The 144,179-nt window shown below is 37.7% G+C and overlaps 1 protein-coding gene across 1 annotated transcript; it reads left to right on the forward strand.

The window, feature by feature from the left end:
- The first annotated feature begins 35,435 nt into the window (after window positions 1-35,435).
- LOC139740217 (uncharacterized) lies at window positions 35,436-117,860 on the forward strand. Its single transcript, XM_071650801.1, has 15 exons — window positions 35,436-35,564; window positions 69,744-71,391; window positions 75,965-76,278; window positions 81,494-81,553; window positions 84,010-84,229; window positions 84,986-85,109; window positions 86,111-86,196; window positions 87,327-87,484; window positions 89,017-89,147; window positions 95,970-96,135; window positions 98,105-98,402; window positions 101,553-101,705; window positions 105,913-106,791; window positions 107,904-108,288; window positions 117,344-117,860. The coding sequence occupies exons 2-15, from the start codon at window positions 69,867-69,869 to the stop codon at window positions 117,858-117,860; spliced, it is 5,016 nt and encodes a 1,671-aa protein (XP_071506902.1). The 5' UTR covers window positions 35,436-35,564; window positions 69,744-69,866.
- Window positions 117,861-144,179: the final 26,319 nt, after the last annotated feature.

Here is a 144,179-nt window from a genome sequence, read left to right on the forward strand (position 1 = left end):
TTAAAATCATGATCCTGGTGAGGGTGAACTGGAATCATGTGACACCCATCAATGTTGTATACCCCCTTCCCCTTCCCCTCCTCCCCCCACCACCCCCCCCCCCCAAAAAAAAAGAACAATTAAAAGAAAGAATCACAGACATTAAAGCCATGAGTAGAACATAACTGACTGAAAAAAGGAAGATATGCCAATTTTTAGCTTTACAAAAATGGCAAGTGTGATATACATTCATACTCCCTGTGTTAACTTCAAGGTACCAGCATGCAAGCAATTGAAATCATTTTGTTTTATAAAGTATGTTATCATTTAAGATGTTTCTAATGAACCAAATTGACTGATTTCTGCATCTAGATGAACAGCCTTCTGTGCAGTTACTAGTGATAAATAGATAGAAATAGAAATATTCTGGAAAGAAATTTGCACAGTTTTTACATCAGTGAAACATCAATTGTGGTCCCTTGTTGTGGTTTATCTATAATAGCAGACATATATAATCCTGTGTATGCCATATGTACCACAGATAAAGCGTGACATATTCCTACAATGGGTGCATGTTTTTCTACCCTCCCATCTGGTCATATGACTGCAAGCATTCTCATTTCTGGTCACGGCTGAGTGCCCTGGTATGAGGTCATCGCACATGTGATCAGATCTCCATTTGTTTCGCGGAAGAGGGAAGGTCGCAACACTTGAGAGCAGCTATAGTATTCCCTCTCACGTCCTGCCATATTGTAGTTTAAAATTACTATAATCTCAATATGTTTTAAGATACACATCTATTCATCTCCAGGTCTTCAAATGTCAGTGATCAATCATAAAAACAAGCTTATAAACAAACTTAACCCGTTGAGGACGAGTCCCGAGTATATTCGGGCAGGTGTCTATGGGAGATGCATGCTGTAGCGAAATCAGTCCATGCTCAATGGCTTAATGTCCAGCTATAGAGGTCACATTTAGACAAACTGGACTGTTTGTTTGGAAAAGTTTGCCTTGAGTTTCCTATTCTTGTTCCTTCAGCTCATTCTCACATGACCTGGCCAACTCTACGTCACATGTGTGATTAATGTTTGCAACATGGAGAAACTGCTATGCATATATTTTATGATACCTGTCATAAGAACACTGCTGAGCAATCAATTATGCAAATGAGGGAGATTGTCGGTACTCAAGGAGACTGGTGAACATGCATACAGACAGCTGAAAATATATGGAGGGGGGCGGGGCCTAGCTACTGAATATGTATATAGAGCTGAATATGTAGAGGCAAGTGATGTGACTACAAAATTTCTCTGAAAGTAGAAAATGATGAGGTTTTACTGCTTACAAATGTAGATACTAGTGGCCAATCTTTATTGGCATGCAGTCATCCCCCACCCCCCCCCCCCCCCACCACCAACTGCACAACATCACCATGTCTTAACTTGCAATGATGCAGATCATGTTATAATCTCTAAAAACTGACAAAATCAATTTTAAGTAAATTGAGGATTGCTTCCATTTCATTGAATTTGTTCAAATACTTACAGAAAAATATTCTGATCATTGTACTGCAAATGCATTATGTACATTTTAGTCTGAACACATGTATTGTTAGTTAATGTGTGATTTTCAGCTTGGAGAACTGCTGAAATGAAATCAAACTGAGACTGAAACTGAAAGTGCTATTCCCTCAAATTTTATCCACCTTGAAATGAGGTATCCTCAAAATGACTTCAGAGTATGGATATTGAAAGTTGTGTAGTTGGCATCCACAGTGCCTGCACAATGCTGGGAAGGAAAATGGATATCAAACTTGCCTTACAGTACACTAGGGTTTACTGGGCTGAGGCAATCAAGATCCCTGACAACCCCCCCCCCCCCCCCACCTCCACCACCACCACCACCACCATCACCGCCAACAACATAACAACAGCCACCACCACAACAACAACAACAACAACACCATCTTTAACAATTTGCGAGATGTCAATATGTATATAATCTGATGTATCAAACTATTATGATTATATGCATTCACAAGGTGGGGGGGGGGGGGGGAGGCTCATACTTTTTGTTAAAGAAGTGATACCAAATAACAAGCCACCCTATTCACCTGTACCTAATGAGTACATTTCAATAATTAGAAACCATTTCACATGCCTGATATGTTGCTATGTATTGCAAGCCTCAAGTGGCTCTTGTGGCCAGTCGTCAGTAGTATCGTGTAAATTTGTCATCAAATCAGGTATGAAAACCAAAAGTCCTATTCAAGTAGTCACTCACCATTGGTGAAGTTACATGATGTATTGGTCTCACTTTTATGCATTGTAAACATAAAAACTGATCATGAAAATTTGCTGCTGTTTGAAAGACAAGAAGCAACTCTTGAAAACAAAACAAAACAAATGATTTTACTGGAAATAAAATGGTGCTGATGATAGACTACACAAACCAATATTATCGCAAATAATCAAGACTCGAATCCTGAAGCCATTACGGCAGTCGCTCGTGATAAACCTTGCCGTAGATAACCGGATCCTATTAATCCCGCATGACTTTCTTCGCCACGGGCACAGCTGAATACATGCAATACCTCCGTCAGCCGCCATCCATCCAGCATTAATTAACATGTAAACCACGCTGCATCCAAGAACAGCTTGCTCAGGCACACTGCTAGGACCCTATCTAGTTTCTCCCCCCCCTCCCTTTCTCATACTGCCAAGAAAACAAAAATAAATAAATAAAGGCATACACTCAGCATAAACCCATCTTATCCATGAAGAGATCATAGCTAGACATGGGAAATTGCTCCTTCACTCTATTGCTCCTGGCGTTCTTTAGTGCGCCAAGTCTTGCATCTTTTGCTTTGCTCTACCTTCCTCCCCCCACCTTCACTCTCTTCGCTTTCCCACACTTGATTCTCCTCTATTTCCCCCTCCCCCTCCCCTCGAAATGTGCGTGGCACATACATGTACGCATTTAAGCCAGCGCGTGTCAATTTGTTCAATCAGTCGTGAAACAAATGTGGTTAGACGTCGGGGCTGTCTGCGCGATAGGGGAGCGGAAATGGATAGGCACAAATGTACGCTTGCCAACATTGAATCATTTTTTTTGTCTTCTTTTTTTTTTAGCACAAAAGTGCTCGTGTCTGACCAGGCGTGCACTGGATAGCCTTTTTTGTTTTTCAAATTTGATTTTGAGTCAGGATGAGGGGGAGGGGGAGGGGAGGGGGAGGAGAGGGTGGAGGGGAAAGAGGGTGGGGGGAAAGGGGGAAAAGAGAAGACAAGACTCATTGGAGGAGATTAGCATCTTCAGTGCCGTACCTTGGAATGTGTGTTGGGTTGATCTTCACTCCTGGATGCATCTTTGTTGTACTCTAGCATCAGAATTATTATCATCTTTTGCATTCAGATTGATATACGATGGCTGATCAAAATGGGAATAATCTTATTTAATTTCTTTAGTGAAGATATATTTCTTGTTCATGGTTTACACGTGGAAAACTAAAAAGCATTCAAGATTAGCCTTATAGAGCACTGGAGCAGGACACATTTGACTGAAAGTTATAAATACTTTTTTTTTTTGAAGCCATGTTACTAGTCTCCTGCTGCTTTGTGTATCCATACTTCTATTGTAAATCAATACAAAATTGTCATCAGAGACAAAGCCTGTGATTAAAGGGATGGTACAGTATTTGTGGAGATGAGAATTTTGCTTTTAACTTTTTGCGAGATACCAAGAAAACACTTCTCTATGAAATAGTACAGAGCATACCATTCTAAAAGGAATTCAAAGTTTATTTGATGAAAATCGGGTTTGGAATGACTGAAACATCCAAAAACAAAGTAAAACAAAGCAATCGTAAAAAAGTGTAGGTCCCACACTTTATTAGAATCGCTCTGTTTTGGATATCTCAGCCATTTCAAAACCAATTTTCATCAAATAAATGTTGAAATCCTCGTGGAATTACATGCTCTTTTATATTTCATAAGAGGTTTCTCATTATCTCACCAAAAAATGTTAGAAACCTGAAATTAGGTCTCAACCAACACTATACGATCCCTTTAAGTACCTAGAACCGAGTAACTAAGACAATGAAAACTCATTCCAGTTTATAGCTCAACCTTGTAGAATGATATCCCAGTCTGTGTCATAGAACTACTGCATCATGTTCAGTTAAGATGAAATGCAAAATCCTTTCCTCTATTGACCAGTTATAATCATAAACCTATGTGGCAGTAACATAACCTTGTGTCATCCAACCAGTTTAGACCTTTCCACAAACATTTTTTTCCCTATTTCTGCCATTTTTGATATTCAGTTATTTGTATCTACATACGTTACATGTCAATCTTTCATTTTCTGATCTCAATCTTAGCTTGTATTTTGTACGATTTGTACAGAGTAATAATAACTTGTATACTAGTATGGTCTTTTCTTTCTTGAGTACATAGGGACATATACAATGAGTGTTATGCATTATATAAGCATTGTTAATTATCCTTATTATTTTTATACAGGTTCTTTTTGCAAATCAGTTTCCTAACTGAAAAGGCTACCCTATGAAAAAAGAATGGAATAAATAAGTAAATAGATAAAGATCATCTTGAAACTGTGATACCTAAAACTGCCAGTTCAGAATAGTCGATAAAAGGAATGTCAAAGTTGTTACATGGTTTTCTGGGTGAAATTTGAATAAAAAATGGAATCCTTCATTTCTCTATTGCTCTGGAATATCTTTGTGCTACAATATAAAGAACAAGCTCGGAAGACATCCCATAATTATCATGCTTAGCATTTGCTGTACATATTCTGTTTTAGAAGTTTACAACTCCATCCCTACTTTGGTGTCCAAGACATTTCCTTGTGTGACAATTGCTGTGGTATTATTTTCTCCAAGCACTTAGGCAGGGCTCGACAATAACGGTGGTCCGGTGGCCCAGGGCCACCAGAAACGCACGTCGGGCCACCAAAATTTCAGAAATGAAGAATTTGGTGACCTGATTGGGCCACCAAAAAAGGTCGCATGTTTGCCTTTGGGCCACCAAAAATAAAAGTTAGTGTGGAGCCCTGAAGTAGGGTTAGGGTTTGGATAGGGTTGTAGGTTTAGTTTGATGTGAGGATTAGGATTAGGGTTAGGGTTAGGGTTATGTTAGTGATTAGAATTTATGCTTGGCTTAGCATTTAAATACTTCATTGGAGCAATTGCCACAGGAGCATATCGTCGCTGGGGCGACAAGACCTCGTATCTACAAAATGTCAAATGTTCAGGAGAGCCAAAAAACATGGTGGCCAAAGCACTAGAGCGAATGGGATAGCCTTTCCTTTGACATGTTGTGGTGGCTTCATTTTTGGAGTAAGACAGTTGGGATTTGGACAGGACATCTCTTAACCCATTATTTGACCATTAATCCAAAAAAGTCATTTTCACCAAAAATGCAGATACAAGGTCTTGTCACCCCAGCGACGATATGTCGTGGAACCTACTACTTTACCTTCTACCCCCAAGATTGATAGAAACATTCAAGAAAAGAAAAGAAGAAGCTTTTTAAAAAGGGAGACACAATGATGTCATATAATGACTGAAATCATAATGATATTAACTTCTACTACATGCAGCTGTAGCACTCTTGTGGACGGACTTGAGATGACAAAACAACGTATGTCGAAAATTCATGAAAATTGACTTAGTCACATATTTCAGTTTGTTTTAGTGTAATCTAACTCTGAAACAAATCTTGAAATCAGAATGCAGTCCATGACTGACATATGACACCCCCTCCCAGTGGGAAATGTTATAATTTTGTTTGCAAAGCAGCGTAAGTGGCGATACGTTTCCTCCTTCTCAACACGCGTTGTATGTGAACTTGGCAAAACAATGTATTTACTGGATCTGCGTGAAATACGTTGTTTTGCCATATACACAGTAATAGGCTGCGTGCCGCTCGCAGACCGTAGAACCACGCGCAGTCCATTGGGTTACAAGTACATGCGCCAGTGACGAGAATTACATTATTTTGCCGTACCAATACTGAAGTAGCTTGGTTGAATTATGTTGATGCGGTAAAACAACATATGCTTCGATTTATGCAAATTATTCTTAAAAATCAATTGAAATAAATTTGAATGTAATATATATATTGTTGATACTGTTGTTCATTTTAGGGTAAGATATGAAGTACTAAACAAGAACAGAAAATGAGCATGTACCTTTGCAAAACTCTAAACTTGATTTACTGGAAAAGAGGTTGCATGTAGATACACTGTTTTGCCATCTCACGGACGTGGAAAGTTTGTAGCACTGGGTGACTCATCTGCTTCTTTTTTTTCCACAGCCATCTTGTCACAGTGAATCAAGATGTGACAGTGTGCAAACACAGGGAGAGCTTCAGATTAATTAGTTTGCTTGGTATCACGTACTGTAGAAGTTGATATTCTCGCATGCATACAGATCTTTTCGCAAATGAGGAGGTCACATACAATAAATTCTGCAAGATGTTGTTTTTGCGATTTGACACCGAGGCTTTCCCAAGTGCGACATTTTTTGCGTGTTGTTAAATTAGCGGCTTAACAATGAAAATTAAATCCTTGCAAAAAATAGTTGACAGCATTTACAGTATGTTACAGGGCAGCAGAGATAATACCAGTAGACTCCATCTATGACAGGACAGGCCAGACAGTGTGCAGTGTTGTGTCAGAGAATTTTGTTAATGGAGTCAAGCTACAATAGTACTGGCTTTACTGGACGCCGAACAATCAATATTCAACCTTACGTTATAATGAACGTGACTAGAAGTTGAGGAATGATTAAACTGCATTGATCAAATCTAGGATGATAGGTATACATTAAAGATTGCTGAGGGAATGGTGTAGTGTGAGAGCAATGTATGCCTGAAAAGAATTGAAAATATTTCATACTTCTGGGGGCAAATGTGGTGTTCATTAATTTGTATTTTCTACTTTAACAACGAATTGACATGGTATTAACAGAGAAATTTCTAATTTACATTCTCAGGATGCTACGGTAACTGATGTACTTCGTGCTTTTTACGAACTTGTAAATAAATGTTTTAAGAAAATAATGTGTCATTTCTCATGTGATTCATCTCCACAAAATGGTTGTTAAGAACAAATCGTGTTTCTATCAGCATATGAAATATATACTCTTAATCAATCACTTTAGTGATTGAAATTGATAATGGGATTGGTGCAACAATTCTTGTCTGATGAAATGAAGTTCAGCCAATGATTATCTCTGCATTTCTTGCAAATTTGTCTTCATGTCTTGAAATCATAAATTGCAAAGTCTCGCAAATATATAAGACATACTTTATGCACATTGTTCTTATCTACACTCTGTGGTCGGCCGTGATAAGGCAAAGGAACGTAACTCAAAATTTGGGCATTTTGAGTTATGAGCATATGGCTCCCAAATAAAATACGCTCTTTCTAATTGTGAATGTCTCAATTCTCAAATGTTTACCATTTCAGTGATAAAAAGCGTATTTCACACACTTTTTTCACAACTTTGCCGTTTCCAGCTAGGCAAAACAACGTAACCTGAGATACGTATAGAAATGACAAAGAAAGCATTGTCGCTGTTACGGCAAATGAACGTATCTTTACATACACTGTTTTTTCATGGTGGTCTCTCAAGAAAAAAGAAAGAAATTGTGACGCCAAAAGAACGTATGTCATCATACAGCGCTTTGCTGTATAAAATCAGGGCCATGCGCGCTACAGTCAGCACGGCAAAACAACGTATCAACATCGTGGCCATCACAACACACGCTACGCTGCATAACTCTATGTGTAATACCTACGGCTACGTGCTGCAGATCCATTTCAGCCGCGGCAGTGAATGTAGTGTCGCCGCTGCTGCCGCGCCGGTTGCGACAACAGCTGCAGCGGAGCAGTTCTGCAAGTAGGCAGCAGCTGGGTGCAGCAGAGTACTGGTTGACGGGCAGGCAAGCTTTGCTGCAGTATGAACCATGAAGTCATGCCAATTGTTCTGTTTTGCAGTCATGAAATGGACATTCTCCTGACCAGTTAATGCCACCACAAAGAAAATCAGCGGTAACTCCGGTAAGTTTATTTATTTTTGATCTAGTTTGATCTAGCCCGACCAGACGCCGTGCGAAGTACGGCGATTGGGCTGTACAGAGTGGACGACAGTACGCTATGCTAGTAGGGTCGAGTAATTTCGATAATAGTTTTCACTAACATTTAAGAAAACGATGAGTAAAAAAAATAAACAAAAACACAGCAAGCTATGAAAATAAAGAGCAAACTTAGAGCTATGAGTATGACAGCCTTTCCTTTCGGCGGGCTTGGCAAAACGTGGCTCATTGGTGTGGTTGTGGTTGTGGTTCTACTAATGTAATAAGGACTATGTAAATGTAGGATATTCGTACTATACTAGTGGTCTAGTAGATCAAGTAGTGACTCTCAAAAGAAATTTACCTATGCGCAAATAAGTAAGTGGACCCCAATATATTGTTATGATCATCGACATCATTCGACTTGACGTCGTCTACCTCAAATTCAGTTTTCGTCTAAAAGTATAAAAAATAACAGCTTTATGGTAAACAGTAGACTCAACTTTAAGCTAATGACATTAAAGCGTGATACTGATGACTTCCATTTAGTCTTCAGTGGCAACATGAAGTGATGGCAGACGATATGTTCTAATAATGTCATTAACATCATTACTTTGGCAAGACAAGAAAAGTAGGGACAAAAATAATGTTTGGTATACCTCTTTGGTTAAACACAATTAGTCTTAGATCTTGTTTGTTATTCCTTGAAAGGATGAAGAATGTGATTGTGGCGTTTTCATACATACAGGAATCTATCCACTTAGAATTAACCTAAAAAATAAAGTCATATTTAATGGTACTCTGTACCTGCTCACTATGGAGGCCTGATTTTTTTTCATTCTTTGTGCAACTTTAGTCAGCTGTACATCTTCTTTAAAACGTTTATTTTTTTTTTCATTTCGATACAATATAATGCATTGTAGCCATGGTAGATCCTATACATGCTATAAGTTCCACCCCTCCCCACAAAAATGTTGAGGGCAAAAGCTCAAGGAATTCAAACATTCATTCTTAAGTTAGATGGTTTTAAATATCATGGAAAGTTCAAGTATTAAGACCCAATCGTCTACTTGAGATGATATCAACATTCGTGTTGAAATACATATTTCCTTGTCTCTCTTTTCAGTGTCCACACCAACCGCCAGCCTAGACCAGCACAGAAAAGGACTGCAATGTATCAAGTACAATAGAAGGTACAAGTTGAATAATCACCTATTAATTCATACAAAAAAGTAGAAGAAGGGGGAAGAAATGAACCCCACCTTTGTCATTATCACTGCGACACAAGCCGGCATTTGGAAAAACTATTAAAAGATAAAAGAAGGCGGAATCCATGATGATGACTCTATGATAATTTGAAAAATCCATGATGATGACTCTATGATAATTTGAGGATACCACTTTTCACAGTTCATTCCTTAGCGATAATAAAATAATAATATTATATGAAAACTGATGAAATAATCACCATCCTCTCTCAAAACAAACACACAGCTCTGTAAACATCCTTAAGGGGTTATTTGTATGATGTTGACTATTAGATATTGTGAGTGTGTTTCATAAATACTCATTCTCATTTTCTTTGCTTTTTTTGGAGGGGGGTGTGAGAGAGGATTTGTAACACACAACCACGTCTAATGAAGAATTTAATCACATTATATAACTAAAACAGAGTTGAAAGTCACTAGCTGTCTTTTATGGAAAATGCAGAGTGCCTTACTTTGTGTTAATCATTCTCTTCCGTTTCTTTTACATTTTCCTGCAGTGGTCTACCGAGCAGTTCAAAAGCAGAGAAAAGAGCAACTGGACAAATTTCAGAACAGCTGTGCACGCCCGTCAGAATCTCATGAAAGATGGAGTGGAATGTGCACTAGATCAGTCAACTCTAGAAGAAAAATAATAACACTCGGATTGTTTATATAGGATCAGGCAAATTTTTCACAGTTAAATTAAGAACTCGCAAAACTCAACTGTGAAGTATTAACGACTATTCTCACGTTATGAAGGCACAAGAATTTTTTTTTTTATATTGATTTGAAACTAAAGATTCTATTTCGAAAAAAAAAATATGATGGGGGCTCATTGCCCTTTGAAATGATGACTATCAACTTAGGTAAAACTATCACTTGTTCATATCAAATATTGTTGTAAATGCTTTCCCTCAAAATCAATATCATGTCGATTGAAACATGTCAACATATTTCAGAAAACCAGGGAAATAGAAACCTTTATTTCCTGCATAATTTTGATTTATTTTGAGTCTAATCCCTCCGGGAGCTCTCAGACAACGCAGATGTATTGCAGCACAGCAAATCGCTGTTGTGATAAGACGTTTATTGAAATATATTTAAAATGAATACTGTTGCAAATTTTCCCTTCGTTTCAGCTGCCTAATAATTGTTCTTTAGCTCAGCATTTACTTCTTACTACTCTTCAACAACAGTAAGGATTAAAAATGTTATGTGTGCTATCTATAATTTGTAATTTGTAGATGTTCTTATCCTCCAAGGTAAAAATGGATGCGAAGGTCTGATATGGTAATAGTATAGCTAATCTCCAGAAAAAAAAACCCACACAATTATGTTCTGTTCTATTGAAATTGAAAGTTTTGTTCCCAGGGTTTTGTTCATGTGGTACGTATGTAAGCTACTTTACTCGGGAAGTAAATTACATTCTTTTTTTATTTCTTATATACCATCATGATAATGTCTAGTTGCTGCTGATTTGCTTTCAATGTTATAAAAGCATAATGGGATATCAAACTCTCTCTTTAATTGTAAAAAGAAAGCGTAGATATCTATTCCATATTTTTAAGACTTCAAATAATCGAATGATTTATGTAATGCTGTTGTCTTTGAGAAACAGGTGTACACCCGTTTTTCCCTATAAACCTTTTAGAAGATTTAAATTAGTCTCTGCATCTTTGTTATGTCATGTCTATCTCAAAGTTATTCTACTGAGAGAATGTTTGCACCTCTGACAAGTCTGCGATGTGTGTGTGTGTGTGTGTGTGTGTGTTGTGTTTTGTGTGTTTTTGTACTTGCTTGGTTGGGTGTGTGCATGTGTGTGTGTGTGTGTGTGTGTGTGAGTGGTCAAGTCACACATAGCATTAAAACCTGGATTTATGATTACCTGATAAATCATTGTTATTATTGTGGTTGTTCAAAGAATTGAGCCGTAGTATCATTAGAAGTTTTAACCTTACGGATACAATTCATGCAATCAACCAAACATTAACAACTTATAGCGATAAATAAAGTACACAATATTATTCTTTCTGGTCAAATCCTTTCATCTCATTGGAAATCGTTAAATAAATAAAAGAAAAGATAGAAATTAAAATAGGAGTCTCAATATTAACACATTTAATGCGTGTATGTGTCTTTGAAACGAAGTGTGTGTACAGATGTCTATACAATTCTTTTTTATACCCATTTTATATTTTTTTGCCAGTTCTCATACAGTCATAATAGCTGCCACTCATACATTGTCATGCTAAAACTTATACATATTTCAAGTTCATCTTAATTGTATCACATGGCATAAGAAGTGTAATGAAATCCATTTTACAGACTTTACCTAAACTCGTAGTTTAGTTGTCAATATTAATCCAAATCCATGTTTTTGTTAAATCAACATGAATGATAAACCAAATGTAATTATGTTCCCAATGGAAAATCGTACATCAAGGGATAAAAAAATACACTTAAAGATAATAAAAAAGAATGGACATCTCAATAAACTGTAAACTATGTATGCAACTGAAGTAAAACTAAGATTTACGGTAATTAGTAGATAACAACTAATTACATTTTAGTACATACTCGGTAAGTTTCCAGAAAAAAATGAAAATGTTCTATTGCATCGATAATTTTGTAAGCTACAGTGTTTTACTATTCTAAATATATATTCAAAAACATATAACGGGACTTTTATCATCCAGTTAACAAAATTGTCAAAGTAAATAAACGATAGAGATTGTTGCCATAGAGTTGGGATACGTCATTCTGCCTAATTACATTGATGAAAGGGTTGAGGCGCAGATATTTGTAAGTCAAGATACGTTCTTTTGGCATACTAAAGTGGCTTCGCGGGAGAATGCTTACGCGCCGTAAGTCAGGATACGTTCTTTTGCCTAATTGATATGTTGCCGCGTGAGGATTCTCGCACAACGTAAGTAAGGATACGCTCTTTTGGCAAACTAGAATTACTCATTAGCACAGTGCTGTGATTCGGTAAAGTGCTGTATCTATTCTAAACATGGCAATTACTCTAAAACGGGAAGTCCTATTTTACTGAATTTTTCCCGAAATATTCTTTATTAATGCCTAAGAAACTTCGCTGCTTCAAAAGTGTTTTACTCGTATGACGGAAAAATGGGAACCAGTTGAATTTTCAAACTCGTTTTTCTCAAAACATGATATTCTGAGTTACGTTGTTTTGCCTTATTACGGCCGTGGTGTGCCGTATGTATGGAAACAACGAAACCACGTGTTTGACGATTTTGTATTGTAAAAGTATACTTCAGTGTGTTGTGGCACTAAATCCAAGTTGATCAATCTGACCATTCAGGGCAGTTGGCATATTAATAGACTTGTTCAAGCTGACTATCTGTATTAACCCGTTGAGGACAGTTTGATTTTGCTACAACACGCATTTCCCGTAGACACTTGCCCGAGTATACTCGGGACTCGTCCTCAACGGGTTAAGACAGATTAGTTTGAATAGGAGATACATGTATCATAGTATCCATATGCTTTGATGTGGTAGGGTTACTATCAGCATGAGATATTGACATACACATAAAAACAAAATATGCCCATTTATGAAGGAAAGAAAATATATGAATTAATATAAGGTATCTTAATTTTAGCTTGATAGTAGAAAGACCCTTATAAGATAATCTGTAGGTTTGAAGTTATTTTCATTTTATAAGGAAAGGTCTGATTATGTCGTTATTGCGTTCTTTGTATTGTATAAATGTTTGCGCAAGATAAGTTTAGAGTAAGATGAAATCCATATGATGCAAAATACCTCTCTTCAATCTGTGGCCCTATGTTAATCCGTTGCTTTTCATCTATGATAGTTGCCCATATATTTGATGCATGGCACACCTGATTCCTGCATATCATGGGTTAAGTTTTTGCAACCACGACCTTCCCGCTCCCCTAGCATCCAGATGTCTGGTTTGTTGAGTGAAATGCAGAAGGGCGCTAATGCCACAGAGTCCATACAGCATTAATGCCCTTCCTGCTCTGACGATGTACCGACCATCTGGACGAGTGTTGCAATGTTGTAAAATCAGTTCTGATTATGGCTATTCCTGTATGTATGAGATATAGGGACAGAGTACTTTTATGTCCTTGAGTAAATATCACAGGTTATATCTGTCAGTAACCGTGTTAAAAAATGGAGTAAAGCTGCCTCCTTAGATAATCGCTCACGTTCCTTCAACCCTGTAGACTGCACCCCTTTTAATAGCCCTCTCACCTTTTACTCTTACTTCCTAAAAAAAATTCCCTTTAGGCCATTCATTTTGATTGTTGTTTTTTTTCAACCCCTATCCCCTCCCCCATCATCTACTCCTTTCTCCCCCCCCCCCCATGGCCCGTTTACCCACCTGTAATCCCCTCCCTGACTTGAGCCCGTGTAGATAAAACCCTTAAACTGTAGTCATCCTACCATGTGCCCTTCTCCCATTACGCATGACATGCTGCAGTGGTTTAACATAGTAATTCTATCACTTTTATGCATCTCTTCAATCCCCAGCCCCCTGCCCCCCCTCCCCCTCCCCACTCCCCCGCCTCCAGCTCCTCCCCCAAACCCAAGTAACCTACTTTACCCCTATGATGCTCCACCCTCTTACCCCACCTCACTTCCCCTTCCATTCTGGCTGACAGGTTGCAAAGTATTAACCTAGGTGGGGCGATGGATACCACCACCCCATCACTCCCTACGATGGAGGGGAGGGGGGAGTTTGCCCCTGTGAACTCTCATCTGCTCCCACTCTCCCCCTCATTACCTCTTCCTCACGTCTCCTGTGACCTCTCCCATTTAATCAGTCGCTATGATGTCTCCAATGCTATTCCTTCTATGGACAGGCTTTTCCTCGGCACTGGGGTAGATACCCCACCCCCACTTTCTCTCTCTTTCTCTCACTCTCCTAATGCCACCCCTCCCCCCTCCCGAGCCCATGCACATTCATCTGTGTCTTTAAAGGTCCTGTTTACCTTTGGGAGCAGTGATTTTTAAAAATTTCAAGATATTAATTTTGATGCATATATGTGTAGGTCAGTTGTATCACAAAACATCCTACCATATGTATATATATTGTTTTTGCAATAAAGCCTGAAATATAAGGAGATATCACTATTTTTCTTATCAAACCATAACTGTAGATGGTTTAGTCTGGAAACATTTTTATTATAACTATTGTTCACATTTTGTATATTTAACAAATCTTAACATCGATTATACTGGTTCGAATTCTTACATTGGTTGTTTCTATCCCTAACTCACATTTTAAAGCTATTTTGAAGCACTAATGCTGGGTTTTTGTTTCATCTCCAAATGGTAAATTCTGCCTTCAACAGGAAACCTACTTTACAGTAGAAAACCACTCTGAAAAATCACTTCATACTTAAACATATGAAAACTGGGTTACAATTGTGGTTGACCTTTAGTTTGTATATTCCTTTATTTGGAATTATTGTGCAGTCTGCTCTAAACTGTTTTTATCTGGTCTCTGTTTTTTACAACCACTGATTATTTTCAAGACTTATGGCCATACATTATCACTTTTTTGTAGGTCCAGTTGCATTTCTCTAATATTTTCTATTTATTACATCAACCATAATTATCATATTGACCAATTACCATTGTGTCTTCTGTGTAAATGTGTGTTATATTTATTTGTTTGTTTACTGTCAACAAAGTGCAATAATGTGCTCACATCATTTACAGTGTAACCTGATATGAGAAGAAGGAAATTAATTAAATTGAATTGAATTGGTTTGAATTTCTATCAGATGAAAGCAGATATATTAGACAACATTTTTAAGAAGACAGAAAACAGTTAAAGTGGTAATACTACAGCAGTTCTGACTTTTTGTTTTGGCATAAATTATTGTTGTTACCAGATATGTAAAAGCAATGTAGCCATAGTCGTGTAAGAACCACATAGAGTGCATAAAAACTATCAAGACTGTGAGTAATAGTTTGTTTAATTTTGCTTGCCATGTTGTTTTTATCTCAAACAGTTCTATTTCAAATATATTGCCGTGTGGTGATTGTAACAACAGTGGTGACAGATGTAGTAGCAAAGAGAATGAGTTGGTGTTTTTTTTTCTGGGATAGATATCATAAAATGGAATAGGTCTATATTTTCATGTGGATTTAGCATTGTTGTTAGGTGCTCATGATGTGTATTATGATATTAACATAAATCAACAGATTATGATATCATAACAATATTAATAACCTTGTAACAAATATGACAGACAAAGCTTATGAATGCAGTGGTTTTATGATATTCTATGATATATACAACGTATATGGCAATGCTATAAATCTATACATCACAACAAGTTGTTTCCCATTCATTGCTTTGGTTTGTTTGTTTGGTTTTGTTTGTTTGCTTGTTTTATCACTGTATTTTACAAGCTAAATCAGTGAGAAACAGTCATGGATGCGAAATGTAAGCTGCATTTTGAGGAAGTAATATCTGGTCTGAAAACCATCAGACACAAGCATTTTGGCAAATTTCCACTTTCTCAAATGGTCTGATTCATTGAAGACTACCTACAAAGAGACCCCCTCCCGCCCCCACACACTTCATCACTTTCAATTCAGTTCAAATGATTTTATTTCCATATAAAGTAATACAAAGCAATATACATAACACTTGCATGAGTACATATTATTTGAAGGAACTTTGAATCACATAAGTTTCAACAAAACATGAGTACAATATTATAATGATATCAACTTTGGCTTTGATGAATAAACAAGTAAGCAATACTATCTTATTTTGTAACTTTACATGGAAATGAGGTATTCACAAGAAAAGCATAGCTTGTAAAATTTGTGAATTACTCTAGAAGATGAGGGCATCTCAAGATCCGTTAAGGACTTAAACATAAATTCATTCGTTTAACCCATTGAGGACGGGCTGATTTTGCTACAACATGCATTTCCAATAGACATCTGCCCGAATATACTCGGGACTCGTCCTCAGCGGGTTAATTGGGACAGGACATTGCTTGAGATAGGGGTGCATTCATGGTGTAGATGCCAAGATGCTGACCCTTGCTTCAGGATTACAATTGTTAACCCTCTCTGTCAATTAGTTGTCTTGGAACAAATTATAATTAGAGCCATGATCTTTACAAACTTCTTTGCATGAGGAAATACATAAGGGCAGCATTCTCACTCCCACCCCTTTTTACTATTCCTCTCTCCAATCTTAATTTGTTGAAGACTAGTACCCCCAGTATATTTGGACAGGTGTCTATGGGATATGTATGTTATAGCAAAATCAGCTAGTACCCAATGGGTTAATGGTTGTACCTTATAGTCTTCTTTCCAGACTGTGCTTTAAGTTCTTTCCCTCACATCATTCCTAGTGCTGTTATGACAATTTTGATGAAAAATCTGATTATTGTTTCACTTTGAGATGAGTCAGGATGAGTTGTGATACTACTTGAGTAGTAACTTAGCTGGAGTATTATACTTTCTGTGCTTGCTGCAAGTTGCCACACTGCACACTGGCACTGGCACTGGTCTAACTGTCCCTGACTAGTAAGAAACTGTCGGACCAGTAACTTTTTCAGGAATCTACCAGTAAAAAAAAGAAGAAAAAACTGGCTACTTACTGGTCTGACAGACAGGTTGAGCCAGTAGAAGAAATGGGTTAGTGTGCAGCCCTGCAAGTTGGAATGTCAGAATTCCAATTTCATGAGTCATTGCTCTCAATCTCAAAAAAAAAAAAAAAAATGTATTGAACTTTAATAACAGGTAGAGGTATTTAACCCATTGAGGACGGGCTGATTTTGCTACAACACTTATTTCCCACAGACACTTGCCCAAGTATACTCGGGACTCATCCCCAACCGGTTAACATACACTGTACTCCTCCTGATGTGATGCCATTGAAAGTTGTCTCTTACTTTGCTGTACCGGCAAGATATCGCCATGGCAACAGGCCAGAATCATCTCATCGGGACATGTGTAGCGTGCATGATCAGATAGATGGAGAAGTGATTGAAGTGTGGAATGGTGACAATTCAATGAAGACAGACTGTGAGAAGGAGACTGCATGTTTCTGGATCAAGCAAGTCTTAAAAAGCCAATATATATTTACAATTAGCAGATGAAAAAAAGCCCCAGCTTTTATGGATCAAAATAGTTCTAACATGTGAGTTAGAGATAGAAACAACCATTGTAAAAGCGTTGATCAGGATAATCAATGAAAAGTATTATTAAAATGTGAGCAATAGTTTTATTAGAATCATTTCTAGAATAAACCATCTACAGTTATGGTTTATTGAGAAAATCAGTGATCGCTCCTTCTATTTTTGGCTTTACTGCAAAGTGTTTAGATGGTAGGATGTTTTGTGATACAACTGAACTGTACATTTGCATCAAGTATGATAACTCAAACATTTTAAAAAAAAAATCACAACTCCCAATAGTAAACAGTGGTGACTTTAACCCTTGCGCACAAGATTGTGAAATTTCTGTAGACCTTGTGCAAGACCTACCAGCTTACCACAGGCAGAGGGTAATATGAAAGGGGCCATTGCCATGTGGGGGGGGGGGGGGGGGATGGGGAGGTAGGGGGGTAGATGAGAAGTGAAGGGAAGAAGCTAGGGGATGGGGTAGCGGTCAAACTGTCGTTATTATGCCAACACCGCACCTTTCAATCTCGCATCCAAGATCAAATATCTCCGGTTTGCCTTCTCCAGATCTCTGGCGACTATGAGTCAGACTGCATCACCCAATGTAATTGTATTCTCTCTCCATCTCTCCTCCTCCCTCTCCCTCTCTTTCTCTCTCCCTCTCCCTCTCTCTCCCTTTCTTTCTTTATTCCTCACTCTATTTCTCCCTTTTCTCTCACTGTTCATATTCTCCCTCTCCCTCTCTATGTCTATCTTTATTCATCTCTTCTCTCTAATATTTCTCATACTTTCTATCTCTCTCTCTCTCTTTTAGGAGGTATAGCTATATTCCATATCTTTGCCTTGAATCTTAGTCTCCTGTATCTCCCTCTCTGTATTTTCTCTCTTCTTCTCTCTATCTCTCTCTTTATCTATTCCTCTTTCTCCAACCTCTCTCTATTTCTGTCCTTATCTATCTACTCTCATATCTCTCTCACTTCTATCTATCTCTCCTTTTTTTCTCCGTAGCTATATTCCATCTCTTTCCCTTCAATCTTAGTCTCTTGAATGTATATCGCCCTCTCTCACCCTGTCTTTCAGTTCTTCAAATAATCCATCCTTCTACTTTAATAGGGATATTCTAATCACTTGTCTCTACATCCTTTGCCAAGTCTATCAGCTTTCTATTGCCAGCCACCGTGTTATTTCAAAACTCTTAATAATTGTTTTGGATTTTACCTGTCATTCAAATTTAATATCATTCTTCCTGTTTTGTATCTCATCTCTCTCTCTCTCTCTCTCTCTCTCTCTCTCTCTCTCTCACCTATTTTGTTCACTCTTCATACCCTAATGCCAAGTAACTTTCTAACACTTAAGGTTATTATTATTTATTATTGTTAGTTATTTAAGATATGTGTGATATTTTCTTTCCTTTTGACGTCATGTATTTCTTTTTCTTTTTCTTTGCATATCCTCATGTCTAATTCTGTTCTGTCCGTCTGTTTTGTGCCTGTATATCTATCTATCTATATATATATATATGTGTGTGTGTGTGTGTGTGTGTGCATGTGTGTGTGTGTGTGTATGTGAGTGTGTGTGCAATATATGATTTGATGATAGTTAGCATTGATCATTTTGGTGTGATGTGTGAACAAAAAGCCAGACATACAAACTGTTCTCAAGACAACCTTTTTTGTGAGAACTATATTGATCGTAGATGTTGGAAATAGTGCTACAAATTGTTACATTCATAGAGGTATCAAGTACAATGTAGGCGTTTATGTCATCCTCATAGCCAACATTATCTCTTGATTTTGGAACTGGCCTACAGTGTTCTGGTGCCACCTGCCTGCAACATCTGAAGTTAACCGCAGAATTAGGAAGGGCTTATACCAGTCGCAAAGTTTTGGTAGAGTACCCTCACGGTGTCCAAATCACCCTTAATGCAAGAGCCTGGCACAGGTTAATAACCTATGATTTGACTTGTCGCCAATTTCATCTGACAGACACTGGTCCGTCGCTCTCTTCTTCGTCATCCATGAATAAATGATCGGCCTGCCTCGCTCTGTTTATCTAATCGCCATTAATTGTCACTCTGTTTTTTTGTCCTGTCACCGTCCTCACCGGCGTGGTGTTGCAATCTCGTAGCCGGTAATGACTCAAACTCCACAAAGTAGTCAGGGCTGCATCACCAGGCCGGTAATGTCCCCCTCCCCCTTCCTCTCCCCCTCCCCATCACCGTGCCCATTTCATTGGCACTCCCTTCTCTGTAATGAAACCCACTTCCACCAGATGACACGTGTATGTACACTAAAACACACACACACATGCACACACGCACACACACACACTCTCTCTCTCTCTCTCTCTCTTCAACAAGCGTACACAAGTACCTTCACACCCCATGAAATGCAATACAGGATCTTAACTTGAGTTTCTACGTTGAAGCAGCATTGCCTTTTTGTAACCGCTCAGCTCAAAACCCACAACAACAAAAAATGCCAAAATGAATTTTAACTTTGTACATAGCTTAAAAGAATGAGCTCTAAAGCTTTTAATGATCTATGACCTGTGTGTAACTTGGACCATCTTAACCCAATGAAAAAGTAAATGAAATTTCAAGAGAGAGTAAAAGCTAGGAGGTGTATTTTCATAGGAAAGAGAGAAATGAGGATTTAAAGATAAGCGTCACTCAGCTATGGTGCTTTGCAGAAGTATGAATGAAAATATTTTCTATTTCCCACTGCTAAAAGTTGTCCAAAAAGTATGGTCCAGGAAAAGTACTATGTCGTTTTTGGTTTTGCTTTAAGCTGCCAAGTTTTGACAGAGGGTAGAGATAAGATTACTCTACTGTTAAAGGGGATGGCTAGTAACTGATCAGTGGGAATGCTGGGGAATGATTGTTCCAATCTTTGTGGGATTCATTTAAGAGTACATTATGTATCTATTGTTGTGTGAAAATTATTTGCTTCAGAATGGTCTCATATTCAACGGGCCGTTAACGATCGCCCTGTCACTGTACAGGCATGCTAACCTGGAAACATTGAACTGCACATTACTTGAATATGAGACCATTCTGAAGCAAATAATTTTCACACAACAATAGATACATAATGTACTCTTAAATGAATCCCACAAGGATTGGAACAATCATTCCCCAGCATTCCCACTGATTCCCACTGACCAGTTACTAGCCATCCCCTTTAAAGTAAAGCAAACTTAAATGATCTGAGTCGATCAACCCAAATGACATATTGTGGTCCATAATAGAGAATCCTAATCTGCAACGTTTTGTTGGTTTTGAGCTGGGCGGTCACATTTGGTCTTCCTAGTATAGTACAAAGTACGTTGTTTGGATGTTGGAAAAACTCGATCACTATGCCTGGAAATGTCATTTGGCTTTGCGAAGCTCACATACTCTTTCTTTTTCACAATTGGGGCGCACTCGAGGAACTCTCAGAGAGGGCAAGGACGTTCTGCAGATAGTCAAGAATCTTTCATCATTTTTTTTTTCAGTCGAAGGGGTCGTTTGTAGCAGGAAATTAAACAATGAGTGATGTTGTTGGGGAAACGACATCAGTCCATTTCGCAAGTACTGCAAATGTGTGTTATGGGTGCAAGCAGAAACAAATGATATTTTTTTAGGCTGTTCTGCATGAAACATGCTAAAGAGTTATGCTTTCTGCCAGGCCATTGAATATTTGTGATCCGCTACAACAAAAGGATCCTAAAGTCGCTGACGGGTGAACCGAGAAAATCGAGATTGAAGTCAGATCACCAAAATCTGTCAAAACGTTCAGATTTCTGTTTTAGAGAATTTTGTAGTCTAATGTATTTTCTATCATCTGCCGATATTTTGAAGTTCAATGATCAAAGGAAAGGCCTGAAAATAGCATTTTTCAGGGCCATGCTTGGCTCGCCCGTCAGCGACTTTAGGATCCTTTTGTTGTAGCGGGTCACATTTATGTGGCAGAAATGCACAATTTTCTGTATTGTGTCATGAAATTGAGTAGTATAGCTAGGCACTGTTTAGTATGGATTACTCATCTAAGTAAACATATGAATAAAGATGAAATGTGCTGTCATCCTGTATTAGAAATCTTCAGTAGGTTGTTATAACTCTATTCTATGAATACAAGTGACAATATCTTATGTTTTTATTATATTTGTCAGCTTTTAACTTTTGCTTTCAAGTAATTCTGGTTTTGAATGTAAGTTCATTTCATATAACATGAAGTATTATGTGTTTTTGTCTGCAGCCTCTACTCAGTGCTAGATATTATTCATTGAACTGCTTTGTATCATGAATTTAGATCTTGCTGAGGAATTGGAGATCATGTTGATGACCAAGCAGATTTTGGCATCTTGGCTTAACGCATGTTTGGATGAAAATGTTTTACTGCGCTATTAAAGTTGTATTTAAGCCTCTTCAGTTAAGAATGCCATCTAAATTATGCAAGTCAAGTAATGTAACCATCAAGGTTTATCAGATCTGCTACTGCAGACTCTTAAACATGAGGACCACGGTTCAAATCCAGTGGTGGGGCCCAAAGCACCAAGCACATCACCCTCATTGTCTCTAGTTCCTCTGACACGTGTTAAAAACTGCCACTCCTTCAGTTTCTTCCCTGAGATCATTTGAAGAGTTTGTTCGCAAAAACCGATAAGTCCATTTTTGAAGATTTTGAAGTACAGTCTCTGTCATAAAGTACAAAATAATACCTTTTAAATGATATATTGGTCACTACATATAAAGGTATATTTTTGAAGTTATGGTCAAAAGAAGCAAAAATGTCTTACTGTTTTCTGTATTTTTCTTGACCTTTAATCGCAAATATCTCCATTTGGCAAATATGGACTTATCGCTTTTTGCGAACAAACTCTTCATTTGGGCATTTCCTTATAGTCCCTAAAGAATATTTCCAAAGAGAGACTTCAAAATCTACAAGACTTTATTGATCATTATGATGCATAATATATTTGCTAATACTGCATAAGACATATATTTTGCCAGTATGATATCTTGCAAATTGAGACTTGTAAGGCAATTTCTGTAAGTGATTGAATTCTTAATCAAGAACCACAGTAATTAAGTATGAAATAAGACATGGTGTCTTATTCAGGAAGAAAAGTGAGTGTCCATGATCATATGTTTGTAGATAGATGAATATACACATAGTCTATCTATCTATCTATGGACAGAATGTATTATGGATAGATAGATATGGATATATTAATAGATAAATTGATAAATTGATATAGATATATATGTTTGTGTATATGTGAGTGTATATGAGTCTGGGGAGATCTGTGGCCCTACGCCCTACACTCCTTAATGGACAGATGCAGGCTGCGCTTGCTGCGAGATCGTATTTAAATACCAAAGGTCCTGTTCCTCGCTCCTGCACATTGTAAGGTTGCCGGGGCAACAGACATACTCATAACGTCGTTTGCTCTTGATGGGATTCAGCGAGAATCGACTCGGCTGTGGCACGAGAACGCACCGGCCGCCCAAGCATGCATGCATTAATGAAAGGCTGCACACACACACACACACACACACACACACACACACACAACAGAGACACCGACACGCACACGCCATATACGACTAAGGGCGCCTGTGTGTATTTTTTGCGTGCATTAGTAAGTGCATTATATGTCACGTGTATGTGTTTATGTGTGTGTATATATCCATGGATTAATACCTTTTCCCCTCCTCTAATATACAATCTTTACATGAGTGAGTTTCGGTTTGTGCCTAGTAGAAAGCCAAGCCATGCCACGATAATGGGATCGTGCTACGAGACTTTTTGTTATTACTGGAACTGGTTGAGTGTAATCATTCAGAAAATGGGAATGGAGTGAGCAACCTGACATTTTGTGACACAGGCAGTCACTCTGAGATGTCATTTTGTTGAAAATATTAAGGGCACAAAGCAACAACGACAACAACAATTCAAAGAATCAGATTCAATTTTCCCCACTGTTCAATATATATCAAAAGGTGCATGATATTATGTGACAGCTTTTTAAAGATTTTTAGTTGCAGTAAAGCCATGGTCGCTTACTAACCCTGTTTTAATAATTCATGGTATTTTATCTGTGTAGGATTCAAATAGTTTATGTTGTAAGTCAATCAATGTGGTTTTGAAAAAGAGTATGTGAGATTGTGGGAGATATGTTTTATCTGTGAATTTATGAGTATAAGAATCAAACATTTTAGATGTGATAATATTTAATGTCTATTTCAATGATTTCAACAACACTAATTTGTCAGTGACATTTTAAGTCAGATCAGGATTGCGTATTGTCCATTATACAAGAAAAGTAGCGAGAGAGGTCAAGAAAGAGAACAAAAGAGAGAAAGAGAGATTGACAAGAAAAATATTTAGAAAGATTCATATTTGATACCTGTGACCAAATTAGCTGCAGATCTTTCTCATAATTGCAATTTCATAAAGATTTTCCTAATTTTGATGAGTCATTTACATTTTCATGTCATCAGTGCCTGCTATGAGAATTAAGATGCTTTAGAAAGATTGTATTTTTCATCAATTTCTATAAGTTGTGACAGGTATCTTTTTTTTTTTCAGTCAATCTTCAAATTCATACATGAGGCCAATCTACTTATACCAACAGACTATGGCATCACATATGATAGTAGATTTGTCCTACAACTTCCAATAAGCCAATTGATATTTTTCTCTCTCTCTTTTCTTTCTTTCTTTAAAACAACAACAACAACCAATTGATATGCGTCATCAGCTCCAAAAGAGTTCATGCAAATGAGAGTTTCCCCCTTTGAGCCACAACCAGTTATTGATTGTTTTAGTTCTCAGAATTTTGAGCACTCTGTCAGCTTAGTTTTCCTGTCAAGAGGAGAAATATGGTTCTCATTTTGTAATGATAATCATAAACTCAAATTTAAAAAAAAAGGTAGATAAGAGAGTGAGTAATGTTATTCCAATATTTGCGCTCTGGAAAAGAGCATCAGAAATTTGGGAGGGGTTTTTGCCTGGGAGCGTGCAGGGAATATTTGCATGTCAATTTCTTTGCGTGTTTACATTCCACTTTCCAGCATCCCCCTCTAAAAGTGAAAAATCGCCACTTTGCGTGTGGGTCACCTCCCAGCTAATGCGGGATTGTTCGCTTTGCACTACGGCCTGACAGCTAATTAGACAAAATGCTTTTTTTTTTCCCTACCTCGATCACCATTTTTAGAATTTTGCTGCTGAATAGGCCAGACAGCTAGATAGAGTTAGTAATTGGATGGAATGAATAACTCTTCACTCAATGTACGTGGTTTTAGGTAATTGTATATGTGAGTAATGCTACTTGGTTGTTCGTAGAGGTTTGCCATGTCCCTGTTCAGTTTTCTCCCTAATTGATTGCCAACATACATGTATTCTGCAAGAACCTGAATTCATGTAAAGTTTGTATATTTAGCAGTGACTGAAGACTTTTGAGATTGGTACCACAAGTTTGTGATAGCAAGCCCTCTACCATATCTATGAATGTTTGTCCCGTCATTTTCTTTTCAACAATCATTTGCATATATATATCTGGATTATCATGGCAGTTGTACTTGTTTAGAATAGTTATCCACATTTTCCTTTGTTAAAATTAGTCATGTCAACATTATTATGCCAATCTACCAGATAGGCAAATCAGTATTAGATCAAATAGTGTACATGTTATTGCAAGCGTACGGTCTGAAAAGTGAACTCGTATGAGATCAAGAATAACTGTAATTTCAAAATTTGCTGTGTAGGCAAGACAGATACCATTTGCAGCAAAGAGACCTTGCTTTAATGTTTCATTAAGTAATTCCTCTAAAAAAAATCAAATTCCTCTCAAATTTCAAATTCCTGTGAACAGTTTTGGTGTAAACTTAAAAGGAAACAATAGGTGATGTATAACAACCCTTCTCAAGAAGTTTCAGCAATATGACAACTATCAAACTTTCCCTTTTGTTGCAAGAAAATTATTCATGTTTGTTGATTGAAATGTTTATGATTGTTCATTCAGTTTTACAAGGAATCAGTGAGCGTTTCATAACCACCTTTCTCATGAAGTTTTAATGAGATGATACAAGCATATGTCTCAAGAAATATACTTTTAAGAAAGCAAGAAATTATTAAGCAGAGGGATGAAGATATGGGGTGTGCATTTTCTCATCAATTTTTCTCCCTCTGTACAAATGAAATTTGTAATATGATCATAACTCCTGGTTTGCATTTCATCAAATGTGTCAGGAAAAAGGAACCAGTGTGAATCGAACCTGCCATCTACTGCTTTAAATGAAAGTGAGGGATTATCAAACAGAGCGGTAAAGATATGGAGTAGATCAGCCACTGCGATCCTATACCAATTTCATTTGTACAGATGAGGGTGATGACAAATTGAAGAAAAACTCATACCCAACAAAATATGTTTGTTCGTTTATCATTCTATATCAAAGAAACATACATTTTTGATATCGTGGTACGAGAAAACTGATGGCATTCATTGCTTTTGAAAGAAATGTGTTTGAATGTTATTTAAAAATGTTAAGTTGTTGCTATACGCAGTCCAAAATTGTTTTGTCAGTAGCTATACTGCTTACATAACTCCTTTTAATTTACCACCTGTCAAGAGAAACACATCTTAACTAGGACCGCGAGTACCAAGTCAACAAAAGCGATAAGCCATTAACCTAAGCCTCAGTATCTGTCAGAATGTAAACTAGTTTTAGTAACTGGGTTCGGAGTCGCTAACAGTTTGATCGTAATACTTATTATCTAAACCCTCCCCACCCCCCCCCCCCCCCCCCCACCCCACCTGGTATCATGCAAAGCACCACCTATAGATACACACACACACACACACACACACACAAACACATGCATACATTCTGCGAGCCATTAATAGAACTCGGGCCACCGCACAGATCAATGTGTGTTTGGTCAAGCGGCATCTGGCCCGGTCCCATCACCGCCACGGTAACCCGGCATCCATAATGTGCTTGTAATCGCCCGGCGTAGTGTCAAAGACAAAAATCATTTGTGTACACACACACAAGCACTCACACACACACACACACACACACACACACACACATACACACACACATACACACACAAAGAGGGAGCCATGCATATACTGTGGCTTGAATGCATTACCTGATGCAGCATTTAATGACATGCTTGTTTTAATTAAGGCCTGAATAAAACAGTATGATTGATTTTCTTCTTAAAGCCATTACCCACACATGCATATATATATATTCTTCTCCCTCTCTCTCTCTCTCCCTCTCTCTCTCCCTCCCCTCTCATCTCTCTCTCCCGCTCTCTCTCAGTTTCTGTGTCTCTCTCTCTCTCTGTTTTCTATCAGCTGGCACCATGCCCCCTTTTTTTTCTTCATCTTACCCATTGGTCTTCTGATGGAGATAGATTAAAGGGATGGTACAGTATATTGGTGGAGATGAGAATTGGGCTTTTAACTTTTTGCGAGATACCAAGAAAACACTTATGCTATTGTACAGAGCATACCATTTTAAGAGGAATTCAAAGTTTATTTGATGGAAATCGGGTTTGGAATGACTGAAACATCCAAAAACAAAGTAAAACAAAGCGATCATAATAAAGTGTGGATCCCACCCTGTGTTAGAATCGCTCTTTTTTTTTGGGGGGGGGGGGGATATCTCAGTCATTTCAAAAGCAATTTTCATCAAATAAACGTTGAATTCTTCATAGAATTACATGCTCTTTCATGTTTCATAAGAGATTTCTCATTATCTCACCCAAAAAATGTTAGAAACCTGAAATTAGGTCTCAACCAAAAGTGTACAATCCCTTTAAGAGTTCACCATTAACAGGAGTGGGGGGGGGGGGGGTTAGAAGGAGAAGAGACTATAAGTCTGACTTATATAATCCTTGTATGCGAAATGGCACAGAGATCTGATTTGATGTGTCAATGAATTTTATGGCCAACTAATCAAAAACTACCATCAATTATTAAATGGCATATTTTCGTTCCGCATGGCTGTGATGCTAGCAGGAGGAGAAATGTTGTCACTCTATGGTATTCTTTTAAACACACACAGACGTACTGTATTCAAGGCTCGACGCATTAGCAGTAGCCCGGTGGTGCGATAGGGCAGCTAAGGTTCAAAATAGGCTTTTAGTTTTGCTTTTGTTTTGGGCGACTACATGTCATTCTTGGGTCACCCAAATTTCATATTCAAAGATTTCAATGGCCCTAAAGGGCAACCTCCCCAAAAAAGTTTGTGTCGACCCCTGCCTTAGACATGTGTACAGTTATGTATGTACCTACAGTACATATATATATATATATATATATATATACACACACACATATATGCGTGTGTCTCTGCGTGTGTGCATTTGAAGAGTTTGTTCGCAAAAACCAATAAGTCCGTTTTTGAAGATTTTGAAGTACGGTCTCTGTCATAAAGTGCAAAATAATACCTTTTAAATGAAATATTGGTCACTACATATAAAGGTACATTTTTGAAGTTATGGTCAAAAGAAGCAAAAATTTTCTTATTATTCTCTTTATTTTTCTTGACCTGTAATCGCAAATATCTCCATTTGGCAAATATGGACTTATCGGTTTTTGCGAACAAACTCTTCATATACATGTATATCTATGTACATATAAATATGTTTATTTTACATCAAAGATTCTTAATATATAATTATGCACTTTAGACACAAGAAAGATAATTCTGCGATGTGTATTCTATGCAAACTTTGCTTGATTGATGCACCCAAGTTTATCATGAAGAGAAGTGTATCTCGCCAGTTCATTCCAAAATCCTTCTCAAGCTCATTCCTTTATCTATATTCCTGTTCAAACTTTTCTTACTGTATGCCATGACATCTCCAGCAAAGTGGTTACATAATTGAAAAACTTGATGGATAGAAGCGAAGTTGTTGAATATTGCTCAATGCTCATCAATTACAACTTTTTATCTTAAGGATAAAACCTTTAACTGATCTTGGCTATCTCAGACATGTCCTTTTTTTCTGTGATGATAGATTAAAGGGAAGTTTTCTTCATTTCTTTGTATGCCTCCGCCACGAAGTGTCGCCGGAGGCATTATGTTTTCGAGTTGTCCGTCCGTCCTTCCGTCGGTAATCAATTTTGTGGACAGCGTAACTAAAAAAACGTTAAAGGTATCCTAATGAAACTTGGCATGTATATGTATAAGTGGGCGAAGCTGTGCCTATCAACTTTTGTCCATACTTTCTGAAGGGGTAGGTTAAGAAATCTTCCAGTGCTTGGGAAAGTCATTTTTAAAAAAAATTCCCTTCATACTTTTGTTATATTGTTCTACTACATACATTAATTGTTAGTAAAGGTCATATTCTGAGGGAGATACATCACACATAGAATTGACCAAAACCTTATAAAATTCATGTAATAATGTCATATTTTGAACATACAGTCCAATTTTCCTCAAACTCAGCTTTTTCTTTTCACAAAATTCATATGCATGTTCAATGAAGCTCCCCTTTAAGTACGTAATTTTATTACTTCTGTTGCTTTATTGTGGACAGATGTTAAAGCGACAGCTGGGATGCCGTGTCAAGACGTTGGTTGATCCAGAGAATGATATCACTGTATTATTCAGTTCAGTTCAGTTCAGTTCAGTTCATTTATAAAATGCCTAAAGTCACAAAAGCAGCATTTTACAATATCCAGTGATGAGTAAGAAAAAGATGAGCTATTTGAATAATTTGACAATTTTGTCTAAGCTGATAATCCTCTCTATTCCCCTGCATACCATCGTTTTCCTTGTATCTTTTTTTTTTTGAGAGAGAGAGAGAATGAGAAAGAGTCATATTATCTTTGTGGGTGGCTGCGCATCAGCGCTGGAGCGTGATCATAAAATATCACCCGGCGATTCGCAACGCTGACCTCCGCTGCTGCCCATTTCCAACCAGCGGAATGCTACGCTTCGAAAATGTAATATATATCAAACGAAGGATGGATATATGAATATATATATATATATATATATATATATATATATATAAAGAGAGAGAGAGAGAGAGAGAGAGAGAGATATATAGATATATATATGTGTGTGTGTGTGTATACATTAAAATCACCAGTATCCACTGTCCAACTTTTTCATCACGCTATGTCCACCCATCCCTCTCAGCTCTTCTCTCTCTCTCTCTATCTCTTCTTCTATCTCTTCTTCTCCCTCTCCCTCTCTTCTCTCACTCACTCTGTCCATCTTCTCTTCCAGTCTTGATTATGTTGCCTTCTTCATTTTTTCCTCCTAATGCTTTCTCCCTCTACATTCAGTTTCTCTTTCTCACCCTCCGTCTATCCTTTGAATGTCCTGACTTTGTTATCCTGTCTCAAATGCTTTCTATTTCTCTCTCTCTGTCTTCTGTTTTATCTTCAAATCTTTGATTCTGTTCTTCTTTTGTGAAAGATAGAGAGGGGGTATACATCTTGAGTCCATTAGCACATAAGTAATGTAGAAAGTTTGAGGAATACATTAAATGTCCTGTTTACCTTTGGGAACAATGATTTAAAAAAATTTCAAGATATGACATTTTATGCAATGTGTAGGTCTGTTGTACCACAAAACATCCTATTTTTTTCTTGCGATAAAGCCTAAAATATAAGGAGATATCTGTATTTATCTAAATAAAATGTAACTGTAGACGGTTTAGTCTGGAAACATTTTTATTATAACTATTGTTCACATTTTGTTTACTTGATAATACTGAACATCAATTTTACGGATTTAAGCTTTTACAGTGGTTGTTTCTATCCCTAACTCACATTTTAGAACTATTTTAAATCACTAATGCTGGGTTTTTGTTTCATCTGCAAATGTTGAATTATGCCTTTAACTCACTCCTTACAAATTCTAAGTTACCATAGTCCTGGAAGTCAATAGGTCGAAACATACATATTGGGTTAGAGAGAGAGAGAGAGAGAGAGAGAGAAAGATAGGGAGTGAGATACATAGACAGTCCAGAGCACATAGGGAATAGAGAAAGTTTTAGGAATATATCAACGCATTCCTTGCGCAATTCTAAAATCCCAAAGACTCTGTCCATGACTTGTTTAGTTATGGAAGTCAATGACTTAAAACATATACATGTATATTGGGTAAGAGAGAGAGAGAGAGAGCAAGAAAGAGCAAGAGAGAGCAAGGGAGAGCGAGAGAGAGAATTGGGAATAGAAATCGAAGAGGTAAAAGGGAGAGAGAAAAGTGATGTGAAATCATCTCTCACTCCGAGGGACATATACCATCCCTGCATGCTTGACCTGATCTCAGTTATGAAGAAAGTGCTCAAGTGGAATGGAATTTGCTAAATGGGATACGGGAGTATATATCGGAGATAAGTTCGGGCATATCGCTCTGGGTCTTACATTCCTGTAGTCTTTGCCTCTCTCTCTCTCTCTCTCTCTCTTCCTCTTTTTCTGTCTCTTATGCTAGAGGCAGACAAAGATAGAGATAAAGAGAGACATATTTTCAATATTGTATCCTCTATGCTGTGTTCTGTTTCGGTTTAAGTTTTTGCCAAGTTCTGTTTCATTGAGGTAATGACCACATTCTTTTTTCCTTTTCAATGAAATTATGTTTAACTTCAGGGATTTTGATAGGCTTAATTTAAAAAAAGGCTGCCTTACTGGAATTATGATTACTTGTTGTTGTTGTTGTTGTTGTAGTTGTTGTTGTTGCTCTGTTCCCTTATTTGTTCATTACATAATCTGAGATGTTTCGGCTTTGTTTTGGTTATACATTTTTCAAGTCAGCTTCGTATCACAAAAGCATCATCTATCATTCTATAGAAGTGTGATATTAAAAATCTAACCCTTCTGATAGAATATCAAGATCATATTTTTATGTATACTGATATGACAAGTTTTACTTTTTAAGTATAGTTGCAACTATTGTGCTGTATGTCACATACTACTGTTTTATACCCAGTAACTTGAAACTATGTTGTTGTTTTTAAAGGACTATCTAAGGTAGATTTTTTTTAATGTGTTTCTGCTGTCATTTCCTCCCTGTCTGCATTTTCTTTCTTTCAATCATCCTTTATGTTACCATATTTTATCCCAGCAGAACTGCATTGAATGCATCAGGTCTACAGGCAGAGATCATTTTGTGTTAGATCTAGGACAAAATTGTTTTGAAAATACAAACGTGTAGGAGCGGTAATTCAGGAATTGCCTAATGTGAGCAACTCTGTGACATTGGTGAAAATATGAGCTTTATTGCACAAACTTCATTTTCTGTGAAATATATGAACAATGACCTGCCTGAAGTCAAATTATAGAATCATGCATATCAGCTGTAATTTCAAGGGGGAAAAAATGGTGTTTGATGAGATTTGATTAAACAGGGCAAAGTTATATGCAACAGAAAAACAAAATAAGTTGTTATTCAGGGAAAAATTGATGAAGTTCATATAACGGTGGTCAGTAAATACTTGAAAGCATATTTCAGATCTGCTGCACTCTCTCCTTTTGTTTATGTAAGTAGTATGCTTTTGTAGTTATTTCTTTGTTGATTTAAGTAAATATCTATAATAAACATATTTGTAAATGTTTTACATATGATAAGAATGACAGCACAACTATGAAAACTTATATCCAAGGCTGATACATTTTCTTGATGTAAGATATTCAAGCCAATTACTAGGTGGCACAGCAGTGTGTATCTTTTGATATGCAAGGACCAGTTGAAGAGAGAAAACAATGGTGTAAGAGATCAGCTCTGCAACAATAGCAGCCATGTCCGATATGATAGATCGTCCAGCCTTTGTCCGAGCCAACTGACCCTTTCACTAGGCCCCCGGTCACCACAAAGTGTCCCCCCATTCACGTATGTGGGGGGGGGGGGGGGGGGGGGTGATCCAATGAGTAACCGGAGAGTGTATTAGCGTTCTGTCATCTATAATTCAGCAGGAATTGTTCACGAACACCCTATCGTGTCCGTAAGTGGTTCTTAAAAGAATACCTCCCTTTGCATGCCCCTCCCTTCACCCCCCCCAACCGCAAAATGGAGGTTGATGCAATAAAATGACCTTTACTAGTACTTTGTGTGTGTATAATGTGAAGGCATATGCTGTAAAGATGTACATTTGTGTGCCACCTGTTATAAACTAGCACACATGGCTTACCTCTATTCACAGAGCTCGCTGCAACTACATAAGAGAAAGCTGAACGATGATATTGTTCAACCGCCCCCTTCCAATTGATAGGGGGCAATTGATAATCAATTTGTTAATAGACCAGTCTGTTGGGCATGCCAGTTTACAGTCACGAATGTATCTAATATGTTGTGATGACATAAGTAAAAGAAATTGTCTTTCTTTTTGTGGTGTCAACCATCATAAGCTGGTAGAATTCATCTTACCAGCGTTGTCATCATCATTAGCATGCTTGGGCTATTAAGGTACCTGTAAGGCAACCTTAATTGTACTGTGGATGTATGCCACTACTTATACTCTTGAGTATGTTTTCCATATTAGTCCTTTCAAATCTCATGGTTGTGTCATAAAGAGTCAGTTGCGTAATCCTGAGGATGTGATATATATTTCAAGACTGATTGTCACAATTTTTGGTTTGACCAATTTTTGGTAAATCTTTTAAAGTCAGCTGGTGTGGCATGTCGCTTCGTATAGTTACCCGAGACTTCTCAGTGTCAAACTTTGATGTGCCTTGGCTATCAAGTTTTTCAGCCCTGGTCAGGTACAAAAATGGAAGGGAAATGCAGAAAGAGAAGAATTAGGGGATGAAGAAGAAGGAGAAGGAAGAGGAGAAGAAGAAGATGATTTAGAAAAGAAAGAAAAAAAAAGAATATGAAGAAGTAGAAAATGAAGATGATGAAGAAAAAGAAAAACAAAAAAAGAGAAGAAGCTGAGGAAGAAGTAGAACATGAAGGAGATTATAAAGATGAAGAAAAGAAAAAGAAAAGAAGAAGATGAAGGAGAAGTAGAACATGAAGGAGATTATAAAGATGAAGAAAAGAAGAAGATGAAGAAAAAGATGACGAGTGGCAGAAAAATAATGGGAAGAATGTGAACATTTATTAGCCGTTTTGGGATTATTTGCAAATTTGTGAAGAGCCGTCAAGTGCGCTAGCGATGCATGCACTTTTATTACGGGGGTACTGTGCTGCCTCATTAGCTACGCTAGATGAGAGAAACATGTGTCCACTAGAGTCCAGTTTTACATGATATATTTGTTCAAACCTTTGCTTGGCTGAGTGGGGAAAAATTTCTACCACTGATACTCGATGGGAAAGCAGTATCCCTCTCATTCTTTGTTGACATATTTATAATATTTTCACTTTTATAGGAGGAATATTTCATTTGGGAAAATTGTTACTCCTTTTTGCCTGTAGTAAACTCTGATGCATATCGTGATTTTTTTGTTTTGTTTTGTTATGAGAGATGGCTGGGCAGCTTTTGTAATTTACCTTTTGGGGATGTCACAAATGTATAATGGTTGGTTACAGAAATAAATAGATGAATACATCCATGTTTCATACATGCATAAACTGCTCAATCATCTCTCAAACTTCAGAGGTTATGATGTGGAAATATATGTACGCTGTATATATATGTATATATATATATATATATATATATATATATATGTGTGTGTGTGTGTGTGTGTGTGTGTGTGTGTATAAGTTATACTGTGTAGGTATAGGGAAAATATATTATACGAATAATTTATGAGTTGTGAGTGCATAGGGCACGAATATCGCAGGAGGCGCGAGATAAGCCACTGGTCTATTCAACAAGGCGCGTAGCGCCGCATGGAATAGACCAGTGGCGAATCTCGCGCCGAGTGCGGTATTACGTGCCCCAATGCACGAACAAAATCATAAATTATTCGTTTTATACAACACCTTGTCCACAATAACAGTACTAAATTAGTGACCGCCAACTCAGGAAGGCCCAAAAATAAATGTAACAATTAGGCCGAGAATTGTAAACCACCCTGTGTACTGCTTTCAAACACTCGTCATGATTTGACCACACAGATCACAGTCAGGAATCACAAACTCCGCAGGGTCTAGCGTTATACCCATTCTACGCTAACGTTAGATCGAGTTTAAAAATAGGCCTGACTGTTAGGCCGATCTGAGATGTCGGTAGATCTAGTAGTAGGTCTAGACTTTGTCTATTTCTGAAAATGATTTTGTAAAAAAACACAGAAAAATAATCAAATTACGGTTTCTCAACTTGAAATGAAGTCTTGATTTTGGGATCACTGTGGTCCACGTAGCAGATCAGAGTCAAAAGTAAAAACACAGCAGTAGGTATAAAGGCAGCAATACATGTAACTAGCTAGGTAAAGTAGCTGCGCGTACACGTATAACGTTGCAGTACTCCACGCCGCGCCTGCCTGGTCGACTGTGAGACTTACCAGCAGCGCAGCAGCGCAGCCGGCCAGCATGTACAATGTAGTTTGCTGGCGCTTTGCTGCTGTGAGCCACAGAACTTTGGTGAGCGGCCATGCATTAGTAGCCCCCCGCGAAGCCGTGCTATAGTACCTTTGAGCCGTGCAATAGGCCCCTGCCAGGGGCCTATTGTATGGCTGTCACTCTCAATGAGTTTGATAGGTATTTTCTATTGAATGTCATGTGACATGTTCTTGGCCAATCACAATTCGACATCATTCTGAGGTGTTGTATAAACATATATGTTTATGTGTTGCATATGTGCGTAAGTGCATCAAGAAAGATATATGGTATGCTTGTGTCAAGTGAATCCATTTCAAGAAAGTGTGATGAAAGCCTTGCATATTTGAAACCAGTTTTTATGTACAATAGTGTGCATTTTTTTTTAGTACAAAATGTTTTTTTTATTTTATTCCTTCATTCTTGTACTTTTCCAGCTCGCTCCAAGAAGACATCACGCGGGCGGAGCAGAACGTGAAGTCCATCAGCGAGGAGAACAAGACAAAGAACGCCCAGCAGAACGGCGCCGTGTGTCAGATTTGCCACAAGACGAAGTTTGCCGACGGCGTGGGCCACTCCTGCAACTACTGCAACCTCAAGTCGTGCGCGCGTTGCGGTGGGCGGGTCACGCTACGATCCAACAAGGTATAAACCACCTTTTCTTTTTTCATTGCAGTCCTATTTCTGTGATTGAGAACCCCAAATTCATGTAATCCTCAGCATAATATATGCTCTCATAATCATTTGAAATGAAGATCTTTTGACTGAAGAGCTATCTTTTCCAGCAACTTTGTTAATGATGTGTGACACATTGTGGGAGTCGGGTGCCTTTGAATGTTTTTGCAGATAGATGGTGCTATATAAATGCTGTTTGATCGTCATCATCATACAAGGTTGTATATTGTTATATCATCCTCTATGGCCCGAATTCACGAAGGTGGTACCTAAATGAAACCATGGTTTAAACCATGGACAAAAACCATGGAGCGCCAAGTGTTGCACGGAATATTTCGTTACAAAATAGATCATTTCGTTGACAAAAAGACTGTTTTGTTAACGAAATTATCATTTCGTGGATGAAATGTTCTTTTAGTTACAAAATGTTGTCATTTCGTTACAAAATATTTATTTCATCGACGAAATGACTGATTTCGTAACGAAATATTCCATGCGACACTTGGCGCTCCATGGTTTTTGTCCATGGTTTAAACCATGGTTTCATTTGTACCACCTTTGTGAATTCGGGCCTATGAGTGCTGACTGTCACAGAATAGATCCATACCATTGTACACACTATCCAAAGTCCCTGGCGCAGACAGGGTCAAAGAACAGATACACTGAACATCATGTAAATTTCTCTCTATGCCTATCACCCTGATTGCACTGGAGGCATCATTTTCAGATTATCCTTTAATCCTTTGAGTGTTGTGAGTGCTGATTGGCATGGGAAACTCCATAACATTGTACACACTGTCTTAAGTTCATTTCACTAAATGGTTTAAAGGGATCGTAGAGTTTTGGTTGAGACCTAATTTCAGGTTTCTAACATTTTTTGGTGAGATAATGAGAAACCTCTTATGAAATATGAAAGAGCATGTAATTCCATGAGGAATTCAACATTTATTTGATGAAAATTGGTTTTGAAATGGCTGAGATATTCAAAACAGAGCGATTCTAATTAAGTGTGGAACCCACATTTTATTACGATCGCTTTGTTTTACTTTGTTTTTGGATGTTTCAGTCATTCCAAACCCGATTTTCATCAAATAAACTTTGAATTCCTCTTTAAATGGCAGAGCTCTGTACTATTTCATAAGTGTTTTCATGGTATCTCGCAAAATGTTAAAAGCCCAATTCTCATCTCCACCAGTACTGTACCATCCCTTTAAGTCATTTGTTGGATTTTATTTATTTTGTGGCCAGGTACATGTATGTGTGCTCCATGAGGTGTATTATATGTGGACTGAGAAAATTTTTGGCAACATCACTGGAGCTTGACTTCAGCTGAGAATTTCTAATGTTTATTGTGGCTGGGGCGACAAGACCTCGTATCTACAAAATGTCAAATGTTCAGGAGAGCCAATAAACATGGCAGCCAAGGCACTGTATCAAATGGGAGAGCCTTTCCTTTGACATTCCATGGTGGTTTCATTTTGGGGGGTAAAACAGCTAGGATTTGGACTGCACATCACTGAACTGATTATCTGACCATTAATCAAAAAAAAAGGTCATTTTCACCAAAATTTCAAATACGAGGTCTTGTCCTGCAGCGACGTTGTGATCCAGTTGTCACTATGGAAACAGATGCTTTGGAATGAAATTATTGTGATAAAAGGGATCAAGATCATGGCCTTTGTACTTCTACCAAAAATCTAGTTTTCTGACCATAGCTTCAGCTGGGATAATGTAACTTTGTACAAAGAATACCAACACATGTAACTTTTTTAGAATGAATAGACAGTTATTTGGTTGAAGTTACAGGATGTAAGGTCAAATTGTAAGGTCAAAGGTCACAAAGCTATAGTTAAAGCCTTCCTCTTTCCTGCTGTAAATGTTTAGAAAGTCTAATGGGGACATACATTTGTGTTGTAGTGGATGTCAATAATGTGAGCAATGTAAGTAGATATATAGAGGTCAGCACTCGTAAGTCAGTGGTCAAGATTAATGATGTCCACTGTAAATGTAAATGAAGGGTCATTTATACTTGTTACCGAATATAATGATTAGTTGAGAAGTTGCCAGCGTGCATCCAAGTCAGTTGCTTAATGTTGATCAAGTCAGTTGCTTCAGTCTAAATTTTGTATTAGTTCCAACTACATGACATGATGAATGTTCTATGTTTGAAATACACCTACTGCATGTTTATACTATGCATATATACACAATAAAATACATACATACATACATACATACATACAAATATATAATACATACACAAATATGTGATATGTCATCACAAATTGCATGTAATATTGGAAAAATAATTTTTTAGTTTTTGGCAGATCTGAATTCGTTAGATGCTATCTTAAGCTTTAGACTGATGTTTGATTTGCCCCACTTCATCACATAGAAATATCTTCAAAGAGAATGAAGAATTAGACACCTGTAAAGGATATATTGCCAGAGTTGGCTTCACATGCATTTTTCTTCCTTTTACTTTAGGAGCTGGATTAAAGAGAAGGGTACACATTCCCTGGTGGTTTTAGCTTAAGAGGGATTATAAGTCTTTGATATCACCTGGTTGAAAAATCATCAACATGAATACAAATATATGAAGAGTTTGTTTGCAAAAACTGATAAGTCCATATTTACCAAATGGAGATATTTGCGATTAAAGGTCAAGAAAAATAAGGAGAATAATCAGAAAATTTTTGCTTCTTTTGACCATAACTTCAAAAATGTAGCTTTATATGTAGTGACCAATATATCATTTAAAAGGTATTATTTTGTACTTTATGACAGAGACCGTACTTCAAAATCTTCAAAAATTGACTTACTGGTTTTTGCAAACAAACTCTTCATATCATGATATACATATTTGTATCTGTATGTGCTTTAATTTTATAGATACACATAATCATATAATATGTAATAGTGTGTAGACAGTGTTTATTTTCTTCAAAGTTATGCTTAAAAAAGAAAACAGATGGCCAACTGCAGTAGTGTCCACTTTAGTATTATTATCAATCAAGAAGTTAGCTTTGAATGTTTTAATGGTATCCTATAATGAAGTGCATTAATACAGATGTATAAAGAGGAATCGTAGTATCCTTTGTAGTAGAAGAGAACTGATGCGAAGTATACCAGCTAGAAATTGAAGTTGTTTGCACTCATTTTTGAGTGATTTATCCTCCAGTTTTCTGGAGGTGGAGGGGAGGGTAGCCGACTTTGTGTTGAGTTTTTCAAACTAGAACAGCTTTGGAATGAGCTGAAGACTGCATTCACAGCAGTGAATGGTACGGTCTATCCAGTTTTTAGTCCGCATAATGTGAATGTATAGATGGTAGTGCCTCTGAATGCATGTACTTTTACTGTATGTTTTCTCTGCTTTGAAGTAGATGTCTGTCTGCGGTGGCAGTGTGGGTAGACCTGGGGGGGGAGGTGAAGTGCTCTTTAGAAGTGGAAGCTTTTATAAAACTAGTACTCCAAAGAAACACCAGGATTGGATTTCAAGGATATTGGCCAGAGTCAAACCTAGTCTAAATAACGCAGAATGTACAGAAGCTTCACTTTTTTTGGGGGGGGGGGGGGGGGGGGGTGGACCATAGTTTATGCTGCCTCCATCTGACTGGAATCATCATAACTTAAACAGGCTGTGGGTTTTAATGGAGGATTTTAAAAGTTGATAGCAATTTGAAAAGAGAACAAATACAGTTGGAAATGGAAGAAGAAGAGGAGGATGAGGAGGAGGGAGGAAGTTTATTTTCTTTTTAATGCCCAAGTATTATGAACCCAACAGGATAGGCTTGTAGTTGAAATTCTTGCTTGTCCTATAGATAAAAGCAGCTTACTTTTACTTGCCAGAGATATTTTATGTGTGTGTGAGTGTGTGCAGGTGCATGATTATGTGTGTTAACCCATATCAGTTTGATCTATAGGATATCCTATATAGTTTGCCTTAACACAGATCTACAGGGTAATCCATAGCAGAAATAATGATAATGTCATAAATGGAGCTTTTAGATAGCACCTGAACTCTGACCTCTGCATCCCACAATCCCTTACCTCACTTCCTGTTACTATTGTTTGGATGGGCAATCACTTTTTAGAAGTTTACAGCTAACAGAATAGGTCTACATCTACCTGAGATCAAACAATGTCATAAGCATTCTTAATTAACTCTAGTCCTATCCATAGGTTTATGGGTTAGACCACACTATTCATAGTCCACAGAACTTTACTTGTCAGTTTCCATTCAATATTTCTTCATATTTATAAGCATCAGGGGCATATACCTTATGAGATATATACAATTCGAAAGCTTACATGAAAATTTTCAAAAATGATAAATTGTCTTTTTGTATAATGACTTATATTTTTCATAAGTGAATATCATTATTCATAAATTTGTATTTCATAATCAAGTTAATATCATGTGATGTCACATGATTCAGCAGACTATTCTGATTTACATTTTATATCAAAGACCATTTTTTCTCTTTCAATTGATATATAGTTTTCCATAGTTTTCTTCTTGTAAGTGTAAGTGACATCATTGTGAAATTGAGAGAGTACAGTTAATAGTTATATGAGTGATTGTGGTTGAAATAATCTCGAGCGCCAACAGCTTCTAAATTGCATTAAGATCCCAGCAGGTGCATGTATGGGTTATGTGGATGACTAAATAGATTTATGGCAAAACGAAAGTTCAATAGAAAGTAAGAATATCTACACTGCTTTAATAGTTTCAATACCTTTGAAGTAGGAGAGTGAATTTAGAAAATTACTATCTGAACATGTTGCATCTTCCCTTTTATATACAAGGAAGCAAGAAGGAGAAAGAGAGAGAGAGAGATAGAGAGAGGAAGAAAGAGATGAAAGTAAGCAGAATTTAAAGATTTGATATATTCAATGTATAATGCATATTGCATTTAAGAGCATTATAGGTATGCGTATCATGATGATCACCCAGATTGCATGTGTGAACTAACCCATTTATTTTAGCAAGGTGTGTTCTAACTCATTTATTTTCGCAAGGTATGTTCTGTCAGTGGTTCCTGTATATGCATGCCCGTCTCTCTAGATCATGAAAAAAAGAAGAGTGTGATAAAAGTACTGATGATGTATTCTAGAGGAAAATGCGGGGCCCTTGTCTTCAGAGGACCATAGTATACATGCATGTTTCTAGCACAAGTTTAGCATGAGAGGCAGTCTGCTTGGAATTGAGTTGGAAAATTATGGACTGACTAAAGTGTCGTCACTGTACATACCATCTAGGAGCAGACGGTATTCATGAAAGAATTCAACTCTCATCTGTAATTAAGTATTGATAAAGTGATCTAAGGTTGTGTATTGCATTGTTGAATGCTGACTTCTGTAGATCTCAGAACAATGTATTGTGATTAGTGAAGTCTTGCATAAGGTTTTTTAAAAAATCCTATTTGCAAGAGAAAAAAAATATTCACAAGAATTGAGGCTTAGATATTTTCTTTGTGATATTGATAATTGTGCAAAAAGTTCTCATCTATACATCAGGCAAAGTTTGCATATTTCTGCCTGTTTATGGTAGAACATTTCTTCTTTGTACCATTGTGAAATTGCATGTCTGCCATGTAAATGTAGATTACATTGATTTTTCCTGATGTTAAGACTGTAGTAGAACAGTTCTTTTCTTCCTAGGAATTTGCTACATACTGTAAAAGTGGTTTCTTTCGCGTACAGGAACTTTCGCGGTTTCCATCAGTGTGGACTTTTTCGCGTGTGTTTAAATTTGCGGTCAGTAATGATAGCGTTGTATAAGCGACGAGTTCAAAACATTTTCGCGTGATGTTAAATTTGCGGTTCAACCTCAAAGCGCGAAAAGCGCGAAAATAAAACCACCGCGAAAGAAACCACTTTTACAGTAGATTCCTGTCACAATTTGCTTTTGCTCTGTGTGTGTGTGTGTGTGTGTGTGTGTGTGTGTGTCTGTGTTTGTGTGTGTTTTGGATATCTATAATGCACAGTGTACCACATAGGTTTTTATTGGTTGGTTTGGTTTCAAGGGACCATAGTAGTCTGCTATCAAGACTCCTTGTGAGCTCTACTTAAAAGAGGAAGCAATACAGCGAGAACCGAACAGACTTGAAATTCGGCCAGCGCAAAACCTGTCCATTTTCATGGAGTGAAAGTGCAATTCATGAATAGCATGGCCCTGTCGATGATTAACCCATTAAAGACTAGTCCCGAATATACGCGGGCAAGTGTCTATAGGAAATGTGTGTTATGGAGAAATCAGCTCGTCCTCAATGGGTTGATATACAGATAAGACATTTTATGTCCAAGCAGTTGAGATCTACCCCTCATAACCACCCATGTTGTCAAATCTACCAGTGATTTTTTTTTTCAAATTCCGATATTGAGAAAGTGCCACCATTGTATTAGCCATTCTATTGCACTAGATGCTGCAACAGGCTGTTAAAATACAAGTTTAATCTGAGACGAGCAAACCCATAGCTTTCATTTAGAATTGTTGATGAAGCCAATAGGCAAATAGAAAATGATGCCATGGCTGATCGGGTGTGGCCACGTTTATCTGTCCAGATTCAATACCTTCAGGTGGACAGTTTGCTACAATTGTCTGGATTTGTGCTCTGGTGATATCCTCTTAACCCGTTGAGGACAAGTCCGGAGCATACTCGGGCAGGTGTCTATGGGAAATGCGTGTTGTAGCAAAATCAGCCCATCCTCAATGGGTTAAATGTGGCTGCAGCGGTGGAGGAGAGAGTACTCTTGTCAAAGAAAACCAAATTTTCATCCCGCCTGAACATCGTGGCTAAAGATAAAGAAAAGTCATTTTTAAGTTGCCAAGAAGAAAAAAAAGCAACATAGTATCGAGAGCCGTAGCAGAGGAAGGCGTAGTATAATTATGAGGAATGATATGGTAAAAATGGTATTACAAAATTTTCAAGTTTTATTGTTATCATGCATGGCAATTTTTTGGCTCCTTTTTTTTTTTGGGGGGGGGAGTGGGGGGTTATTTGAATCGGAAGGCACTGAAGTGTTCTGCAAACGGTAATACTTTAATAACATTCCTAAAGTGTATGTGTGTGTGTGTGTGTATGTGTATAACCCATAGAATACCATGCTAGCCATTTTACTGGCATGTAGGCCAGAAGTTGTAAATTGCAAAATTGTAATGGCTTTCCTTTATAATTGTGTTCAATGTGATATGCTTCTGTTTCTTCATTTCATGAAAAGAAATATCTTAGCAGTATCATGTCACTGTATGCTGCAGTCACTCAGTTGCTATGGATTGGACCAAATGTAGGGTTGATGAACCTTTGCGTCTAATGGGTTAAGTTACATGATATTAAAGCAGCTGTGCAAGGATAGTGTGTCTTCATATTGCTGCCCTTGTCAGAGAGATACAAGTGTATTGCCTCAGCTATCGCAATATTGAGCAGTTTCCACGCAGATGCACATATGTGTATTAGCCTTCCAAAGGTCCGTCTTTTTTGAGGACGTCAATATGTGATGGTCGGTTGATGTCACAGTTGCAACTCCTGTAATACCATCTTGTGGGCGAGACACGTTTCAGAAGATTTACCAAGTGTGCAAATACATGGCATAAATATTTTCATCTGAATATAGTAACCCACGTATTACACTGTTCTGACTTCCTTCATATTTGGAGTCAGAAATAGATGTATGATGCATAATTTGTTTCATAAGAAGACTGTTTTTCCTCTTTAAAATGACATATTACAGTGTGAGGGATGAGCTAGTTCATTTGTTTACCGGGTGTTCAACACATGACATCAGTATTTGCATCAGAAAAGTAATCCATGCATTACACCATTCTGACTTCATCAATGTTTGCAGTTAGAAATAGACGTATGATGCATAATTTGTTTCGTGAGGGAGGAGCTAGTTCACGTAACCTAAATCATTTTTTTTTTTGCATATTAAATCTTTCATCACTAATTTGTGTGCACCATCATCTCACATCACAAATACGACCTGCACCAGCTGCATTGATTATTTACTTTGAATTTTTCATTTATCATTTGTGATGAATGTATTGTGGTATTTAAGTTCCATTTGTATTATCTCGTTTGGATTTGGGCCATGCTTTTAAACTTCATCTTTGCTGTGGCTGTATACATTATGCAAATGTGCCTTTGAAATGCATTTGGATCATAACGACTTTCTGACATTGATTTTTCATCCCCCAATTTCATCATGTTTATCTTTGGCAGTGCAAAGGGTTACCAGACCCCTTATTTCTGTTTCTTCTTTCTCTCTCCATTTCTTTTTATCATTATCCTCTCTTGCATACCATAGCCGTCACCTGAAAAAGCTGCAGGCAAATCGGAGGTATTGTTTGAAGTCCATCCAAAAAATTGTCTTCTAACCGATGATATAATCACAATATATAACCCCATCCTTTTACTTCCTAATTGTACACTCTAGCGTAGAGAGCAGTTTCGCTGGGTGCTATTTTCTGTTATAATGCATGTTTTTCTCCTCTTCTTAAACCTCTCCTTCTTGTATACACCCCTAGCTTATTCCTGTATAATGGATCTATTTGTCTGTAATACTTAACTTATCCTCACTTTAATAGTATTCTTTCCTTTCTTTTTTGATGCCGTTGCCCAATCTAGACTAAATGGTTGTGTGTTCACGAAGTCTTGTGTTAGTGGAGTGCTGAGGTATTCATGCTTCTATTTTTACTACAGAGAAAATACATGAAATAGTCGTAGGTCAGTCTCATAATTCTCACTGACTGGCAACACATTTCATGTGATTTGAACATAAGTATTTTGGCAAGCTCTTATGTCACCAAACCAATTTGAATTTTTGCACCGGATTTGAATGGCACAATATGCCCCTCCCTTGAGATATTACCGTATAAATTAAATGTGCATAGGCTTCTGATAAAATGATATGCGATGGTTCTATGAAGGCCGATATAGTGCAGTGTTTTTCTCCTGGTATGATGTTTAGGTGGGGTAGATTTTTTCTCTCTTTCGGTACTGCCAACCTTGTGAAAATTGCATAATATCAAAAAGGTTTTTTTACTGGTTTCTGCCTAGACTCACTCACTCGAAGATGACAGCTACTGGCATTGCAAAGTCATGAATTATTACCGAAAGTTTCAATCTGTGGTTTCGAAATGCTATTTTGAGCACGTAATAAGTCCCCGCGACCGTGTCTCCCTGCTTTTATTCCTCCCTTAATAACGCTTCAGAGCCCTCAATTGGAACTGTTTCCCGATCTCCCCCTGCCCAGCTCTCTCAACATCAATTTAATATGTAACCCCCATAAAAAGAACCCCCAAAAACAAAACATAAAAGAATTTATATCATGTTCGTCCCACAGAAGTGTGTCCCTGATGTTCTTTTGGTGATATTTCATAGATCAGTTTGTGTTTGTACCACCTGTTTTGTCACCCACGATCCTGTGGTTTTCTATACAAACTTTCTATGTAATGAGGCTACAGCCCACGTTTGTCCTTGTGAAACACCCCATCACCGAAAATTCTATTCAAAATGCTGAAAGGTTTCCTTTTGTGTCACTTTCGTTGAAAAGCAGGCTTCATAAAGCTTTCATCGGCATCTGCTAACATGTTGCCTATTTATGTATGTACTTATTCATTTATTCATTGACATGCTCAGCTTTTCATCTACTCCATTATTTATTTATGTATTTTGTATTCATTTATTTATTGCACTTCCAAGAACATCAACAATGACGACTAAAATGTTGAGAGTACACAAATAAAAATAGTATACATACAGACATCAACTATTTCCTGCTCATTAAATTAGAATCAATATTAAGAGTGCAAATCTGGAGATTCTCATTGGTTGTTGATGTGAAAGCATCAAAACAAACAAACAATGTAATTAAACTTCTTGTAGAGGTTAAATTACAAATGTACCTCTAGGAGGGAGGGGGTTGTTTCTGTTAATCTGAGTGTAGTAGTGTCCCAAATAACAGGAAACATATACAAATAATGCAAGAATTGTTTAAAATAGTTTGGACTGGCTTAGCCACAGTCAAACTTCTTGTAGAGGTTAAATTACCTGTACGGGGGGAGGGGGTTGTTTCTGTTAATCTGTAGTAATGTCCCAAATAACAGGAAACATACAAATAATGCAAGAATTGTTTAAAATAGTTTTGACTGGCATAGACATAGTCAAATTTCTTGTAGAGGTTAAATCACCTCCACGGAGGAGGGGGTTGTTTCTGTTAATCTGTAGTAATGTCCCAAATAACAGGAAACACACAAATAATGCAAGAATTGTTTAAAATAGTTTGGACTGGCTTAGCCACAGTCAAACTTCTTGTAGAGGTTAAATTACCTGTACGGGGGGAGGGGGTTGTTTCTGTTAATCTGTAGTAATGTCCCAAATAACAGGAAACATACAAATAATGCAAGAATTGTTTAAAATAGTTTGGACTGACATAGTCATAGTCAAACTTCTTGTAGAGGTTAAATTACCTGTGCGGGGGGAGGGGGTTGTTTCTGTTAATCTGTAGTAATGTCCCAAGTAACAGGAAACATACAAATAATGCAAGAATTGTTTAAAATAGTTTTGACTGGCATAGACATAGTCAAATTTCTTGTAGAGGTTAAATCACCTCCACGGAGGAGGGGGTTGTTTCTGTTAATCTGTAGTAATGTCCCAAATAACAGGAAACACACAAATAATGCAAGAATTGTTTAAAATAGTTTGGACTGACATAGTCATAGTCAAACTTCTTGTAGAGGTTAAATTACCTGTGCGGGGGGGGGGGGGGGGGGGGGGGGGGGGGGGGAGGGGGCTGTTTCTGTTAATCTGTAGTAATGTCCCAAGTAACAGGAAACATACAATAATGCAAGAATTGTTTAAAATAGTTTTGACTGACATAGTCACAGTCAAATTTCTTGCAGTCATAGTCACGAATTACCAAAAGAAATGGGAAATTTGATAGGATTGGTAAGTGATCTTAAATTATGTCATGATAGCCAAGCAAACATAAATTGTTAATGAAGATTGAAGATTTTTACCAGAGCACTTAAGAAACTAAAATGCTAAATGATTAACAACTTCACTTCTAGCAAAATCCATATTGGCAGGTTTTAAGCTACCACATTACTCCATATTCCACTTCATTCACAGAAATAAAGTAAAATCAAGTAGACAATGTAGGAGAATTTTCATGAGGATTGAAAGTAAAATAATATCAGGAATTCTAAATGTCATATATGTTTTGGGATTGTGCTTTTAATGCAAAACAGGGCTCTTGCAACTGATTGAAACATTTCCCTACATTGAAGTAATTAAGCACCAATTTAATCAGTGTTGAGGAATAGCCGTAATAAAAATCATTGGCTTAAAGATATTCATGCTGGAGATGCTCCGACAAGTGTGCAACCTCCTGGATATGTATATCTAGTGGATAGGACACCTGTCCAGTGATCAGTAGGTTATAGGTTTGAATCCTGCCCTAGTATGTCTGCCCATGATCTTTATTGTGGCTACTACTACTGATTAATTCTGGGTGTATTTACCTCGATGTAGGGCAATTTGTCAATCAGTTGCAGTAAAAAAACAACTCGACGCAAGGATTTTCATTCATTTATTGAAACCAGTGCTGTGTTGTATAAAACTATAGTAACTCTACAATTAATATCTAATATGAAATCAATGATAATCATCGGTGACATTTTAGCTTTTTGATTGGCTGTAAAACTGGTGTTACCTTTGTAGTTACCATTGATTGAAGAGTAACCATCTGTCTTAACCTGTTGAGGACAAGTCTCAAGTATACTCGGGCAGGTATCTATGGGAAATGCATGTTGTAGCAAAATCAGTCCATCCTCAGTGGGTTAAAGATATATAGTTTCATGCAACAGGACCCAGAAAAGCACAAACACAAAGAGATATTTTTCTAAACATTCATACAGCACCAGTTTGGTGTGATTCCTTCATCTACAGGGAATGTCATTTAAATAAGACTCATAAATCAATAATTTCAATGCGCTTCCACTGAGATTTCTGTGTGCGTGTGTTTTTTTTTGTGTGTGTGTGCCAACGGTCTATTTCAAATTGAAAGGAGAATTTATCCCAAGAATGTTGAATTTGGCAGTTGCTTATTGAATTCAAGTGCAAGTTCAATTTCAATTCATTTCTGAAATCCTTCTTTGAAGAAAAAAAAATTATGCACAAAAATACAACAATGATACATTGATTATAGTAAAAGAAGATTTTCTGAGGAAAATCAAGATTTAAAAACAAATTTGATTTGAGTCACGAAGTGCACAGTTTGATTTTATTTTTAGATACAAACAAAAATGATAATGCTTAAAGAGATCATAGATTAACAAAACTTGGGGGATCTTTGAGAGAATTCTTCTTTTTCATTTATCAAGGGAGATGTATGAATTTCAAACCTCATCATTACACCTGATCTGGAATTGTGGAAAGAATACACACTTTCCGCCAAAAATGTACTATTTCTTTTATGTGTGATGCCTCAAAGTATACAAAAGAATTTTCCGGAGGATTCATACAGTTCCACATTAAATAAATTGAATAAATTGTGACTTCACATCATGAAGGATAGTTTTGAGATTTGTACTCAATATCAGAAATGTTTTGTTTTTCTAGTATACTTCTCAAAAACTTTTATGAGCAAGCATGTTAGTGTCATATTCATCTAGAGTAGATTGTAACATACCCAATCACAAGTAGGAATGGGCCTATATAAAGAAGTAATTACTCTAGTTTCCTATAATTCAGACAATTGCAAACTTATTCAGTGTTTCTTCAGAGGCTCTGAATCTTCCATGGTAACCTTGAAAATTTTATGATGATTGCGATTTATACAATGTGCAAGAAATGAAGAGAAGAATAGAATAACTGTACAAGAAATAAAGGGAGACATAGAATAACAACAAAAACATCATGTAAAAGACTTATTTTGGGGTAAAATGATGACCTATCTCTTCAGCATTTATAAGTATCGATGTACAATTCTGGTGTGTAGATTATTGTCTAGTTTGTATCTTAAAGGTACAAACGTACTATTCTAGTCTTCCCTAGAACAGAACATTTCTAGAATAGTTGTGTCTATCAGTGGTTGTCAGTGTGTCCCTTGTTTTTCCTCTTATGTTGAAGTGAAGTACTATTTTCTGACCTTTCCACTTTTATATTCTCTTTTCTGTTTAAACTATTGTGTGCTGTGAGTGGCAATTGACACAGAAAACCTCATAGCATTGTATACAATGTCTAAAGTGCCTGGCACAGAAGGGGTTAATCCTTTGTGTACTTTGAATGCTGATTGGCATAAAAAAACCTCATAGCATTACACTGTAAAAACATCGGTGTTAGAGTTAACACCATGGGTGTTAAATCTAACACCGATCAAACTTCAATAGAGGACCACACCCACAGGTATAGAAAATGTATCGTGACGGTGTTAAAAAGTGTTCACCTGGCACTTCGTGGTGTTAATTTGACACTGTGGCTGGTGATATTTTTGACACTGCGCTAGAGTTAATTCATTAATGACACCACATGGTGTTGATTTGATATTGGTGGTGTTAATTTCAATGGTATAACACCCGTCCAGCTTCAATAGGAGACCACACGAACTGGTGTTACTGTGGTGTAAATGTGTTTACACATTTTTTTTTTGCAAAAATCAAGCACTTTATCGGAAAATTCTTCATTGTCTTGTTGAAGTTAAGAATTAACAAGAAATTCAGTAACTAAGAAACTATTAAAAAAACAATTTTATGTTTTGAAATGACACCCGGAGGTGTTAATCTAACACCATGAATGAGCACCGGAAATTTAACACCAGCTCGGTGTTTCATATTTAACACCGGACTTTTTGCAGTGTATACACTATCCAAAGTAGCTGGCACAGTAAGGGTTAAATGAATGAGTCTTCTTGTCATGATTGTCTGTCAGTTTGCATCTGTGATACTCCACTTGAAGGTTAGCTGTTGAGACAAAAGATTCACTGCATTGATTGTGACTGCATTGACTTTAGACATTATCGCCGACTCAGAGGAAGAAGGAAGTAACTCTTATTGTGTGTGTATGTGTGTATTTATGTATTAAAGTACATGTATATAAGTAAAAAGTAGTAAGTCAGTAAGTAAGAAAGGAAGAGTATAAATTGTAAGTAATGTATGTATATAAGTACAAATTTGAACCAGAATTTTTTATTTTTAAAAGAATTCCTGAAAAGCCTTTTTTTTGGAAATTCAATTTTCATCTATACGAAGTAAAGTGCTTTGCACCATCCATACTCAAACCATGACCTGTAACTTGCTTGTTTAAATTGCTACTGAGAGCTTTCACACTTGCAAAAAAAAAAGTGTTTGCAAAAATGCACCAGGAGCATGTTTGTACATGTGTTTGGAATCTCAGAGTGAACATTAAGAATGTTAATAACAAATATGACATTCAATATGTGACACTGCACCTCAAAACAAACAAAAAGTCGCCAGACATAAAGTTTTAGTTAAGACCATATTCTGAAAGAGCAGACTTTAAGCTTTAAAATGATGTATAACTCAAATCAAATGGACTCTCCTAACCTATCTAAATATTGGAAAGAAAGCAAAAACTCAGGAAAAGTATGAACTGAGAAAAGAGGTTCTGAAGTACAGTGTCTATTCAAGCGCTTAATCTTTACCAAACTGTGCTGGCTGTGCGATGAATGGGACAAAAACAGGAAGTAAACCACCAGAGTAACAACAATAAAGGGATTATCAGATTAAACTGAAATTAAGCATGCCTCATTAAAACATTCTGTCCATAATTAATGCCAACTTTCAAAGCAGTATCACCATCCTTTCAAAAGTTATTAGAGTTGAAAGTGAAGAGTGTGGACAAGGTTTTTCAGAAATGAAAAAGGGATTCTAAAGACACACATAATCACACTATTCTACCAAAAATGTTTGAGATAAACTGCTAAAAACACACTTTCCTGCCCGTTTTATGATACCAAATTTTAGCATAATGTAAAAGAAGACCCGCTCTTTCAGATAATATAAAAAAGTCAAGTTCGGCTAGGTTGACCCATTTCACTTATTTTCAGTCCTCACGCAAAACCAATGTGTGCGACTTTATGTTCGTTTTGAGGTGCATGGTCACAAATAATAGCGGTGTTATCAGTGCACTGGTCTGACCCTCAAACAAAACCTTGTAGTATTTACTTGAGTATGTGCCAATGAATACATGCATGCAGAAAACCATGACTGTAGTAAATGCAAGGTCTAACTGAACTCTTAATTCACAATAGTGTTGTAGAGATTAAACTGTTCATCTTACAAAACGTGCACCCATGCAATTAAAACCTATCTTTTGACCATAATTGGAAATGATTTTAAAAATGTGTTAAGGAGAAACAGGCGGCAAGTTTGCTTTCAGACTAAAACAAGACATGCAAAGATTGCCATAATAGCTGCTTCTGAACGTGTTTATAAATGAGTTCCTTGCCAATCTGAAATGGCTCATTATTTTGTCCCTTGTTATGCATTTCACATCAGGGGGGTGTTCAGTCTTCATAAGTCAGAGGAATTAATGACCGTATGATCAGAAATGGGAATTTGATGGAAATATCTTGCTGAATGCTTCATGTGACGTCATCGTGGAAGTTTGGACGGATATTTCATGGACTTCGCCCGACGAAATTAATGCGTAGATGCATTATGATAGTTTATTGCATGCGCTGGATGAATGAACGATCTTCTTCAAAATGTCAGTGATATTTTGAGAATGTTTGGCATATCCTGAAGACCCAAATGCGTTGATTAGCCGAGTTCTCCGTATTAACATGCAAGGAAAAACTGTGAAATGCTGGCAATGGATCTAAATGTAGGGCAGCGAATCATGGAAAGAAAAGACGGGACAGCAATCGATGAAACAAAAGGCAGGGATTTCCCCGCAATCTGCCTTAATGGCTGCTCTGCTAAAAAGTCCATTTACAATATCAATGTTAAGAAATGCTTCCTTTGAAAAAAAAGAGAAAGGGAAAGTGACAGTTAGAAAATATCTCGAGGCAGTGATGAGTGAGTCAGGAAATCGTAGTTTGCTTGTAATCCAACAAGCGTTAGGAATAATTTCTCTGCAGGTGTCATCATTGGTATTCATCAAATTGGCAACTCTGAATTTTACTGCATATCTTGCTCTCATGGGTAATGAGGCAGAACTGGTTAAATTTGTTAAATCTGCATAAAATCAGAGCAAGTAAAAAGAAAATAATAAATGTCAGTTTGAGACAAGTTTCTAAAGGGATGGTATAGTTTTGGTTGAGATGGGGGATTCAGAGTTTAAATTTTTGAGAGATGATTTAGAAATTATTTAAAAGATATTTAACAGCATACAATTCTAAGAGGGAGTTCAAACTTTATCTAATGAAAATAGGTTTTTAAATGGCCCATATCCAAAATCAAAGTAAAACTAAGTGGTCCATATAAATAGTCAGCCTTATCTTTTATTAATACCTCTTTATTTGTGAATATCTTAGCCATATCAAAACTTTTCTTCAAATAAACTTTGAATTCCTCTTAGATTTGTATACTCTTTCATATATCTATCATCTCACAAAAAGGTTGGAAACCTGAAGCCCCATCTCAACTAAAGCTTTTCCATCCCTTTAAATCATCTAAAATGTGCCATTTAAAGGATCAGCAACAACTTCAGTGATATAGAGGTTTTTGATGATTCTCTTAAGAAAATAACATACTTAACTGGAGGACATTTTTTTGTTACTCTACCTTCAAAAATATTTACAATGAATGATAACAACAATTGTAGAAAGATTCAGCATTAAACCACAGAAATATTCTGGGACTAGATTATTGGAATGAGGGAAAATTAAAATGTCAACATATTTCATTTCTCATCTCAGCTTTCAAATCTTTACTAAGTTTTGATTTGACAATGACTGTGCCACACAGTCTGTGTATCACACTTAGAACTTTTCTTACAGTTCATGATGAGGAAATTTGTGTATTGATTATAGCCAAATAAAAGCCTATGTGCAGGACTGAACATAAAGAACAAAATTTGTTTGGCCAGTAGTTGAGATGTAGGATCTCCCACAATGTGAAATGGCTTCATTATACTAGGGAAATAAAGAAATAATAGGGTCTGTAGGTGGTGGGGGCTGGGGGCTGTCTGAAGGGGTCCATCTCATGGAAACATTGTTGGCAAGAGATTTACATTTCTTTTGAAAGTATTAACATACTGTGAAACCAGATATTTTCATGTGCATGAAACCTTTGTATATTTTGCGAGGAGCCAAGGGTAACAAAAGTGAAATGCATGTGAAATTTTTGTGTTCACAATGCATAGATTGTGATTACACTTAATAGTACTTGCATAATTTTTTTTCATGGTTAGCAATTCACAAATGTTTCATGCCACAAAATGGCCATAGGTTCCATCCAATTAATAAAAGTGTCATGCCATGAATGTTTCTACATGTAGTTTTATGGTACACCAAGCTCCTGCAAATGAATGGAAAGTGCACATCTCTCAGGATCAAATTTCAAACAGCGGAGAAGCAACACAATGATTTTATCCACGTCACACAGTTTTCTGGTTGCTATACACAGCAGTCTCGTTTTCTTTTCAAATTCATGTGATATGACACACGGCTGCCAGAAGCATGACAGCACAGAGAGGTGTATGATTGATTGATGACTTTTTGTTGTTATCTTTCATTGTGAACAAATACTGTTTGAATTCATGAAGCTCCAGCCACGGTTTGGTCCTTGGTACATTTTAAACTGTGAGAAAAAAAAAATCACATGTTTGCACACACCCCAGCAGCAGCTAGACTGGTGCAGTTTGTCACAAACATTGGCTCATTTTATCCAGACCTAAATTGGAAACCTGCATGATCATTATTTTCATTGTTTATTTGTTTGTGTGTTTTGGATGCTTGCTGTGTGTAGAAACACTTAGTTTGTGTGTCTGTGTGTGTGCGCACATGTCTCTCTCTCTCTCTCTCTCTCTCTCTCTCTCTCTCTCTCTCTCTATCTATCTCTTTCTCTCAATATCTGTTTGTGGCTACATGAAACATATATTTCTATTTCTGGGACTAAGCTAAAATTGGACTGGGCATTTCTAGCAGAAATGTGCCACTTTGAAACATAATCATTTGGACAAGTTGCTCCATGCATAGATATTTTGCAAAATGAAGAGCGATAGATGTTTATTTGAAATTTGCAAGGAAAACCCTTCATTCTGGGGTGTTTTTTTTTCTGATTGTTGTTTGATTGCAGGAGCCAGATTCCTTGAATCTCATGCATGGATTCCTTACAAGTTTCTTACACGTCACCACTGACGTGTGTGTACGCATGCAGTAATAGAATATTTCAACTCTTCTAACTGAAGTACACACTGTGGACTCAAACAACAGAGTCCTCATTAGTAGCTTGTAGGCATTTTACAGTCATCTCTAGCAGTTTGTATCTTTCTTTTTGAATTATACTTAATATTTCAGTTTTGCACTTAAGAAAGTCATTGAAGCTCATGCAAGTATTTGCATCAGTCATATGCGCTAAAAGCAGTATACTAGCACAGTAACTGCTTTTTAGTGGACCCCTCATTATTTTTCCTCAGGACATAGATAATGTAACAAGTTTGGTTTCAATGTATAGGCCTATATACATATGCTTTCAACTTCTTAATTTCGCCTGATTTTCATCATAAACGCAAACAGAAAAACTGACCAGAAATGAATAATATCTATTAGTGGAAAATTGAGCAAGGAAAATGGGATTTCATCGGGATTCGAGCCCGAGACCTCTGGATTGCTAGCCCCGTGCTCTACCGACCGAGCTATAGAAAGCCCTAGTTCAGTGTTCATCCCAGAAACCCTAAATTCTCAATGCTTGATGAATAATTTTTATCATATCAACCAATGGTTACCTAAGATCATTCATGATTTTCTTATATCCATCCCAGGGATCTAGATCAGCCCAATTGTCATCGCAAAAAAAAAAGAAGAAGCTTACATACAATACACCTCATGGGGCAGGTAATTACACGATCTCTGTAAAAGCAGTTGAAGAATGGAACTAACTTCCTACCTGTATCATAGTTAAGAACTTGGTAGAGATTTCAAAGATATTGTTCAAAACTATTGTTCACAACTCATCTTCCCCCATCCTTGCATTTCATTTATCTTGAATTAGTGAAAAAGATTTTTTTTTTCCATTTCAACTCTTCAACTGTTTAGTTTGCTTTGTTTATAATCATCTAGCGAACAGGGACAAATTTTCTCAGGATGTTCCTCTCATACCATGTCCGTCTCCCCGGAGATGGAGACGCCCATCTTTTTTCAACCATTTTTCTTTTTGCGGTGTTGGATCTGTGAAGCTCAAGCCAGGGTGACGTCACACGCCCTTAACCAGGGCTCTCGGTTCACGCGCTCCTCGTTCTCGGCACAATAGGCCTTGAGCCGGAGACAGAAAACAAATGCTTTGACGTCATCAGTGGCTCAAAGAAAAAAAAAATGTGTGAAGATCCCTGCTTCAAGCAGCTGGGCAGATTTCTTTGCTTGTGATGAAAAAAGGATGGATTAAAAAAAAAAAATCTCTTTCACAAGCCCTTTGTAGTTTGTTTGTCTCTATCGGCAGGCTTTTTTCTCCCATTTTTACTCCTGCATCTTTTAAGTCCCAAAGCTTAATGTCATGTCTTAGGTCTGTCATCAAAGATAGTTTAGCACTTTAGCATGGTTGAAGAAATAAAGTCACCAAACATTTTATATCAAATCTTTGAGTAATACACTTCAGAGTTTTTAAAAAAGAAGTGGAAGACTAACCCCATGTCACTTGAGAATAGGCTCCCCCTTTTATACCAAGAATATTAGTTGGATTTTTTTTTAAGGTGCTAATAATTCACTGGAAATCTTAGGTTTTTGCTTCTCCCTTTTTCACAAAGAGGTTTCCAGTTAAAAAATTCTGAGGAAAGGCCTTAATTACTACCTATACAATATACCAGCTTATGAAAGGAATCTAATATTCAGGGTTGCACAATGGATACTCGAACTTTAAATGAGCTTGCGTTTTGTTTTTAATGTAGTCAATATCCATGTGTGGCCCTCTCTTTCTTCTTTTCTCTTAACCCATAGAGGATGGTTTGATTTTGCTGCAACATGCATTTCTCATAGATGCTTGCCCGAGTATACTCGGAACTCTTCCTCAATGGGTCAACCCATTCCTTTTGGGAACCTGGTATACAGGAACCTGGTATACGGGAACCTGGTATACCAGGTTCCCAAAATGTAGACAAGAATGTCTACATTTGGAGCCTAAATTCATGTTTATTTGTGTTATGCTGACCAGAAAAATGACTTTGATTGAGAGATTAGAGTTTCTTTAATCAGGATGTGTTATTTTTCTGTATCAAAACTGCCTGTATTTTTGTCTAATTTACCTTTTTCCAATGCAGCAGTGTGCTTGTTTGGCTATAAAACTTGTGTGAAGACATACATAGCCATCCAGACTGAGCTCACTAGATTTTGAGTTTCACCGACCCCATTTGGCAGTTCTTCTAGTGTATACCAAAAGAAATCATGAGCCCATCAGCTCTATTCATGCTCTATTCATGCTTCATGTCCAAGTGATACTTTCCATTGTTCGATGGCACATGTAGTTGACCGTGGAAAGGAGATGCATGTACTGCTTGACTGCTTTTGCACAGGCTAATTACCAATCTGTCTGTTCTCTGTCGACAGCCAAAAAACAGAATTCAAAACTCGTTAGGGGGCATTGAAGGCTGTCAGATAATTGCAGGAGGAACGGTTTAACTGGTAACCTTGTCCGTCAAGCACATGTGTAGTGGTAGTCAACACATGGATGATCATACATTTCATAAGGAAAAAGCATGTGCTTTGGCTTAGAGTTACCTTTTTGGATGATAGGTTGATATTGGTCTCCTGTACATCTACTCAAAAGAAAACTTTTGACCCACAGAATGATAGATCAGAGACACTGAATGTCTGTCATCAAAATTATTGAAGAGTTTCATCGCAAAATGAGCTAAGCGGCATTTTTAAACATTTCAAAGTAAGTCCATCATCACATAGAGCAAAATTAAACTTTTCCAGTAATACCTCACTTGTGATGTAACAATGAATAGTCTAGAGGTTATGATTAAAAATAGCCTGGTTTTTTTTTTACCATTTTCTTTGTTTTTTTAGCAACTTTAATCACAAATATCTCAACTTAACAAGAATGGAGTTAGCTCATTTTGCGATAAAACTCTTCAATTCATCTTTTCAGTTAGCAAAGCATAATGTTGCAAGAAAAAAAGGTCCGTAAATACACCTGTAGGACAAAGAGACTGACAGTCCTCAACATTTCTAGCCAAGCCTATAGCCCATATCTCAAAGGTAAACATGGTCTTTATCTTTTTTTTTAAATCAAAAACAGAAATAATGTTACAGAAAAGACTAGTGGCATATTTGATAATTTTGAGGGATGAGGTAACAATAACTTTGTCAAGGAGCAAATAACAATCTGCCTATATCTCTCTTTCCTTTTCTCTTTGTCTCTCTCCCTCTCTCTCTCTCCCTGTATTCATGTATGTATATATATGTGTGTGTATGTGTGTGTGTGTATTTTATATTGTTTCCCATAATAATGTCAAGTCACTTATGTGTACATATACAGTGTACATGCATGCATGCACACATGCATATTATGTACATATCTTCGAGACACTTGTGTATTTATGGACATGAAAGAAAAAAGAGATAACAATTTCCACTTACTGCTGTGGTCTTTTTTTTTTCTTTCAGCTGACATTTATGCATCAGTTGTAACCCAGACTAAGGCAAGGTTAGGTTATTTCCCTGTGGACTGTCCGTCTGAGCTAAAAAATAGCGCAAGACACAGTATTTGCTCTGCGTCCGGAATGTCTCGTTTCCCGGAAAAAGTGACTACAGCACCGTGTGTTGCTGACGTGTGCTGTGCTTTTTACAAGCATTCTCTCTCTCGAGCCATTTTTTTTTTTGGGGGTCATAATTTTGATTGAAGCTCCTGCCATCTATACTGCCATAGAATTTTTTGCTTTCTGTCACAAAATCCTGACTGGACTGGTTAATTGGACAAGTCTGAGACAGAGCTGTTTTTGACTATTAATCTATTTATTTATTTATGTATTTAAGTTTTATTTCAACAGGGTAGCCCTTTCAGTTAATAAGCTGCTCTGCCAAGGGGCCCTGCACAATAAAAAGATACAAAATCATATATTCAAATACACAATATCACAATAAAAACAAAAGTACACATATCAACCAGTTAGCAAAGAAGGGGAATATGTAATAAAATTACACTATAATAAAATACAGCAGGAATAAGAAAGAGACTGAGAGAAATATAATATGTGAGTTAAAAACAACAACAAACCAAATGATGTGTCCATTCCCGGTGTCACAGAAATAAATATATTACACTCTAGAATATTTCAAACAAGCAAATTTTTGAATACTTAATCAACTGTGACTTTCTTGCTTTTTCAAGAACCTTTCAGCACATATGTGACCATGCATCACAAAACAAACAAAAAGTCGCACCCCTTGATTTTACGTGAGGACTCAAGAAAGGTGAAACTGGTCAACCAAGTCAATTTTCAGTTTTCCATATCTTCTGGAAGAGCTATTATTCTTCTACATTATTCTTGAGTTTTTGATCACAAATTGAATGGAAAAGTGGGTTTTCAGCAGTTTTTCTACAACCTCTTTTGTGGTAATAGACTAGTGTGATCAGGTTTTTCTTAGAGGTCCCTTTTCATTTCTTGAAAATCCATTGCACACTCTTCACTTTCAACTTTAATAACTTTTGAAAGGATAATGCTACTGCTTTTAAAGTTGACATCTATCATGGACAGAATGTGTTAATAGATCATGCTCAATTTTAGCTTAATCTGATAATTTCTTCATTGTTGTTGCTGTTATGGTTTACATCATGCTTTTTGTTCCATTCACGGCTCAGGTAGCACAGCTTAGTAAAGATTAAGCGCTTGAACAGACACTGTACTTCAGAGCCTCTTTTCTCAGTTCAAACTTTTCCAGAGTGGGGCTCTCTTACCAATATTTATATTGGTGAGGAGAATCCATTTGAATAGATTTATACATCATTTCAAAGCTTAGAGTCTACTTTTTCAGAATCTGTCCTTAACTAAAAATCCATGTCTGGCGACTTTTTGTTTGTTTTGTTGTACGGGGTCACATATGTAAATGTATTGAAATACTTCTTTTGTTTCCTTCTTTCACAGCACAAAAAGATGTACTGTAAAAAAAGAAGCATAATAAGATTTATGTCGTGTAAATGCAGCATTGTCATTAACCTGTTGAGGACGAGTCCCGAGCATACTCGGGCAGGTGTCTATGGGAAATGCATCATGTAGCAAAATCAGTCGGTCCTCAACAGGTTAATGTACATGAAAGAGGGGTCGTCATGTTATAAGATTTGGAAGTAAATTCTGTGCACATCACCTTATGATTGTGAATGTTTATGATGAAATCGCGTAAAATCAATGTTTCATTCTGGAAGTTGTAAATTCTCCCATATTCAATACTGTCCTGCAATGCACAGTCTGCCTCAATTTACTTTCAAAAACCCGATAGAAGAGTAGATTTAGAAAGCAAGCCACCGCATGTGCAAAGTTTTGAGAAGTTTTTGAGAAGTTTTTGAGAAGTTTTGCAGTTCAGTTGCTGTCAAGCCCATAGGAAATTGAATGTTTAAAGTATGAATTGATTTAATGTACCATGCTTGTATACTTTCTTGATATAAACCATCGGGGGGGGGGGGGGGGGGGGGGTTCATCCGTTCTCAAAACAGTAATAAATATTGATATTAAGACAGGAGGAGATTAAGATGTAATAATTTCTTAGTTTTGTTGAATAATACAAGATTTTCTTTTGTAATTTTCCAATCAAATCAACTCACCTTGTAGTTACCTTGGTGTAACAACATATTCAGACGATTCTAATATTGGCTCATGTTTTGTAAAGCAACCACTGATAATGATAAATTATTGAGAAAATACAGTTATACCAAAAGAAGTCACAAATAAATACCAGGCTCTGTTGAGGTATCTGCTGTGTTTTAATGAATAACTTAAAACTAACATTTTGCTGTAGTAGTCTGAATATAAGAATATATTATGTAGTTATAATATTGTTTAGTTAGCATGTCATGTACTCTTTTTTGTTTTGTATGGGTTTCTTTTTTTGGCCTAATTTTTATCACACCTATTTCAATACATGATCAGGGATCCACACAACACACATGAACATACATTCTCATACATGCATATGTCTACTTATATATTCACTAAGAGAGAGAAAGATAATAGCAGATATAAAGATAAATATTCATATATTATAGACAGACATGATAGTATATAGTTAGACAGTGCAATCTTCAGATGAACTTTTGAAAGTTTTTGCTGATAGTACACTTTCTCAAGCTACACCACAAAGGGCACACAGTTCTATTTTTTGTGTGTCGTGTAATTTAAGACCTTTTGCCGGTGGTTCATGCCTTGAGACTGTTAATACCACCATAGACCAACATTGGTGTCACGTCTCCTTCCGATGACTTACAGCAGACTTCCGTTAATGACGAATATATTCATTGATTCGCCCCCTGGCCCACCGGATAATTACCTCAGTAAATCAGCTCTAATCGAATCAAGTACGATGGCAGGAGTTTTGTTTACATTGGGCATCATACCTGGTGTTGGGCCCCCATACACAAAAGATTACATAATCCTAGCCAGAACCAGTTCACTCCTGTCGGAAATGGCGAATTATCTTCATATGCCACGTCAGTGCTGAACGGAATCCCGGTTCATCACAATCATTATCACTGTCATTATTGCAATCACTCCACTTATCATTACTATCACAATCACCACAATTTTCTGTCATTATCGCTCGGTAACTCTTAAATCCTATTTTCCTTATTTTTACATTATACAGTCTTATCTTTCACTTTCATATTTCACAAATATTGCAATTTTATCTCTCATTTTTTTTCCTCTCAAAGCTTCTAGAATATATTATGCATATTTCAAAATTAGAGATTCATTTGTTCATTCATTTATTCATTCATTCATTCATTTTTCCAATTGTAGCAGAAACATATAAATATTTTACAGAAGTTGAAGTCATAAATTACATCACAATGTATAATAATGTATACATTTGACGGATATTGAATGTATACAGAAATGCTGGAAGTGGGGAGGAATGCTAAAAAGGAATGCTTGTAGGGCACATTCCACCCACACATAATACAAGAAATCACTGTACCTTTGCAAAAAATTGAAGATCAGTTCAAGTCATACTGCTTTCTGGTCTTGAAATATTCTTGATTTTGGAAATTTCATATATTGGAGGAGCCATTTTGTGGCTCTGTGGATTAGAATGTGGACTCTTAATCCTGAGGTCCATGATTCAAATCCCTTGGCAACAGTGTTTGTGCCCATAGGCAAGTCACTTGATCAACATTAACTAGTCTTACAGGTGTGAGGGGGGGGGGGGGGAGGGGGTGGGGGAGATTTTATCAATTCCTGTGTAGACTTGTGTGATCAATGTTATCATCTTTAAAGTTATGTTAGTTTCTCATTCAACTCCTGTTGCTAAAAATTCGTTGCATTCTTCTCATCAGGGTCATGGATTATGAACAAACTTACATTTTGCTGTGTTAGTCATGTTGGGTCCTCTCCCCTCCTCTCTCCCCTCCTCTCCCCCAATCATATAGATATCAATATAGGCTGGAAGCATACATGTACTTACAATTCAAGACCTCTAGAAATAGCACTAATTCATTTTCATGCCTTTGCCTGTTATACCCGTACAAGTTCTGATTATCTGTTGCTTTTTTTCTCTACATATCTATCTATCTTTCCATCTGTATTCTCTTTATCTATCTGCCTATTTATGTATCTATATATCTCTCTATTGCTATCTATCTATTGATCTATCTTTCTGGCATAATGTGGTCTTAATCTTTGTTAAAGTGTCGTTGATGAGGAAAGCCATGTCTTGATAGCAGTCACTTCATAATCAGATTTCTTTTTGATCCGCTTGATCGTTTGTCATGTGTCCTTTAATGTGGTGAGATAAAAAAACAAAATAAAACAAAACAAAACAAAACATGTATTGACATATTTTGTCAAGACATGTATTCCTCATACTCTTTGGTAGTCTATATTCTCTGTTTAGGTATATTGATTCCTTCCCTGAATTGGTTACATATTTCTGCATCTTTCTCTATCAACAAAAATTCTGGTGTGGTAATGGACATCCAGATGATGCTTTCCATATCTCCATGTGCCATAAATGTGAAGGGGAATGCTAGAATATTCCATTTCTCATATAGTGGTTTGTTGATGTTGCATACAAGTACTCACTCTAGCTGCTCGGTAGAAAGGATTGGCGAAATATTTTCACGGTATCATTTCTATCTTTCTGTCGGTGCAGTAGATGGGTTTTTGCCATTCACACCATAAAAAGCACCAGACTGTTCTGCCGCTTGGTACAGCTCCCAGACCAATCAGTATGGTAATGTACCAATTGGCGGTGAGTGGTGAGTGTTAGTGGCTGGTATACATGCAGGCGTGCTCTATCTTCGCCGGTTCTATATGCCTCGATCCCTATCAGAAAATTGGACACTTGACTCTCGGTGTGTGCTCTATGAGAAAAAGCAGAGCAGTGTATAACCCTGACCCCTCTCTGCCAGTACCCCCCCCCCTCGAACCTTACCACCATCCCCACCCCTCCATCCCGCTCAGTCGCTTCGATTGCCGCATGACGTCACACTCCGCTACAAGATGGGATCGATGTCGGGCAGACGTTCACGTTTATGTGTCAACACGGCACGATATGTGTACATAGCGAATGCAGCGCTGGCAATGCGGGTCCTTCGTCGGCGATCGAGATGGCCGGGGTACGGGCAGAGGATGGTGAAGAGAGATTGGGGAGATGAGGAAGGAGAGTTTGTGAAGGAAAGATACCACCAAAAAAAAAGAGAGAGAGATAGAATATATAAAGAAGGAGAAATTAAAGGGATATTATAGTTTTGGTTGAGATACTGTAGGGCTTCAAGTTTCCAACTTTTGTGAGATAATGAGAAACCTCTAATGAAATATCAAATAGCATAGTGTTCTAAGAGGAATTCACAGTTTATTTGATAAAAATTGGTTTTGAAATAACTGAGCTATCCAAAAACAAAGAGATCCTAATAAGAGGTGGGACCCACATTTTTATTAGAACCACTTTGTTTTACTTTGGTTTTAGATATCTCGGCCATTTCAAAACAGATTTTCATCAAATAAGCTTTGAATTCCTCTTGGAATTGTATGCTCTTTGATATTTTATATGTGATTTCTAATCATCTCACACACACAAAAAAAGATCTAAATCCCCCATCTCAACCAAAACTATACCATCCCTTTAAAATGAGCGAGGAGTAGAGAGTGTTTGGACAGAGAGGGAGATGGAGAGAGAGATGGAGAGAGAGAGAGAGAGAGAGAGAGAGAGAGGGAGAGAGAATTCATCTTGGAACAAGATTAGGATGCAGTGATGCTGATAAACAAAAATGACATGGTGTACATGAATTTAGACATACGGATTTATATGTTTCATTTAATCGAATCAGCCCAATACAATAATACAAATTTATGTTTATATTTATGTTTGACCTGTTAAGGGAAGAGTCCTTAGTATACTCGGGCAGGTGTCTATGGGAAATGCGTGTTATAGAAAAATCAGTTAATTTGGTTATTGTTCAGGCAACATGAACTGGGTTTGTTGACCATGAATTTCATTTTATTGTTGTTGTTTTTTGTATATACATTGTATATTTTAACTTGAAGATCCACAATCTGCTAACTTCAATTTTCAGTGGTTACCCATCTGCATCCTCTGATAAATCACCATAATGCCTACTTCTATGATCCCCTTCTAAAATATAATACTCCCCCTTTTTATTGATTACTTATGTTGAAATTTCTTTACTTTCATGTACATTGTGCGTGTGTGATATTACTTATGTTGAGTTGGAGAAAAATGAAAATGAACTTGAACTTGAGAAACAAAATTGGGACATGATGATGTAGATTTTGTATCATTTAATCATACAAAGAGGAATACATTGTAAAAGCTAAAAGTATCTAAAAAAAGGGAAAACAGAAGATAGAAATTTTAAGAGAGAAAGATATATATGTGTGCAATCAATAAGACAAACATGTGTAGAAATCATATTACAAACTGTTCTATGACTCTTATGTGGAAGTCTGCCATGGGATAGCTAAAATATCTTTTCCAAACAAATCATGGTATTTCAAACTTAATTACATCCAAGGTGCATTATATTGTCATCTTCTTGGCTTTCATGACTGCAACTTTATCTGGATTTTAAATAGAGCCAGGCTGCATAAGAAGATACACCTATATTGTACTAGAAATGCAGATGAAAGAACGTAAGAAAAGAAGGAAGAAGGAAGAATTTCTAGAAGGCTTGCAATTTGCATTAACCAAATAAATTCACAGGACTGTTATGTATGATGAAAGTTGTGTAACAAAAAAGTGTAACTTGAGTCTGGCAGCTCGGAAGGTAAAATCATATGCATGTTAGAAGTGGACAAAATATTTCTTGGAAAGCTGTATGCCAAAATGCATCTCATGAACATGACAGATCAGTACAGATGAGAGAGGAGGAAATAGTTCACTGAAATCTGAAGAAATGTTAGCGAACTAGAGGGAGGTTTAGTGGGGGGGGGGGGGGGTGGGGGAGGAAGCAGGGGTGAATCTTTAACCTTCGTGGTTGCATGCTCGTATTGTTGATTATGTTTAAGTGCATTATGCCGTGTTTGGCCCTACAGTTCCGGTGTACACATATTTTAAGGATCAAGGTTTCGCTCCGGACAGAAGCGAGAGGTTACTCGACTGTGTTTCTACACACGATGCACAGGAGCCAGCGTGAGTGAGTGTGTGTGTGTGTGTGTGTGTGTGTGGTGATCGTGCATTAAACGGTGCATGTGCCAACCTGTGTACGTATCTTTGCAAGCTTCCACCAGGGGCTCTGCAGGAGGATTTCTTATTGCGTGTGTGTGTGTGTGTGTGTGTGAGAGAAAGAGAGAGAGAGAGAGAGAGAGAGAGTGAGAATGATAGTGCTCTCGGACAGGGGATAGTGGGCTTTCATACCTGACAGAACTTACATACAGTTTGGCGCACAGCAAGTGTGTGTGTTTGTGTGTATGTGTGTCAAAGTTCATTCCTGCCAGAAACTCATCACATTATTTTCTGTAGACAAAGATCTGTTTGATGAGAATTAAGACAAAATACATAGGGCATAAATGGAAAAGATAAGAAAAAAGGGGAAGAGTCAAAAGAAAAAGGGATAAAAGTGACATAGATTGTGAATGGATTTCGATAGAAGAAAAAGGAAACCAAGGTCTTTGAAAGTAATGCATAAGTGTCTTATATATTCTCATGTGTGACATATCTTTGCAATGCATGATAGAGAAGGTGAGAACAAATATGAATTAGAAGGTATATTTTATGATATGGATTTTGTATGGTTTGGAATTATATTGATCTTTATGTGTATGTTGATATATATCTTGTGGAATCGATATATTCTATAGAATATGACATAATACTTGAATATAAAAATGTAGTTGTAAATGTGGGGAAAAAATGAAGGAAAGAGAGGAGTGAAAGTGGAGGGGGAGGGACAGAATATGAAATGGATAGACAAACAGAGAAAGAGAGAGAGAGATAGAATGAGATAGAAAGAGGGAGAGACGGAGAAATGATAGAGAAAGAAAAAGAGATGGAGAAAGAAGAGAGAAAAGATTAGAAAAAGATGAGATATAGAAGTAGAGGGATCGCGAATGAGAGGTAGATGGACAGACAAAAGAGACATTAAAAAATGCTGAAGATCTTGAGAAAGAGAAAACACAAAAGAAGAGAGAGATCAAGAGAAGAGCTGAGGAAGTGAAAGAGAGTTCAGGAAGAGAAGGAGAGAAAGATATAGGAAGAGAAGGAGAGAAAGATATAGGGAGAGAAGGAGAGAAAGATATAGGGAGAGAAGGAGAGAAAGATATTAGGAGAGAAGGAGAGAAAGATATTAGGAGAGAAGGAGAGAAAGATATAGGGAGAGAAGGAGAGAAAGATATAGGGAGAGAAGGAGAGAAAGATAGAGAGAGAAGGAGAGAAAGATATAGGCAGAGGGTCAGAAAGAGAGGAAGAGAGAGAGAAAAAAAAATCCCATCAGAAGAGAAAAGGATACAGCAAATATTGCAACTGACATATATCGAGCCAGAAGATTCTCTCCGTGTTCCAGGGGCATATTGAATTCTATGGCTTATCGGCTGAAATGTCAGCCCGGCTCTGTTTCTACCTTACAAATTGGACAAATTAACTTTTTGTTTTCGCTGCTATTCCATGTTGTGTTCGTAACAGAATCATGCAATTCCGAATTTCCGCACCGGGAATGCTGACGAGACCCCGGCCGGGAGATAAAGTTCAAGCGTTCTCTTTGTCTAGCACTCTGATTCATTTATTCCATGTATATTGGAACTGATACAACTCACAGTGTATTGTTATTTAAGTTCATATGCACGCCACGGTGCAATCTATTACTCATAAAATATAGAGGAAAGGCTAATTATACTTGCTTTAATACTTGCTTTAAAAGTTCATATACAATTGACGGGAGGGTGAGCATTAATTGAATACATTTTTTAATGACTTTGTAAATAGAAACACATAGAAATTGTTGAATGAGGCTTCTCAGTCATCAGAACTTTGCCAATAATGTTTTAGAAAATGTTTGCTCCAGTGTAAACGCAAACATAGTTATGTAAATGTATAATCATGTGCAAACATATGGTCTTTTCTTGCAGAACTGTCAACTTTGAAGCTTAAGAAGTCTCAGGATTTCAAAAAAAGCAACATTAAAACATATATGTGATTGTCATTGGGATTTTCATTTTTATTGTTTGAGAGTGCCTACATTGGTAGTGCTGCTAGCATATCATAGAGATGAGTGGGCTTGTAACATATCTTAAATATAAGTATTGCCTATATGAGTTTGTAAAAATCAGCATGATTTGTGCATTTCCTAGCAATTGACTCAATTCAAGTTTCTTGTTCATTGTATATTCCCTTTTTATCATGTTTCATCCCAATGTTCCTCATACCATTACCAAGGTATTTTATCATACTATGTCATCCTTTTTTTCTTTGTTGTTGTTGTTGTCGGTATGTCTAGGTTCTGCCCCTTCGAATGCGTATCATTATCATTCCCTGTGTACACGTATGTTTGTTTGACATTTATTCATTCATCTGCCTTTGATATTATTTCCTCTATCCTGGTGATGGGCAAGCGAGATATTCTTTAAGATAAAGCATGACTCCTTAAAGGGAAGGTATAGTTTTAGTTGAAATGGGGCTTCAGGTTTCCAACTTTTTGTGAAATAATGAGAAACCTCTTATGAAATATGAAAGAGCATGCAATTCTAAGAAGAATTAAAAATTTATTTGATGAAAATCGGTTTTGAAATAGCTGCAATATCCAAACACAAAGAGGTCCTAATAGAAGGTGGGACCCATCTTGTATCAAGACCATTTTGTTTTGCTTTGTTTTTTGATAGAATTGTATGCTCCTTCATATCTCATAAGTGGTTTCTTATTATCTCGCAAATAGTTGAAATCTGAATCCCCATTTCAACCAAAACAATACCATCCCTTTAACACATGTCGTTGAACCTGTTCATCCATTTTCTCAGCATAATGGCAACCCATAAATGCAGTAGAATACAATACAACAAAATGTACAAATGTACAATTGCCATACACTAATATACAATAATACAATATAAGCTTTAATGTTATGCCAACTACATACAATAATTGCTTCATAGCCCTTTATGTATGAGTATGTAGACATTATTATTATTCATGGTTTATCGAAATTGTGACTCGCAGCAAGGAAATTACTTAATTGCTCACAATTGTACATAAAAGACATGATGGATACGTATAAATATAACAAAACTGTCAAATACTTGTACTGCAAATATAATCATGAAATTATAATTCTTTGTACATACAGAGTAAAATACATGCAAATATAGTATATATGAAATTCGGATACTATAATTTATAATATCATTACATGCCTAATAGAAACACAATATGCCGGCTTCCTAATGTTCTCAAATTCATTCCTCTGTTTCTCGAGTATAATTTGTCTAAACCTTGAGGCATTTCGCTATTGCTTGAAGATTTCAGGGTGAAATTTAACTTGCAAACATCATTCTGTAATAATTTTTACGAGCACTATGAGAACTTCACCTCAAACAGCTATTTTAGGCTTGCATGGGCTTATCACTGTCTAAAATATGTGCAATATTTTTGTAAGTGAGGAATGCTGCATATATATATATATATATATATATGATATATCTGTAAGCACCAAGACAAAGCCATAAGAACCTTTTTAATCTAAAAAAACAGTCCTATATTTTAAGGATGTCCATCTCAATTTGGTGCCAATGAACTCTTTAATGTCTCACATTATTGTCTTTGCCAAACAGAAAACAGTTCTTGCACACATAAATCACATCCTGTGAATAAGTATCTATTGCATCCTAATCTTATATAGAGCTTCAGAAGATTCAGAATCATATTAAACAAGAAAACTACTAAAACGTCTGAAGTATTAAAAAAACCCCACAACATTTTCTTGTAAAAAAATTTCTTTTGTCTGTCATGATTTGTCAAGCTTTCCTTAGTGCCCAAGACTCAACCCATTTGTTTAATTCCCGCAAATCAAATTATGATTGTACAATCCAGTTTGTTCAAAGAGATCTTAGGTGAGCAAGACTTTTACATTCTGCTGACACATTGTTTTTGCTCAGATTAACATAATGTAATATTAGCATAGATTCTTCAGCTGTTTTGCATCTAAAAGCAGACTTTCAATCCTACAAACATACTCCAGATCATCAATCTATTTTCACAAGAGGAAAATCAAGAAGAAAAGCTAAAAACAATGGAATGTTGCTTTCTGAACATGGCACAGTACTTTTCCAATTAGTAAGATGAAAGAGTCATTGCAAAAGCATTGAAGGCCTTTATGCAACCAGTTGAGGGCACACTTTGGTGAGATTCTGCGGAGCAAGTGGTGCTAGCTTGGTTTTCCTTCAAATGGTGGTAGGTTCTCTCAGCTGCAGAAGGACTTTTAATTGGTGCAGGTGGTATTGTGGTATCGCATTCAGTGTCGCGTGGCGGTGGGTTGTGCTGATTCATTCTTCTGTTGGCACATTAGCTTTGGTTCAGATGGTGTCTTGGCACCTTCTTTGGTATTTTTTTTTTTTGTGCAGTGTGGTGCTGAGGCATTCATGCAAGAGCAAATGATCTTTGGTTCTTGTGGTATCTTGGTATCTTCTGTGGTATCCTTTGGTACAGGGTATTGCTTATGCATTCTTGTCAAAGGTGCCATGTGCCAATCCTGATCTGACATGAATTGTTTATTTCCTGTCATTTTCAGATGCAATCATGTCATGGTTTTCAAAGAAAGGGATTAAACCTCACTGCTTTTCATTCAATTACTTCATGCCAAATTGAGTTTTCTATGTCTAAATATTGGTGTTATATGAGATGGATGCAACACTAGACATGACATAGTTATATTTATCAAGTTTGCCACAACTGAGGCCTGTCCAAGCAGAATTACTGAGAGGTGTATGTGAGAGGATATCCAATTTAAATGTAAATTTTCATTCAGAGTATAAATATTTCCTGTTGTTAGACACTAATCAAATTTTTAATCATATTTACCTGGAAATTCACACAATGCTACCCACTACCCAATGTTATCAACGAGCAGTTATAAAATTTGATAGCTGCTTAAACTGCTCATTTTAGTCATGCATGTGTCACGAATTCGTGTGTTTTTAGGGTCTTTCTGGTTTTCTGTGCAATGTTGATATTTGCATTTTGACTAGAGCAGAAAGGTGCATATTAATATCATGCAGGAATATACCTGTAGTACATTGATATGAAAACAATCATTAAGTTTGTACAAGTGTAATATCACTGAACCCTTGTATTGTCTTGGTCTTGTGACAGGTTCTATGGGTGTGCAAGCTATGTCGCAAGAAGCAGGAATACCTGACCAAAACCGGACAGTGGTATCATGGATCGGGAAAAACACCCCCTTCTACTCCAACAGACAAGCTCAAGAGAGTTGCCATGTCAACAGAATCCCTCTCATCAACATCGGGAGCCTCACCAAGCAATTCTGGAGCAGCAGGGACAGTACCAACTTCACAGTCCACCACCATGACATCGACAGGAACGACTACTACAACGACTACCACAACGACATCTTCAACAACTTCACCACCAACTACGGGACAGAATCAGAGAGACAGGGAGCCGCGGATGAGTGAGGGTAAATCACCGTCCAGTCGCGGGCAGTCAGGGAAAGAAGGATCAAGCAGCAACAGCAGCAGTGGATCGAAAAGTTTATCCAGAGGCAGTAGCCAACATGCGCCTTTAACACGTCAGCTTTCCAAGGATGATGATTCAGGGCCTTCCACATCCAGGATGGGGCACCGGTCCCACGGAAGGGACAGTCTACGTCACAGTGACGATCGCGATATACGAGGTCCCCGTTCTGCGAGACGGGAACCCCACTATGGCTCCAGTGGAGACTTGCAATATCGAGACCAGGACCGACATAGGGACCGGGATAGGTACGCCCGGAGAGATCGGCCAGGGGAAAGGGACCGGTCTGGGAGCGGCGATAGGTATGGACAGAGACCAAGCGGAGATCGTGCCAACTATGCAGGGAGGGGTAAACTCTCGGGGCCCGATCACGAGCCCGAGGGACGGAAATACCCCGAACCAGATCAGTATCGGGAGCGTCGGGAACGCTACCCTGAGAATGACAGGTACCCACCCAGGTACCATGAAGGTGAAAGGACAGGGAGGGGGTTCCCTCCAGAGGAACGTTTCTACTCTGACGATCAAGAAAGGGATACCGGTAGGCATTACCATAAAGAGCCTGTGTCAAGGACTTCCAGCGGACGTTCCCTGGACAGACAACGACGGATGTATGATGATCCTCCGCAGGAATTCCTGCAGGATGGGTACCCTGAAACTTCTAGTGTTGTAGGTAAGCGGGAATCTATCAATAGGATGGAGGGGATGGACTCACCCCCAGTAGCTAGTGAGATGGAACCTCATATAGAGAGGAGAACGCGGGACCGCGAGAGGGACAGGAGAGACCATGTAACTCATAATGTGCCATCGAATGTACGCGAGAAAGAGCGTATACCAAGCGACTTTGGCCCACCACCAGTGCAATACGGAATGCAGCGATCCTCGCATTATGCCCATTCGGCAGGGAAGCGAAACACCCACGGCCACAGACACATGAACTCCAGCGACGACCTGCCTGACAGCCGATCGAGGGATCTGTACAGCGTGCGGACGGATGTGACGCCGAAGCAGCACCTCGACCCCAGCTCCGCCGCGGGAAAGGCCAGCAAGCAGGACTCGCGGAAGACAGACTCCATGATACGCAACGACTCCTTGAGCTCTGACCAGAGCGAGTGCGTGCGCCCCCCTCCTCCCAAACCTCACAAGGGGAAGGGGATGAGGAAGAGGCGAGACTACTCCCTAAGTAGCTCCGAAGAGGAAATAAGATCAACTCCGGACTACACCAGTTGTGACGAAGGGGAGATTGAAAGTGGAAGCATCAGTGAAAGAGGTGGGTCAAACCCTATCCTAGTCTTTTTCAAGTCTTTCCATCTATCCTTTAAGTTTGTAATTAGCTCATACCCTATGCACATTTGTACAAATGACCTTTCTTTTTGCTCAAGTGGTTAGACACTTGACTAGTTTTCAAATGCATACTGGTAAGCTTGCCTAATGTAACAATTTATGGAATTTGTGTACAAACAAAGAATGAACCTTTGTAGACCAAATGACCAGAATGGTCCATCAATTAACACTTGGGGAAGCTTACATTTTATTGTTTTTGCACTAAATTTATTGACAAACTTTTTCTGTTAATATTGCCAAATACCAGATTTTACTTTGTTAATGTCAAGTGGATATGCTGACAGGTACCATTCGTAATTATTACACAGAATGATCATATCAACAGATGCTTATCTCAATGAATCTAATAATCATAGGCCCTGCTAGTTCAAATAAACTAATTCTGTTCATGTGTAAAGTAGAGTTATGAACTGGCTCTGTATTGTCTTACAACCTATGAATCAGAGCTCTGATTTTTTTTTTTTGTCTGTTTGATTGGGAGGGGAAAAAAGATGAAAGTCATTTGCCTCTTATTGTATGATTTGTTTTGACATCACACTTTTCAATCCCATAATTTGAGAATGATAAATTCATGCAAAAATATTGCCTTTTTTTATTTAACATGAACTGCTTGAAACTTTGGGTAATTAATTGTATGTTTCACAACATGTTTTTATTCACATGAGAAGCAAATGTTAGTGCTCAGCATTCTAGTTTTGAGTCACTTTTACTAGTTAAAAATGTTACAGGTTTGTCTTATTTGAAACTAGTGGTAGACATTGCCCAAAATCAATACTGTCATTTAACCCATCGGAAGAATGAGGGTAGGCCCTACCTCGTGGGTCTGGTGCAAAGAACTAGGAAGATGAATCCTGTGGGCATGGGGTTTGATTTCTTTAGGTCCATCACAATCCTAAATTCAAAAACCAACAGAAAACTTTATATTGGGTGATGTAAATTGAAATTAGCTTCTCATGCCTTGCATTGCACAAGTGGGGCTTCAGTGTCATGCTTTTTGACATTCTAATACTTGTTAAATACCTTTCAATGTCTCTCGTTTACAAAAGTTTTGAAAGAGGAATTCCTCTCTTTAATGTCAATTTCTTACATCGAGTCATTATCTTGATGGCCAGGTTTGAATGTACAAACAAACTAACACTGAAATTGACTAGTGGCAGCTTGACAAACTATGGAATATAGATTAGAATCTATAGGACGGCAAAGCCAACATCAGATGAAGTCTTTTCACAAAACCACTTTTTTTTTTATCATCTGACATCACATTTGTCCAATTTACTACAGTTAAATCATCTAAATAGCAAGGGACATGCCACTTTTATATGATGTACACTGCAATCATCAAAGTGATGTGTGGGCGTGTCAGTATTGTTGCGGCAAATATCAAATACCAATTTGCATGAGTTTGATATACATTATATACATACATTAGTAGGCTGCCATCAGTGATGATGGCTTATAACAGACTTCGCTTTTCCCCATGTCAGATTCTGTAAGTGATGAAAATAAATTGTTTTGATACTCAAGGACACACAGCATGGAACACCACCCTCATTCCCCCGCTTCCCATCGTTATCACATCATAATTCTTATAGGTGCATATTGATTATAAGTTATATATGGGATGATGCCATGTTTGCACCTAGCCATCAAAATAATGACTTGACATCAGAAATTTGCATTAGAAAAAGGAATTGCTAATGTGGAAATTTATCCACAAGGTCAATAACCACACATTGACAAAATGGGAGAAACTTTTCTATTGAAGTTCAAGGCTCGAAACTACAACAGTCCCTTCATAATTGGCGACCATCATCTAATTGAGTACTCCACATAATTGCATAGGATCTTAGTGAACACATTACTGTGGTGTAATAGAATTTTCACCTCTGAAATGGGTAATCTGCTTAATTGGGCAAAATTTGCTCCCGCAAACCCCATGCAAGGAAATCTTTCAGTTTCTGTGGCAACATTTTTCTATGATATAATGTCAGTAGGATATTAGGTTGCTTGTCCTATAAGGGTTAGACAGATAATGTTGCATTGCCCAGAGATTTATATTCTGAAATTACCCTAGGATGTTTTAATTATCACAAAGTGTGACAAAATAAAACAAGGTGCATTGTCATGCCATAAATGTATTTTGAGGCCATTTTCTATGTGACCCCCACAGCACATCCCCTCCCCCCCCCCCCCCCAATGAAAAAAACAAACAAACAAACAAACAGTTGCATAGAGCCTCCATGATAGCCAGTAAACCTTCTGGATATCAAAGTGATCAGCTAAAAAATGAAAATTCAGGACATTGATAACATAATTTTCTGCTGCCCAAATATGAAAGTCCAAGAATGAACTATGTGATTTTTTTTTTTTAGCTTGTCACTTCAATTTTTGAACTGGCCCATGGTGTGTTGATGCCTTTTAGAAGCCCCCTGCATGCTCAAATTCATCTGAATTTTTAATCAGATCTTATCTGTGGCAGGTTGTTAGATATAGAGTGGGACAAATGTCATTTGCAAGCATAGTTTGTGGAAAATTTTCTAATACCAAAATGAAAATATTTGATATTCAGTGACGTTATGATTCAAATGTGGTGATAAGCTACAACTTCATTTTGTTCTTGGAACAGCCTGGGAAAATGTACATGCAGTTGTGACTGTTCACATGGTATACCCATAAGAAGTCACTTGCTTTTACAGTAGTGCAGGAAGTAGGCCCTTTTTCATCAATAGAGCAGTTTTCATTTTGAGCATTTTGCTAGAAGAGTAAACCTCTTATTGAACATAATTATCATGAAGTTTGAAGCACAAACTATAAGAAATATCATGGCAGTGTTTGTCAACGCATGTTTACTATGTACATTTTGTTGTTTTTTTTTTTTTTACTTTTCACACCAGTGAGGCAGGCAAAACTCTCGAACAAAAACTCTACCCCAATTAGAGCATTAGCGTTAACATTGATACTTCATTGGTTGAATTTCCTCACTCAAATTGTTACCAGAAATTGTTTGGCTGAAAGCATTAAATTGGAAGCTTTAACTGTTGATCATGCTAATGCCTTGATGCAGTGTAACTTTTCATCCATCAGAGTGTCCCAATGTAGGTATAGGAGGCTTTTCAAAACTTTGAATGAGCTGAAAAAACATCAGGAGTGAATGAAGAAATATTCTGAATAATGGGCCAGTTGCTGAAGTTTTGTATTTCAAGAGTAGTTGTAGAAGTAGCAACAGTAGGGGTAATAGTTGTAGAAGTGATAGTAGAAGTGGTAATAGTAGCAGTCGCGATAGCAATTGTAGTGGTAGTGGTAGTAGACATAGTAGCAGTAGTTGGTAGTATAGTAAATTATGAAGTGAGGAGTTTCATTGCAAAAATGATCTAACTCCATTTTTGCTATTATAAGTTAAGATATTGGTGATTAAAGCTGCTAAAAACAAAGGAAATAAATTGAAAATACAGAATATTGTTACTCATAACTTTAAGAATATTCCTTTTTGCTTTACAAATGAGGTATCGCTCGAAAGGTTTTATTTTGCTCTATCTGATGATGTACTTAACTTTTAAAAATCAGAAAATGTTTAAAATTTGTACTTCACCCATTCTGCTATAAAACTCTTCAAATATAAATACAGAAGTCATACAATCCTAGGGAATGGTTAAAGTGAATAAGGTTTGCTGGCAAAGAGACATAGGAGATAAATGCGATATCTGTAATAATATTTGTGCTATAATACAGATGCGTCAAGCACAGGAGAGGTAAGATTAAACTATTGTCGTAATTTCAGGGTTGCAATGAAAGGGACATACAAACTGTAAGCCTCTATTCTCACCATGTGATTATACAGATGCTCAATGAGGTGTTCTCTTCCAGGTATATTCCCTTTTGATAATCGTTGTTACCATGGCGACGCAATGTGATAACATCTTTGTTCTGGTCCTGCTGCTGCATGAAATGATGTCCCCACTCTAGGTGAGCTGGACTACTGGGACGAGAGGTTTGGTCCCGAATTTGCTCCTCGGCACCACCGCCATCCTCCGCATCACCATAACAACCACAGCCATCACTCCAGGCATCACCTCAATCACCAGCATCCGCAGGCCGACTCCGCCCTGACTCTGGTGAGACTAGAGCCTCACCAAAACAATCCTACTTGGTTTTTTTCCTCCCTCAGCTTTCCTGGTTTGCTTCTAGGCCACCATCTTCGTGCTTCCTTTTTTTTTTAACGTTTTCTTTAAAAACAAAAGTGATGTTTCTAATCTTGTCTTTTTGTGTGTTCTTTGTCTCCTTTTCTTTTCTTCTTTTTTTGTTTTAAATGAACACCCACCTCCTGCCCTCTCCCTCAAATTAAAAAAATCACCAAAAACACAACAAAATTGCACTTTTTTCCTGGGTTCAAATTTTTGTACTGCCAATTCGGGATATTTACACTTAAAAATTGTTGGAACTATTCCCAAATTTTTAACTTTCATTCAATTCTTGCCCCTTGACCTTGAAACTGACCACAGGGTCAGGGGAGCTTGATATTACGTCAAGTCCCGCCACGACCGCAATCAATCACCACCACCACCACCACGGCATCCCCGCAGGGACGGGCTCCAAATCGTCCCCGACGGGGGCCGCCGCTGCCCCCTCCCCGTCCCACGTCCGGCACCACTCGGAGTCAGAAATAAACCTGGTGTCGTCCCCAAAGAAAATCGTCCATTTCACGAGGGGGGAGTCGGGGCACTCCCTGGAGGAAGAGGACAGACAGATCAAAGACTCCGGCATCGACACCTGTAGCAGCACAACGCTAAACGAGGAGCATAACCTAGTTGCCAAGGTCAGATGTCATGCCTGCTAATGTCAAAGGTCGCACTACTCTTTCTTTTTTTTCCTTTTTTTTCGTTTCATATCACACACTAAAAAAAAAAAAACAAAGAAGAGGAACACGTTCCAAAAGTAGAGGTTTTTGCATGCATGCCACGAGTGATCATGCACACAGCTCTCACTGCAATCCAGTCATATGCCATTTTGCCTTCGTCTTGTGTTGCTGTGAGTCAAGTTTGCATGAATGCGACGCCATTATCTTTCATGTCACACCACATCCCTTACATTTATGTTTATAATTGAGCAAAACTTTGACATCTGAGCCATTTTTGATTGAAATGGGGGAAGGGGATTGGTCGTGGGAGAGAAAAGTCTGTTATTTAAAGCCAAACAACCTTAATTTATAATTTCATTTGCTTTGCTCAAGCTGTGTAATTGAAATGTTAGATTTTTCCTTTTCGATAACATAAATATGAGATAATTCAAAGTTTGTGAAAGATCCCCAGTGGGAAAGCAGTTTTCAAGATGATCAGTTTTTCTGTCTAGTCTCATTCATCATATAAGGCCGCCAAATTCTCGTAATGTTTATTTGTTAAGATTTCTTTTTTCAATTTTCACCTCTACTTCAAAGCACTGTGAAAAAACTGACCATCATCTAAATTGCTTGGATGAGTTAGCACATGGGGAAATAAGTATCATCTGTTTTGCGGGTTGATACGATAACATTCTCCATTTAAAGTTGTAATGTCTCTTACATCACTTAAAAAAAAAGTGAACAGAAAGTCCAAAAGATTAACTTTGTTTTTCATGTCCTACTGTAAAATGAAAGTAAAGAAACTGAAAAAAGAGTAACTTTACTTCTGTACTTCCTACTGAAAGATGAAACTAGGGAAATTGAAAAAAAGAGCAACTTTACTTTTGCACTTCAAACTAAAAGATAAAACTAAGGAAACTTAAAAAAAGGGGACGTTACTTTTCAATGTCCTACTTAAAAAGGAAACAGGGAACGTGCAAAAGAAAGAGTAACTTTACTTCTGCTCTCCCTATACTGAAAGATGAAACTAGCTAAACTGAAAAAAGAGTAAATTTCCTTTTACACTTCTTATTGAAAGATGAAACTAGGTAAACTGCAAAAAAAAAAAGAGTGACTTTACTTTTGCTGTCCCTGTTTAAAAGATGAAACTTGGGAGGCTGAAAAAAAAACTTTTGCTTTTGCACACCCTACTGAAAGTTAAAACTAGGGAAACTGAACAAAAGAGTAACTTTACTTTTGCACTTTCTACTGAAAGATGAAACCAGGGAAACCGAAAAAAAGAGTGACTTTACGTTTGCTTTCTCTTTGTAAAAGATGAAACTAGGGAGGCTGAAAAAAGGGTAACTTTACTTTTGCACACCCTACTGAAAGTTAAAACTAGGGAAAGTGAACAAAAGAGTAACTTTACTTTCGCACTTTTTCTACTGAAAGATAAAACCAGGGAAACCGAAAAAAAGAGTGACTTTACGTTTGCTTTCTCTTTGTAAAAGATGAAACTAGGGAGGCTGAAAAAAGAGTAACTTTACTTTTGCACACCCTATTGAAAGTTAAAAGTAGGGAAAGTGAACAAAAGAGTAACCTTACTTTTGCACTTTCTACTGAAAGATGAAACCAGGGAAGCTGAAAAAAAGATTAACTTGACTTTTGCACTCCCTGCTAAAATATGAAACTATGGAAACTGAAAAAAGAGTAACTTTATTTTTGTATGTCCTATTTAAACATGAAACTAGAGAAACGAGAAAAGAATAACTTAATTACTTTTGTACATCCTGCTGAAAGTATCCTGCTGAAAGATAAAACTAGGGAAACTATAAAAGAGTAACTTCACTTTTCCACATCTATTGATTGATGACACTATAGAAAATGACAAAAAAAGTATAGTGTTCTTTTGCACTTCCTCATTAAAGATGAAACAAGCGAAACTCGAAAAAGCGTAACTTTAATTTTGCATGTCCTATTGGAAGATAAAACTAGGGGAACTGAAAAAAAGATTAATTTACTTTTGAATGTCCTACTGACAGATAAAACTGGGGAAACTGAAAAAAGAGTAACTTTACTTTTGCACTTCATACTGAAAGATGAAACTAAGAAAAACTGAAAAGAGTAACTTTATTTTGCACTCCCTATTGGAAGATGTAGCTAGGCAAACTGAAACTGAATATCATGGTAGATATATCATGTACTTTATTTGTGAAATATGTCTAAAACACACAAAGTGTTATTAAACTCTTTATCATTCAAAAAAAAATGTTTACACTCAAACACTCAACGCAGTCTCCATTTTAGGTCTGGATAAAAAAAAATGTCATCATCAGAAGGAATTTGATTACAGTTGATGTTTCTAGACAAAAGCGATATAATAATATCCTCATTTCTTAATATATGTTTATAGATTATATATAGATTTCTTTTCATATGTAAATTTGCAATGACCATTCCAATTCCATGCACAAATGTCTACACCTTCAGTGTGCACAATCAGTTTTCTTTTATCATTTTGCTGCAATTTTGTTTTATCCACTTGATTTCGAGCATAGTGGAAACAAATCAACCCTCATGGACAAAATCTAAGCAGCTCCTTCTTTCCGTTTTCTTTGCTACAAAGAGCTAAACAAGCTTTCATTCACAATGATTTCATGAATCTTGTTTTGAATCTGAGAGCAAGATAAGTAGTACTTTTTTTGGGGGGGGGGGATGGGAGGGGGTAGGAGTAATGGAACAGGAAAGGAAGTGTGGGGATGGAGATTTATCTCAGAGTGAGCTTTTACCAGGCCCACTGTTCATTTGATATAAGGAGAATGAACTTGTCAAGGAGCATATAAGTTAACCCGTTCCATATGGGAACCTGGTGGCCTGTGTATTAAGTCTATGGGGTTTTCAGAATTCAGTATGGATCAGGTTAATATAAGATGAGAAAGATGCAGGTGGAAGGGTAATATACATGAATTTTACTTATTCATTCAAAGGGAACATAAAGCTGTCAGTCCTGGGGTTGTTTGCCAACAACCATTTATTGTCTCCATAGAGGTACCTTCAAAAAAAAAACATAATACCATAAAACTGTTATTAAAGAAATGAGATGGTAATGAAAGGTAACTGCTGAAACTCCTACTTTACTTTGGTTACTTTTACTCCGAACAAATTAACAAGTAATAAGTGTATTGTGGATTTTTTTAGATACTTATTTGATCGATGAGTGTGATTTCATCTAATTTCTTACTTTTGTTAAATCTTGAGGAGATTGGATTGTTAGAATGTAAAAATCACTGCATGACTTTTTCTGCTGTGACTGGCATGCATAAAGCAAAGTGCTGTGTGACTTGCTCAGCTGATTTTTTATTTCTGTTTATCTCTTTGACCGAAGCATGACATTTGTCTGACCTATGGCATTTGACCTTTGGCACTAGGTCAGCAATATTTTTTTTAATTTTTTCATTCTTTGAGTTGTTGCTGTGAATCAATTGAACCAATGATTTTCCCAAGTTTGAGGTTTTATAATCCATGTTTTTTTTTAATCCCTTTGGCTCATTTTTAATTTTGTTTGCTGCTCCTCCTTTAACCAACACGTGGGTGCATTTATTTTCCTCTGTTAAATTCCATTTTTATTTTCTCTCCAAGTTGTTTTGTTGCTATTATTTCATTTTGTTCTCCATTCATTTTCATTTGAATGATCAGTGTGCTTTTCATTCAGGGCTTTACTCCCCTATTACATAATTGCAGTCAGAAGCAGAAGTAATAAAAAAAAAACCCAGGAATGCATGGTAATACATTTATTAGAGTTTACTTAATACATGACTAAGAGTGAGATGAGCTAGGTACCAGTACTGTTCCAAGAAGTTTGTCTTTTTATGATTACCCTTCTCAAACAACTACATGTTACCATTAGCAATTTGGTTGCTCTGACCAATCCAAGCTGAATTTTGAGCTTTTGAGGCTGATTTGTTAATCATCCTATTTCATAATTCAAACAAGATTTAATCAATACTAAAGGTTGGCAGATTTTCATGGGACACAGCACAGTGTAATGTAGGTAACTTACAAGTTTTGATATTCATTCTTACAAATAATTAAAAACAAAGATCAAATGGACAATGTCTCCATGAGTAGCTAGCTAGTTGTATTAAATCTTGTACAGCATCCCTCTTACAACATTTAATTCATGAACAAGTGTACCAACTGTCTATCTATTATTCAAAAGAGCAAATTGATTACTTTTAAGTTAAAGGATTTCTTTTTCAAAAACTCACTCACAGTATTAATTCACAGAATGGGTTCACTTTCTCTCTGTAGCATTAAACTCAGTAGTAGTTTGAGTTGATATGTCATAAATTCAAGTATCCAAGGATTATAATAATGAGCTAAACTTTTTAAGTCAGGGCAGCCATTAACAAAGTTTTCTAGTAATCTGCTTCTTGCTTTTTAATGTACTCTAGTGGATGAACTATGAGAAGATGACAAAAAGGTATCAGAACAACATCTCCTTTCCAAGACAAACAAACAAACAAAAACAAATGTAGATTCGTGTATGGATAGCATTTCATGAAGGAAAATTGGTAACAATTGACATTTTGGAAGTAGGTTTGAGAAATGTACAAGGCAATGTGCAAGTAAGATTGGATTTCAAATGTAAACAATCGGTTATCAGATATGGCAAGGTTACTGTATACATATATCTAAAAAAACAGTTATTAATCTGTTTGGATTGTTTGAATGGAATAATTTTCATTTGATTTCAGGAAGAACATTTGCACTGGTTAACCTCTGTTCAATGCAATTAATAAAGGACCCCTCAATGGCAGTGGTTACATTTATCTAGAGGTAGAAATTTCAGAAGTACCACGGTGAAGCATGGAATATGTTCTTAACTCGAAAGAGAAAATCTGCTATGGTTTATCTATTCTCCATATCATTCATTTGAAGTGATTATTGCTTCTTATAAATGTCGAAAATTGCCTCCTCCTTCAGAACACAATTTCATGATTAATTGAATTCAAAATGAATATGATTAAATTAGATTCAAAATCACAATGATTAGTCGGACATAGGGTGCTCTGTACACCCATTTTGATTCACACTTCACAATTGCTAGAGGTGATTGGGCCATAAATGTAATAAAGAATTATGATATCCTATTAATTTTTCATGATGATGTATGATAGTGTTTCTTTTTTTCCTCTGAATTAATTGTGCTTAGGGAAGAAAAACCCATGGACTAGAAGTGTCTCTGCAGTCTTATTTGAATGAGGAAGAGATGGTAAAAGAAAATTTCTCATAAAACTTTTTTGATATACTTCTCAGTCTCTCTCCGTATATATATTAATCAGTCATTTCTGAAACTCTATTGTCATATTTGTATAAGTTATATCTATAATACATATCTAATCTATCATTGAGACCTGTGGAGATATAGTGAACGAGTTAAGTGTGTGCCAGTATTTAACAATGTGAGGTAAGTAGCGTCTATGAGTTACTGTAAGTTCTCACTGTAGCGTTTGACCAATTGATCGAGTATTCTTCATGTGGACTAAAGGGGGAGCCCTTTATGATTGTCTTTGCGATGCATCCATGTTTTGCAATGTCTATGCTTGCTGCGCAATAACCTTTCTCCCTTTGTAGTTGATTTACTTGCTTTCCATCAGGTCTCTGTGGTACATCTGTCTTATTTTACTCTAATTTCTGTGAATTGGCATTCCTCAGAATTTCTCAATTGTATGCATATTTTATTTCTATGTATTTTGTTTTAATATTTTTTTTTTTGTTATGATTTTGGCAGCACATACTGGATAGTCGAGTATGACACTATCACTACAAACATTTTATTTTCAGTTGTTCCTTTCACACACATCCGGCTTGAATGAGAAGCCACTATACATTATCAGGAACATTCACTGTGTGTATGAGTGTTCATTACCTGCATGAATACATAATGTGCATAAGGGAGATTGTATGAATATTCAGTAGAATGTTCTGATGTAAAGTTATTGCTGAAATAAAATGAATAGCTTAACTAGACATAAATACAAGTGAAGTACCTCTGAAAAGAAAAGCAAAATTTGTTCACTCTAATGTTATCACAGTGTTTCAATACACAAAATGATAGTGTTTGTCCACCGCTTCAGCGTTTGTACTATTGCAGACAATATTAACTGTCCAACCTGCCTATGAAACCCAGGCCTATGGAGTTAAATAGGGCTGAATCATTAGATGATGAAACAGAATTTTACCTGAAACTATGTAATGCACTCTTGATAATTATTGCATGAGATAAGGAAATTTATGATTATACTGCAAAACATGATGTACCATCTTTGCTTGCTCTTGAACTACAGGGTCATTTAGTAAAGAAAATATATCATATAAGCTTAATATGTTTAATATCTGATGGATTTGTATCATATAATCACAATATAACTGTATTAGTTACTATTTACTATCACATACTATCAATTATATAATAGAAAGCTATCAAATTGCTTATTTGTCTTTAGTTTGTCTTTATATAGATAATACTAACCCTTCTTGAAGATGATTTTTTCTGTTACTCCTCATTATTCATTAATTATTTTGTGAATATCAGTAGTCAGTTGCCATTTACTTGAAATATCTGAATCACTAATACAACAATAGTAGTTTCTGGTCTCTAACAAGATACACAATATCTTAGCTGTGTCATTATATTGTTTAGTTGTGGAAGTAGACTAACAGTGGACTGAATGCTAACATACATACATTTATATTGTCACGTTGAGGATATTTTGATTCTTCAAGCTTTTAGCCCAGATGAAATTTTGGGAATAATACAAAGGAAGTGATATCATCTTTATATGCTAGTCATATGGTACTTTTTCTCTGTATGTATTGCTGATATTTTCATGTAATACTTCAATCCAATATATTAAGCAAACATAGCTATCTTGTTGATTGAGTCATATATTTCATCTTGGTCCTCTTGTGGTAAATGTTGAGAACAAACATAAGCCAGAAAATCAAACAATTAAGTCTTTCAAGACACAGTTCTGATTGGCTAACAACTGACTTACATTTATTTTTTCTGAATTGTGCTTGATTGCATCTTCTTCTTTTTTTTTCTTTCTTCTCTTTTTTGTGAAGAGGGCACGGGATAGGTTACAGGATTAGACAGTAACATTTTCAATTTTTTTTTTTTAGTATGAAGGTTCTACAATAAATAGCAATAGACAGAAAGTGAATGATTTTCTTAGCATTAGTCTGGTACAGAGCTGATAAAGTCCTGTGCGACTTATGTATCAAATATGTGAAGAGTTCTATCACAAAACGAGCTAACTCCATTTTTGTTAAGTTGAGATATTTGTCATTAAAGCTGCTAAAAAACACAGAAAATAATAAGAAATACATGGTATTTTCAATCATATCTTCTGGAATATTCCTTGTTATGTCACAAGTGAGGTTTTACTGGAAAAGTTTAATTTTGCTCTATCTGATGATGGATTTACTTTGAAATGTTTAGAAATGGCGCTTAGCTCATTTTGCAATAAAACTCTTCATGGTTAAATGTGATTTGTTACAGCAGAGCTCCCTTGGAAAGCAGGCCTTGTGGCTTGAATGGGACTACCCTGCTTTTATAAAGAAGACAATGAATAAATAAATAAATAAAATAAATGGTTTTAACAGAGAGGTAATGCATTCAAGGAGTTCATATCTAATGTTGATTTGTGAAAAATCTGCCCGCAGTTTCCAGTCAACTGGCAGCCTGACTTGGAGAATAACGTTCTGATTGGACACATGGTGCTGCGCAAGAACCAATCAGAGGCCTGCACGCACCAGGACTCCAGCGCCATCTTGGGGCTAAAGGTCATCGCCGGAAAGATGAAGGAAGCCGGTCGTCTGGGTGCCTTCATATCGAAGGTCAAGCGAGGGAGCATTGCAGACACCGTCGGTCATCTTCGCGCAGGTGCGATCTCGACCGAATCCAGTGGGATCTCTGACCAAACTTCATTCACTTTTCTGATGAGAACCACCTCATGACAATAATGATTATTCGCTTTTGCAATGTTACCGCTATTCTATCTATATTCCAAGGTTTTAACATATGATAACATAAAACTAGTCTTCTAAGCAGGGGTTTTTTTTTGTAGTTGCATTTCTTTTCTGTCTTCAGCTGTTTTCTGCCTTTTATCCCGTAATGTATGTGAAAGAGTGCATGTAACTCAACACCATATTGAAAAATGCATCAAGGTAGTCTTCATACTTCAATGTCATCATGAATAGAAGGTAGATAGTCATTGCACCAACTGATACGATAATCCAATGATTTGTTTATCTATCAAAAATTAAAATACTGTTTTTCCAAAAAAGATATTCTTTTCTAGCCCTCAAAATACTGTAGTGTCATTTATAATGATGATAATAATAATAATAATAATAATAATAATAATAATAATAATAATAATAATAATAATAAAAAATAATAATAATAATGATAATAATAATAATAAGTATTATTATCATTAGTAGTAGTAGTAGTAGTAGTACTACTACTACTACTTGAAGTATTCATTTGGCATTTCAACATAAAAAACAAACAAACAGAAAATCATATTACATGATATGAAGAATGCAGTGATTCCAGATGCATACCACTGGTTGGCATCTCTGAGACATGCTTGGATATAACGTGTGGATTTTCTATCTCATCCGCTGTCCACAGGGGATGAAGTCTTGTCCTGGAGCGGCCAGAACTTACAAGGGAAGGACCTTAACAAGGTCTACGATATCATCTTCCAGTCCAAGAGTGAGCCCCAGGTGGAGCTGGTGGTCGCGCGGCCAATGAGGTATGCCCTTCATGGGCCAGTCATAGATGGGCGGGGCAGGGGGCAGGGCAGGGGGCAGGGCAGGGGGCAGGGCAGGGAGCAGGGCAGGGGCGGGGCAGGAGCTGGGCAGGGGGCGGGGAGGGGGCATGGCAGTATTGATTTTGGCTCTTTGTGCATTGCATATTGATATGAGCATGAGTTGGGATAGGGATGAGGCATGTATAGGAGAGGATGGGGCAAGGTTGATTTTTTTTTTGAGGGGGGGGGGGGCAAAGTGGGGCTGGGATAAGAAGGGCAGTCCCTGAGGCACATTCAGAATGGGCAGGGCAGGGTACATATTGTCGCTGGGGCGACAAGACCTCGTATCTACAAAATGCCAAATGTTAAGGAGAGCAAAAAAACGTGGCTGCCAAAGCACTGTGGCGAATGGGATAGCCTTTCCTTTGACATGCCATTGTGGCTTCATTTTTGGAGTAAGACAGTTGGGATTTTGACAGGACATCACTTAACCCATTATTTGACCATTAATCCAAAAAAGTCATTTTCACCAAAATTGCAGATACAAGCTCTTGTCACCCCAGGGACGATATTGGTATGGGATTGGACAAGGGTGGGGCTTAGAGTCATTATTCTTTGTGTCAGTGATAGATAGATCATGAATATCATTATCAGAGAATGGGTGAATAGACCTATCTCTTGTTTTACAAGTCTCATTGAGCCCACTTTCAGGATACAGACTCTAATCTTCAACTGATTAACAAATTACCTTCCATTGACATAAATGAGCACTGATTGTGTACTGTTTTAGATGTAGCCATGATTTTGCCATAATGTTAATGATAATAACAAAAAAAAAATAGTTTAACAACATTGATTTGTCATTTTTTACATCGATGAAGGGCAGTTTGTCAGTCAGGTGCAATAAAAACAGCTCGACACAAGAATTCATTGATTTGAAAAGACTCAAATCTTGTTGGACTGACATCTTTGTTTTCCCGTTCTTCCAATCTTAATCATATCAGTGGTGAGATTCCGCCATCTTCGAGGGAGAAAATGGCCCAGTTCCAATCGCCTAGACCAGACTCCATCATGAAGAGGTCAAGCCAAAGTGAGTTCTAATATTTGGTCCTAAAAATGAGACCTGGGCTTCATTTAGGATTCTGCCTAGTAAAAAGGGCATGCAAGCATAATACTATATTGATATTGAATATTACTGTAATGAATGCATATCGTGTGTCAGTTTGTGATGCGAAGAGTGCTACAAATGTCTTGTATTTATCACATACCTGTTTTAAACAACTGAAAAAAGAAGAGAACGGAGATGATAAAGTCATTTTATCGTGGATGCTTTTAAAATGAATGTATTACATTTGCAACACACCTTGTATACACAATGTACAGTCAAACCTGTCCTAACGACCACCTGTTTATAACGGCCACCTGGCATATATGACCACTAAACAATTCCGTCCGTGAAAGAAAGCATGTTAATGAACCTGTTTATCGTGGCCACTTTTTTCGTCTCCCTTGAGTGGCTGCTATAGACAGGTTTGACTGTATTTAAATAGAACCTGCAAAGACTTGCTTTCTAATAGTGGTCTCTAAAAATGCCTTTATTGTATTAAAACATAAATCATTTGATGATGGATTTAACTGAATTGCGTCATTTGTATAAAGGAAGAGAGTAGCAATATTGAACACATGAGAAATACTGCTGGAAAACAACCAACTTTCTGTTGCTGTGTCTGCTTTCTGTAATCAATTGTGTAGATTTTCCAGAGGAACATATTGCATGTTCGATTGATTTCGTTTTCATACTTTTCCTTTTGTTAGATTAAGTAAGAAATGTTTTCCCGGGAACTGAAGAAAGTTGATAAATTTTGTTGCCCTGCTTATATAGGAACCACATGCACCACGAAGAGATTTCTTATATTTTTTTCTTGTCTCACAATATTCTTTATTCACTCATTCATTCATTCATTCATTCATTCATTTTTTATTTCCAAGGAAATGTATAAATATGCTTTTTTTACAAAAAATAAATCAAGTACTAGTAATTAACGGTACAATGTACAATAAATGAAATTTATTAGATCATTTTGAGCACATGAAAATATTGGAATTGGTATGAATGCTAAAAAAGTATACAAAGTAGAAGCACAGGTGGCATAGTGAATGGATGAATTATGATTATTTCTTTCTGACCTGCACCCCCTGGTGTGACCCCTGACCCCATAGGTTCCAGCGGCTACGAGTCGACCAGCAAACCCAAGGAGGAGGAGGAACCGATGCCAATAGTCAGCCGGGTCAAACGTCCCTCAGTGACCATCACTAGCCCCGGTAGTCCCGGCTTGCCCCGGCGAAACACTTCCCCAACTGCCATGGGAGAAATACAGGTGAGTGATGGGATACTCTGCCCCTCTTGGTCAGCAGCTCTGGTTGGCATTCCCAAACTTTATTTCTTTGTATCATTTTTGCATTTAAAAAAAACAAGCAATTCAACAACGTTTTTCATCAGCAGTATTGAAGGGATGGTACAGTGTTGGTGGAGATGAGAATTGGGCTTTTAAATTTCTGCGAGATGCCAAGAAAGCACTTATGAAATAGGTACAGAGCATAACATTTTAAGAGGAATCCAAAGTTTATTAAATGAAAATTGGGTTTGGAATAACTGAAACATCTAAAAACAAAGTAAAACAAAGCAATCGTAATAAAGTGTGGGTTCCACACTTTGTTAGAATCACTCTGTTTTGGATATCTCAGCCATTTCAAAACCAATTTTCATCAAATAAACATTGAATTACTCATGGAATTACATGCTCTTTCATATTTGATATAAGGTTTCTCATTATCTGAACAAAAAATGTTAGAAACCTGAAATTAGGTCTCAACCAAAACTATACGATCCCTTTAAACTTACATCTTTACCCTGGTTGGCATTCCCAATCTTTATTTCTTTGTATCATTTCTGTATTTAAAAAAAGCAATTCAACAACATTTTTCATCAGCAGTATTAAACTTACATCTTTACACTGGGTGACTTCAAGTTCAGTGCAACTGTTGGTATTTAAAGATAGTGCTCTGTTCTCTCAGCACTAGCACCAGCAATAATCTCAAACTTGAAATCAGTCAGTGTTTGAAGGCTGACCGCAAAATTATGACGTAGTTCCTGTAGCTGATGTCATCCTGTAGCTGTGATTTTAAGTACATACATAACTAGCCAAGGAGTGCTTACTTGAAACAATTTACTTGATGAATGGTTGCATATCATTTACATATATAATAGCCTGCTTAAAAATTGGCACTACTGGTCTACCTCAGTAACAAAAAGTGATTTGCATATGACTTACATACGTTATTATCTGCTGACAAACTAGCTGCAGTAGCCTACCAAAGTAACATAAGATGATTTGCATATCATTTACATATGTAATTGCCCACTGAAGAAATGGCATTTACGAAATGTATTAACCTACCCCAGTAACCGGAGGTGATTTGGGTATCATAGATGCATACACTCATACACTCTGTGTCTGAGCTAACAGCAGTTTCTAATCTTGAGAAGATATGAATAACATTTTTGACTGAAGTCTTTCATCTTTAGTTTTTTCTGAGATGTTTTTAAGTGAAGAGCTTTATTGCAAAATGAGCTAAGTGCCAATTTTAAACATTTCCAAGTAAGTCCACCATCACAAAGAACAAAATTAAACCTTTCCAGTAATACCTCACTTGCAGCATAACAAGGAATATTCTAGAAGTTATGAATAAAAATGTCCTGTATTTTCTTATCATTTTCTTTGTTTTTCTAGCAGCTTTAATCACAAATATCTCAAATTAACAAGAATGTATGAGATCACATTGTAATTGTGCTTGTTTTTGTTTTTCTCATTTTGTTTCTTTGTTTTCTTTGCTCCTTCAATCCCAACAGATCAAATTCTGGTACGATAGCAATAATTACCTGATCTTCATGACAGTGATCACAATGCATGGGGCTCAGCCGCGGGACACCGGAGACTTACGCAATCCCTACGTCAAAGTCTACCTTCTACCAGACAGGAGGTTGGCAATATATTCTTTCTCTTTCTCTCAAATCACATACTGTTCATTTTCCAAAGTATACCTTCTACCAGACAGGAGGTTTGGAATATATTCTTTATATTTCTCAAATCATGTAATGTTCATATTTTAAAGTCTACCTTTGGGAATATACTCTGTCTTTCTTTCAGCTCATATAATGTTAATATTCCGAAGTCTACCTTCTACCAGACCTAAGGCTGGGAATAATTATATTCTTTCTCTCGAATTAAAATGTTCGTAGGTGGGAATATGTTTCTTTTTCCCAAATTTTATAATGTTCATATTTCAAGGTCTACCTTTGGGAATATATGCTTTCTTTCTTTCAAATCATGTACTGCTCATATTCCAAAGTCTACTTTCTACCAGACCTAAGGCTGGGAATATATTCTTTCTTTCTCTCATATCAAATAATGTTCATATTCCATGGTCTACCTATGGGAATATATTCTCTCTTTCTTTCAAATCATATAATGATCATATTCTCAAGTCTACCTTCTACCAGACAGGACATTTATGAATGTGTTTGTCTTTCTCTCAAATCATATAATGTTTATATTTCAAGGTCTAACTTTAGGAATATATTCTTATTTGTCTTTCAAATCTTATAATGTTCATATTCCAAGAGATGCCTTTGGGAATATACATTTTTCTTTCTTTCAAATCGTATGGTATCCATATTCCAAAGTCTACCCTTTACCAGATGGTAGCTTGGAAATATATTCTTTCTGTATCTCAAATCATACAGTGCTCATATTCCAAAATCTACCTTCTACCAGACAGGAGGTTGGGAATATGTTCTGTCTTTTTCCCAAATCTTATACTATTCGTAGTCCAAGTCTACCCATTACCAGATGGTAATTTCCAGTCCACCTGTTAACCACCTGACATGTCAGGCACAGTTTTACTCCACGCATTCCATAAAACCCAAAGTTGACTATAAAGAACAGAGTAAAGAAACAAAAGTAATGGTGCCAGCACTTCATAATCTTCTTATCATTATGGCCACAAAAAAAAATTGCAGGTATTATGTTTTGGTAGAGGATATTGCATACTGTGACTTCCCTTAAGCCGTGGTCACAACTCGCCGTACTTGCAAGTGCGTGCTGTCTACTTGCAAAAACGTGGACAAAACTTGGGGATCCGTGCGTAGTAAGTACCGCCTCAGTACGGATTTTGAAGCACGCAGACATGCCGTAGCACTTTTATGTCACGAGAAACTTTCGCTGCGTTCGGGCTACGGATTTACCCTAAGTACGGGCAACGTACGTGCCCTCTACAGTAAACTTGCGTACAATGCACTGACTCCGTGCGTCTTCCTGCCGTCACTTGCTTGACGGACAGCGCACGTAGCATTTGCGTGTTGAGCACGTGATAAGTGCGTAGTCCGTGTTTATTCGGCACTTCGTGAGTTCAACTCTTCAACAGAGCACGCAGATCGTACCGAATAAGCACCTGCTCCGCACTTACAACGCAAGTTGTGCGCAATGATTTCTGCAAGGCACGGAAGCCCAGCCGACGGACGAGTGTCATTAATTTTCGTCTCCAAAATGTTGGCAATTAGGTATTCGTACTGTTCTACTTCACCTAGGGGGCAGAAATGACCTATAAGGATTGTTGCCTCGAGAAAAAAAAATCGCATACACAGAAAGATGATTGTTATATTACATGAAAGAGCTTTCAAAACTCTGTCGAATTGTCATCACAAACCAAATGTCATGCCATAGGACGTTTCTGCCTGGCAGGCAATGAGTAATTATTATGGTTATTAAAAAATATTGATTATTATATATCATATTTTGCAGAACATAAGAGACAGTCAAAAACTGCTTGAAGAAGAGAAATCTTGAGTTCTGAGTGGTCAGTGCATGAAGTGACCAAGTTTTTGGAGTTCTGAAAAATTGTTACATTCAAGAGTTGCAAAAGCTTGGTTAAGATGCATTGGTCATCATTGTTTTTGTAGAGCAGTGATAAAGTCAGTACAATTTCAGTTAAGCTGAAATTGAGAATGTTAATATTTTGAAATTAAGCAAGGAAGAAATTACTATGATGGCAGTATTACCTTATATAAATTGCAAACGTGACACCTTCAGACTCAGAGAAATGGAAAAAACAACAACTACATAGGCCTACATTCATCGTTCCAGCAATATGCTGTTAATCTTGCTCAAAATATGCTGGATGGCTGAAATGAACCACTGGCCACCTCTGAAGCTGCACATGCGTGTAAAGATGGCAGACTTCATAACATCAAATCATATGCATCTGAAATAACAAACGTATATTCTCAGCTCATCTCCAGTGCCAATGTGTTAGGCTATTTAAACCACCCTAACAAAAAAGTCCTGTGGTACTCCCTGTGGTACTTGTCGGTACCACACAATGTACCACACACTTGTAATGTTACCACAGGAATTGTGTGGTACTGTACCACAGGCTTGTAGGGTACTCCCTGTAGTACTTGTCAGTACCACACAATGTACCACATAAATAAATGTTACCACAGGAACTGTGTGGTACTGTTTTACAGGCTCATGTGGTACTCCCTGTGGTACTGGTTGGTACCACACAATGTACCACACAAATATATGTTAACACAGGAACTGTGTGGTACTGTGTCACAGGCTCGTGTGGTACTCTGGGATGTACCACAGGGCAGTACCACAGGACATTACCACAGGAGAGTTCCACAGGACAGTACCACAAGACAGTATACACACAAATTGTCCTGTGGTATTTTGGGATGTATACCGCACAACAGTATCACAGGACAGTACCATATGAATTGTCATTTGGGACGTACCACAGGAGAGTACAACAGGAATTCCACAGGATAGTACCACAGGACAGTACCACACGACTTATTTTGTGGTATTTTAGGACGTACCACAGGACAGTACCACAGGGCAGTTCCACAGGACAGTACCACAGGACAGTACCACAGGAATTGTCCTGTGGTATTTTGGGACGTACCACAGGACAGTACCACAGGATAGTACCACAGGACAGTACCTCACGACTTGTCCTGTGGTATTTTGGGACGTACCACAGGACAGTACCACAGGACAGTACCACAGAAAAGTACCACAGGATAGTACCACAGGGCAGTACCACAGGACAGTACCACAGGAAAGTACCACAGGATAGTACCACAGGAGAGTACCACACGACTCGTCCTGTGGTATTTTGGGACGTACCACAGGACAGTACCACAGGGCAGTACCACAGGAAAGTACCACAGGACAGTACCACACGACTTGTCCTGTGGTATTTTGGGACATACCACAGGACAGTACCACAGGAATTGTCCTGTGGTATTTTGGGACATACCACAGGACAGTACCACAGGATATTACCACAGGACAGTACCTCACGACTTGTCCTGTGGTATTTTGGGACGTACCACAGGACAGTACCACAGGGCAGTACCACAGGACAATACCACAGGGCAGTACCACAGGACAGTACCACAGGAAAGTACCACAGGATAGTACCACAGGACAGTACCACACGACTTGTCCTGTGGTATTTTGGGACGTATCACAGGGCAGTACCACAGGACAGTACCACAGGATAGTACCACAGGACAGTACCACACGACTTGTCCTGTGGTATTTTGGGACGTACCACAGGACAGTACCACAGGATAGTACCACAGGACAGTACCACACGACTTGTCCTGTGGTATTTTGGGACGTACCACAGGACAGTACCACAGGGCAGTGCCACAGGGCAGTACCACAGGACAATACCACAGGATAGTACCACAGGACAGTACCACATGACTTGTCCTGTGGTATCTTGGAACGTACCACAGGACAGTACGACAGGAATTCCTGTGGTAATTTTCGATGTATACCACAGGAGAGTACCACAGGAACTGTCCAAAATCCCACAGGAAAATCATAATATGGTGCTATTCCACACAGAAGTACCACACAGCAAATTAAATTCGTAAGTACCACAGAAAAATGCTACAGGATATTCTTTTTTTTTTTCTTAACATTTTATACCAGAGGACTATCACATCAGGAGAATATCAAACAGCAGTACCACACAGGAGTACCACACAGGAAAATTGTAAGGCGGAATCAACTGAAATTTATAACAAAAATACAAACAAAAAAGCACATATTAATATTCCTCAATTAATTGATAGATGAGTTATGCTGTGAATTATAACAATTGATTTGCCATTACTTATCCTGTCCTATACTCCTACAGTATTACCTATTTAGTGAAAGTGCTGATGTAAAGCATGAGAAATTTCATAAGGACTTCTGTGGTACTCCTGTGGTACTCCTGTGGTACTCCTGTGGTACAAATTTTTACATAGCTCATGAATATTCATAAAAAGCACTCTAGATTTTAGAAAATACATATATGTCTTAAAAAATCAAAGTATTAATGATGGAACTTACTTTGAACTTTATGAAAGATTGTCTAATTATGTTATGTTATTCCCAATATCATAGATATTGTTATGAAAGTGTAATTTCATATCTTGATAATAAAGTATAATCGAGTTAGTAACCATGCCTTAATGCTTTACGGATAGACGGCCATATATATATGTACTGATAGGGTCGATGGCTACCTAGGAATAGAATATGACTATATAGATCTATTATAGGACTAGATTGGCACTTGGCCATTAGACTCTCGTTTGAGGTTATATGTTAGGAGTAGGACAGGTTATTAAGTAGGGCCATGTTTGTCCTGAAATCCATCACTCACCTATCAGGAATATTCCGTGAAATGTGGCTAAAAGTCTGCCAGATTTTTTTTTTCGATCTGTCCTGTGTGGTACTCTCCTGTGGTACCATGGAAATGCTGTGTGGTAATGATCGACCTGTGGTACTGTCCTGTGGTACTGTCCCAAAATACCACAGGACAGTTCCTGTGGTACTGTTCTGTGGTACTAGTCCTGTGGTACTGCCCTGTGGTACGTCCCAAAATACCACAGGAATTCCTGTGGTACTGCCCTGTGGTACGTCCCAAAATACCACAGGAATTCCTGTGGTACTGTCCTGTGGTACTGTTCTGTGGTACCGGTCCTGTGGTACTTTCCTGTGGTACTGCCCTGTGGTACGTCCCAAAATACCACAGGAATTCCTGTGGTACTGTCCTGTGGTATGTCCCAAAATACCACAGGACAATTCCTGTGGTACTGTCCTGTGGTACTGTCCTGTGGTACTTTCCTGTGGTACTGTCCTGTGGTACCGTCCTGTGGTAATTACCACAGGAGTACCACAGGACTTTTTCGTAAGGGCAAAATAATGTTTTACAATGTCATTGTATACACGATAATGGGTTTATACGTGTACCTGGGCCCCATTTCATAAAATAAGTTAGGATGGCAACTCTTGCTGGAATGAAAACTTCCAATGGCAACAGCCAATCAGGAAGCTGGATCCTTGTCGTTACTATGACAATTGCAATTCCAGCAAGAGATGCTATCATATCGACTTTTTATGAACATAGGGCCCAAATGTATTAACCCTTTCTCTGTCAGTGAGTCATAATTATATTCACACATTTCACATATAAACGTATGGACATGAAATAAATATGGTACACAGAAGGTTAAACTGCCATGTACACGTATGGAGAAGACGTATGATTATACATCAGAAGAATCTCGGAAGGTGGTCATATAGGCCTACCCCCAACATCTGACGGAAAAAAAAACACATCGCACTTGCACGCACTTACAACATGCGAGAGAGTAGGGATACCGTACGTGAGCAGCACGTGTAATTACAGTCTCCGCAAGATAACGTGACAATCGCACGGAGATTGTACGTCGTAAGCACGTACAACTCACTTACCACGTGCACAACGTACGATGCACGTAACCCCTCACGGCCAGGCGTGGCGTGCGGGCCACGTACTTAAACCCTGCGCAAGCGTGCGAGTGTCGTGCGTAGACGTACTTCCTCCCTGCTCTAGTCACTCCCTCCCCACGTTTTCAGAAAAAACGTAAAAGCCGTGGCCTCCGCCAAAAACGTACGGACGAAAAGCACGTACGGCGAGTTGTGACCAGGGCTTTCAATAATGAATTCGCTTTTGCTACATCATCACACATCTGATGGTATTTGATACAAAGAATATGGCATCTCCCTATGGTTTGATTTTGAGAGAGCTAGGAAACTGAGTGGACAAGTATGTTCAAATTAGTTCGGGACCTCATGAGCACCAACGTCACCGCCCTATCTAATTTGCATAAATGTAATTGTGACTGCTATTACTGTTCTGGGCAAACATGTGAAACTTCAAAATTCCATAGCGGTCATTCTGTTTCTCAGACTTTCAATAGAACTCTTTTCACATAAGCCATATTCACTCTGACAAAACTTCTTCAACTTTCAGTTCTTAAAGTATAAGTGCACAAAGTTTGACCAGTCTGAATGCAATCTTCTTGAAACTTTCTTGTAAAACTTCTTGCAGATCTTCCCACTAATACTAGGCAGATTTCCCAAACCCATGCGAATCCTCTCAAAGTTTGTGCAGCCTAAACACGCTCTGTATACTGAAGGGTGCTTTGTGCTTGTGCACCAGTGACCCAAACTTTGAGATCTGCTCAAGAACTGAAACTTCAAGAAGTTTGGCCACCAGTGTGAACAGACAAGCAAACTTTGCAAAATATTTTCTAAGTTTTGCCAGTGTGACCGCGGAGCTATATTACTAAATGTACTCTGTAGATCATGGTCGACTTGAATATGGGGTGAAATTGAACTTTAAAGTTGATGCAGATTTTTGTTGACCATCTTCTCGTCAAAATTCTCCCTCTTTTTCCCCTCGCAGTGAAGAGACCAAGAGACGCACCACGACCGTGCAGAACACGCTGAGCCCTAAATGGAACCAAACCTTCACCTTCGGGCCCATCAAGAGGTCAGAGTTCAGAGGTCGCGAGCTGGAGGTCACCGTCTGGGACTATGATCGCTTTGGTGCTAAGGACTTTCTGGGACAGGTGAGGGAAACTTCAGGAATTTGTCGACGCTTGATGCGCCAACTTGGTTTTCCTCCACTGCCAGTTTTGTTTTTAGTCTTAGACAATCATAACTCCAACAAAATACTTGTTTAGCAAGCAGGTGAGTTACTTGAGCAAGGAAGTCAATCATACGTACCATACCCGAACACCCATTTATATCAGTGATTGTGGATCCATTCAAACACAAGAATTATCGGTATTTGGTTCACGGTGCAAACATAACTTCTTTTTGCTGCCGTTCACACATGGCAAATAGAAATAAACTTCACTCAGGTGCAAGCAAAGTGTAACCCTGTGCCTAATTTCATAAGTTACATTGTGAGATTTTTTTTAAATTGAGATGGATTGACTTTTGCTTCCCAGTGTGCATTGAAATAGATAGGTTTTGTATGTGTGTGTGTGTGTGTTTCCATGCACTAGAATTATTGGTTTAGCATTGCATTGCCCAAAATTGATATGAAGAAAACATTATTGTTGGGTTGTCTGTGAATATGCCTTGTGTATACTAAGTATAAGTTATGATTGCTGTCCTCTACCGTGTCCTAGTTAACCTGTTGAGGAAGTCCCAAGTATACTAGGGCAGGTGTATATGGGAAATGCGTGTTGTAGCAAGATCAAACCATCCGCAATGGGTTAAGTGATTATGGAACATCACTCTGTTGACAATTAGGAACATAAAAATGGCATATTTAGGTTTGAGGAAAGTTTTACAACGAATTTCAGACCAACATTAAATTTCAACTGATTGACAAATTGCCCTACATCGACGTAAATAAGCACTGAATTGATCAGTGTTTTAGTAGTAGCCATGATAAAAAATCATGGGCGTACATACTCGAGCAGGATTCGAACCCACGACCTCCTGATCACCGGACAGGCGTCATCTCCACTAGACCACCGAGCTTTCGCCCGACAGCAAGTGTTGGTTCTAATCCTTATAGCATGCAGCGGGTACTGCTTTTGTTATTCAAATTTATGAAGTTCTTCCGTCGTGATGTTTTCATTGCAACTGATTGACAAATTGCCCTACATCGACAATCAGTTGCAATGAAAACATCACGACGGAAGAACTTCATAAATTTGAATAACAAAAGCAGTACCCGCTGCATGCTATAAGGATTAGAACCAACACTTGCTGTCGGGCGAAAGCTCGGTGGTCTAGTGGAGATGACGCCTGTCCGGTGATCAGGAGGTCGTGGGTTCGAATCCTGCTCGAGTATGTACGCCCATGATTTTTTATCATGGCTACTACTAAAACACTGATCAATTCAGTGCTTATTTACGTCGATGTAGGGCAATTTGTCAATCAGTTGCAATGAAAACATCACGACGGAAGAACTTCATAAATTTGAATAACATTAAATTTGCTCTCATGAAATCTAAGCCAAATTCTAAGGCTTTTTTTTCATTCAATTTATACACTCGCGCAGCATGCATGGCTGCCTATCTCAACACATAAATTTTAACCCATTGAGGATGAGGTTATTTTGCTATAATATGTTTCCCATAGACACCTGCCAAAGTATACTCCACATTGGTCTTTGACAGGTTAAGATAAAGTCTCCATTACTTTTTATGTTTATTCCATTTTTCCTCTCTCATAGCAGTCCTCAAGGGATGCTCTGATTTACTGCAGGCTAAATTTTACCAAACCTGTGATAGATCTTTGATATATTCCAAGTTTGATAGTGCTTGAGTTGGATTTCTCATCCATTTGTCCATGCCGGGAGAGCTTTGATTTAGGGTTTGTGCTCTCTGGTCGATTTGCAGAACAATGTTCATCTCTTCTTTGAATGAAGTGCTGGGGAAAAAAAAAAAAACACTTTTGACAGAGAGTAAATAGACAAGTCAGTGAGGAAGAAGCTAGGGGAAAATTAAGGAATGGTCTTTCTTTGTACTCCCAAGCAATGGCACATATTCTTATCCTGTCCCTCTAAATCTCCATCAGGTGCTCATCCAGCTGAACAGCGCCCCCTTCGACAATGAATCCCACTGGTACTCGCTGTATCCCCACGGCAACCAGCGCAACCAGACGCAGGGCTCGCCCGCCCCGCCACCCTCCCAGCAGCCGCTCCCGCTGGGCAGCAGCAACGGCAAGCACGGCGGCATGCATGACATGATCGGTGGGAAGCGGGGAGGGCCCCACGAGAATGGCGGCATGCGCGAGCAGCTCTCGCCCGGGTCCGGCGGCCGCATCACCGACAGCGACGTCTCCGACTTTGATGACGGGCTGACGGGCGTGTCGGGTAAGGTTTCACAAAGGATTGACAATGTGTCCAAAATAGCAACATGACTGTCTCTAACTCATTGCTATTACTGTTAAACCAGAAATATTTGTGGCAGGAATCTTTATGCAAATTTGAGCCAACGACCTTTTTTCGCGGCATAAAACTTAAGTGAATTGCCACTGGCATTCACTATATATTGTGTAGACAAAAATCTTTTTCATGACCATTTTACTTTTAAAAACTCTTTGCTCCTCATGAAATTCACAGAAGTTTCATGCATGCAAAAATTTCTGGTTTCAAAGTATTTTTAAGCTTTAGGCTCTTTATACTGACAAACATTTGTTATTTTTTGAACGCTAACCATTAACTTGTTAAACCCTCCTTGCCGATTACCTTTTTTTGATATTCCACCATTAGCTATGAACTTATAAACCTCAGCACTGCCTTTAAACTTGTTTTGTGAAACCACTAAATATCAAATAGTCTTTTGTCTACCACTAGCTGTTAGCTTATAAACCCTACAAATGTACCTCACCTATCAAGTAGTTAATACTTAGCCTCTAGCTATAAATGCCTGACACTTAACACAATCTATTAACACTGTAACATTCAACCCCTTGCTATAAACTTGTGAAATGCAACTACTATCGGTGTGGTCGTATTCATAGAAAAGACATCATTTTAGCATTTGACTGTTAGATCCACAGGAAAAATAGTTTAGGGGGAAAAAGAGTTTTATGTGACCAAAAAAATTCCATTTTTGTTAAATCACAATCATTGCTCTGTAGCCAATAGCCTGGAGAGTATGAAACTTTGACCATTCCCCCCCCCCCAAAAAAAAAAACAAACAAACCAAAACATATATATATATATATATATATATATATATATAATATTCCTCATAGCTTTAGTGCATTGACTAGTTTATGTCATTTTTACAGCATTAACCAGCTGACAAGAATGCATTATAAAATATTCTATTACCGCAATGCTCAAATGCATAAGATTCTGAAGAGGGCCACATTTTGCTTGAATTGTCTTAAAAAAGTCGATTTCACTATCACTTCTTACACAAACTGCCATCTGTAATTTCCATTTCAAATTTACTTATCAAAGTGTTGAGAGTTCTTTCAGTTGAGGATTGAAGATGTTCCTCCGAGACACATGGGCAAAGTAAAATTGGTGTGACTTTGTGGGAAGAGAAAGGAAGATCTTATGAAGAAAAATAAATAAATAGTTGAATTTATCTATTATCTATAACTCATAATAGCAAGTGGTTGATTCCCCTTAAATTTGTCACCCCCTCCCCTCCCCCCCCCCCCCCATCATGAAGCAGATTAAAGCATTCAGTGGTTTTTGATACTTCTGTTTCACAAAAATCAGAGGCAGATGACCCAACCGCCCCCTTTTTTCCCCTTTGTTTTTCTACTTAGTAACTGTACAAGCACAATATGTCTTAGTGCAGGTTTTAAGTTATCCCATTGGGGATGAACTGATAATGCTATAACACACATTTCCCATAGACACCTAACCAAGTGTACTTGGGACTGCTCTTCAACGGACTTAAGGTTTTAATTCTACCAAGATCAGAATATTTGTTCGTCAGTTCAAAACTATAAGCCCTCATCGATCTTCTCCCACACATTGAAAAAAACATGATAGCCAGTATTTGTTTGTTACTAATCAACATTTCTGCATAGCCAAGTCACATATTTGTAGTTTACCTGTCAGTGTGATAATTTAGTATTTTTTCTTTCTTCTGAAACACACTACTTTTACATTTCACTGAATTGTTTGCCGCTTCCACACACTTATGTGCTATTACGCTGCAGTTTGCGAAATGTAGTTTAAATTTTTTCGCAATTTTCCACGAAGGGGAATGTGCTGCATGTTATCTCTGGCAGCTAGCATGCTCTGAGTTTTAATCCATCATGTAGTAGCTTGATAGCGTCTTGGTCAACATTTAGCATGCCTCCGTGGGCCATGGGTACCTCTGTGGTCTGATACTATTCTTCATGTAGCAGAAAGGAATTTTGTGTCCATACAGACAGTAGTCATTGATGCGACCAAATTCATTTTCTCATTCTTTTCAAGCTCTTTCTGAACTCTAGTTCATTAGGTCTGTGTTGATCTACTCAAGAGTATTCCTGAAAACATTGTCATGTTTATACATTTGTGAAATATAAATTCTGTTCTTAAGAATAGGAGGGGGATACAGCATTAATATTCCTGTAGTATATTTGATTGATGGTCAATTAATTTAGAATTCATTGATAAATTGTTTGAACTGTTAATTTTTATGATTATGAAATGGTTACAATATGAATGAGTTTCTACAACTTTCATTGCTATATTCCTTTTGGAGAGTTATTTTGTGTCTGCTGTAGTGCCAGTAGATTAATTTGCAAAGGTCTGTCATCGAAGAAGGTTGTGACCTGGTGTAATGTGAATGTATAAGTGTAATAGTGACAGAATACATATTTGAGCATAGATTTGAATTTGAAAGAAGCAAAAATAACAATGAATTCTATTCGCGGAACGCAAGATTTCAAACGGGCTTTCCCTTCTAAACTAAACTTTCACTTATAACACAACACTAATGGTTCCTAAAGTGGACCTTTAGAAACTAGTTAGATATGCTCACTTGAATCCCAGCTATCCACTAACATTTCTCTGTATATTTTGCAAGTTTTCATAATTGTGCTGTGATAATCTTCTTGCTCTTTTTTCTCTAATCTTGTCTTTTTTCTCTGAACATTTATGATTGTTTGCTCACATCTTTCACAAGGACCAACTCAAATACTGCATATCACAATTTATTTAGATTTGATAAAATATGAAATGCATGTGAAAAAATAAAATTGACACTGACTCGATAATGCATGAAATTAGCAAAGTAGATATTTATCATACAAAAGTGGTTGCTTATGAGAATCACTTGAATGTAAGTTCTTGCGCCAAAGTGGATACATCGTGCTACGAGTTCATGATGTGTAGATTGTGCACTGATTTGAAATGTTTGTCAGGAATGTTCGCTTTCTCAATATGTCACAGAAAGCAGAATTTGTGTTGGTCCTGTGACTCGCCTCGCCGTTTGCCAGGGCACTAACTCTTTCTGTCTCTCGATCTCTCTTCTCAAAACTAACCAACTAACCTTTGAACTTTCAGGTGGCACCACCACCGGGGCTGGGGACGGGGCTAGTATCTCCTCTTTCGGCAGTAGCTGTAGCCCGCCCCCAGTCAGCGATCAGGATGACAGACAGTCGAGTCAGGACACTGACTTCCCACGTAGTCAAGCACCGCACAGGCGTGCTGGCATAGGTACTAACACTAACACTAACACCGGCTGTAGAAACCCTGACACCTGCCACCATCAAAACACCCCCCGTGAACCCCTGCCGTAGGGTAGCATCTAATATTGCCTCTACACCGCTGTTTTTAGATTACACAAGGGCTCACACCATACACTCAACATTAACACTCGGGATAGGTCTAACACCAACTGAAAGAACGCATATTCCAGCGTGCTGGCATAGGTACTAACACTACACTAACACCGGCTGTAGAAACCTCTAACACCCACCACTATCAAAACACCCCCCGTGAACCCCTGCCGTAGGATAGTATCTAATATTGCCTCTACACGGCTGTTTTTAGATTACACAAGGGCCGACGCCAGACACTCAACATTAACACTAGGAATAGTTCTAACACAAACAGACATTACAGTTCTTCTGTCATGCATACCAGTATGTATTATGGTAATAACACACTATTAACACTGCAAATTGAACTCAATAAGCAACCTCATTCCCTCTTGCTCTTTCATTTATTCTTTACCTTTTATTTCAGTGCTGTAACAATTGCATTGTCTAACTTATACATGAACTGATTTACAGCAAATCCCAGAATATGCTCCAATCATATCTCTTATACCGCAATGTGCACATGTGTTTATACAAAAAAATGTATGTTGGACAGTGGTATATAATTGTATATTCCAGGTTACAAAACCCATAGAACTTATTAGGCAGCGGTAAAAGAGCAAGTAGTAGTCCTGTTGGTTCCATTTTGGCAATGGTGTATAGGGAAACCCTTAGAATTTCTGCAGTTGAGTCTATGGTCTTGGAGTATTCTGTAAGTGTTCATTCAAGGGACCACTAGAGATCATCATATAGATATTGGCCTGTGGGATAAATAGAATATGTTGTTAGGATTTATAAAATCTTGTTTGGACCAAAAGTCATCTAAGAGTGCCTATATATGCCATATAGGACCAGTTTCTACTTGTAGTTGAATACAAACAACATACATTCCTCACATCACCTATCTCCAATGGATATACACAGACTTCACAGCAGAGAACATGTGAAGAGTTTGTTCGCAAAAACCGATAAGTCCATTTTTGAAGATTTTGAAGTACGGTCTCTGTCATAAAGTACAAAATGATACCTTTTAAATGATGTATTGGTCACTACATATAAAGGTACATTTTTGAAGTTATGGTCAAAAGAAACAAACATTTTCTTATTATTCACTTTATTTTTCTTGACCTTTAATCGCAAATATCTCCATTTGGCAAATATGGACTTATCGGTTTTTGTGAACAAACCCTTCATGTCTTACACCAAATCTTGACACTTAATGAAAAGAATGACAGCCTTACAATTCAATTCGGCATAGCACACTTGTATGTATTCTCAAAACAAAAGTGTACTTGTAACAAGGCTATCATTGACTGTAGAAAGAAAAGAAATTGCAAACATTCAAGCAACACAAAGAAATTGTAGCTACTGTATTCTTGCTTGCATCTGCTCAACCGATGTATTCACTCTTCACCGCAGGAGTGGGTGAGGGCGCTGTTTTCTAATGACAATGTTATGGTCATACTGGCAGCCACATGATGTATACCACACTAAAGTAGTCTGTGTGTGAACTGCATCGAATAAGCCAATTTATTTTGTAACTGGCAGTCAAATTCATCAGAAACGGTTTAAGTCGACCAATGATTTAATTAAAATCCCACTTAAATGTTGTGAGCACTGTTATGTCACGACTACAGCACAAAGGCACACTATAGCTAATTATAGCCCAAACCACATCATTTCCTATAATCAGTTCGTTTCGTTTATTTCATTTTCAACAAAGAGAGACAATGTACAAATATAGTACGAGGAAAAAACATATAATATAAAGATAAAAACACATATTCTCATTACGTTTAAATATCATATAAATGCCATGAATTGAGGAAGATACAAACAAACGTAAACACGCTATTTACTGTGTAAAGTCTTCAATAGTTTCAATTCAGTAGAGCGTGTTCACTGAATTCAGACGTCATCTGGTAGAGAGTATTTCATCTTTCTCCGACACATACTTATTTCCAGGAAATTAGTGAAAGAGCAGGTGGGGATGCAGAGCTGTTAGACGCACGAGATTTATTTTCAGAATGGCCGGACGGCTGCAGCGTCTATTTAAAATCTCCGGTATTGATTCCCTCCTCATCAAACAATGAGGTATCACATTGTGCACAGTGCTTTCAGTGTGTTAAAACACCCATATCTCAGAGTGAGATGAACTGTGGAGTTGTCTCATTCTCATCACCACTGCTTCTCTGATCTTCATCTTTCCACACTGCTGCTGTGAGGGCGCTATATATGTATTGATCTACTGCCAGCAAATATCAGATTCGTGAAGATGAAAAGTCTTCATCGTGTAGGGGGTCATTCATCAGGTGGTCAAAGGAAAAGGCATAATGACCGATGCAGGCTTGATCTAATGGCTAGGTGCCTACATTGTGATTGACCGTTAAGGTCGCGGGTTCAAAATTCCCCCGGTAGGCCCTACATGTCCCTGTGCGTGAATGCAATTTGCATCAAAATGACAGCATTGAGAAGTGATGGGAGTTAATCTCAAGAGTGAAAATGGTATGCATATAGAGTAAGCACAGAGGTCCAGAAATTTTTGTGACTCATGTCTGCAAATGCCTAATCAAGTCTTCAAAATTCAACTTTCTGATTTTGTTATTTGCAAATTTTCTACAGTCCTCTATCTTTGCAAGAATATGTGTTTTGTTAAACTTCTTTCCCAAGAGCTAACCGACAGCATAAAAAACACTATGCAGCCACTGGTTAAGCATAGATTTCAGGGAGTCAGCTTTGAAGTTTAGTTGCTGTCAGTTATATCGCAATGTGTGGGGCAGAGAAACAGAGCAGGTTTAATTCAAACAAAAACTTCCCTGCATTTCTTGTTTCATTTTGTTTCATTTCAATCATACAAAAAAAAAATGAAAAAGAAGCGTATACACGTATGACAAGCAAAACAAAAGAAAGATGACACCAAATATTGGTACAATATCAATTAGTACAAATTCCACGATAAGATAGCCAAAAATAAAATGATGAAAAAAAACTTTATATGGCTTGTTGGTCTGTACTAGCCTAGTGGTGTAAAAAAAAAAAAAGATTCTATGAACTTGCAGAAAGAATTGAATTAAAAAAATGAGATAAAGGAAAAAAACACACACACAAGAGTTCAAACTCTGAACTTTCACATAAAACATATATGAATTTAGATGCATCTTTTTTTACAGTTTTTTATATATTTCATTAAATTGTAGGTTAAAAACATTACTCAAATTCAGATTATTCCACAATACAGATCCAGAATGGCATAAAGAATACTTTGACTTGTTATTACAAACAGTCCAATGATGAAATGGATGATAATTATAATCTAGTGTGACAAGCATGAACATCAGCATTTATCACAAATTATTTGTTTAAAAAAAAAGGAAGAGATTGAGTCTTTGCTAGTGCAATCAACTAGTTTAGATATCAAACAAGTCTGCTGTTAAATGAATATGATGGCTTTTCAAAGACCATAATATCTTTTGTATCTTTGGGTAAACTGAAGGGCATTCACCGGATACTCCCAGGGTCGTAAACAGATAACAATTTCCAACATGATTATACTAACTCACAGACACGTAACATACACAACAATGACTTGATTCTAGAAATAGTTTGAATGTTGTGATGTCATATTCTTTGTAGAGTAGAATTCTTTCTTATTTTCTGCCTCTCACAAGATACTTTTTTTTAAAATCTCTTATAGACATTAATCTTATTTTCATGCATATCATGTGAGAACTTTCCTGACTAAACTTTAATCTGCTGCAGAGAGTAGCATTTGAATTCTTTGCATTTCTCTAGTTTGATTGCATTGCTTACTTCATATACCCCTTTATCTTGCAATTTTTGGCATTTTTGGTACTTGATATTATCGCATACACATCTATCGCCTGTTATTCTAACAACACCCTTGTTTGATTGCACTGCAAAAGGATATTCATTTCAAGTAATCTACTTTAAATTCAGCACTCTTGTGCAAATCATTTACTTGCTAGATATCAAATGTTTTCACAAGTGATGAGTAATATATTTGTCATTATTGCCATCTTAATGAGTACTTTGGTTTTATGGTGCTTTTAGACTGAAAGATAATCTATCTTCCATCAACACAGTCACGCCTCCCACACAAGAGGACCTGACCCCAAACGACGAGCCCGCTCCGACGAAGCAGCGTCGAAACTCGCAGAGCACTCTGGCGGTTCCGGAGAGGGTGTCACGCCGGCCGCGTTCCCCGTCGCCGATCCGACGAGGGCGCCATTCGGAGCCGGCCACGGACTACAGCCGGCAGCATCTAGCCAGGGACCGGGACCTGGACCGGGACCGGGACCTGGACCGGGACAGGGACCTGGACCAAGGGAGGGACTCGGAGAGGTTGAGGGACTTGGATCGAGGAAGAGATGTGGAGAGGGGAAGGGATCTGGAGAGGAGAAGAGATCTGGAACAGGATCGGGACCACGACAGGGAGAGGGGGAACGCTCGAGAGCACGATCGAAATCGAGAACGTGAGCGCGACATGCACCCTTACTCCCTGGAGTCACTGGACAATGTGGACTACATGAGATCCTCGCCACCTACGGCCACGACGCGCGTGCGCGACCGCGAGCGGGAGCGCGAGTCTCCGCACCGTATGGACAGGAGCTCGCCTCCGCGGCGGGAGCGCGAGCACCGCTCGAGGGCGCTGTCGCCACCCAGCATGTACGAGTACGGCGAGCCGCGGCGTTCGCGGTCGCCCAGCCGCCGGGCCGCAGACGTCTCGCAAACGGACTCCTACCAGCGGCGGAGCAGGTCGGAAGTCAGAGGGGCGATGGAGTACGACAGACAGTACCGAGGACGACACATGATGCCCCCTCCGACACCTGGCCTGGACTCGTCAAGCCTACCAAACTCGCCCATGCACGGCGGCCGGAGCAGCCCCTCCTCCACCCCATCCACTCCTCGCAAACAGCAGCGAAGACTACCCCAGGTCCCTCCCTCTTCAAAAGCTGACAAAGGTAACACAAGCAAATAACTCTTCCCAATAAGACATCTGACACTCCCGCAGAAAATACCAAAGAAGAAAGGGAAATTAGGTCACCTATAAATGCTCTGTAACAGATCCAAGTTTTCCTCTCCTTTCCTAATCAGATCTGTAAGCATCAACGCCTCCAGTGTCCTCTGGTTACATCTTTTTTCAGGCACGTCATGTATTAAGCATGAATTGAAAGAAGCAAACCTCTGCCCAACCCCTGCACTTGTCTCATCTCAAATTAGATTAAGGCCCCGATTAGTAGGGCACTTTGGCCATTTATTGAGTTTTGACGCACTACTTTCGGCCGGATGCGAATTATTGCGTGATTAAATGCCCCTTATTTCTGGCACAGCACGGCCAATCCTTTGCTGTAAACACACTCTTCACATAGCTCCACGTATACAGTGTACCAAGCAGTAGCACCTTTACTCTGAAGATCTGTGTCTATTGTTCAGGGTAACAGAGCAGTGGAGGCAAATAGATAGATGAATATAGTTTTGCCAACGACTCAGATGTCATTTGCCAGTACTTTGGTTTGTCAGGAGAGCGCAGGTTTTATGCCGACTGTTCTTACGTGTCATACATCAAGACAGATAGGTAGTCTTTGAGTTTAGATCTATATGATCTGAAGAGATATAGGGATACCTGGGCTTGTTCAGGAAATGTATCAGCCCAGTAATTATCCGATGATAGCTAGGGTTGCATTATATTGCATAGGCCTCAATCATGTTTTCTCAGTTTGTCAATCTAAGTACTTCAACATGATGAATGTTGATGTTGTCAATGCTTATTGGTCGGTGGTTAAATGTATGCAGGCATTGCAAAATATGTCATCTGCTCGGAGGCAACATTGCACTAATCTTCAACTTATGCCATATGGCCACAGATCAGGTGAGGTACGTGTTCAGGCATACTATTCCAGTCAAGGCCGCCCAGTGTGCCGTACATGTCTGCTACAGCACAACATCCAACCGACCCATGTGACATATTTTATCTTTCTTGCAAATAGTTTGTATATTTTTAGTCAGAATTACAGTATGTTTAAATGTCTCCTGATCAGAACTTTCTCCCGCTTTGACTTCTTCGTTGAAACAGGAACTGCAGATATTGAAGAGCGAGCCCGCCAAATCAAACTCAAGATGAGCCAGTACAAGATGGCGGCGTCGGCCAACACCCTGTCGCCCCACAGCAGCGGGGGCGGGGCCGGTGGTAGTCTGGAGCGTGGGAGTGGCGGCGGTGGTGGGTTGATGCACGGGCACGGCATGATGATGGGCACCTCCCCCTCTCACGACATGCCCCTCCCCTTCCAGGGCGGCGGGTCGTCGTCTCATCGGCGCAAGCAGAGCCCGGACAACATCAGCATCAAGTCCTCGGACAGCAACCTGTCCAGCACCAGCGACGTCTCAGCCGTGACCGCTGCGAGTACGGCGAGTGCCTTCTCGACGCAATCGGAGCGCCCAAGGCCCACCAGAAAGTTCAGGTTAGTGTCCGCGATCTGCCCTGGCTACGTGTCTGATGTTGCGTGCATTTTTTCAAAATCTTCAGAAGTCTGCCTGTGTTATTGTTTGATGATGTTGGTACCACCAGAAAGTTCAGGACAGTATCTGTGATCTGCCCTGGCTACGTGTCTGATGTTGTGTGCATTTTTTCAAAATCTTCAGAACTGTTGTCTGTGATATTGTGTGAGGATGTTGGTAATTGAAAGCTAAATGGAGTTGTTGAACGTGTATTCCCCCGAGACCATGAAATATAAATTTGCTTGAAGGTACTACCAGCATTACCTTCACAATGATAGCATAGGCCCCAATGAGGCCAACAACAAATTGTTGGTTAGCGTCCAATAGCCATGGTTTTCTGTGAGTGATAATGAATGAATATTATGCAGTATCATAACGTGTTGGACGTGTGACACAAGGCTGACCAGCAAAAGTGAATGACTTATGTTTGGTGCCATTCACCATCTGTTTGATGAGAAGCAGTGAATGACAGAATGTGTTTATTAACCACTTGTGTGCTTTGAGTGCTGATTGCTTCAAAATACTCCACAACATGTTGAATACAACATATGTCCAAAGTCCCTGAGACAGAAAGAGCTAATATACATCTCAGGATCCTGGTTGGATTAGTCTGACTCGTGCAATCATGCTGATTTAAACCATTTCTAGAATTATATGTTATGTTCTAGAATTATATGTTATGTTATGTTGAATTATATGTTATGTTATGTTGAATACAATATGTCCAAAGTCCCTGAGACAGAAAAGCTAATATACATCTCAGGATCCTGGTTGGATTAGTCTGACTCGTGCAATTCTGCTGATTTTACCATTTCTAGAATTATATTTTGTGGATGTTTCGTCCTGGATGTTTGTGTGTATATAATGTAAGTAGCAGTGTTGGTGAGTAAATATTGTATGGCAATGTGGATCTCATATCTTTGAAGTAGCGGTGATTCGTCAAAGATGGAAGATTGAATTGCACCCTGTGACGTGGCTGACGCACCTTCTTGATGAATGTGAATGGGACCAAGAGTTCACTTCATATTTTATGTCCCAATTATGATAGTTTCAGGCATCATGCACTGACAACCAATCACGTAAAATGGGGGCACTTTGCTACAGAGATTATAACACTTTCATCATAATATGACCTTGTTGCGCTTTGTTGGCTGATGGGCATGCAGGCTGGAGCGTGTTCTTCTCACAGATGCAGCAAACTACAAATTCTGTATTTGTCAATGAGTAGAGATCACCTAAAATCACCCTAATCTCTATTGTATCTATCACCACAGCTGTCATGTTTTAGACTGAGGCACATTACCACAACCCGTTGAGGATGGTCTGATTTTGCTACAATTAACACATATTTCCCATGGATGCTTGCCCGAGTATACTCAGGACTCGTCCTCAACGGGTTAACTTTACAACTAGGGCAAGTTTGGATGGATTACCCCCCAATGCTAGTGAAAAAAAAAACAAGTTTGGCAAATAGAGCATAGTGCCTGGGCAAATGTAGTGGGGCTAGTCAACACATATCAATTTTCACTGCAAAGGTAACTAAAGAAAAATGTTAGACAGCTAACTGGTTAAATTCATTACACCCGTAAAAAACAGAAATCGCCCGCCCCTGCCCCCGCGAAATAAGTCAATTTGAGTGGAAAAAAAAAGACTCCTGTATCTTTCAATGTAAGGATGAATATGATAGCAGTACATCATGGTCTCCTCTCGAGAGCAGAAGTAGTAAGTGTTGTTGAGTAAGGCTATTATTGATATCTTTGTATTTCATAAATCTGCCAGGACATACACTGAAACAAAGAACTCTAACCTTGAAATACATGTTGTGTCCCGGTGTATTTTCCCTCCTTTTTTTTTTTGAGGGGGGGGGGGGGGGGAGGGTGTGACAAGTGCAATAGAATAGTATCGCTTTTCTTGATTGTTGAGAAAAAGAAGAAGAAAATATTAAACATGGTGGAGGTGATTATAGTCTTCCGGAGTGAGAGCATCCAAGATATACACCTTCCCATCATCAGATGCTTATCTCGTTTCCGTGGCAATGGTGCGTGCTGATGCAGAGGTTTGATGTATTAAGTATGTAGATGCAAATTTGATTATCAGCATTAATGATCGGTGTAACATTCCTCTGCCGAGGATCACACTATTCATCTTCAAGCTTATGCAGAGCATACAAATAACAGACTAGACAGACAGACAGACACACACACACACATACACACGCATACGCGCTCAGAGTGATCCAGCTGTTTTCATAACCATGGCCACAGTTCACTATGTTTGCCATTGATGTAAATGAGTGGTTTGGATCAATTTCCCAGTTGAATTATGACTTTTGAATGAATACAGTATGTAAGGCCAGAAAGACAATTATAAACTTGTGTAAGACTGATAATATGTGGGTGGATAGGGATAATGGGGGATGGGGGGGGGGGGGGGGGGAGAGGGGTGAAGCTGTGCGTACATAACTGGTAGTGAAGAAAGGATAAATGATGTAACAATGGTAGGAGTCCATTGGTTTCCATGGTGATGAAGACAACGATGCAGAGACTCCAAGAAGTCTCCTCAGTGTATTGGCTGCCTTTGATGGCTTGACTGGCTGTGATAGACACCCTTTTGTAACTGTGGATGTTGGGTATTACATAGTACTTCCGCTGCATTTTTGGTCCCAGCCCACACTTGTGTCTTTCATGGATTAACCTTTGGCGGTATCTATCTGTCTTGAAGTAATCGCTGATGTTGGAAGTAGTCCATAAAGATTTTACTCTGTTAACCCTCTGCGTGCAGCGTTTATTTCCTGCACGTACTTAAGTGTGTGTGTGTGAAATGTGTACATGTATGACTCCTTGGCGCCGTAAGGGTCACAATAGCCAGATATCACCTGTCTTGTCGACAGCAGACAGGAGAGATTTTTAACCCCATTAAGGCCAGTTTGATTCTGTTATGATGCACTATAACTCAGGTGTGCCTGCAGTAAGTCTGTAATGTACTGGTTAACCCATTGAGGACAAGTCCCGCCTATACTTGGGCAAGTGTCTATGGGAAATGCATGTTGTAGCAAAATCAGCCCGTCCTCAACGGGTTAATGTGGTTTTCATCCCTGAGTGAAGTAGAAGGACCACATGGTGCATTTAGCTTGATGTAGTGTGTAATTCATTGTCATGGGATAAATCATGTATTTTATGAGGGCATCTGTATTCATGCAGTGTAAGGGATGTCACTGAACACTGAATTTTCATTTCTGTAGAGGATATATCATTATGTCTGGAATAGCACTAATTTATGAGATACCTTTTCTGCAGTCAGACCCACAGTATTATTTATATCTGACTTAAAAAAAAAAAAAATCTTTGAATGTTCTAAGCATTATTATAGGCCCTCACATGATCAGGTATACAGTATATTTTAGGGGAACGCCCACATTGATAAATGTGACCCTGCATCACAAAATCAACAAAAAGTCGCCAGACTTGGATTTTTAGTTAAGGGCAGATTCTGAAAGAGCAGTCTCTAAGCTTAAATGGACTCTCCTAACCTATCTAAATGTTGGAAAGAAAGCACACACTCTGGAAACATGTGAACTGAGAAAAGACGCTCTGAAGTACAAGGTCTATTCAAGGGCCTATAATCTTTACCAAGCCGTGCTGGCTGTGCGATGAATGTGACAAAAAACATGATGTAAACCATCGGAGCAACAACAATGAAGGGACTATCAGATTAAGTTGAAATCGGCCATGCTTTATAAACACCCTTTTTCCATGATTAATGCCATTTTTCAAAGAAGTAGCATCACCTTTTCTTAAGTTATTAGAATTGAAAGTTAAAAGTGTGCAAAGGGTCTTTAAGAAATGAAAAGGGGACTCGTAAAGACACACCTTATCTCAAGAAAAACTGCAAAAAACACAATTTCCTGTCTGTTTTATGATCCCAAACTTTAGCACAATAAAGAAGAATGTTTGCTCCTTCAGAAAATATGAAAAACTAAAAATTGGCTAGGTTGACCCATTTCACCTATTTTGAGTCCTCACACAAAATCAAGGGGTGTGACTTTTTGTTGGTTTTGTGATGCACGGTAACAAATAATGATTTATGCATTTAGAGTCCTCTTTCTTCCCCCACAACCAACCCCCCCCCCCCAAAAAAAAAATGAAAGTATTCACATGGTAATGTTTATGCTATAGTGTCAAACTTAAATGCCCTTTCCCCCATTTATTCACTATTGTCTTTGCACATTGCAGTGCTGAAAAATAGGTGGAGGGGGAATAAAACAATCCATTATGTGTGGAATTAATCAGCCACTCGTAAATATGACTTGAAGATCATGACGTTAATCGGATACAAGTGGCTGGCACTCAGTGCCACGAGGGGCAAAGTTTGCCACCACTCCCAAGATGATTTACAATTTACGCCTCCGCCATCTTTGGTAAGAAAAAAATGTCAATTAAAGCTGAAATGCAGTGGTTCTTAGAAGGACTCAAAATTTATCTTCCACCATTTGGAATTTGCTTGCAATATATTGGAAGGCTCTAAGAAGAAACTTGTCTGGCTGATGTGCAATTTGCTGGGATATTGAGTTGTTTTGTAGTATTTTGAGATGAAAAGTGAGGAATGATAAAAGTTGGTGTACCCACCTTTTATTCCTGAAGTGCTACAACTGTGTATCTCCATTCATTAATGGGTATTTAGAATGCTACTAGTTTGTGATGATCGAATTGTGCCCTAGCAGCAGTATTTAATCCAGTACAGCTTGCTAACAAGCTAACATGCAGAACTTGATTTCACTCTCACGCAATGGATACTGTTCTGGCCCGATATATTGTAATTGATGTAATCAAATATAAAACACCACAAAGCAACCACAAACAGATATTCTCTGAGATTTCATTACTTCTGGTATACCCTTTATGGTTAATATTTCACATTTTTGCAATTACCCTGTAGAAACTGTGTTATCGCAGCATTATTTCACACATATCTTATGCATATTCCTCCGCATTCAAGAGCAAAAATCTGCAGTTTTGTTAATTGTAAGGAAATTATGTTTTACCTTTAATCCTCTGCATGGTTTCAGTGCCAATTGGCAGAGAAAATGATGTAGCTTTGTACATGAAGAGTTTGTTCACAAAAACCAATAAGTCCATTTTTGAAGATTTTGAAGTATGGTCTCTGTCATAAAGTACAAAATAATACCTTTTGAATGATATATTGGTCACTACATATAAAGGTACATTTTTGAAGTTATGGTCAAAAGAAGCAAAAATTTTCTTATTATTCTCTTTACTTTTCTTGACCTCTAATCGCAAATATCTCCATTTGGCAAATAAGGACTTATCGGTTTTTGCGAACAAACTCTTCACATGCTGTCCAATGCAGTGGTACAGAAAGGGTTATTTCATTCACATCTTCAGTAGATTATGGATCCAAACTTTATCTTTCTTCTGACATCTACTTTTCATTCATCCTTTTTTTTTTCCACCGGAGGAAGTCAATATTTATCTCATATGTATATCAAGCATTGTGTGAAGGGAAAATAGCCAGAAAAAAACAACTACTTGTCACAAATGTTTAAAATATTCAAAATATAATGCAATCAGATATGAAACATAGCTTTAGTCCCCTATTCTACATAGATTATCAATGTTTAAACTGAAACAAAGGGAAACTGACCAGAAATGAATATAATTTATCATTGAAATCCCATTTTCTTTGCAAATTTTTGCACTACTGTTCAAATTGCAGGGTAAAGTTATAATAGTTTGGGGGAAAAACTGGATAAAGAGAAGACATTTTTACAGTCAAGAAAGAGCTGAAGATTCTGAAAAGTGTACCACGCCATTTGCACTTCTTTGTTCATTCTTTCAGTCTATGAACTTTTTAAACATTGGGTAGGCTCCACATGGTGTAAATGATAAATATGACGAAGACTTGCTTGACTGTAACCACCTGTTTGGAGACTATGGAAGATATGAAAGAAATTTCTTTTGCACATCGATTTTCAATGCTGCTTTTTTATGATGCTGTTGTTTTTCAAATATTGTATTATCAAAAAATAAGATTTCTTTCATATCAGTTTGATATTGTTGTTTTGGAGAAGTGTATGTTAAGATTTTTAACATAAGGGTGTTTTTTTTTTGTCAACTTTGGTCCCCTGAATCTACATTTGCATAGAGGCCTTCACTCAGGGATGAATTTGTCATGGTGATTATGTAGCGAGTTAAAAGCATTCCACATTGAATGAGTAGATTTTAATTGATAGCAAAGTGGGAGATGGATATTTATATGATTATCTATATGACTGTTTATTTGTATTTGCTCAAGCCTGTCTTAACTTTCACTAAAATTTCATGACAGTTTGAAGAAATTATGAAAATGCATCATCACTGTACATGACCTTTAGAGAGATCTTTCTTGCTCCTAATTCTAAATCTTACCATCAAGAAAAGCTTTCATAGCAGTGTAATAACTCAGGGCTTGACGTTAGCAGCAGCCGGGTGGCCAAGGACCACTAAAGATTGGTATCGGGCCACCAAATTACCAAAAAGGTTATGTTTTGGTGACCTGGTTGGGTATCTACAGCGTATATTTCAAAATAGATTATTATGTTTCCCCTTATTTAGGGCCACCAAAATTCCAAATTTAACCCGTTGAGGATGAGTCCAGGATAAACTCGGGCAAATGTCTGTAGGAAATATGTGTTGTAGCAAAATCAAACTGTTCTCAACAGATTAAAGGTTTAGGTAGCCAGAACAAGGCACTAGGGAAACTAGATAGTGTCAAGCCCTAAGTAACTTTCAGTCTAACCCGTTAAAGACTAGTCCCAAGTATACTCAGACAGGTGTCTATTGGAAATGTGTGTTATAGCAAAATCAGCCCATCCTAAATGGGTTAAGGGTATTAAAGTGAGGTGCTTTAGATATCCCTTGATAAAAGTGTTCCGAATTTACAATTTGCACATCACATCAACAGAAGCATGTCATAAGTTTACATGGAGAGGGAACAGTGGTAAAAATTATGTGGTGTCTGGGAGAAGTAAAAAAAAGCCCTCTGGAAGATGAATCATAGCTTGTCAGATACATATGAGTCATTTCATGTAGGTGTTGGTAAAGCTGACGCCGTGTAAGCAACATCAGGTGTCGTTGGCCAATTTTCACTGGAAATCATTAAACATTAAAGATTGTGATGTTTGACCTTTCCGTTCACACTGCATTGAGAGATTGCAACATCGTGGCACTAAACAAAAGACTGGCTGAAGTCTATTGTGTGTGACTGACTTAATGTAACATTAGCCGGGCTGTCTACTCGCATGTTTTGTTTGTGGGTGTGGGAAGAAATCTAAACACCGATCTAAGACGCAGTCATGTGAGGTGTGGGGAGAAATCTAAACATTGATATAAAAAGCAGTCATGTGATGAAAAAAAATATTGAGTTTTCTTTTAGTGAGGGCTTGAAGCAAACTTCAAGTTATTAATGTTGGGTGTAACTGACTTAATGTAACAATAGCCTGGCTGTCTGCTTTTACATTTTGTTTGTGGGCATGGGGGGGGGGGGGGAATGTAAACAGCGATTAAAGAAGCAGCCATTTGAGAAAAAAATATTGAGATTTCTTCAGTGAGGGTTGATGTGGCCAAAGTGCTGCAGTGAACTTCAAGTCAGAAAAGTCACACTCCAGTGCGCGATTTTCCCCGGCGACATTTGGATGGCTCTGGGAATAGTCGCCTTGAACCTGTCACCGTAATGCCATGATGTATTTTCCGATGTTGCGATTTCTCGCTTGCCGGTGTGAACGAATCTCGTATGTGATTGGTGATGACTCATGTTTACATGCATACCAGCCACTTTGGAATATTTGATGTAGGAAAGCTGCCTGCAGAATTTTCAACCCTGTGATCGAACTCTGCAGCAGTCACTCAAAATGTCACGTTTGCAGAAATAGAATGGTGTCTGTTAAACCATGTGATTGTTAACTGAGGTGCCGTGTTTGTCCCGTAACCTAACCAAGTTGTGCGTGTTTGTTTGTTTGTTTGTTTCCCCTATCGATCTTCTTTATCTTTCTCCTGTCAAACCTTGTTCATCCATCTGTGTGCTCATCACCCCCACGCTCTGTCATCCTGGCATCAATTTTGGGCTTCGCTTTCCTCAAACCTCATCTGCATCCACATTTCTGCACTCTTTACCACTCGCTTGATACCCTCCTGCCTCTGTCTTTCTTGATTTGCTGTTTTCTCTCACTGCGCCCATTATTCTCGAATTCATATGTATCATTTTTCCCTGATTCTCCAATGCTTCAAATTATACCTATGCTTCAAATCTCTCCATCAACTATATTTGCTTTTGAAATTAATTGTCTTCTCTGTTGTCAAAATCTATTATTCTCTTCATATCTGTTTAAGATATTCTGTTTTGTCAACAATTTCTATCCTTCTTTGTATGTGCATATTTCTTTGGCATTGCCCACCATATTCTATTTTTAATATTCAACAATGATATGACTGTCTGTCTATCTCTTCCTCTGTTTATGTCTATCAATCACCTCTACACACACACAAAAAAAATCAATGCTAACTTGTATCCATGGCAATTCCATGTATCTAAATCACCTTCTATATTGTCCCATATATGTTCCACATACACATTTTCTCTTTCTGCAACATCACAATATCTAAATTTCTGCCTCCTGAATAATGTGACTTGATGCACTCTTGCACCTGATTCAATCAATTTCTGACATGCTTAATTGATTCTATTCTCTTTTGTTTATTAATTCACCATATGCAAACTGCCACATCTTACCGGTATTCCAATGGCTGGTATGAAACATAACTATCGTCTTTAAGCTGAATCATCACTATCACTTAAACTGTTATCTCTCCTGTAAATTGATTTTCGTCCTGTTTTTTTATCTGCTCCGTGCTCTGATTCTGGATTTTTAAAAAAAAATGTGCATGCCAAAACACAACAAGTTTATATATATATATACACACACACCATTAAAAAAATGAATGCAAATAGTTCTCTGACACATAGCCTCCTTGCTAGAAGCAAAAGCTCCCACATTAGCACGCTATCTGAGTCTCTCCAGGAACGGGACTCGCTGGAGAGGAGGTCCAGGACCCTCCCCGCCGCCCTCCATGGCAAGAGCAGGAACCTCCTGATGAGACTGATGAGGGGGAAATCTTTGGGGCGTGGTAGGCAGCCCCAGACTACTGGTGGTGGTGATGATGATGATGATGGAGATAATGATGGTAGGACTCCGCATCAAAGGAGGAAGGAGGAGGAGGAGGAGGAAAAGGAGGAAAAGGCAACCAAATTTCACTGGGATAGAGGGCGTGGCCACAGGACCAATGGTGGTAATGGTGGTGGTGGTAGGACTCCGCATCAACAGAAAAAGCAGGAGGAACAGGAGGAGGAGGAAAGGGCTACTAAACTTCACTTGGATGAAGGGCGTGGTCAGAGAACCAGTGCTAGGGTGGAGCCAAAGATGGTGGCCATTCAAATGCTCTACTACAGTGATAATGACTATAATAGCGAAGAAGATGTGTAGATACCGGTACCATTCCATCGGCTGCACAAATTTCTTGACAATGGACTCAGAATATGTGTGAAATTTAGAGACCAGAATGAAAAAAAAAAAGTTAGATGAAGTGATTGTGATGGCTACTTTCTAAAGGTAGAGGATGATTCCACTGTATAGCGTATCTCATGATTATCATGCCATTGATAGGTATTGGCAAATAAGAACTTGAAAGAACTGACTTGGAAAATATGTAATGGATCTGTTATAGTGGATATGTTCAGATAGATGCATAAAAATAGCACTGTCAAAGAGCTTTTGGGGGAAAAAATTAGGCAAGCTGATACTCAACAGTTAGAGAATGGAGATGCTGTACATGTACAATGTAATATAACATGAAATTTATTCTATGTTCATGAGCTGTGATAGATTTGTGATGTTTGCAGTCAGAAATCTTATGATTCCTTTGAAGAATACTTACCATCAAACCTGTGCCGTGACATGAAAAACACACACACACACACACACACACACACACACACACACACACACACACACACAAAGAATCAAACATGCTAATGAAAACCACAGAATCATCAGTGAGCAAGGAACAGGGCCCTGTTTTATGAAGAGTTATAATTGATTGTATAGTTGATTTCTATGGGATCAAAATCTATGGCAGCCTGGGAGTGTGTTGTAAGGAAATGAATAATCAATTATGTCTTTTGAAAAAAAAAAAAACGGGGCCCAGGGGTCTCTTTCGTGAAGTCATCACATTAAAGTCTTTACATAAATCTCAGAATGGCCAAAGTCACTCATAATTATCTAGCAATGAGAGACTTTCAAAGAGAATCAAAATCCATTTCATGAAGTCTCTCAGAAGTGTGTCTTATGAGCGAAAAAAAATCTCTCATAAGACTTTCTTGAAATTACCTCTGGATGGCTAAAATTATGATTTTTACCAATTTGCAGAAGTGTCGAATATTTCTCCATTAGGATGGAGTGCAAAAATTTCACAATACAAGTTGTGCCAGCTTGTGCATGTTTCTTATTGTAAGAGGGATATACCCTGTACTTACCATGATAATGTGAAATAGGTTTCTTCTTTTGAACTGTAGAAAGGAATTTTTGTTTTTATTCCTGGCATACTAAAGCATCCATTGAATTCAAATATTTCTCTTTGTATTTCTATGGGCCACTAGATCATGGCACAGGCGAAAGAAAAAATATTATGGAATGTTAGTTATTGTTACAGTATAGAAGTATTTGTTTATAGTGGAATGTGAATTTGTCAGATGCGGAATGCGACAATGACGAAATTTGCCATGACAGCATCTGCACTCACATGGACAAGTTGCAGCAAACATTTCGGGAATTCCGAGAAAATGTGTTCATTCACGTGTGCGACCATCTGCACCTGTAGGCCTGCATTTTAGTGCTAGCTGGAATTGTGTATTTTAGTGACTAGATTGTTTTACTGACTCATTCAATTCTATGGATGTTTCTACCATCCTGGTGAAGTAATGAGCTAATTCTTTAAACCAGTACCTCAAAGACACTTTTCAATACTTGGAATCCAATTTGCATATACTGTAGATGATGTTGCTATATACATCGTGCAAATCTCGGGCAAGCTTTCAAGTTGTCAATAAGAACCATTGTCAGTATTGAAGGCGTGCATAAAATTTGAATATGTTAGTACTTGGGTCTATTTTGAGCAAGGTTTTTTTTTTTTGGGGGGGGGGGGGAGAGCAGGGATTTTGCATTCCCCCTCCCCCCCTTGGAACTGTAAATTAATGATCAGCTTGTATTTAGCCTTGACAATGGAAGGAATGTCAGTTTAGAAATGTGTTCCATCCATTGGAGCATGGCAGGAAAAAAATCTTGTTGTTTCATCTTTGTTAAAGTGGTTCATGATACACTGTAAAGTCTGCACATTTTCTGGCAGTTATATTACAAAGCAGGAACCTGTATTATCACTAGCGAAGTGAAAAGCAAAGGGAATGTCACATCAAATTCTACTGGAAGTTAGAGACCTGTAAAAGACAGAGCTTGACTTGAAGTATAAAGTGAGCAACCTGAACTCCATTTTGGATCCACTAGTTGTTGGATGTCATCATCATATTTTGCAGCTGCTAGTGTGAGTATTGCAGCAAACGTTCTGTATGACAAAGGTAATTTGATAGTAATGTATAAAATGCTATGTAGTTATAGATAGGTGTAATGGCCCTCAGGTTTATTTGCTTCATTGACTGCTTTATGTACAGTGTAGTTGTCAGATAGTGTAAACATAGGGCAACTATAATTCTATATTATGTCCCCTTGTATAAACAGTGATCTCAGCAAGCACGCACCAGGTCTCCCATTTGTATGTTTGTACAATGTATACACGGGAAAGAATTTTACTGTTAAGCCTGCGGCCAAAATTTGTCACACATGATTACACATATCCTTCACCCTAACCCAAACTGTGGCACTAGCCTTAACTAAAAACTATGAAGTGACCTAAAAAAAAAAACACTACATAAGAATTCTCTAGAATTATCAAAAAAGATGTTAATATCATAACACATATGTATTTGTGGTGTGTGTGTGTGTGTGTCTGTCTGTCTGTTTGTCACAAAAGGAACTTTTACCAACCACCTTTTCACACCCTTTAATACCCAAACCCAGACATAACAAAGACTATACATCATCTTGTCATGACATTTGTCATTCCTTTATTTTTGATTAGCGATACGACAGACCTTCATTTAGACTTTAACGATCCAGTGCATATTTCTCCGGAAGAGTTTGTAATGTTGATTTACTGTGATGCTTCAGAGCATTATAATAACAAGGAAGAAATGTGTGAGTATACCAAGATGGAATATGAATGGTGTAATTTGGCTGCAAACTGTAGTGTGACGTATCATTATATTCTGATTCAGTGTTCGCGTTCAATAAAGGGTTTGCATCATTAGCGACTGTGCAATGCATGTGACCATGATGATAGTGCCGTGAAGAAGATGTTTGTGCAGAATGATCTCTTTTTTTTTGTATATCGCTGACAAATACAATGGCTGCATTGGAAATCAGTTTGGAATACTGTAAAAAAAGCTGTTATTGTGAGAGTTTGATTTTGTACAATTTTTTGCAAATTTGCAACACTGAAAAGTGTTGCAAACAGGCAGACAGTAATTAGTGCACCTGCGTTAGCATTAGTGTCAAATCACAAAAACAGCAATATCCTAATTATGCCTGTGACCTCATTTCCGATAATACCTGTATGCAAATATAACAGCTTGTACAGCAGATGTCATATAGCCATGGCAGCATACTGTCATTGACTTCCTTTTGAATGATACTCTAGAAGCACTAAAAATCACTCATACAATTCAGATAAACAGGAAGTTTCATTAATTAAAAAAAAAGATTTAATTGTCTAGAAAATATTGTTTGGAGAATGTTGTTTACACTTCGGGAGACTTTGTTACCATGGGTTTTAATTGTTTGCTGTTTTTGTGTTTGCACTCTTGTGTGATATTATGGCAAAATTATCTTCAACATAGCTTCAGTCATGTAAAAGTATAAAAAAGAGTCATACCTTGATAATCTCCATAATAGAAAAATCATGGTCTACATAATAGATATGCCCCCTTATTCTTCAATAAACATATAAATCTGAACATAAACCTGTAAATCTTTGACAGTTTATCAATGATATATATGTATGTGTTTTCTTGACATTCATCCTTTATAGCCTGATATTGGTTCTTTGATTATTTCTAAGGCTTAGGCTTATACTGGCTCAAAATTTGGATTGACAAAAAGAAAGTTACTTGGTGCAGTTATCCAATTAAATAGAATGCTTTTTCCAGATTGAAAAATTTTCCAAATGGAGCGCAGGAGAGATCTTTAGCTGATATACTACAGTCGCAGAATAATTTTTCATGATAAAGTCATTTGGACTGTACACAGGGAATTATATTAAAAGGCAAAAATGTGATTGAGAAAAAAAAGAAATAATGGACTATGAGGAATGAATGAGAAGAATAATTGAGTCTGACAAGGAATTTCTCCTTTTTTCTTTCTGAAACTGGCGCTCGCAAAAGAGGAGATTTGGCAGATTGGAGTACTCATTCTCCGGGAGTCACATGTCTACGAGCGTGCAAAACGCATTATCACCCTCTTCTCTTATTTTAATCTGGGGTTTGGGCTCCCTAATTCATGTACGCAAAGGAGATCGCAGAGGGGGAGCATGGATCTCAAAACCATCCTTTTTGTCAAGAATGCAGAATACAGAAGTTCATTCCTCTAAAAAAAAGAAAAAACTGTCCAGGGTCTTTTAAGGGGATTAATTGACTATCCAGCAGAGACGATGATATATTATACCAGATGTAGATACTGTTTCATTCATTTCACCTATTCCATGTTTTAATATACTGGTACTTAAACAATGTCACATATTATGATAGGCATGAATTCCTATGCAATGCATGCCAGATTGACACACATGCACTCCAGCATATCTTCTACCTAGCTTTGTTTGTTTGTTTGTTTGTTTGTTTGTTTGGTCGGTTTGGTTGGTTGTTTTTGTGTGGGTATTTTTTCTTTGCTTCTCTTTGTTCTTTGTTGCATTGGGGAAGTGCGCCCGGACAATGCAAATACGTACAATATATATTCACGCTTCCATTATGAATGCTTGACGAAGCAAGGCCATGCATACTCCCCTGGGTTTCTTACCCCTTTGAGAATCAAGCTGTGCTGACTCGGCTTATGGACTAGACTTCCAAAATTGGCTCTTTATTTAGCCAATTTTAGCCTGATTTTTGTTTTCTTTTGTCTGAGTCATATATGGGTTTTGTAAGATAGTACCACATGCAGTTTAGTGTTTGCCATTCTTTGCTTGTGCGTGGGCTCTCGACTTTGATTCAAGGCTGCGTTTAAGAGATATAACCATTTCAAATATTATACAAAAACACTGCTGATCGTGATCAATCTTTACTTCAGATGATATACAAGACCCAAGAGTGTCATAATCACAGTGTTTCTATTTCTGACAGCCTTTGTGAAGGCTGAAAACTTGTGCTGGAGCTAACCCACGTTTCACTGTTCGCACGGTATTGACCTGCAAAAGAAGTGAACCTTTGCGGTAAAAACAAGGATTGATATACAGTTCCCCTTACAGGCAGAAGTTGATTGAAGGTAGAAAAAACATAGAATTGACACAAATTGTTTTCTGTTACCTAATTGCTTTAATGGCAAATCTGTACTATAGAGGGGGCTGTTCATGCAAGATACAAAACTCTGCAAACCATTAATGCAAAATCTGGAGATTATCATTAAAACTCTCGTGAACAAATTAAAGAAAAAAAGCCAAGCCACACTTTGTTGAACGAAAGTGGGAAAATGTATCGTGTGCAAACGAAAGAAGTCACATTTCACATACGTCGGGGCTTTTCAATTTGGTCGCAAATTCCCAATTTCGCAGCTCTCATGTTTAAATCAATCCCTTTGTGCTGGATCTGCTCTCATTATTAAGTTCATGGCTCTTCATCGTTCCAAATACATTCGTTGGTTACATGAGGGTGCGCATTTGTTAAGATCTTTTCCCCACTGCAAGCAATTATGAAGGCCTTCATTTTGTGACCTCTCCACTTCCGATTCAACTGTAGTGTCCCTGATAGAATTTTAGATCACTGCTTTGAAGGAAACAGTATTTGGGTTTCATGCATAGCAGTTGAGGGACTTGCCCGTACGTGTCTTGGAATATCCATCGTTGCGTAAGGTGATCCGCGTCAAGTAACGTCTGACAAATAAGAAGTGTTTCTGGTTACGCTTGTTTTTCGAGTGTTGCCAGTGATTTTACTCACAGGGGCAAGTCTGTTTCACCCATTACTATCCATGCCAGGAGAAATATGATGGAAGACACTTCATGGCAGGACCAAAGTGAGCAAAGTAACAAATTAACTCTCAAAGTCTCCTTGGCAATATGTCTGCACATACTGTCAACAGCATTTTTAAGAAATGAGGCCTCAAGGGTTAAATAACCCGTTGAGGACGGTTTGATTTTGCTACAGCACGCATTTCCCATAGACGCTTGCCCGAGTATACTCGGGACTCGTCCTCAACGGGTTAAGGGAGAGCTTTTAGTGTACGTCCAGCAAATCACCTTAAAAACACTGATTTAGAGCCCACATGTCTTCCACTTAAAAGAGATCGCAAGGGAGAAAAGACAGACAGACAGACAGACAGACAGGCAGACAGACACATAGACAGAAAAAGAAATTACCATAATGACTTCTATCGCTGAGACGCGCATAATCCTATACCCGCTGAGTGCATATAGGTGGGCTGCTTCAATCACATGGGATGAGCGTGTGGATCGGACAAGGAATACCGAAAGCGACCACATGCATACGCATGTGGATGACTGCAAGGGTAAGAGCTTTCCGAGAAGCCCTTGAATTAAGCAGCTTTTCTCAAAGACCGCGAAATAGAGACTGATTTTTTTTTCCCTGTTTAGGCTTAGAATTGCTTTTTGTTTTTGGCTTCAAAACACATGAAAAGCAAGTTTAGTGAAGAAGGTCTTCATCCTTTATATTTCTTTCTCTCTTTTCTTTGTTTTTATTGGAGCATTCAGTAGCTTCAAGAATTCATAGCTGTCCGATGGCTTCATATTGTGTTGATTTGCGAGGATCGTAGTCCCATATATATATATATATTTTTTTTTTTCTGAGCTGTTTGTTGGGGTATTGAGTTACCCTGAATTCTGATGGGATAATAAAGCCACGCAGCTTGCAAGTGTTGTCTTACACCACCCACAAACCACTGCCCATGTAATCAGAGAAGGGAAAAATGGAGAGAAATTAACTATCTTTAGGGGAGGAGGAGGGGGAGGAGGAGGGAGTACAGAAAAGGTGATTGTGATACAGATAATATCATATGTTTGCATTTGTAGATCAAGGAATATTTTTGTCATGAATAAGGGTTTCGGGGTATTTCGATGGAGCTGTAGATGTCAGACCTTTTATAGTCTTACCGTGAATGTGTCCTGTAAAAAGTCCCTATTTCTAGGCACACAACAAGATGGAAATAGCCATTTCCAGACATTCTGATGAAGTGTAAAATGGTTTTCTTACAATCAGATGTGGTTGTGTGTATCCTTGTATTGAGAAATTTCATTCATCTCTTTCATTGTTATTTTCTTTCTTTTTTTTGTTTCTTGATTCTCAGACAATAGATATTGTGTTGTACAGCTTCTTTTTTAGATAAATTTTCTTGTTGAGGTACTGTATGAATCTATTTGATGCAAAGTATAAATATAGCCCTCAAAATCTCCCACCCCTCATTTACAATCCCTGCCATCCACGCAAATAAGCGCGAGTGCGTGGGCCGACGACAGTCTCCGGGGCCTTAGTGCACGCGGTCACTCTATGTCGTGGGTGGCACTTTAGGCTAATCAAATGAAATGTCATTACAGTTCATTGAGTTGGTCAAAGAAAAAGTGGATGTTTTTCTTAAAGTCGTGTAAACATGTTTACAGCCCGGTTTCTACGGTGGTATACTTTTGAATTTCACCAGTCTTTGTTTTTTTTAATCACCCAGAAAGCTCATAGATAAACTTCCAAGTACCTGTTTCTAAACAGTGCAATAAGTTGAGAAGATATTATAATCAATTCTTCATACACTTGAGGGAGATTAGATACAGTGTTTTGTTTATTATTTCGATTTTTGTTGAAACATTTCTAGTTTTTCATCATTGGTTAAGAGAGACAGCAACTCCTAATCATAATGTTTTTTTTGTTTGCCAACAATTTTTGCATTCATTTCAAAATAAATGTTAACAGCTGAAGTTTGATATGACAAAACAGTTATTTAAAGAAGGAGATAAACAAATAATGCAGTGTTTATAAATACAGTCTTTGTAAAACGATACTTGATTTTCAGATGAATACCATTTTGATAAGTTCAGAAGGTGAAACTATCATAATTAATTGCTTGCAAAGAGATACAGTAGTAGCCCCCCCAAAAAAAAACAAAACAAAACAAAACAAAACAAAACAAACAAACAAACAAACAAACAAACAAACAACAACAACAGCAACAACACGCAAACAAACAAACAAACATGTACTTGGTGTGGAAGATTCTGGAAATAAATGCCCTCATAATGATTTGCTAATTTGAATCATTTTCAAGGACATTTGTGCTGTATGTACAAAGTGTATTAGTACTGTGTGTACCTTACTGTGAATTAGTTTGTATTGTAAATAAATATACTTGAATTTATATTTAACTTTAGCAAGGAATGACTTTCACACAAAAATTTGAAAGAACAACGTATTTTTGAATGCAAATAGAGATCTACCCATGGTCACACTTATCTTTGCTTTATATCATTCCTAAAATAATTATCCTTTATTCCATGGATGTGTGGGGAGAAACATTGACATAAAGCAAAACAAAGCAAAGAAAATAAAATAATCACAAAACTCGTTAAGTCTCGAGCTGAATTTAGCGTGCACCGTGTTTAATTCAAAACATTGTCCTCCACAGAAGCTAACTGAAGTTACGAGGGCTTTCCCAAGGGTGCTAAGAGTCAGTAGCCTTCATTACTACAAAGACGGTTGAATGGAGGAAAAAATAGACAATAATCTTTGCCGTCAGCATAAGTTATCAGACACTCTCATTAGAAAAATAGAAAATGCAAAGCTAATGAAGGTTTGAGAATACCAGTAGCTGCCATACGTTTATCTATTTAGCTTTGTTTTGAACAGCCTTGATTTTTTTTTTTTTGTTCTCCTCGGCCAATAAGTCAGTCTCCACCAAAATATTGGAGAAAACTGAAAATTTATTCATTTATTTATTATTTTGTGCTTGTGTGTGTGTGTGTGTGTGTGTGTGTGTGTGTGTGTGTGTGTGTACACAAACCAAATTTAGAACTGCTCAGCAGCTTCATTATACAGTGTACCAATTTGCCAAGTTGTCTGACCTGTTAAACTTGTACAGTTCACATCTTTTTTTATGTTCTGAATTTTTCCTCAAAATTTTGCTGATCTGCCAGTACTTCTCTGATTCTTTTTTTTTTTAATTTCAATTTCAAAGTTTATTTCATTTTTTGACAAAACATATGTATCACTTCCTTTGCAATTAAACAGAGTAAGGTAAAATGAACATTATAGAACGAAAAGACTATACAATGATTGAGGAACCTTATAGTAATTACACATTGTGATATAAAAGAAAAATAACTTTTTTGAATTTATTCAGAGCAACATGAAGTTAAGACTGAATTTTCCATTAAGTTGATATCCTAGATGTGATTCTCTCCTGACAGCAACTTACAGCCATTAGTCTCTTGTTGCTGCTTTGCTGTGTATATGATTTTACAATAGAATAATAATAATGATAATAATAATAATAATAATAATGATAATAATAATAATAATAATAATAATAATAATAATAATAATAATAATGATAATAATAAAAATGAAAACAATTGCATTTATATGGGGCTTCATATCGGTGTTTCTAAGCGCACTGGTGCTATTCATACAAGAAGACTAGAAAGCACAATAACATTAGGACAAAAAAATCAAAACCAAAATAACAGTAACAAAAGAAGAAGAATAGAAACCCAAAATACAATACATGTGATACAGTGATACAATAATTAATAACTGACTGTGTGCGCCTCCAGAAAAAAAAAATATATTTATGAAATGTGTCATAGTTATTAGGGTCATTATTGTAAGGTAAGACACAAGGTGGGGGGGGGGGGGGAGTTCCATTGTGAAAACTGCCTTTGCTATATACTGATGTAAGTGTGTTAAATTGTTCTCTTTTTTTTTGGGGGGGGGGGGGCACCAAGATGAATGTTACAGTCCCACCAGAGATTACAACAGATGACAGAAGGGAGAGTCTATATCTCAAGAGAAGCAAATTAGACAGAATAATTGTGCCAATCTGTACAAATTACATGTTTTTCTGCAAGGCCATATTTGCATTGTATAGGCAGTGGCATTTGAACATTTACAGAAGTTGGCATCAACAAAGAAGAAATAACCTCATTACTGTGACCTTTAAAGCATTGACCAATCATTGGAAAGGATAGTTGGAGCACCCCTCTTGTGCTTACATGTATGTAAAGCATTTATTTGAGCTCACCCTCACCACCTCAACCGCCCCCCCCCCCCCCAAAAAAAAGAAGGCTGCATAAGCAAGTGAGGAAAAAAAAATTATGACCCAAAAAGAATTTTTTTGTGGCTTGTGCAAATGTTACAAAATTAGGCATAGTTATGGAATAATGTTTCTTGACTTCATTTTTGAAATTTTACCGTAATACACCTCAGAGTTTATAAAAAGAAATGAAAACTAAGCCCGTGTCACTCAAAAATATGTTCCTATTTATATCAAGGCAAACAATTTGATTTCATTCTTTTTTGGGGGGGGGGGAGGTGAGGGATTTGCTGGAAATGTATATACTATTGTTTCCATATCCACCATAAAGTGGGTTCAGTTTCATTATTCTTTGGAAAGCTCTGAATAACTTACCACTACAATATACCAATATAATACAACACCAACCTAATTTTTCAGAGTTGCAAAAGGAACACATGAACTTTAAAGGTGTGTTTTACAAAATATGAAACTTTTTTGTTCTTGCCTATATCTTCACTTTCTGGTAGTTGTTTTTCCTGTGTAGCTGTCATGTATGCAAGCAATAGTAATCATTTTTCCTTCTATGTGAGCTTATCTTGCTTTGGAAACGAAGCAACAATATCTTGACTGCTTATAATGATCTGTAGCCTGGGTCTCAAACTTTCACATCATATTAGTGCTTATTTTCTGTGTACAATTGAGGAGTTTGTTCGCAAAAACCGATAAGTCCATATTTGCCAAATGGAGATGTTTGCGATTAAAGGTCAAGAAAAATAAAGAGAATAATAAGAAAATATTTGCTTCTTTTGACCATAACTTCAAAAATGTACCTTTATATGTAGTGACCAATATATCATTTAAAAGGTATTACTTTTTACTTTATGACAGAGACCGTACTTCAAAACCGTCAAAAATGGACTTATCAGTTTTTGCGAACAAACTCTTCAATTGTACTACTATTACTACTACTCAGATGAAAAATATCGCAGTTGATTATCATAGCTCTAGGGTATGGCTAATTAATCATCCATTCAGCATAGCTATTTATAGCTGCCAGTGGATAGGCACATTCTGATCCTGTTGTTTATTCACCTTGGTGAAAATTTGTCATGATATTATCTCCAGAAATCTGTGAGGAGAATTAAAAAAAAAAAACCAGAGATTGCTGAAAAAGGTCTGATAGAATGATGAATGGAAACAACACAGAAAAAACCCCAAACAGGATAAAAATAGAGAAAAATAGGGATTACAAAAGGATAGAGGGAGTGTTTTTGAAGTTGCATGGAACATTTTTGCTGAAAGCATATCCCCCAGTGACCACTGACCCAACTTTTCCTCGTCACCCTGGCGCCATGTCCCACAAAAGAAAAACACCTTATTTTCTCGCAGATCTCTCCCTCCCTCTCTTTCATTTGTGAAAGCCTCACATGAAAGGTTAAACGGCGATTGTTAGATTGCCGGCCCACCGAATTTTCGACAGCACCCGGGAGATTCCCGACAGCCGAGCGCCCACCTTCTCAAGTGGTCGAGGCTTCGGGCCCCGCCGTGATCGCGCTCACCTTGTTTCGTCGTACGTGAGCCATGAATATTTGAACGCTCGAAGTTATGCGCCAAATATAGCAACAAATACCCCTGTAAGCATTGCATGGCGTGGGAAACTTCCACGTCAGAAAATTGCTAAAGGCACGACGTGATTCTGTGGGAAGCACGGGCAGTCCCTATTTTTTATGAGGTTTTTGTGACATTTCATAGCGTTTAGGATGATAATATGAAAATATCTTTTTTTGATAGGGATGTTTTTACAGCACTTAAAGTCCAAACAGATCACTACGCTTGTAGTATAAATTGCATGTAATGTTTTATAACCAACCTAGCAAGCTGTGCAAGTATTTTTACCCGTGTCTATTTGTAGTGATCCATAGTTAGATCCAGTTTTTGCCTATGAGAGTCAATAAAAATTCCTCCAATCTCTTTGATTGATCTTTGCTTGTTTCTGATGGGGATAATTACCCTTTGCCTATAAAACGTGTTAGTGCATGTGTACAGAGTCTACTAGGATTTTGAAACTTTGCAGGGAATTTAGCAACTTCATAAATGCTGAAGTTGAGATGTCATTATATCTGTAATCACTTCTGAGATGTTTCTCATGATTTCTAATGTATTTCTCTTTTCTTAGTTTGATTAAAAATATATACACAACAAGTGAGATGGAAGAACCTTCTCTTACAGGTTGATGCTCTTCAGAATACACTGGCAGGGTAGAAACATTTCTTAAAGTTAAAACATAGTATCACCAGGATCCAGTACATTCATCTTCCACCATTCAGAGTTTTCTTGCTGTATATTGGAAAATCAATCACAAAACTGAGTCTGCCTGGAGTGGTTTGCCAGGATATCAACCTGTTTTGTAGTATTTAGATATCGAAAGATTATAGAACAGTGAAAGTTGGTATGCCGACGTTTCACTGTAAAAACATCGGTGTTAGATTTAACACCACGGGTGTTAAATCTAACACCAATCAAACTTCAATAAAGGACCACACCCACAGGTGTTAAAAATGCGCTGTGATGGTGTTGAAAAGTGTTCACTTGACACTTCGTGATGTTAATTTGACACTGTACCTGGTGTTATTTTGACACTGTACTGGTGTTAATTCAAAAATGACACCACATGGTGTTGATTTGATATTTGTTGGTATTAATATCAATGATTTAACACCCGTCCAGCTTCAATAAGAGACCACACCAGCTGGTGTTACTTTGGTGTAAATTTATTTTCACATTTTTTCAAAAATCTAGTATTTTAATGTAAAATTCTTGATCGTCTTGTTTAAATTAAAAACCAACAAGAAGTGCAGTTACTAAGAAACTCTTCAAAAAACAGTTTAAAATTTGGAAATGACACCCGTAGGTGTTAATTTAACACCAGCTCGGTGTTCACTATTTAACACCGGACTTTACATGATCAAATTATGTCCAGGCAGTAGTAGAGCCTACTGAATCGCATGCAGAATAAACTGCATGTAATTCACTCTCATGAGTGACGGATACTGCAGCATGCCCCAGTATTTTGTAATTGATGTTATCAAATGTAAAACATTCCATAGCAACCACGTTCAGGTAAGCTCTAAAATGGTAGTACTTCCGATGAACCTTTTTTTGTGTAATAATATTTGCATTTTCATCGTTACCCAATGGTAATGGTGTTATCATTGCATTCTTTCACACATTTCTTTAGAAAAGTGTACAAATCGATGGATCACAAATTGACAGTTCAGCAAGCACACAAGAAGTACTACTTTATGGCTTTAAAATCTTCATAAATTCCTTGGGAGATTCTCAACGTTGTGAGGGAGGGGGGGGGGGGAGGTGGTCTAATTCCAAATCCAACCCTTCCTGGTTCAAACAATATATGGGTCAACTTACATCATCTCCCTCTGCCTTGCAGTACACAAATCGTACTATTTCGCGCATTACATAAAAGAATTCTTGACAGAATGTCAAAGGCAATCACAGATTAAGTAGTTCCTTAAAGTAGAAGTGAAAACTGGAGTACCAGATTAAAGCTTTTTTTTTTCTAAGACAAAAAAAGGTCCCACAATCTAATATTTTTCTTTGTAGAAGAGATTATAGCTCTATTACGTCAAAAAACCAATGTGTCTCTTGCATGTATTGTGTCTTTTTTAAAAGGACACAGATAAAAACCATTTTAGTTGGTGATTGCACAACTCGTACCTTCTCAGAGGTGTCGCTCTATATGTCAGAGGGTACGCACAACTCGTACACTCTGATATATTTTGTTTATTCGTCATTTCTCTTTGTTGCTCTTTGTCATAAGTTTTAAGCCTGATTTCCAAGTGATAACAAATATTCTGCTCAAAAAAGTATGAATTTTAAAAAAAATCTCCAAAAGCAGATTAACTGCATAACCTTTCATTCTAGCTGAGCCTTATTCCTAAATGACATTGGTAACAAACTTGCACGAAAAGCGCAAAATTGGAATAACACTACCTTCCCATTCATTCTGAGCTTTCCTCCTGAATGACTTTTGTAACATAGTCAACAATTCATGGAAAAGACCCAGATCATATTTATTGTTATTTTTCATTCATTCTGAGTCTTTATTTGTAAAGTGAGAACCACTAATCGGATTGTGACTCTTCAAGGAGCTGAATTAAGTCAGATTTACGTGTTGGATTCTTTTCTGATTCCTCTTTATTTGCTAAAAGCTTGATAAAAAAAACCCCACCAAAACTAGTGTAGATCATGCCACAAAACAATCTAAAAACAATGAGAAACTGTAGCAAACAGGAAGAATTTGATGTTTGGTACTGAATGCACATTTCATTTTTTTTTTCCGATATAAAGTACAAGTGAACAATGTTACCACTCGAGTATTTGTAAGAACTGATAATTCAAAGTATGTGTCTGTCTCCCATTCATTTTGTGTATAATCAAAGGGATGATGTCATCTAAAGGCACATGAATATTCAGACGTTTGAAATTTCAACTCACCTCAATTCATTTATTCATTTTCATTTTCAACACAAAATACAAAAATGTACGAAACACACACTAATAAAAAAACAACAATATGCTTGTTCGAAATATGTCACAATATAGTATAATTGCTATATAATTATATGTTAAGCATAAATGCATAGTATTTGATTAATAATGTTGAAAAGGGAATGAACTTATTTCAAGGTATTATATAAACTTTGTAGCAGGCAATTTGCCAAAGATGAAACGGAAAAATATACATCTCTGTTTTCACATTGTCCCTCAGATTGAACTGGGAATGTGATATCAATTAAAAGTGATTGGGCTGCAGCTCCATATCAATGATTTGTTTTTGGTTGTGCAGAAAATCTTGTTATTGTATTGTCAAGATTTATATTGATGGCAAAAGCACTCGTTCCTGGAACGTATAAGATGGCTATTTGTCAAGCTAATTCTTTCTTAAGCCTGTAGCACAGCAAGATTCATCACTCAGACAATTGCAAAACATCTTCAAATGAAATTGAATGTTCGAGTGAATCCACATAATTTGTTTTGCGATGTTGCTGTTGTTTACTTCAAACTCAAATTGGACTTCAAACAAAGATGAATTTTAAGAAAAAATAAAAGAAGGTTGATCTCAACTCTTACCTTTTTGAGAAAGTAGCACAGCGGTCATCATGTAACGGAGAAGGATACATTACAGTGACATTGAGCTGGAGATGACAAACATGTAACACTCCCAGAGTGGGTACAATTTGGTTATGAGAGCAAATGGGGAAGGGGGGGGGGGGGGTAGAGAGGGAGAGGGAGATAAAGAAAGAACGGGAGAGAGAAAGACAGACAGATAGACAGACAGACAGACAGACGGACGGAGAGATATATGAAGAAAGGGAGACACACAGAGAAAACAGAAAGAGATAAAGAAAGAGAGATAGAGAGACAAACAGACAAACATACAGTCAGATTTATAAAGACAGGGAGACAGACACACAGACAGAGAAAACAGACAGAGATAAAGGAAGGGAGAGACAGACATACAGTCAGATATATAAAGAAAGGGATCGAGACAGACAGAGAAAACAGACAAAGATAAAGAAAGAGAGGGGGAGAGAGAGAGAGACAGAGATAAGGAAAGGGAGACAGAAAGAAAACAGACAGAGATAAAACAAAAGAGAGATAGAGAGACTGACAGACAGACATATAAAGACAGGGATACAAACAGACACAGAAAGAGAGAGAGAGAAGGAGATAATGAAGGAGAGGGAGAGAGACAGAGAAAGATAAAGAACAGAGCAGGAGGGAAACAGACAGACAGACAAATAGACAGATAGATATATAAAGAAAGGGAGACAGACTAACAGACAGACAGAAAAAAGACAGAAATAAAGAAAGAGAGACAGACAGCCGTATAAAGAAAGGGAGAGGGACAAACAAACAGACAAACAGATAAAGAAAGGGAGATGAGACAGACTTACAGACAGAGATTAATAAAGACACGGACAGAGACAGATAGATATATAAAGAGAGGAAGATAGAGTAACAGACCAACAAAGGAGGAGGAGAGATAAAGGAATGGAGAAAAATAGACAAAAAAACAGAGAGATATAAAGAAAAAGACAGACAGACAGATATATAGGAAGAGAGGGATGAGGTAAGAGAGAGAGAGAGAGAGAGTGAAGTGGGGAGGAGTGAGGAAAACGGAAGATCAAGACAGTGATATAATGTCATATCTTCTACATAAATTGACCTGCCACCAGCCGGCAGTTTGCGGAAGATGTACATGAATGCAAATCCCTGCTTTATGCGCATTTCCGGACGAGACGAGAGACAACGATGGACTCTGCGCTTGGTAAAAGAGCTTGGGGGTTTATGTAAAGCCAACTGCCTTGACTTCTGAGAACAGGGACCATTATATATGATGTTTTGGATTCATCATGCATTTGTCTCTAGTGGTTTCCATTTCTTAACTCTTCATGTGCCACGGTGGAAACCCCCTGTGTGCCACATCTTTCTGAGACACCAACATTGTCATGCTTTGAGAAAACATTCTGTTTTTCAAACCTATGTTACTTCTATAGATTTCTGTTAAGCTGGACATAAAGGGAGTAAAGTTGTAGAGAAAATGCCAAGCTTTGCTTTGATGTAAATTGTATGACAAATCTATGATTTTTTTTTCTTTCAAATGACTAGTACCTAAATTACTGCAAAGGCACTACTTTTGCATTAAAAAACAGTAACAGAAACTTAGAATTTACATGCAAATCCAGTAGTACAGAACACTGCTTGTTAAATCACAACATACAATGCAAGCTATATATGTGAGAAATGGAAGCACGAGAAACGCTTTTATTGTTCTGTGGCATTTGGGAATTTATTGATCGGTTTGGACGGGTTCGTGCATTTGAGCAGAATATGTGAAGTTAGCACACCGTCGACTGAGTCGGACGTGCAAACATGGCACATAAAGAGTTAAGGCCATCAAGCAGATGAACTAGAAAATATATAGCAAAGATATGAACAGTGTTATATTTGATAAAAAAGATGAACTTGATGATGTACAATATGATGCATCTATAGATAATAAAATAGTGATATCAAAATAACTGCACATTTGTAGCTAGAAATTTTTCGCAAAATCTATGCCCAGCTACTAGAGCACATTATAGATTTGACCAAACTTTAAAAACCTGTAATATTTTGATTGATTGTCTAATTCTCCTCATACTTTACACGAGTGATTTACTACACATCAGATAATTCTGTTTTCTCTGAATCCACATATTTAATTTACATAATATGTAGGTATATTTCCTCATAATATGCATTTTACATCTTGTTTTTTGCAAGCACATGGTTGTTTGCTCTGAAATACAAAAACGGTGTGTCAAAGGATTATATTGCTTGAACTCTTACCCCTGACCTCTATAAGTCACTGTCTATTTTTAGGCATGAGGTCTATTTTTAGCCACCGAGGTCATTTGTAAAGAAAGGTTTTATTCCTACTATGTAGGACTGAACGTCATTGTGATGCTGAGTGTGTAGGTGTAGTCGATGTAACATGAGTGTGTGCTAAACATATAGCTAATTATACATATTAATATGTTATGCTTAGTGTGACAGTTTAAATTCCAGGAAGACAAGCGGTGTTAGAGTGTGTGTGTACGTGTGTGGGGGGGGGGGGGGGGGAGGAGGGGGAGGGAGAGAGTTACCAGGGATTTAAAGGACAAGTTCACCTTCATAAACATAAGGATTGAGAAAATGCAACAATATTAGTAGAACACATCAGTGAAAGTTTGAGGAAAATTGGACAATCGATGCAAAAGTTATGAATTTTTTAAATTTTTGTGTTGGAACCGCTGGGTGAGGAGACTACTACAGCTTGTAAGTCATATGCGTACAACAGTATAAAGAAAATGTAAAAGAAATTTCAACATATTTTCACTTTTTTCGCATAATAAAAGAGCACTTGACTTGCCTCTTTCTAAAGGCAGGGGGAATAATATTACCCATAACATTTGTCAGTAACGAGTCAGGGGAATGTGTACTTTTTTCAAAAGATGGAATTTTGTGAAATTCTCTTTATATTTTCCTTATATTGTTGTACGCATGTGACATCTAAGTTATTCATACACTGTAGTAGTCTTCTCATCCAGCGGTTACTGCACAAAAACTTCAAAAATTCATAACTTTTGAACGGATTGTCTGATTTTCCTCAAACTTTCAATGATGTGCTCTACTAATATTGCTACATTCTCTCAATCCTTATGTTTATAAAGGTGAACTTGTCCTTTAAGAATGAGTCTCCTGTACTACTGAAAGCATGCAATTCTGATTTTCCATGTATGCATTGCAGTATATTACTTTTGATGTACAGTTGAGACATATGTTTCACACAAACATCATTACACACAAACAATAAATGCAGTTTGATATGCTAGTTTTATAGTGTGAACCAAATTGCGTGTGAACTTGTCCAATGCAATTACTTATACATATGAGGCATTGAGGGGGATTAATTGGTTGGAATTCATATAAAAAACACTACTTTAGAATGGCATCTGACAGAAAACATGTAACCAAGGAGATTACAAAATCGTACTGGGGACCTTGATTGCATTTTCACGTACATCGGGTCTGTTCCCGTTTATGAATGACATATTTACATAATGGAAATTACTTAATTCGTCTGATTTGGAGCTGGACATACCAAAGCTGTGGACAATGTATCCTTCCATTGGTTATCAGACTGCTAGTGATGTATTGTACAGCTAGGGTAGGACTTGCGTGTGTGAGTGTGGTTTTTACATGTTATATTTCATATAATGCAATAGCAGATGACAATGTGTCAATAAGTCCATGATGTCGCCTTCTTTCCGCTGATTATCTTCAGAAATATTGACATGCGAAAGGGGAAGACGGTATTCTTGATCCAAGCCAGTGCGCCTCAAGTTGTGATGATGTTTTCGAAATGAATGAATGAATTGTTTCCATCGACGGATTACTTTTAGCACATTTAATCTAATACTTTCATCTTCAAAATATCAAAGTTTGCCCCAAACTCACAAATATGCCATTTTGAGGTGTTTTGCCAAACTATATTTGGATATCCCCTCAAAGGGCTCAAAGAGAATCCATTTGTTACGGTGGACTTGTCACAGACAAATTTTGTCAGGGTATACCTCGGGACATTTTCTTTGACGATAATCAGATAACATGCACTCAAACATTGTCTGTACTAGTTCTCAGGGAAACGTGAGGTATCATTCAACAGGCAAGGCTTGGTGACGACAGACACAGAGCTTTACTCGATGGCGTCAAACCGCAACCCCTCCCTCCCTCCCTCCCCCCCCCCCCACCGCCCCCCCACAATCCCTCCATGTTAAGCCTGGCCAGGATTGACGTAAATGGGCCACACGACCTCGCGCAAGCCGCTAAAACCAAGCAAGCTCTGAGCAAAAAGGGTATATGGCAAGCAGCCGCGACCGGGATTTGTGCGTTGTAGTTTACATCACAGGGGAGAGACATTGTTTCTGAGAAGGTTGATAGTCACTGAGCGTATCGTGCTGACAGAATAGGAAAGTCCCTGACTTGATACAGCTGGAGACATCTTTCCTGAAAAATTTTATGCAATATCATATTTATATTTGTATATCATAAAATATACTTGGTTGATCTTACATCATCAAAAAGGAAGTACTAAGTTTTTTGTTTCTTATTTTTTTCAAGAGTGTGAGTATGTGGGTACTAGAGTTCATGCTCACTGAGTTCCAAGGGAGCTTTTTTTTAATTTTTTTTCTTTCTTGCCTTTTTTAATTTCATATAATTTTACTTCATTTCTTTCCATGTAGTAAAAAACAATAACAACTAACACAGTTTTATGTCATAATGTAATCATATTCATTGTGGGGGACCAATAAAAATCTATAAGGCTTGATGTGAAAAGGCCCTTAAAGTGAATACAAGACTTTCACAACTGGAAATAGGGGTGCGTCGCTAGGGCGACAAGACCTCGTATCTACAAAATGTCAAATATTTCAGGAGAGCAAAAAAACATGGAGGCCAGAGCACTATAGCGAATGGGATAGCCTTTCCTTTGACATTTTTTGAGAAAGACAGTTGGGATTTCGCCAGGACATCTCTTAACCCATTATTTGACCATTAATCCAAGAAAGTCATTTTCACCAAAATTTCAGATACAAGGTCTTGTCACCCCAGCGACGATATATTAATTGCAAATGGTACACACAGAGTAAGGTGGTACAGGAGGAAAGGGGTACAGGTCTGGCAGAGTGTTGATTAACCCGTTGAGGACGAGTCCTGTTATACTCGGGCAGGTGTCTATGGAAAATGTGTGTTAAAGCAAAATCAGCACGTCCTCAAAAAGGTTAAGTTGCAATTTACAGGAAGGGCATCAGTGTTATTTTTAAACTGCTGCAATGACCTGGAGTTTTTTTTTTCAGTTCATTCATATCATTTCAATTGTGAAAAATATGCAAATCAATCTGGCTCCCCATTTTACGTTTTAATATTGTCATGTCTTTTATAGAGTTATTTTTGTTTTTCTTTGCGAGAAGTAATTGAGTTCATTGAATTCTATAACCAAAAAAAAAAAATTGAACAAAAATAAAGATTGAAAGTGTGACATTTCATCATTTCCTCTAGGTGTGTAGAATTTTGGCACAATTCTGGCTTGGAGTTCTGAGATCTTAATTTTGACTCTATGATATGTGACCCTGCACCTCAAAACAAACAAAAAGTCGCCAGACATGAATTTTTAGTTAAGACCATATTATGAAAGAGCAGACTTTAAGCTTTAAAATGATGTATAACTCAAATCAAATGGACTCTCCTAACCTATCTAAATATTGGAAAGAAAGCACAAACTTAGGAAAAGTGTGAACTGAGAAAAGAGTCTCTGAAATACAGTGTCTATTCAAGTGCTTAATCTTTACCAAACCGTGCTGGCTGTGCGATGAATGGGACAAAAAACAGGAAGTAAACCACCAGAGTAACAACAATGAAGAGATTATCAGATTAAATTGAAATTAAACATGCCTCATTAACACATTCTTTCCATGATTAATGCCAACTTCCAAAGCAGTAGCACTATCCGTTCAAAAGTTATTAGAGTTGAAAGTGAAGAGTGTGGACAAGGTTTTTCAGAAATGAAAAAGGGATTCTAAAGACACACCTAATCACACTATTCTACCAAAAATGTTCGAGATAAACTGCTAAACAAACACACTTTCCTGCCCGTTTTATGATACCAAAATTTAGCATAATGTAAAAGAAGACCCGCTCTTTCAGAAAATATGAAAAAGTCAAGTTCGGCTGGGTTGACCCATTTCACTTATTTTCAGTCCTCAAGCAAAATCAGTGTGTGCGACTTTATGTTCGTTTTGAGGTGCACGGTCACATATGCAGTGTTTGATGCAATGGAGGACAAAGTCATTCCAACAGATCATGTTGTATGAGATGAACAATGACAAAATTTGGGGTCAAATTGAAATGTTTTAGTCAAGCTTAGAGGTCAGGTTTCAATGAGGCCGTCAGATAGGATCCAATGTCAAAGGATTACATGACATAAGATGCATGAGGCTTAGTTTTAAGACTTTAGAGGAAGCGAATGCCATTTTTTATAGACCAAATGCTCCTTTCCACAGTTCTTGGTAGATAGCAGATAGGAAGATATAAGTATAACTCTTATACTTAGTGTGGAAAAACTGCTCAATTAATCATATTATGTTTAATAGCTGCTCAAAATGACTTCCTGGGTACATAAATAACTGGGAAGAGTACACTTGCTTGTAGTATTTAACACTTAATCAAGTCGTCATATCCTACTATGTATATACTTTATATGAATTACTTCATAGTTATACAGAAATGTATGTATGTATGTATGCATGTATGTATTTATGTATGTATGTATGTATGTATGTATGTATGTATGTATAATAGTTTCCTTGCACCTAGTGTGGAATACTAATCAATCATATTACTATGCATACTAGTTTCTCAGAGTATCACCACTCTGTGGATACAGGCCACATTTGCATGATATGAACCTTTCTTGATTAACCTTTGGTTAAAGTTTGTTCAAATTCAAGTTTCAAGTTTATTCAAATTTATTCTTTCTTCTTCCTTTTGTGCAACATTATACGCTAGAATCACATGTTTCTGTTAACCTGAGAATGACAAGCATATTAACTTAAAGTGGCATGCACTGGTTAAGCAGGGGAAAAAAAGAAGAAAGACGAGGAGATTCTAGTAGAAAAAGCAAAGCTTGTAGAATTAAGGGTCCTCTTAGTCACTATACAAGAGTTTCAGCCTTGTTCAGCCTTTACATATAACTAAAAGAACCTAGGAATTTCATTCTGTCATAGAAGATTGAAGTGCAGAGATTGAATAATGAAAGTATGATATAATATGATCCAGGAAAAAAAAAAATATTCAAACAGTCTTGCATTTCTACCTCACAGAAACACACACAGACACACAGACACACACACACATACATAATACACACCTACATGCACAAGCAAGGGTACGTGGTAGAAGGGAGGGGTGGGATTCAGGCTTTTTTTTTTCTTTGAAAAGGGGCAGCCGGAGTTCAGACACAAAAGGGCGCATCTTCCAAGTCATTCACAAACCATCGCTGAATCATATCACTTCCACTTGGCCTTGTAGATAACATTACCCTCTCTGCCATAGTTCATTCAACTCCCATGGAGACGGTGATGTTGTTGTATTGTCACATACCATTACCCTTTATTTCTCCCTGGTTGTGGCAGAGCTCAAAAGCTGTGCTTCTTTGTTCCGTTGCTGTCTGATACTTTCTCTGCTGCGTCCGCGACTGGCCAGCGACGCCGCTGACAGATGAAAGGGAAGGACAGAAACATCGCCGCCAATTCACGACCGAGTGTGTTTGGATAGAATGAATGGACGGTACTCATAATGCCCACCATTACTGGTTTGCACTAGTCGTGGGGTTTTGTTAACCCAGTGAGAGAGAGAATAGAGAAGAAAGATGAGAGCCATTAACAAATTCAATGAAAGCCGTTTCATAACTTTAATTGTAGGAGTAGAAGCACCTGAGCATGGAGCATTAATCAAACATCTTATTCTCCCGAACTCCTCAATTGTGTGCATTCATCACTGTCAGCATATTATGCATTTGATATGTCGACCGATGTTGACCAATGTCAATCCTTTGCAGATTCAATGGGTCCATCGGCTTTTCACCAACTGATACAATTGTCGGCGGTGTGGAAGAGGTGTTTTCATCTCCCGCATGGAAAGCCATGTGGGCTTTGTTCACACGAGTTGCATGTGCTCCTCGTGGACAATGCACTCTGCCTTCTCGATGAAACACAGTACCATGTGGGTTCATCTCTGAGCAAAAATCAGCTAGGGTTCTTCTCCTTCCACATAATATATGGATACATAATACATTATCCATGAATATATATATATATATATATATATATATATATATATATATATATATATTCATATATATATATATATATATATATATGCATATTTTCATTTCCATTCCATTTTATTTATTTTCATATTTCTTAATGAATGATAAAAAATACATCAAATGTAACAAAATTGAATAATATATGATGTCCAACTAGGAGACATACATAGAATACTGTAGACATATAACACATAGTGGTCGATCGATAAAAGTTGGAATATGGGAATGAATGCTATATATATATATATATATATATATACATGTACAGTATATAAGATATATAATGATAAATATAATAAATATGAATATATTAATATTGTTATCTCTCTCAAAAAAAAAGAACTAAGACAATACCAGACCCCATTCAAGGAACAGCAAAAGATCTAAGGTGAGGTGTACTGTATATTGCACAACATAATGTTGTGCAATATATGTATGTATACATATATATATATATATACATATATATATATATATATACATATATACATATATACTCATTTATGTATGTATATACATATATATATATATTCATATACATGGAATAGAAGAGAAAGATAAATCATAATTCATGGGTCAGACTCTGCCATCTGGTGAGGCATCAAGCCGACAACCCACAATTACACAACAAATATCTGCCACGGAGTAATTGTCGGTGCAGGCAGTCAATATTTTGCTGAATATTGTCTGTCCTGCACCTCGTTTTTAAGGCCTGTTCTTATTGCATGCTCTCCTTCTCTCTCTCTCTCTCTCTCTCTCTCTCTCTCTCTCGCACTCACTCACGCAGAACCAGACAGCAGAGTGCTCATTCTCATTTTTTGTTGCCTGAATTGCCCTGAAAACATCTAAGTTTTCACTTTCTCTGCTTTCACAAGTTCCATTTTCCCCATATTAGGAAGCAAAACAAACAGTAAGGTGAAAAACAGACTCACATAAGACCTCTTTATTATTCTCACCTTTAATAGTCACTTTTATGTTTGTTCCATTTCTGTTTTGCAAGTGGTAGTAATGGCCCATGAAAACAGCTGAAGTATTAAGGATCATTGTCAGTACTTTCTGCTGATTAAGGTCACAGTTATTTTCTGCCGGATGAAGGATTCTCATTCACCTCATTCGACGCGCACTTTGAAGAGATTGATGGAGGAAAAGATATACAGATCAGAATTTCAACTTATGTGGGGCAGTTTATAGATCCTGTGATGTAAGGACAAATACTCACACATTGTGTGTAGATATACAGATAAATAGATAGATAGATAGATAGATAGATAGATAGATAGATAGTTAGATAGATGAATAGATAGATAGTAGATAGATAGATAAATATACATAGATAGGTAGATAGATATAGATAAATAGATATGTAATGAATCTATTTGTTGTCATTTTGTTGCATGCTGCGTCTCAGTATACAAATGACGCACAGGTCTGAGTGCGTCAGTCGGAATTGTGTGCATAAGGTAACTATGGAATGCTTAACCCACGAGGCGAAGCCGAGTGGGTTTAGGCTAAATTTCATAGTTACCGCATGCACACTATATTCCGACTGACGCACGAAAAGACTTGTGCGTCATTTGATTTATAGAATGGGTAATTTTCTTGTCAAAAACCCAGTTTTCTATCGTGTTACCCGATGACAAACTTACTGGATGCATTTCCTTTTGGCTTTCCGTAAAGGGCATGCATACCCGTACTTACCGTTTTTACTGGATGCATGGCCAGCCATGCATAAGTTTTTACTGGATGCATGGCCAAGCTGAGTGCGCGAACACTTGCTTTAGTGCGCGAACCTTTGTTACAAGTACGCGTACTCTTGCTAAGTGCGCGATAACATGTTTACCAATGTTTACCACTGTGACTCGGCGTGCGGCCAGTAAAAATGAACACATAGCTCTCGACCAATCAGATCGCAGGATTCTCGCTACCCATTCTATAATGTGCATATGCACACCTTAGTGGGGGGGGGGGGGGGTGGGGGGGTGAGGGGGAATTGCAAAGGACTGGACCTGCATAGTTAAGCAAAAGTCCTTTCACCATATCTCTGGTCTGTGTTATATCTGTGTGTACTTGAAGCAGATACTGAGAGGCAGATATATATGGAATCAGGGACGGATCCAGGAATTCCATAAAGGGGAGGCACCCTTGCAAAATTAAAGGAGGGCGCACGCACCCCCCCCCCAATTTTTTTTTTCTCGATTTCTTTTGTTTTAACAAAAAAGTAAAGAGGGGGCATGCGCCCGGAGTGCCCCCCTCTGGATCCGCCACTGGGAATGACCAATTCAGTATGTTGTTGGGTGACATAATGCGTGTAGCCTTGTGAAGTCACAAACGCATGTACAAGGACCTCTGTTTCCTATTTTTCTCAGCGGGAAGGAGGTACTACAGCAGATATTGTTGACATGTTGATTCATTTGAAGATTGTTGTCTATTAAAGAAGACACCTAAATCATGAACCGCTGCAGCTGGCATGGCTTGGCACTCTCCGGATGCAATGGGAGCCAGGCTTCTGGAGGAGTTGAAATGAGATAGGATAGTAAACATGACAAATATCTTTGTATCATCAGATGGGAATAGGAATATAAAAATGTGGAACATAAGAAGTTGAAAATGAGAAGAAAATGGCATCTTTGATATTGCCTTGCTAATACATCAATATTCTTCACCATTGAGTGTATAAAGTGTGCAGGTTACTTAATGCTACATTCCTA

This window comes from Diadema antillarum, unplaced genomic scaffold (assembly GCF_040938485.1).
Source record: "Diadema antillarum isolate AM-2024a unplaced genomic scaffold, OU_Dant_1.0 seq00000842_RagTag, whole genome shotgun sequence".
Taxonomy (NCBI): Eukaryota; Metazoa; Echinodermata; class Echinoidea; order Diadematoida; family Diadematidae; genus Diadema; species Diadema antillarum.

What these genes read in the sequence shown, in the direction of transcription:
- LOC139740217 (XM_071650801.1), top strand. Translation starts at nt 69,867, where the DNA reads ATGTCAACAGAATCCCTCTCATCAACATCGGGAGCCTCACCAAGCAAT. An exon ending in AGCATAACCTAGTTGCCAAG is followed by an intron (nt 76,279 to 81,493) that starts GTCAGATGTCAT and finishes AATTGTGCTTAG; the next exon opens with GGAAGAAAAACCCATGGACT. An exon ending in TACCTTCTACCAGACAGGAG is followed by an intron (nt 89,148 to 95,969) that starts GTTGGCAATATA and finishes TTCCCCTCGCAG; the next exon opens with TGAAGAGACCAAGAGACGCA.